This window comes from Macrobrachium nipponense, chromosome 25, assembly GCF_015104395.2.
Source record: "Macrobrachium nipponense isolate FS-2020 chromosome 25, ASM1510439v2, whole genome shotgun sequence".
In the NCBI taxonomy this organism is placed as follows: Eukaryota; Metazoa; Arthropoda; class Malacostraca; order Decapoda; family Palaemonidae; genus Macrobrachium; species Macrobrachium nipponense.
In genome coordinates, this window is record NC_087214.1 from 45,243,354 (window position 1) to 45,365,853 (window position 122,500).

Consider the following 122,500-nt stretch of genomic DNA (forward strand, 5'->3'; position numbering starts at 1 on the left):
TTTATAAAAGAATTATGGCATTACAGAGAGAAAAAACTTTTAACAAACACAGGATGAATAAAAAATAAGCAAGGGAACCGTTTTAGAGACAAACCCCGCCCACTTTGGTGGTGTTCAACTTCAAAACTGTGAAGAACAACGGTACAACAATGCTAACGTTTTCAGTCTCGAAAATGCAATAATACCGATCTGTTCTAGGAGCACAAAACCATCGAAATCCCCAAGAAGAAATAAACACGTGGGTAGATCTAGGGTACTTATCCGCGCGGCCTAGACTATGGCAGTTGCGGTTTTTCTATGCAGTTTTACCTACTGAACAAGAATTTTTAGTAATATTTATTCGGACGACTGTAATTAAGCCCCCATGGGCCAGGGGCCACTACTAAACACGGCGAAATGCATTGGACGCCCCAATCCCTAGTGGATGTCGTATCCGCGGTCATAGATATAAAAGCCTAGATGCCGCTTCGGCCGGCCGGACATACGTCAACAAGTCCGCCATCTTGGCGCGGTAATTCAAACAATGCAGCAGGCTGCAGTATATGACGTTTTTCCGCACTATTCGTTAATATTGCACGGATTTTCTTGTCTGATGGCTCGTTACAAAAGCTTACATAATTCCCTACAAGGATCTAATAAAATAAAGTTGTTCCTTATTGTTTGAAAGTTAACTTGCGATGACTTTGTTTTAGCAGGTAGGGGGAAGGGAGGGGGGCTAGTTGTACACAAATGTTAATATTTACCCATAACCTATTGCTGTAAACAATAATTTGAAATGCTGTGATAAGACAGACCTACCTAAAGTAGGCCTACAGCTATGGATCTGTGCAACTTAAGTAAAATTCTTTGTCTCTCGAAGTGCTCTGTTAAAAAAATCCCCCAATATAATTTTTGGCACAGGCCTACAAGTTTAAGTCATAAAACTGTAGGGTTGAGCCTAAAAATAAACTACAGTAGGCCTAGAATAACTAGGATTTCTGTGTTATCTAGCCTTTGCATCTCTGCCTGCTCCTTTGAGCTGGGTGCGGTGGGGTTCTTCCATTTTTTTGGAACGGGATGCTCCTCAGTGAATTCTGACCTCTAGACCTGGCTTTGGAAAATTTAGCGGGTATCAAGAGACCTCGTCTAGTGGCAAAAGTGACCTATCTCTAGACCTAATTTTATATGGTGAAATAATTATATAGAACTTAAATTTTTCACAAAAACTACCTTTAATTTGCTCAGACTAAGATATATCAGTATGGCAAGCATTAACAGTTCAATATAGCTATCTCTAGACCTGTGTTGTCAAGGACCAAATTATTATACCTTATTTGTGGGATAAGGGCCGGGCCTGGGCCATCTCTATACTTCTATAGACCAAAATTGCCAAAATGAGCCAATCCTGACGAGCAACCCTGTATACCCGGTCATAGTAAGCGCCCCCCCCCCCCCCCCCACCAACCCACCGAGCCGTTTCAGCCTAGACCACAATCATAAGGCCGTCTAATTTTTTTTCAGCTAACTGTTCATTGGTTTGGTCACACATGTATAAATTTAAAGCTGTGGGTGGCCTTATGGGTCATTAAGCCTATACTTTGAAGTAACAACTCTCAAAATGTATTGCACAATGATTTATTTTCATGATATTTGTTCTTACATTGAATGTATATATAACATTTATTGTACATCTGTGCATTTATTTATAAATATTCCCAGCAATTTAAACAAGTTTTTTTTTCATTGCTGTTTCCAACAGTTTAATGATACTACATTGTAATGATAATCTATATGCATTGATATGAAATCAGCAGGCTATATCAAAACATCAACAAAAACTCATTATGTGCCTTGCTTGGCCATTTAGTTCTTATTACAAGGACCAGATTAACACTAATATTACATAGCTATAATGCAGTGAAAGAAATCTAGAAACATCAAATTAGTGTCCAACATTTTACCTATTGACCTAATGGCCCTTAAAACAATATTGGTTTAACCATTTTTTTTCGTAGGCTGTCTTATCATTTTCAGCATTTCAAATTATTGTTTACAGCAATAGTTATGGGTAATATTAACATTTGTGTACAACTAGCCCCCTTCCCCCTACCTGCTAAAACAAAGTCATTGTAAGTTAACTTTCAAACAATAAGGAACAACTTTATTTTATTAGATCCTTGTAGGGAATTATGTAAGCTTTGTAACGAGCCATCAGACAAGAAAATCCGTGCAATATTAAGCGAATAGTGGCGAAAAAACGTCATATACTGCAGCCTGCTGCATTGTTTGAATTACCGCCCCAAGATGGCGGGCCTGATGACGTGCGCCAGCCCTATTCAGCTAGCGGCCCGATGCGGCATCTAGGCTTTTATATCTATGTCCGCGGTTACGTTCCGTGCAGTCCGTGCGGACTGCTTCTGTAGAAATACCAACACATACGTGCTTTTGAAGATACTTAGCACAAACAAAGGAGGAATAAAAACAAGCAAGGGAGGAGCCGTTTCAATAGCAAACTCCGCGTACTACTACTACTACACTTGCGTGGCAGACTGGCAGTGCCTTTGTTTTGTGTTTGTTTTTAGTTAAACGTGATCACAACGAAAAAAGCAAGTAATGTATATTTCTGCATATTTAGAAATGGCAGGATCTAGAAATAACCGGGATAGCGTAAGTGGAGTTGATATCCGTGCTAGGCCTCACCAAAATTCAGGGGACACGTGCCCACAGTGTAGGAGGGAAGTTAGGTAGGTAGGTAGTAGGCAACAAAAGGCGTTAGAATGCGACAAATGTAGGGAATGGTTCCATACAAATTGCGTCAATATCACTAATGATCAGTATGCTGGCATTCAGAGAGCTGTAGATGTAATAAACTTACTACAATTGTGCAGATTGTAGTAAGAGTCGGGATCAGAAGGATAGGGAGATCAAAGAACTCTGGGAAGAGAACCAGACGCTTACAGGTAGACTTCTACAAATAGAAATAACCCTTAGGGACATTAAAGAGTCCCTAGTCAAAGGACATAAAGGAAGAGATTAGGGACATTAAAGAAACCCTAGCAAAAGACAAAGGAAGAGATCCTCAGCAGCAGTAGAATAAGGGAAACAATTCAGGAAGAAATAAGAGAGACACAGGACAAAGACAGAAGGAAGGAAAACCTGATCATATTCAAATTGCCAGAGCCTCAAGCAGGAGAGGAAACAGAAAACTGTAAGCTAGATGAGGAGAGGTGCAACAAAATTTTCGCAAAAGAAGTTAACCTTAATAAAGACGAATGGAAAATTAAAGATGTAGTAAGGTTAGGTAGGCCACGACTGCAAAAAGGACAAAACAATGAGACGATAGGCAGATCAAGGCCCAGACCACTTCTGGTGAAACTCAGCCATGAGAGGGAAAAGTGGAACATATTAAAAAGTGCCAGACTGCTAAGGAATGCAAAGAAGGATATTTACAAAAAAATATCTATAGTTCCAGACATGACTATGCACTAAAGAAAGAGAAAAAGATAGCATATTAAGATCTGAGTTAAAGAAAAAGCAGGATAACAAAGAGGAAGGATGGTTCATAAGTAATGGAGAGCTGAAGAGAAAGGAAAACTTTCAGACGACTAGAATGCTCTGAAAAGGAAGTCCAGGGGAATATAGATAGAAACAATAGAATTGTTAGAAGTGTAAATGAGTTAGAGGTAGGAAAATATAAAATAGATAGAATTGTAAGTAATTTAGAGATGAGGAGTAATAATATTTTTAGGAGTGTAAATAATTTAGAGTTAGGAGAAAATAGAATATCTAGTAGTAATGTTAAGAGCTCTGAGGAAGGAAGTAGAAGAAGGGAAATTAGTTTAGGGCAGGTAGGTGAAGGAAGTAACTTCAGTAACAATCTTAGACTATTAGACCTAGAAGAAAAAAGATAGATAAATGGTTAGATGGTAGAAGCAATTTTGTAAATAGAGAAAGTGAAAAGATAGTGAGCAAGACAGAAGATACATCAAGAAATCTAGAAATAAAGCTTATAAACACCCAAGGACTGACAAAAGCAAAAATAATCGAGCTAGTGGAGATAACAAAAGAAAACACAATTATGTGCATCACAGAAACACACCTTAAACAGCAAAAATTACTATTCCCAACAAGCATCAGAGTGGTAGACTCAATGAGAGATGAAGACGACACCAAAGGAGGAGGTTTACTAATAATGTATAGAACCAAAGGAGAGATCCAGATGGAAAAAAAAATCGGAACACAAAGACATTCTAATAGTAAAGGTTAATTACAGAACAGCAATATTCAACATTATTCTAGTCTACATGTCAACTATAGATATACTGATAAAGAAAGAAGTAAACGAATAATGAGCGCCTTACATGTAGCAATAGAAAAAGCCACAGACCTTCCTGTGATTGTCCTTGGGGATTTCAATGGGCATTTAGGTTTCATAGGGACACAAGAACTGACCAAAATGGAAAATATGTATGGACCTAATGGAAAAAAAAATATGACCTAACGCTATTAAATGGAGATCCAGCTGCAAGGAGAGATAATCTGCAGTAGAGGAGATCAGAACAGTGCTATAGACTTTGCCCTAGTCAACCAAAATATGTATAAAAACTATGTATGTATGGAGATAGATGAGGGAAAATATGAATATGACCTATCAGAACATCACCTCATAAAGGTCCAATTCAGAATGAACACTAAAGTAAGGAAAACATTCAGAAATGAAACAAAAGAAATCAAATATTTGAAAGTTACAGAATGAGTGCTACCAGGAAATACCCTTGAATATATAGAGTATAAAGTAAGCCAACAAGACAGAAAAGGAGATCTAAGCCAGTTGGAAGAAACAATGAGTGAAGCAAAAACAAATAACCTAGAGAAGGTAATCAAAAGAAGGTTAAAGACAGGAAAGCAAGAAGAAAATAGAACCAGTATGGGTCACCAAAGAAATAAGCCAAAGAAGGATATATAACAAATTAAAAAGGAAAGCCACAAGAATAGAAGAAAAAGAGATATGTACTATGAAGAGCATATCTTTAAACAAACAAAAAACAAAAAGTACAGATAATATTAAGGAAAGCTATGAAGAATATGAAGAAAAGGTTAGAAATGAGATAATGAATGATAAAACAGACACAGGAAAATCTGGGAATATATAGACATGCTGAGAGGAAAGACCACATCAGAAAAAGAAAGGATAAGAGTATTAGACAAAAATAAGCAAGAGATGAAGGACGAAACCCTAGGGAAAGAGCTAGTAAAATTCTGGGAAACAATATACCAAAAAGAAGAAAACAAAATAGGAGAGATATGGAATGAATGCAAGAAAGAACAGTACAAACATGAACATGGAAGAAATAGTGAAAAGATTAGGAATATATCTTTAAGGGAACACATGCATGGAGTGTATGATCTAACAGAGACAGAGATTAGACCATGGAAAAATCAACATAACAGAAGATGCAAAAATCAACTTGAGAAAATGAAAGCAAATAAAGCACCAGGCCAGATGGAATGAAGCCATTCTGTTCAAACTACTCTTACAAAGTAACAACCTTCAAAAAGAATGGCAGAATGTTTAAACAGCATACTGAAGGGCAGGAAAATGCAGAGAAGCTGGTTTAAGTAAAAAAACAACACTTACACCCAAAAAACAAAACCCCACTGTCAAAGATCTAAGGCCAATTGCTCAAACAAGTACATCATATAAAATTTTCATGGGATCTTGCCTGAAAACCAAATAGAAAATAGAAATATAGGAAAAAATGGCATGAACTGAACAATCAGTCTTTACCGCACAAAGGAGAGGAGTCGATAATTTGTATATCTTACAATACTGCATACAAGAAATGTACAGGAGAAAGGACCCATTATTTGTAGTATCAATAGACTTCCAAAAAGCATTTGACTCAGTTAATAGATAAAAAGCTCATTGAGGTCATGATGAAATATACGTAGCCTGCATGCAGAAGTAATAAATGCAGTTGCAAAGATATATGCAAATGATGTAACAAGCCTATGCCTTAACAATATAGAACAAAAAGAGCTAAATGTAACTAATGGAATAAGACGGAGATGCAATGGTTCAATCATATTCTTTCTACTAATAACGTACCTGATAATAGAAAAATTAGAAAATACAACAGAAGGTTTTAGAAATGAAGTAATAAGAATAGTGGCACTATTATATGCAGACGACGGATTAATACTAGGGCACACACTAGAAGAAATAACAAAAATCAATAAAAACCCTTATGGAAATCGCAAGTGAATGTGGCATTACATAAACAAGGAGGGCAAGAGTAATATACTAATATACAACGACTGGTACAGTATCGATGATGTGGAGAATATGGAGCACATTGAAGGAATAAAAATAGTTAAGAATATTAAATACCTAGGAACGTGACAATCAGCAACATGAAAGACTGCTTCAGAGAACAGATAAAAAAAGCCCCAAATCAAAGCAAAGCAGATGGCAAATATGGTAATGCAGTCATCAATAAAAGCTGTAGCAGAGTAAAAATAGGAAAATTGTACTGGAAAGGACTAGCGATGCCATCATTCATGTATGCCACGGAAGTCATGAAACTGACAATAAAACTATAAATGAATTTCAGAAGATAGACAATCAAGTATACAGAGCAATTTTGAAAGCACCAAGTTACACAGCAAGTTGTGTGTTAAGATCTGAAATAGGGTCCCCTTCCTGCCAATCAAGAGATATCAAGAATAAACTATTTTACCGAAACATACACTGAAGAGTGAGTGGTGGAAATAGGCTCCTATATGAGATAACCATGGATCAGTATAAAAAAAAAAAACAAAAAAAAAACCCTGGATAATGCAAGTAAAAGAGTATATGAAAGAACTAACATAAGCAGTTAAAAGACCAACAGGTAAGAGAAATAATAAACAATTGGGACAGGAAAGCATGGCAGAAAGAAATGAATGAAAAGTCAACGTTAAGAATCTACAGAAAATATAAAGAAAACATAAGAGAAGAAATCTGGTATGACAACACTGAAAAAACAATGCTGATCAGTAGGGCCAGACTAGGTATACTAGGATTAAATGATAGAAATAGGATAAAAGGAGAAGATACAAAATGTTTATGCTGTGAGGAACAAAATGAAAATTTGGAACATTTCTTACTTTACTGTCCAGCATACAATGAGATTAGAAATAGATATAGCTTTATGCAGCAACCATATCAAGAAAATAAAGAGGAATTGGTAGCAAATATACTCTTATTGGTAGTTCTACTGAGGGAGGATGTGGGGAATAGGAAAGATTTTATAAAAGAAATGTGGTATATCAGAGAGAAGAAACTCAAACAAACACAAACAAAGGAGGAATAAAAGAAGCAAGGGAGCCGTTTCAAAGGCATATCCCACCTACTACTACTACTACTTTAAACCTATAACAATGGTACCTGAAGCAACGCAATCATCTTTTCGAAAATGCAATACTACTGACCAGTTCTACGAGCACAAAACCATCAAGATTTCCAAGAAGAATAAACACGTGCTTTAGGAGACACATAATTGTGAGTACTAGCAAATGTTTTCAATCTACTTACATTCATGTGGTTTTATATGGGTTAGCTATGAAAACTTTTTTTGTTCTTTTTGTAGGTGGAAACTTTGCTTCCGACTGTTCAAAGCATCTAAAATGAACTCCACAGTGTAGCAGCATTTCTATACTAATTCCTTCACCCTTTGCAAGATTTCATTTTGCTGGTTATTCCTCAAATAGGGGAAACAACCGACTGGACTAGCCGAGCCACTTTCTACCATGTTTGAAGCCACCCTCCGAAAGCACTTTAACATGCCCTGACACCGGAGATGGTCATCAGTCATTTGTTGGTGGTGAGAGTAGGAGCTCAAGACCTCTACTCTCCTTTCGAAGTAAGTATTTTCTCCAAATTTAGAAATTAAGGCCATATTTTAAGATTAAACAGAGCGTAATGAAAAGTCTGGCCCTACGCAGTACACACTACCTCCATGACGCTTTCAAAATTTTTACTTACAACTATAAATATTTCAAAGATTGATGCCATCTCGATGTTTGTGGAGTCGCTTGTGTCAACAAACTTCCTATTTCCTGTGCTAAATCCACACACCACTTGTACCTAGGGTAAAAAACCGCATGGTACAAGGGTGGACCATGTACGATCAATGTGTACAACCCCAAAAAAAGTACATTATAACGCGTCCTGACATCGGAGATGGGCATCAGGCGCGACTTGTTGTTGGTGAGAAACGGAGCTAAAGACCTCTACTCCGGTGTCAGGACGCGTTATAATGTACTTTTCTTGGGGTTGGGTTGTACACATTGATCGTACATGGTCACCCCTGTACCATGCGGTTTTTACCCTATAGGACAACTGGGAGACCACTGGGGGGGGGGGGTACTTACTTTCAACACAATAATGGTAAACAACGACTTCCAATCACTACTTTTTTAAGGAAACTATGATTTGTTCCGACACGAATACAAACCCTCGGTCCTTTAACAATAGGAAGTAGCTAGCGGCAGCTGGAACGGTCGTAAGCTTCGAACAAGGGGAGAACGGTAGTTAACTGCTTGTCCGACAGTGCGCGCCTGAGAGGTGAAGAATCACTTTTGCTTTCGGCCGCGGGTGTGAAGGACGTGTTCGTCATCGCTCTCTGCCCGCTTCATCGTCGTATGCTTTGTTTATATTGTGTTTTCTACTAATGGTTTGTTTGATTTGAAAATGAAACTGTAAAGTTACATACACTGTTTCATTTTCATTACTTAATTATGAGCCAACATGGAGCTATCGCCGTAGATGCGGCGGTTTCCGCTCTTTTCATGAAATTGATACCCTTGAATTATGTCTCGGTGCCGAGGGCGGGCGCGCTCGCGCCGAGTCATGTATTTTGGGCGAAAGTGTGTAATTGAAAAATGTAAGTACTCTTTTCATTATATTTTTGCCCTGTGCGTTCGTTGCCGAGAGCGTGAATGCACTCGGCACGAGCCTCTTATTTTGTATGAATAGAATGCAATGAAAGTGGATTCGCAATTGCAGTATTCTTTTTCATTTCATTTATTTAATTGCATCAATTTTAATTTTGGATCAATTTCCGCTCTTACCCGGGAATTGATCCTTACGATTTATTTTCTGTGAAAGTGAAATCGCAAGTGCAGTATTCTGTTTCATTTTCATATATATTTTATGATAGCATCATATTATTATGGATCAAGTTTCCGCTCTTACCCGGGAATTGATCCTTCCCCATTTAAGTTTCTAATGAAGTGAATCGCAAGTGCAGTATTTCTGTTTCATTTTCCATATACTTTTCACTGCTGTGCGGGGGTAGGGGGGGGAAGCGAAAGGTCTGCAGGAAGTCGTCGGAAAGCTCTCCCGCGACTCCCTTGGTATCCGATTCTTCGTCTTCTTTCCTGCCCCCCGCTCAGCTTCCTCGTTGTATTTTATATTTGGGGTCTTTCCTTGCGTTTCGGGGGGGGTGGGGCATGTGTCCCCCCTGTGCGTGAGGGAACCCCTCTTACTAATCTGTCTGTGCTACCGCAGGTGCTACATCCGTGGGAGACGACCTTGGACAGGTATGGACCACTAGCATCCACGGGCTGCTGCAGCGTCTAGCGAGGTCTGGGGCGGTGACCCATGGAGCGGTCTCCACTACTACCTCCACGGCCGATTATGCTGCTCCCCCCGCTTGGTTTACACTTCCATGCTGTGTCGGTGACGCCGTCTGCCGCTACTAGGGCCGGTCGCTGCCGTACCGAGGGGGGGTATGCCGCCGCCGCCTGTGTTCTTCGTGTTGCCTGCCCCAGACTTCCGCTGTTCCAGCAGCTCGCCCCTGGACCGGCCGCCAGTACCAGGTTCCCGCTGGCTGCCGATGATTCTACGAGGCGATGGCTGGGCCTGCCGTACCTGCCGCTGATGTGGTTCCCGCTGCTGGCTTGGCTGTCCCTTCTGTGTCTACCGCTGCCGCTGTTCCTGCCGCTCCTGAGCTGGTTGCTGTACCCTGTCGCTCCTGGTTCCTGCGCCTCTCCATGCTGGTCCTGCCCACGGTGTGTCTTCCCCAGTCCCAGGTCCTTCCGGACAGGTGCAGACGGGCCGTGTTGCTATGTCAATAGCCCTGGCTCCGGCCTGGATGGAGGACCTGACGGCTGTCCTGCGTGAGCTGACGAGGAAGAGGAAGAAGAAGAGGAAGGTGTCATCTTCGTCTTCATCGTCTGCTGCTGCCTCTTCCCCTTCGACTTCTAAGGCCCATAAGCCGAAGAAGAAGAAGGCTGCCTCCCCCCTAAGAAGTCTCCTTCGGGAACTTCTAAGGGCCCCTTCCGTAAGGAAGAGATAGACGGGGACCAGAGGAGTACCGGTTAGCACTGGTACTTCCTCGCCTGGTGCTAGCGGTGATGGCGCTATGCCAGGTTCCGGCTCGGTCTCTCGTTCGCGAGAGATCCCGAGTGTACGCTCTCCCTCGGGAGACCGTGCAGCCAAAGTTTCGGCGCCAGAGTTCGCTCGGCGCCAAGACCGCGGCACGGAGCAGAAGGCTGGTGAGAGCCGCTCAGGTGACTCTCGCCAGGCCAGCGGCCGCTCTCGCAGCGACCAGCTGGTAACCCGGGTTTCCCCCCAAGAAGGCTCCTTCGGAACTTCTAAGGGCTCGTTCCACTCCCATGGGACGGGGGGGTTTCTTCTGCCGGTCCTCCTGCCTCTTTAGGGAACAGGGCCCGTCATCCCCTTCCGCAAGGAAGAAGAAGACGGGGACCAGAGGCGTACCGACTTACCACCGGCGTACTTCCTCGCCTGGTGTTTGCGGCGCTGCCGCTACGCCAGGTTCCGGCTCAGTCTCTCGTTCGCGAGAAGTTCCGAGTATACGATCTCCTGCGGGAGAGCGTATAGCCAAAATTTTGGCGCCAGAGTTCGCTCGGCGCCAGGACTGTGGCACGGAGCAGAAGCTGGTGAGAGCCGCTCATGTGACTCTCGCCAGGCCAGCGGCCGCTCTCGCAGCGACCAGCTGGTAACCCTGGTAGACGTGGCTGTCTCTGACCAGCCACGGGCTGAGGCTGGGAAGAGGTTCCCCCCTCCTAATCGTTGTGCCAACCTCGGCTGGTACTAGCGGTATGACGCGCCGCAAGGACACGCACCGGCCTCACCGCGACAGTGGTCACTGCAGGTCTCCTGACCGCCGCTCCCTACAGGGACCGGGCGGATAAGGGGACCAGCAGTAGCTCTCTGCACACGAGATAGGGGCCGCTGTTCTCCGTCCAGCTGTTTCCCTGGGAAACGGCTTGACTAGGCCTGCAAGTTGGCGATCGCCTGCAGCCTTCCAAGCCCGCTGGTTCTGCCAGTGAGCGAAAGAGGAGCGTCATGTCTTCCTCTCCCGTGCCTGCAACTTCCTCGGTTTGCACCAGGAAGAGCGAGGACAGCGCGGGGTGATCGCGAGGGGCATGCCCCGCACGATCCCGTCACGACGCCGTAAGTACCAGGTACGATCTTTGGACCGACCAGGACGTACGCACAAGTGGCAGGAGGAGATCGAGAGGGGTCTGTAGCTGTTCCCCCTCCTGAAGGTGAGGTTCTCGAAATATGCTCTTGTTCGAGGGGCTTGACGGTCTCACTCCGCAAGATGCTGTGACTTCCGAGATCCAGAGGAGCTTGGCCGAGGTTGATTGCGCTGATTCGTCAGCACAACGACCTCGCAAATCATCGCCGCTCCCACAGAAGAGCCATGTCACGGCTCAAGTCGTTCTGGAGCCCGAAGTAGGGAACCAGACTGACGGTGAGCTTGCCGCGATAAGAGCTTATCGACTCGGTTCTGAACCAGGTAGAGCCTCTCGTCTCCGGACGAGAAGGCTCGCTTAGGTTTAGCCGGTCGGGCAAGCTACTTCCACTTCCTCTGCCGCGACAGCGGCGTTTTTTCGGAGTATTGCAGCTTCTTCCTCCTTCGTCAGTCCCTCCTGAGGTTTCGATCTCGACGAGGACTGGAATGAGTCAGAGACGGTTTTGGCTCTCCTGTCAGGTGTCGATCAGCCCCACCCAGACGACGTTCACAGTGGTGGCAGATGCTTACCTACAGTACGAGTTCGTAACCCTCCTCGAGGAGGGGGGGGTGTTTAGGAGGAAGCCACAAGGTGATGGCTGCTCCTACTCTCTCCTTACGGCTACGAGGGAAAGGGGTAGGATCCTACAGAGACTTCTCTGTAGGATCCCATGATTGGGGACTGCGCTACCGGGGGGACCTTCGGGTCCTACCTGACGTAACCCCGGTCATGGAGGAGGGACCCTGCACCATCTCCGATTTGTCTACGGGAATTGAGAGAACCACCAAACCGATATTCGTTTAACAAATCCGGTGAGGGTTTCGCTCCGGGTGCTTAGAATTCTGCGGAATTTCTAGCACACACAGGCGAGACCACTGTCCAAAGGGAGTTAGATGAGTATTCCCGATAATTGTTACCACGATAATTGGGGATCTCGCCGAATGCTCGAATTCCTGGAATTCTTAGCGTTGAAGAAGACTGCCGCCGAAGGAAGATATCTCACAGTAGGCGGCCAACCCTGGAATAGAGAGAACGGACAGGAACATCCAGTTTGGCTTGAACTATCGTCTTCGTTATTCTGTTCACCATTGAAGCTTTTCCTTCGAGGAAGACTTCTCCTTCACTCTCTTTGATAGAGATCGAAGGTGGTCGATCTCCAATCCTTATTTTGTTTTCTTGAAGGAAAAGAATTTAGGATGGAGATCGTTGTTCAGAATACTACAAATATACTACGTATATTAACCTCGCGACATGATTCTGCTAAGCAGTTGAATTGTCCGAGGGGGGTAGGCGCATATCCTAGTTACTTTACGGATTGCGACTTAGACGCCCGGAGTATTCTAATTGAACTGCAACTCGGGGTTGCCTGCAACCTCCCAGGAGTTTCCAGTTTCAAAGTTTTATATATGTTATGGTTTTGTCACAACACAACACCATTTCAGCTTTTGTATTTACCCAAATTCATTTCGCCTAAATATAATTACTCGAGCATATATTTTTATGCTCGGTGGTTCTAGCCGAACGCATTCCTTCGTGGAATGGATTACTTGGCAACTCAGGATGACGAGTCAGCGACAGCTACTGCGTATTGAATTGCCCGAGGCAACTCAGTACCAGCTGCCGCTTCGAGATGCACGGTTGGTTATGTCTTTCTCCCCTGCTTTGATTTGAATACCAACCGTATCTCTGCCCAACAATCACGGACTTAAGTCTCTGATTAACGGGGATTCTCGCATACATGAATGACCATCTACTGCTGTGAGCTCCGAATTCATCGCCTTCAGTATTGCGAGAATTTACAACAGATATTCTCTTCGACTTTCATCTGTTTACCGCACGGTAACAGAATTCTGTAATAGTCTCTTGCTGCATCGCACTGCGATAATGCGAATGATTTTTGCGGAATCTGAGTTTGTCCTCAAAATATCTCGTATTCGGAGGTGTGCAATTGTTCATTGTTCACCCCGGATTAGCAGATATATTGAAAAAGACATCACCTACTCCCACACCTGCCAGCTCTACTTCCAAACGTTCAGCCCATGAGAAGCAGTTCTTCAGGCGGCTCTCCCCTGTGTTTTCATTACTGAAGAACGCCCCGCTTTCATTGCAACTACGACTTCTCACCGGACAGCAATGAAATAGCGGTTAGCGTTTTCAGTCATTTGTAAGCACAGGTTCAGAATCTTGAGATTCCTTCTCTCGATTCAGCTGGAAGACGTAGGTTGCATTCATTGCCTACCTTCGTCTTCAACGTCACATAGTGTTGTTTCTCCTTAGCTGAGATTCAACTACTATGAGTGTGTTGCCTTCAGGGACCTAGGTCTCTAGACGGCAATTGACTTTCGCCTTTGAGCATATGCTTAAGAGAATCATCACCTCGCCGTCCGGCATTGGTGACAAACAAATACATTATTTGTTTGGTCTCTCGCATAAACCCTTTAAAAGGCGAAGGTCACGTGACTTACTCGGATGCTTGGACAACTTGCCTCACTTCCGATACCGAACCAGTCAGTCTGCAGCTGTCAGAGTGCCCGAGTCAGTTACGAACTACGCTTTGTGGGACTTAGTTCGGTTGTTACAGAGCAATCATTACTTTGTCTTAATAGCTTGTCACGGTACCCATACCATCAACACCCACCATGGAGTGTCGGTGTCCTATCCACTACCGAGAACTTCGCTGCATGGGGATAGGAGGATGCGAGACTCTTCGTGGCAAACGGACAGACCAGTATGGGTACTGGACATCACCGAAGTCGAGAAGAGGGATAGGTCATGCGACTATTCCCTTCTTTTCCTCTGAGGAAACTGCATGACTTTTCCTGCGAAGTCAAGCATCCAGGGGATGGGGATCCGTGACGCTCGATTTCGTACCGAACTTCGTAGCGAAGACTCAGAAACCCTTCGGGGTCCCTGACGATTGGTTCGAGTCGTTCACAATCCCCTCCCTAATGGACTTCACCGCCTTCGATGCGAAGGAGATGCTGCTTTGTCCACAAGAACTTCTCCGTGGCGCAGGTACTGAAGGCAGGGGTCTGGTCCAACCATACCACATGCACCTCCTTCTACCTTCGGGATATGCCCACAGGTCCTTGGATCTTTTTCCTTGGGACCCGTGGTGGCTGCTCAACACGTTGTGTAGCGAACCCAGACCCTCGCAGGCTGAACAGCATCGAGTCCTGGTGTGACTGTAAGAATGGATGAGTGAATGAGTGTGACTGGCTCCTCTTCCCATCTTTTTCTTTCCCTCTACCTGTGGGTAGAGAGATACGATCGTCACCCTGCTGGATAAGGACGAGATGCAGGTGAGCTACTCAACAGAGCCCATCCTATCTCTTTCACTAGGGATAGGAGCATATATCCACCACTTCCTCCAACAAGGGGGAGGAAGTGGATGCCAGCTTGAGACAAACCCATACTTTATGTTGCCTCTTGCAAACAGGAACAAGTTCTTGCTTGCTGGTACGAAGAGATACGCTTGCCTCTCTCTTAGTACTTGGCCCAGAGGTCTGACCATTGATCCTGCGGTGCACACCCCGATCAATCGGACAGAGCTTGGACCCCTCCCTCGCTCTTACGACCAGGTAGGCTTTCCAAGGTTGGATGAACACCAGTCTGTTCACCAAAAGACTCAGATTCCTCCCACCAAGAAGTGAGTCTTCCTATTGTTAAAGGACCTAGGGTTTGTATTCGTGCGGAACAAATGGCAATTTGTCGAAAATTGCATTTTCATACAATCAACTTACCTGTCAGATATATACATAGCTAAGACTCCGTCGTCCCCGACAGAAATTCAAATTTCGCGCCACTCGCTACAGGTAGGTCAGGTGATCTACCGGCCTGCCCTGGGTGGCAGGACTAGAACCATCCCCGTTTTCTATCATAGTTTTCTCTGTCGCCGGTGGTATCAACATTGTTGTTATTACCTCCTGACTTGGATTCTTTTTCAACATTTGATCAACGTTTTTCGACTTTTGGTGACGTATTTGGATCGTGTATTGGCATTCGCTACTGTGGACTGTTTGAATAACTCTTTTGGATTTTTCTCAGTATGTCTGATTCTAATGTGAGTGTGAGAATGTGTGTGAATGTAGGCTGCAGGGTGAGGATACCGAAAGCTTCGGTTGATCCTCACACTGTATGCCGTAAATGTAGGGGGGTGCAGTGTTCTGCTATTAACACTTGTAAGGAATGCGAGAGTTTGAATGCAGAAGAATGGAAGACTTTGACTTCTTATTTGAAGAAGTTAGAGAGGGATAGAGTTAGAAGACTGAAAGGTGTGAATTCAAGGCCTATTGAGCCTTTCAATGATAATTCTAACCCTACTACTGTAGATTCTCCCTATAAATCTCATTCTCAGAGTGTCTTTTCGGATTCGGCATCGGAAATCGCCCCAATCTGAAAGCGACGATTCGAGACATGAAGTCCAAGATGGCGGACTCGAAAGGTAAGGCTAGTATAGTGAAAATTTTAGTGAAGTGAGCCCTATCAGTGTTGTGGAGGGGGCGTTTGATCGTCCCTGCGGCGCTCCCAGGCCTAGACCTCTTCCAAGCTCACATGCCCAGAGGAGAAGGAAAGTCGAAAGCCTTAAGGAGGTCGTGGGGAATCCCCAACGGTCAGACGTCCCTTCAGCTAGCTTTGCTTCATGGCAGCCAGCTCAAGGGCGCTACAGGAAAAGCGTCCTTCGCGAGTGTTTCTCGTCCTCTCCCTCTCCCTCACCTAAACGAGGGTGGAAGGAGTCGAACTTATCAAGACCGCTGAAGCGTCATATGAAGCAAGACATTGATTCTAGCCCGGGAGCGCTTCTCGGATGACGCCCCGTCTGCTATTAAGAAGGCGAAGGTGGCGTCAACGTCACCTGACGCTTATGAGGAAGTACCCCACCATCATGCTTCTTCCCCGAGTGATGACGAAAGGCGTCAGGCACTAGACGTAGGAGAAGCGTTTCAAAGGAATATCATTATGGCGGTGCAAGAACAGCTGTCATCTCTTGTGGGAGTTTTAGCGCCCGTCGGAAGGACACGTGACGCTTCCTATTAAGAAGTCTCGTCCTCTCGCACCTGCTCGGAAGACGTCTTTTAGAAGTGAAGCGTCAAATCAAGAGGATCTTAGACGTGACGCTCCGTCCAGGATTGTGACGCGAGTAGGAAGCCCTTAGAAAGCGAAGCGTCTTCCAGACGCGAAGCGTCATCTAAACGTCAACAAGAGACGTCATACATGACGCTCGGAGAGCGGGAAGCGTCATACATGACGTCTTCTAAAGCGCGAGAGAAAGCCGCAGGTTGTGACCGCTTCCAAGTCGATCAGAACGGGAAAAGGAAAGACTTTCATTCCCTTAGCCCTCTCCGATCAGGAGTTTGTCTCCCCCAGAAGAGGAAAGTTCTGAAAGGAGAACAGAAACTCAGGATTATCACGAGTTCGAACGAAACTCGGATGATGACGATCTTGGAAGAGAGGGCTTGTCTAACTATAAGGTGTTGACTACCCTGCTTCTGGAGGAATACGGAGACGAGTTGACTCCGGCTGCTCCTCCTTCTCCGCGCTCGCTCTTTTCGAGTGCGAAGGCGAAGAAGGACTTCGTCTTTTTCTGAAGATGAAGCCCACCATCTCGATGAAGCGGGCTTTACACGCCTTAGACGCCTGGATGAAGTCGAAGAAAGACTTAACCAGGACAGTATTTTGCATGCCTCCAGCAAGGTTAGCTGGGAAAAGAGGCATATGGTACAAGACGGGGGAGGATATGGGTATCGCTCTCCCTTCTACTACAGAGGCAGACTTTTCGACGTTAGTTGACGCTTCAAGGCGTCCTAGTCTTAATTCTGCCCGCATTACTTTGGAGTATTTCCGGAACTGGATCATCTCCTCAAGGGACTTTTCCATGTATTGGAAGTCTTCAACTTCTTAGATTGGTCCCTTGGGGTGATGTCCAAGAAAGCTCACGATTCGCAGGGAATCGAACCTGAAGCCCTGTTATGCATTTTGTCGTGCATCGACAAAGCAGTACAGGATGGATCTTTGGAAGTCTCTGCATTATTTGGAGCAGGTCTTTTGAAGAAAAGGACAGTGTATGGCGCCCTTCTTAACAAAGGCAGTCTCGCATGCGCAGAGGGCAGCTCTGCTATATGCACCTCTTTCGGACTATTTGTTTCCTTTCTAAGTTAGTGAAGGACGTAGCTCACTCTTTAACTGAGAAGGCGACACAGGATCTTCTGACGCAGTCAGCTAGGAAGAAGAAACCTGCTTTAGTGTCGGACAAGAAAGAACCTAGCACTTCTAGGCAGCCCTTTCGAGGTGGTCCGATCTCCAGACCTACCCGCTCAAGAAGGAAGGCTCCAGAGAGAAGAGGTAGGTCCGCCTTTCGTCCCTTTAAAAAGGGCAAATGAAACATTTTCCTCTCCAAACACCAGTAGGTGCCAGGCTCCTGGAATTCGTGGAAGCCTGGACACGGATAGACGCAGACGCGTCTTCACTAAAGATCATAAGGAAGGGATATCGTATCCCTTTCCTGAATACTCCGCCCCTAACGTCAATACCAAGGGAACTATCAGCCAAGTACAAGGATCCTGTGCTGAGGGATACTCTTCGATCGATGGTGGAACAAATGTGGGACAAGAGTGCAGTAGAACTAGTACTGGATCAAAACTCCCCGGGGTTTTACAATCGCCTTTTTCTAGTGGCGAAAGCCTCGGGAGGCTGGAGACCAGTACTAGACGTCAGCGCTCTGAACAAATTTGTTCGAAGGAGAAGTTCTACATGGAGACTTCTGCTTCAGTCTAGCGTCATTACGACAAGGAGATTGGATGGTGTCTCTAGATCTCCAAGACGCCTACTTTCACGTCCCGATCCACCCTTCATCGAAGAAGTACCTCCGTTTCATGACGGGGGGAAGGATCTTTCAGTTCAGAGCCTTGTGTTTCGGCCTGTCCACAGCTCCTCAGGTCTTCACAAGCCTGATGAGGAATGTGGCGAGATTTCTTCATCTCAAAGGAGTGAATGTCTCGATGTACCTAGACGACTGGCTCATCAGGGCCAGATCGGAGAGACAGTGTTTGGAGGACCTAAAGTTAACTCTGGATTTGACCAAGGCGTTGGGATTGCTTGTGAACCTCGAGAAGTCTCAGATGACCCCCAGACAAGACCTAGTCTATCTGGGGATTCGGATGGATTCTCGGGTTTTCGAGTTTTTCCTTCGCAAGAGAGAACCGCAAAAGGTTTGAGGATAATCTCTCTCTTCTTAGAGAAACAGCAAACGTCAGCGAGGGGAATGGTTGAGCCTTCTGGGGGGGACGCTTTCCTCGCTGGAACAATTCTTCCCTCTCGGAAGACTTCATATCCGTCCACTTCAATTCTTCCTCAAGAAGTCTTGGAGCTGGAAAAACGGACAACTGTCGGACGTTTTTCCCATTCCAGTGGAGGTAAAGGCACACCTACAGTGGTGGTTGCTGCCTCTGGAAGAGAACAAAGGGATCTCTCTAAGATCACAGAACCCAGACCTAGTGTTGTTCTCCGACGCGTCGGAGACGGGTTGGGGAGCGACATTAGGCTCGGAGGAAGTGTCAGGCACCTGGGAACCAGCACAGGTGTCCTGGCACATAAATTGCAAAGAGCTCTTCGCCGTACACCTGGCTTTGAAGAGCCTAGAACCTCTGGTGAGAGACAAGGTAGTACAAGTAAACGTGGACAACACCACCGCACTTGCCTACATTCGGTGAAACAGGGAGGGACACACTCCTCGTTCCTTTACGAACTCACGAGGGACCTATTACTTTGGACGTCTCACAGGACATCTCCCTGCTGACAAGGTTCGTACAGGGAGTAAGGAATGTGAGGGCAGACAGGCTCAGCAGGAGGAACCAGGTCCTTCATACAGAATGGACTCTGCACGAGGAAGTGTCGCGATCTCTGGTCTCTGTGGGGAACTCCTCATGTGGATCTATTCGCAACATACATTTCAAAAAGGCTCCCAGTGTTTTGCTCGGTCGTGGAAGACCCAAGAGCAATTATGGTAGACGCCTTCCTGCTAAACTGGTCTCGATGTGGACGTGTACGCTTTTCCCCCATTCAAAATCCTGGGGTTAGTATTGAAAAAGTTGTGGCGTCAAAAGAGACGAGGATGACTTTAATAGCCCCCTTTTGGCCGGCCCAGGAATGGTTCACGGAGGTGGTAGAGTGGATCGTAGACTTTTCCAAGATCCCTACCAGGAAGGACGGATCTTCTCAAACAACCACACTTCAAGAGGTACCATCAAAACCTCCCCGCTCTCGCTCTGACTGCCTTTCGACTATCGAAAGACTTGTCAGAGCGAGAGGCTTTTCTCGCGAAGTGGCAAGCGCGATCGCGAGAGCTCGCAGAACCTCCACTTCGAAAGTATACCAGTCGAAGTGGGAGGTCTTTAGAAGGTGGTGTAGAGCCAAGAAGTTGTCCTCCTCCTCTACCTCTATAGCGGAAATTGCTGATTTCTTGCTATTCCTGAGAGTAAAATCGCATCTAGCCGTATCCACAATAAAGGGATACAGGAGTATGCTCTCGGCTGTATTCAGGAACAGAGGTTTAGATCTGGCAAATAACAAAGATCTCCACGATCTCATAAGATCTTTTGAGACGTCAAAGTCTAAGGAACCAGTACCTCCGAACTGGAACTTGGACGTAGTCCTCAAATATCTGTCTTCGGATAGATTCGAGCCTCCACATCAGGCGTCATTTAGAGACGTAACTAGAAAATGCCTATTTCTTTTATCGTTAGCGACGGCAACAAAAGAATGAGTGAGTTACAAGCTCTGCAGGATAAAGTAGGATTCAAGGGAGACTCGGCGATTTGCTCGTTTAAGACTCTGTTTTTAGCGAAAAACGAGAATCCCACGAATCCCTGGCCTAGGTCATTCGAAATCAAAGGAATGTCTAGTCTCGTAGGCAGAGAAGCAGAGAGGTCTCTATGCCCTGTTAGAGCTCTGAAGTTCTATCTTCAGAGGAAGCGTCAGTTGGGAGGCTCTAGACAAGGTCTTTGGTGCGCGGTAAAAGACCCCACAGACTGATGTCAAAGAACGCTCTAGCGTTCTTTGTAAGAAACGTCATTACGGATGCTCACAAGGTCTGTCCGGACGAAAACAATTACAACTTCTGAGGGTAAAAGCTCATGAAGTACGAGCGGTTGCGACGTCTCTCTCGTTTTATAAGAATATGTCGCTTAAAAAACATATTAGTACGACATATTGGAGATGCAACTCGGTATTTGCATCTCATTACTTGAAAGACGTGCGTGTGACGTATGAGAAGTGCTTTCTCTAGGTCTATCGTATCGGCAGATACGATTCTGGGTACGGGAGCCGACACCAATCCTTAAAAAATGTATATTACTGTTCTTCTGTTTGGATATGGTCGAGAATCTCTTCGAACAATGGAGGATTCAGGCTCGCACGGGCGGCCGTCTATGTTGTTCATAAGAGAATTCTCGTCATATCCAATTAGTTGAGTATAATTTTTTTTTGAAAAATTATGTATGTGGCGTAGTGGTTTTTGAGTTACGGTTGTTGTGACGAGTTCGGGGATAACTCGTAACAATCCTTAGTTCTAACACATGGTTAGGATCAGGTGGGTCGGGATTGGTTGTGTGCTCCTTCATAAGGTGTATTGTCATATAAGTGGATCAGCACCCATTGACAAAGTCCTTTTAGGCTCTGCTGAGTAAGTGGGTAAGACCCCATCGGCAGACCCACAAGAACTCTTGGCCATAGATCACATATCTCGCTAAAGTTTCTTGAGGTGATGCAGACTACTGGGCAAACACCCACCAAGTCTACCACCTATCAGGTAGGAACCAAGGTTTTATTTATACCTACAACATATGTTGTTTACCTGTCTATTCCATATAGTAGCTGTCTCTTACCCTCCACCGAAGGGTGCCAATCAGCTATGTATATATCTGACAGGTAAGTTGATTGTATGAAAATGATATTGTTATGTTACAATAAAGTTTCATACATACTTACCTGGCGATATATACAATTAAAGGCCCACCCCAGCCTCCCCGCAGGAGACAGGTGGAAGAGAGAAAATATGATAGAAAACGGGGATGGTTCCTAGTCCTGCCACCCAGGGCAGGCCGGTAGATCACCTGACCTACCTGTAGCGAGTGGCGCGAAATTTGAATTTCTGTCGGGGACGACGGAGTCTTAGCTATGTATATATCTGCCAGGTAAGTATGTATGAAACTTTATTGTAACATAACAATATCATTTTCCTAACTATACAAACCTGAGGTCCTTTACATATAGTCCCACCTCATGCCACCCCTCACTCTGCATTTTTTAGCATGGACCTAAAGCTAAAGTGATTCTTCACCTCTCAGGCGTGCGGCGCGCGCACTGTCGGACAAGCAGTTAACTACCGTTCTCCCCTTGTTCGAAGCTTACGACCGTTCCAGCTGCCGCTAGCTACTTCCTATTGTTAAAGGACCTCAGGTTTGTATAGTTAGGAAAAATGCAATTTCATACAATGAACTTACCTGTCAGATATATACTTAGCTAAGACTCCGTCGTCCCCGACAGAAATTCAAATTTCGCGCCACTCGCTACCGGTAGGTCAGGTGATCTACCTGCCTGCCCTGGGCGGCAGGACTAGGAACCATTCCCGTTTTCTATCATATTTTCTCTGTCGCCGGTGGTATCAACATTGTTGTTACCTCCTCCTGACTGGAATTTGCTTTTCAAGACTTTTTTGATCATCTATATTGGATTTCTTGGTGACGTACTGGATCGTTGTTTTGGCATTCGCTACTGTGGACTGGATTTGGACTTGCTTTTGATTTTTCTGATAGAATGTCTGATTCAAGTGTTAGTGTGAGAGTGTGTGTGAATGTAGGCTGCAAGGTGAGGATACCGAAGGCTTCGGTTGATCCTCACACTGTATGTCGTAAGTGTAGGGGGTTTGACTGTTCTTTAGCTAACACCTGTATTGAGTGTGAAAAGTTGAATGCTAATGAATGGAAGACTCTAACTTCTTACTTGAAGAAGTTAGAGAGGGATAGAATTAGACGGGCTGCACAAAAGAGTGTGAGTACAAGGCCTATTGAGCCTTTTTCTGAGTCTAACTCTCCTATTATTAATGAATTTGATTCTCCCTATGTATCTGAACCCTCACAGGCTTTGCATTCGGATTCGGCTTCTGAAATCGCCAATCTGAAGGCTACTCTTCGTAAAATGAAGACAAAGATGGCGGCCATGCAAGGTAAGGGAAGTGATAGTGAATTACTTAGTGAAGTGAGTGTTCCCAGTGTTTGTGGAGGGGGCGTTTGACCGTCCTGGATGCTCCCAGGCCTAGACCTCTTCCAAACTCACATACCCAGAGGAGAAGGAAAGTCGAAAGTCGTACGGAGGTTGTGGGGAATCCCCAACGGTCAGGCGTCCCTTCAGCAGGTTCTGTTTCGCTACAGTCTGCTCAGGACCGCTTTAATAGAAGCGTTCCTACGAGATTGTTTCTCGTCGTCCGGTTCTCTTCACCTAAACGAGGGTGGAAGGACTCGGATCTTTCTAGGCCACTGAAAAGGCACTGGAAAGAACGCGCGTTTGACTCGAGCCCGGAGCGCTTCTCGGAGGAAGCCCCCTCTTCTATCAAGAAGGCTAAGCTGGTCTCGACGCCTCCTAGAACGGTATTTGAGGATCGCACTCCTTTGAGTTCTCTTGCTTCTTCTATTGAAGAGGACGTTGGTGTGGCTTCCAAGAGGATTTTGCTAGCAGTACAAGAGCAGTTAGCCTCTTTGGTTGAGTTCTTTCGAGGGATCCCCCTCGCAAGAAGGACGCTAGACTTCCTATTAAGAAGTCTCGTCTTCTTTTGCCTGCCAGACGTGAAGCGTCCTCCAGGCATGAAGAGCCTACAAAGCGTGGGACGTCTTCCAGGCGCGAAGATTCATTCAAGCGTCAGGAGCTATCGAGCGAGTTGCTCTAGATAAGGATACGCTCAGGCGCGAGGCGCCAGCCAGGCGCGAGGAATCAGCCAAGCGCGAGAAGGCGAAAGCCAGGCAGGCCGAGGATTTCAGCCAAGCGCGAGACGCCAGCCAGGCGCGAGGAGTCAGCTTTGCTGTGAGGCGCCAGACAAGCGCGAGGCGTCAGCCAAGCGCGAGATGCCAGCCAAGCAACAAGCTCCAGCCAAGCGCAAGCGCCAGCCAAGCGCGAGGCGCCAGCCAAGCGCGAGGCGCCAGACAAGCGCGAGGCGCCAGCCAAGCGCGAAGAGCTTTACAGGCGTGAGAAGTCAAGCAGACGCGAGACTACTTGTAGACTTGAGAGAGAATCTGTTCACTCTATGAGTCCCTCTCCTAGTAGGAGTTTGTCACCAGTAGAGAGAGAACTTGGTGAAGATCCTCTCGTTTTTCAGGCCGATTCTCCGCACGGTGTGGAAGGAGATTCGGAAGACGAACACGGTAGAGAAGGATTCTCTAACTATAGAGTTCTGACGGACCTCTTTGCAGGGAGTATGGAGATTCGTTGACTCCTGCGGCTCCTCCTTCGCCTCGATCACTGTTTTTGAGTGCGATCATACCGAAGTCTTCGTCGGTGTTGAAGATGAGACCTACGATCTCTATGAAGAGAGCTCTACAGTCTCTGGACAAATGGATGTTGTCGAAGAAGGATCTGGGCAGAACCACCTTCTGTATGCCTCCAGCCATACTTTCTGGTAAAAGAGGTTTCTGGTACCGAACTGGGGAGAACATGGGCCTTTCTCTCCCAGCGGCAGCCGAAGCGGACTTTTCAACCTTGGTTGATTCATCGCGGAGACACGCTTTGAATGGAGCTCGTGTGACTTGGGCGATTTCTGAGACTGATCATCTCCTCAAGGGCCTCTTCCATATTTTGGAAGTGTTTTAATTTCCTAGACTGGTCCCTTGGGGTGATGTCTAAGAAGGCTCATGACTCGGAAGGTCTAGACCCCGAAGTCATTCTGAGTATTCTTTCTTGTATTGATAAGGCAGTACAAGACGGATCGGGAGAAATCTCCTCTCTCTTTGGAGCGGTACTCCTTAAGAAGAGGAGTATTTTTAGTGCCTTCTTAACCAAGGCGGTTTCTCCCTCACAGAGAGCAGCCCTGGTTTTCGCTCGCATGTCAGACTTCTTGTTTCCTTCTCAGTAGTGAAGGACATTTCTCGCTCACTGACTGAGAAGGCGACACAGGATCTTCTCCTTCAAACTGCAAGGAAGAAGAGACCCCTAGTTACGGTTGACAAGAAAGACCGACTTCTACGGTTCAGCCCTTCGAGGAGGCCCTCCCTCCAGAGCTCCCTCTAAGAGAAGAGGTCCTGAGAGGAGAGGTAAAGCTTCTTCCCGTCCCTTTAAGAAAGGGAAGTGAGACAGACAACCTCCAAACACCAGTGGGTGCCAGGCTTCTCGAATTTGCAGACGCCTGGACATTCATAAACTCGGACGCCTCTTCGATGTCCATAATCAGGAAGGGATATCTTATCCCCTTGCAGGACAGTCCTCCCCTAACGACTATTCCGCGGGAACTGTCAGCCAGATACAGGGACCCTGTACTGAGGGATACTCTTCGTCTGATGGTGAATCAAATGTGGGACAAACGAGCTATAGAATTAGTTCTGGAGCAAAACTCTCCGGGGTTTTACAATCGGCTTTTTCTGGTTGCGAAAGCCTCGGGGGGCTGGAGACCAGTACTAGATGTCAGCGCTCTGAACAAGTTCGTTCTAAAGGAGAAGTTCTCTATGGAGACTTCGGCCTCAGTCTTGCGGCTTTACGTCAAGGAGATTGGATGGTGTCGCTGGATCTCCAGGACGCTTATTTTCATGTCCCGATTCACCCTTCTTCGAAGAAAGTACCTCCGTTTCATGACGGGGGGAAGGATCTTTCAGTTCAGGGCCTTGTTTCGGCCTGTGTCCACAGCTCCTCAGGTCTTCACAAACCTGATGAAGAATGTGGCGAGGTTTCTTCACCTCAAAGGCGTCAACATCTCTCTATATCTGGACGATTGGCTCATCAGGGCCAGAACAGAGAGACAGTGTTTGGAGGACCTTTCTTTGACCCTAGACCTGATAAAGGCGTTGGGACTACTCGTGAACCTCGAGAAGTCACAACTGATTCCCAGACAGAACTTGGTCTATCTGGGGATTCAGATGGATTCTCGGGGTTTTCGAGTATTTCCTTCGCAAGAGAGAATCGTGAGAGGCTTGGAGAAAGTCTCTCTTCTTAGGGAAAGAACGGACTTCGGCGAGGGAATGGTTAAGCCTTCTAGGCACCCTTTCCTCGCTCGAACAGTTCTTTCCTCTAGGAAGACTGCATCTTCGTCCTCTTCAGTTTTTCCTAAGAAGATCATGGAATTGGAAGACGGGACTTCTCTCCGACAGTTTTCTCCTTCCAATGGAGATGAAAACCACACCTGCAATGGTGGTTGTCGCCTCTAAAAGAGAACAAGGGAATTTCTCTGGAAGTTCCGAACCCAAGCCGAGTGTTATATTCAGACGCATCGGAGAAGGGTTGGGGAGCAACACTAGGACTGAGGCAGCACAGGTGTCCTGGCACATAAATTGCAAAGAACTTTTAGCAGTTCACTTGGCTCTAAAGTTCTTCGAACCTTTTGTGGCAAACAGTGTGGTCCAAGTAAATGTGGACAACACTACCGCCCTGTCCTACATTCGGAAGCAAGGAGGAACACACTCCTTGTTCCTATACGAAATAGCAAGAGATCTGCTACTTTGGGGACCTCCCAGAGGAACATCTCCCTCCTGACAAGATTTGTTCAGGGTACGAGAAACATCAGGGCGGACAGACTGAGCAGGAGAAGCCAGGTCCTTCACACAGAATGGACCCTTCATTCAGAGGTGTGTCAGAGTCTTTGGGATCTTTGGGGCACTCCTCACGTAGATCTGTTTGCCACATTCCTTTCCAAAAGGCTGGAAGTCTTTTGCTCAGTGGTGGAAGACCCAAGAGCTCTCGTGGTCGACGCCTTCCTGCTAGACTGGTCTCATGTAGACGTGTACGCTTTTCCCCCTTTCAAGATCCTGGGGCAAGTGAGAAAGTTTGTAGCGTCCAAACGGGACAAGGATGACCCTGATAGCCCCGTTTTGGCCAGCACAAGATTGGTTTGCAGAGGTGCTGGAGTGGACAGTAGACTTCCCAAGATCCCTTCCAAGAAGGATGGATCTTCTCAGACAGCCACACTTCGAGAGGTTTCATCAAAACCTCCCCGCTCTCGCGCTGACTGCCTTTCGACTATCGAAAGACTTGTCAGAGCGAGGGGTTTTTCTCGCGAAGCTGCAAGCGCTATCGCTAGAGCCCGCAGAGCTTCCACTAGACGAGTCTATCAGTCTAAGTGGGAGGTTTTTAGAAGGTGGTGTAAGTCTAAGAAGTTGTCCTCCTCCAGTACCTCTATAACCGAAATCGCTGATTTCCTTTTGTTCCTGAGAGAGGTCTCTCACTTATCTGTATCGACTATCAAAGGATACAGGAGCATGCTTTCGGCAGTCTTCAGAAACAGAGGCCTAGAGATTGCTGATAATAAAGATCTGCACGACTTGATTAGATCGTTTGAAACGACAAAATCTAAGGAACTAACTCCTCCCAGCTGGAACCTGGATGTAGTTCTCAAGTTCCTTTCGTCTGACAGATTCGAGCCTCCTCATTTAGCTTCGTTCAGGGATGTAACGAGGAAATGCTTGTTTCTCCTATCTTTGGCGACAGCCAAAAGAGTTGGTGAACTTCATGCCCTTGAAGATGAAGTCGGCTTTAACAGAGACTCGGCCTTCTGCTCGTTTAGAACACTTTTTCTAGCGAAAAATGAAAACCCCTCGAATCCCTGGCCCAAGAGATTCGAGATTAAAGGCTTATCGAGTCTAGTAGGTAGAGAAACAGAAAGGTCTCTTTGCCCTGTAAGAGCCTTGAAGTTCTACTTACAAAGGAAGAAACAAATGGGAGGCTCTAGACAAAGTCTTTGGTGTTCGATTAAGGACCCCACAAGAATCATGTCTAAGAACGCATTAGCTTCTTCATAAGGAGCGTCATTACAGATGCTCACAAGTCCTGTCCTGACGACTCTTTTTCCGCTTTAAGAGTAAAAGCTCATGAAGTTAGAGCAGTGGCGACGTCTCTCTCTTTTCAGAAGAATATGTCGCTAAAGAAAATCATTGATACGACATATTGGAGGTGCAATTCGGTATTTGCATCTCACTATCTTAAAGACGTTCGCGTGACCTACGAGAAATGTTTTTCTCTGGGGCCTTTCGTATCGGCGGATACGATACTGGGTACGGGAGCAAACACCAATCCTTAACTTTGTACATACCTTCTACTAGATATGTTCTAGATTTCTGCTGACAAAGAGGGCTCGGTGCTGCACTGGCGGCCAGTCACTGTTGTTCAGTAAGGAACTCTTGTGATATCTTTTAGAGGAGTATTAAAAATTTTTTTTTGAGAATTTTTGTATGAATGCGTTTTAGTTTCGAGTTATGGGTTGTTTGTAATGAGTTCGGGGATAACTCAGAACAATTCTATATACTAACATGGTGGTTAGGATCAGGTGGTCGGGATTGGTTGTGCTCCTTCATAAGGTGTGTTGTCATAGGAAGTGGTCCAGTACCCATTGACAAAGTCCTTTCAGGCTCTGCCGAGTAAGCGGTTCATATACCCATCGACAGACCCACAAGAACTCTAGCCATAGATCATATATCTCGCTAAAGTCTTGAGGTGATGCAGACTACCGGGCTACAGCCACGAAGTCTACCACCTATCAGGTAGGAACCAAGGTTTTTCTTTTTATACCTACAACATATGTTGTTTACCTGTCTATTCCATATTAGCTGTCTCTTACCCTCCACCAAAGGGTGCCAATCAGCTAAGTATATATCTGACAGGTAAGTTCATTGTATGAAAATGATATTATTATAATACAATAAAGTTTCATACATACTTACCTGGCAGATATATACGATTAATGGCCACTCAGCCTCCCGCAGGAGACAGGTGGAAGAGAGAAAATATGATAGAAAACGGGAACTGGTTCTTAGTCCTGCCGCCCAGGGCAGGCAGGTAGATCACCTGACCTACCGGTAGCGAGTGGCGCGAAATTTGAATTTCTGTCGGGGACGACGGAGTCTTAGCTAAGTACATATATATCTGCCAGGTAAGTATGTATGAAACTTTATTGTATTATAACAATATCATTTTTCGACAAATTGCCATTTTTGGTAGAAGAAGAAGAAGAAGTGTGCACTAGATAATTATTTAAATAAATAGTTTAACGGCAGATAAGGTCATGAATTGCATAAATATTTTTACATATTCATGATTATTAGTTTGAAAATATTCGTTGTTGAAAAAGTAACTAGATTAATTTCCTGACTCAAATATCAACAGTTTTGCTTGTGAACGGTACCTATGGCGTTTTTTGCGCTCTTCAATTATTTATCAGTGTTGCCAATTGGTATGTGTTTACCCTGAAAACTGGGTATAAGACTTACACAAGACCGGGGAATAAATGAAATTAGCGTATCTATTTGTAGTGTATATACATATTAGAGCAATTTTATCATTATTGCATTACTATGACAACTAGAATTCATGGAAACAGTTTGTAAATGCATTGGTGTATGTGTGAAGCTCCACTAGATTGGCAACAATGAGTCATTTTGCCGTTGTCTGCTCATATGTACTTAAGAAATATCTGTAATTTTTCGGGGTTAATTTGGTTGCAAAAAAGGGATAATAGACATGAATTAAATAAACATTTTGAAGTAACAAAATAAAGTTAAACCGTAACTGTGTTTGTGGAGTGAGCGCTTAAGAACCATGAACCACAATGTAGTTCAAGAGCAATTTGGAGTGAATTAAGACCAAAACATGTATAATTACAATCAAATAAGTACTGTGGAGTTTCAGTTGTGATGGCAGTGAGGATAAAACTGCTGATTACAAGGTAAAAATGAATTTCAGTTTAAACCATGACCCCGGGAATAAGAAGTTTCATACTATCACTAATATAGGCAACAAAATGTTGTTTTATTGTGCTGATTACAACTACAATCTTGATAAAGATCAGTAAACGTTACACATATACGCTAACATTGTTCAAATGAGTGCTGGGAAAGATGGTGGCTTGGCTGTGGTTACAAACGACACCACGCGGTTGCCGCCATATTGGATTTCAAAACTGCCTTGAAAACTTATTTGTTCCGACACGTAATACAAACCCTCGGTCCTTTACATAGGGAAAATACTTACAGCGCCAGCTGGACCGGTCGTAAGCTTTCTAACTAGGTAGTTCGGTAGTAACAGCTTGTCCGATGGTCGGGAGTCCTGCCCGACTGGAGGGTAAACATTCAATTTGCTTTCGGCCGCTGTCGGATGAGGACGTGTTGTTCACCTCTCTGGTCGCCATCGTCGTGAGTCTTTCAATACGCCTTCAATAAGAAGATTGATAGCCTTGTATCGCTTTTCTCTTACTGGTAGTACTTGTAGTGTGAATCCTGCGTAAGTACTTACTGATTTTTTGTTTTTTCATTGTGTAACTTGTGGTTTGCATCGTGTCAAGGAACATGCAAGCCCACGAGACTGAGTAGCTCCCCCGCCCCCCAACCAACCGGAGACTATGCCCTGCTGTGGAGGGCCGTCATTGTGGGGCCTTTAGGTCCACCGAACATGTGGACCCCCATTTATTGTGTACTTGGTGCTGAGGGCGAGTGCTCTCGGGCTGAACTTTGTAATGTATGTATGTTGTGGTCGGAAGAGCAGTGGGAGCACTACGAAAGGAGGAAGAAGGTGTGTAAACCGGCCAAGGGGTCGTCGGAAAGCTCTCCAGTGACACCTCTGGTTACGGACACATGTTCCTTGTTCCTCCCTCCTAGTCAGCTCCTTCGTACGGCTCTTTTCCCTCTGGGGGACGTGTCGCGTTCTGCCTTGTCGTTCGACCTATTGAGCGCAGAGGAAGGGGCGCGGCACCCCAACTTGGAATTGTACTCGGGGTCTTCCGTCTGCTCGGGGTGGATCTTTCCCTCCCCGGGCGAGCGGGAACCCCCCCACTAACCCGACTGTTGCCTCCTCAGGTGTGACTGCCGCCGCGGGTGGAGACCTTGAGCAGGTCTGGCGCTCGCTGAGCCTTCCGGGCACTCCCAGCATTCAGGGGCTGCTGCACCACCTGGCCGCTCCTGTAACCCATGGCCCGGTGACGCGTACAACGACGACCATCTCTACACCTGGGTATGCTGCACCGCCACACCTGGTGTACACGCAGCACATGACGTCGGTGACATCATCAGCTGCTGTGCAGGCCCCGCTGACGTTCGTGCCGTGAGAGGAGTTGGCCCCACCGCCTGGGTTTGCTGTCCTCGCCCCAGCCCCTGACTTCGAGTGCCCGAAGAGCTCACCGCTCGACCGCCCACCAGTTCCAGTACCAGTTCCTGCCGTCTCTGTTCCTGCCCATGGTGTTGCTGCTCCCGCCGCAGGTCCTTCCGGACAGGTGCAGCAGGGCCGGGTTGCTACCGCAACTGCCCCAGCTCCATCCTGGATGGAGGATCTGACGGTGGTCCTGAGGAAGCTCATGAAGAAGAGGTCCAAGAAGAGGAAGGTGTCGTTGTCTTCTTCGTCATCGTCTGCTGCCGCCTCTTCCCCTTCGACTTCCAAGGCCCCACAGCCGAGGAAGAAGGAGGTGACCCCCCCCCCCAAGAAGTCTCGCACAGAGACTTCTAAGGGTCTGTCCCACTCCGGTGGGACAGGTGGGTCTTCCACTGGTCTCTCCTTCCCCAGGGAAGAAGACGGGGAACGTAGGGACACCAGCTACTGCTGGTACCTCGTCTCCGGGTTCAGAGGTTCCCACCTCTGCACCGGGAAACCGTCTTGACCGCTCGCTCGCAAGCGTCACCGAGAGTACAGTCACCGGCAAGCCAGGGTCCAGACGGCCGAGCCTGCTCGCTGCCAGAACCCAGGCACGGAGCAGAAGACTGGTGGGAGTTGCTCAGGTGACTCTTGCCGGGCCGGCAATCGCTCTCGCCAGGCTGGTGATCACTCTCGCAGCGATCCCCCGGTTCCCAGGGCTGACGCGATGGTCCCACCAGACCGATTGCGTGCTGAGGCCAGGAAAAGGTCCCCCCGGTCACCAGGCCCAGTCTCGGCTGGGTCAGGTACCGTGACGCGTCGAGAGGATGGTGCACGCTCTCACTGCGCCAGTGGACTCTACCAGTCTCTCGACCGTCGCTCCCACCGGGACCAGACAGCTCGCTTGACTGGTAGCAGCTCTCCTGACGCTCGGGACCGTTGCTACCGTTCTTGGTTCAGCAGTTCTCCCCAGGGAAACCGCGGGACTAGATCTGCAGCTCGGTTGCCACCGCGGGTTGGCGATCGCCTGCAGTCCTCCCAGCCCACCAGCTCTGCTGGTAGGCAGGGGGGGAGCGTCAGGTCTTCCTCTCCTATCCCTTCAACCTCCTTGGGCTACACCGGGAGGAGCGAGGTGAACAGGAGTGTCCGTGAGGAGCGCCGCCACGACAGCCTACGAGCCTGGCACGGTCCTGGGACCGAGCAGGTCATACGCTCAAGTGGTTGGAGGAGGCCACGAGGGGTCTGACGGGGTTCCTCCGGCTGAAGGAAGGGGGTCTCGAGAGCTGATCGGCCTGGATGGATTTGACGGTCCATCGCCTCAGGATGCGATCACTCCTGAGATCCAGAGGTCTTTTGCGGAGGTCATTGTGCTGATTCTTCAGCACAACAACCTTGGGGAAGGATTGGTGCTTCCGCCCTCCGAACCTCCATCGAGGTTGGAGTCGTTCTGGGGTCCTAAGAATGAACCCAGGGCGACGGTGGGTTTGCCCTGGTCTTCCTTGGCCGACGGTGTGCTGGGCCAGGTGAACTCTCTCGTCTCCGGACAGTGGGCTCTCTTAGGTCCAGCAGATCGGACAAGCTGCTTCCCCCTCCCCTTCCCCGTCAGCGGCGCTTCTACGTGCCTTCGGTGGACCCGTTGCCGACCAAGCGGGTTAACCCGGAGATAGCTAGGCTAACTCCGGGGGTGCCTCTCCATCACCTGCTGACTGAGAACCTCTGGTTCTCACAGCAAGAGGCATCGGCCCTGGAAGCGACTGCCATGGCAGCCTTCCAAGCAGTCTCCTGGCTGGACCTGTGGTCCCTCACGGTGTCCAGAGTTGCAGCCTCCTCGGGACCCATCTCTCCCGAAGGAGACTCGGCGTTCGGGAGACTGTGTCAGTCTGGAGGTAGGGCCATTTCCTACCTCGCCCACCAGATGGCCAACCTGTGGGCCAACCTGGTCCTGAGACGTTGGGACGCAGTCCTCGCTTGGGTGACCAGGGTGGCCGGTCGTGAGGTAACGTTGGGTCTGCGAAATGGACTGTTGCTGGGTTCCGCCTCTCTCTTCCCTGGAGGGATGGTTGGTGATGCGGTGGAAAAGCGGCGCACTGAGGACAGTGACCGCTTGGTACACCAGGCAGTCTCGAAGGCTTCTGGGCAGCCTCGAGGAACTGCGGCCAAGCCTCGAGCTCCGCTAGCTCTTCCTCTGCCAAGACATCAGTTGCGTTGAGTTCTAGAGGAAGACCCCGCCTTCGACTTCTGCTTCGATAAGTGAGCGTCAGCCCTCCTCCCACACCTCCCACTCCAGTGTGGGTCCCGCCAAGCGGAAGTTGAAGAAGGGTAAAAGCTAGGGATGGCGTTCCCCCTTACCTGCTGCTGGAAGTAGGGGGGGAGGGTGCCTGGCGAGCCATTGGGGAACTTGGCAGCGCTATGGAGCAGAGACCTGGGTAGTGGATGTCCTTCGGGAAGGGTGTCTACTACCCTTTGAGTCGCAGCCACCCTTCACATAGACGTACGTCCTGGTTCTGCCAGGGATGTAGCGCTTCGGGAAGAAGTCAAGTCCATGCTGAGCAAGGGAGCTGTGGAGGTCGTACGAAATCAGTCGCTGGGCTTTTACAGGCGACTCTTCCTAGTGGAGAAGTCATCGTGGGGCTGGCGCCCGGTGATAGATCTCTCTCCCTTGAACCAATTCGTTCGCCAGACTTGGTTCACGATGGAAACGGCATGCTCAGAGCTCGACTCCATCTGGAAGAACGACTTCATGCTTTCGGTAGACTTGAAGGATGCGTATTTCCAAATAGTACCCATCCATCAGTCCTCCAGGAAGTGCCTCTGCTTCATCCTCGACGGGACGGTGTACCAATTCAGGGCACTTGTTTCGGTCTCTCTACCGCCCCACAGGCGTTCACTCTGGTGTCGGCTTGGGCCCATTCGGTCAGGATACGTCTCTTGAGGTATCTCGACGATTAGCTGGTCCTGGCGAGCTCTTGCTCGCAGTTGCTGCAGGATAGGGATCGACTCCTCGACTTCTGCCGCGATCTGGGGATCGTGATGAACTTCGAGAAGTCACATCTTGAGCCCAAGCAGAGGATGATGTACCTGGGCATGCTGATCGACACGGTAGCAGCACGAGTCTTCCCTGGAGGCTTGCGGATCAGCAGGTTCAGGGAGGCAGCCAGACGGTTCCTGTCTCAACGGGAGCAGTCAGCTCAGCAGTGGCAAGTCGTGATTGGTCACCTGTTGTCACTGAAGAAGTTAGTCCCTCACGGGCGTCTTCACCTGAGGTCTCTTCAGTGGAGACTAAAGGAGTGTTGGCCACAGGCACGAGATCCTCAATCCTTCCTTGTTCCTCTCATGGAGGAAGTGAGGGAAAACCTGGCTTGGTGGCTAGACGACAGGAACCTCGTAATAGGAGTGCCCCTGCGCACTCCCCCTCCGGAGATGTTGCTGTTCTCAGACGCATCGACCAAGGGTTGGGGCGCACACCTGGAAGAGTTGCTGGTTGCAGGCGTGTGGAACCATCACGACAGGCACCTTCACATCAACGTCCTTGAACAAGGCTGCGTACCTCGCACTCCAAGAGTTCCAGGAACGAGTGATGGGACACTCAGTGGTGTTGATGGGCGACAACACCACATTAGTGGCATACGTCAACAAATGGAGGGCCTAGTGTCCCTCCCGTTGCACCAGTTGACGATGCAGGTGCACAAGTGGGCCGTAGCTCACTCGGTAGAGCTGTCAGCCAGATACATTCCAGGCAAGAGGAATGTAGTGGCGGACAAGCTCAGCTGCCGGAATCAGGTGATTGGGACCGAATGGTCTCTTCACCCAGATGTGGCGGAAAGGCTCTTCGACCTGTGGGGGCGTCCAGTCGTGGATCTGTTCGCCACCCAGCACAACAGGAAACTTGAGGTTTTCTTCTCCATCGTGCTGGACCCATAGGCAGTTGCAGAGGACGCGTTCCAACACCCATGGGACAATCTCCTAGTCTACGCCTTTCCCCGTTCTGCCTGATTCGCAAGGTGATCAGAATAGTGCTGGTCACCAGCAATCTTCGGATGATTTTGGTGGCACCCAAATGGCCTCAGGCCGTTTGGTATCCGGACCTGCTGGCTCTTCTCTCCAAGGCACCGCGAGAGATTTCCCCCTGGCACAACCTCCTGTGCCAACCACATGTGGAACGGTACCACCGAGCAGTTCGGTCCCTGTGTCTTCACGGCTGGCGGTTATCCACCATCTCTTGCGAGCGAGAGGCTTTTCTCGCCGAGCAGCAACAGAGATGGCAGGGTACCTCAGACAGTCCTCTGCAGCAGTGTACCAGGGGAAGTGGTCCGTCTTCTGTGGTTGGTGTCGTGGACGGGGTCTCTCTCCACTCAGAGCCACTCTTCAGCAGGTAGCGGATTTCCTCGTCTTTCTTCGCCGAGAGAAGCTCCTCTCCGTCTCCGCAGTTAAAGGCTACAGAGCCGCCCTGGCCCTAGTCCTTAAACTGCGAGGAGTCGATCTTTCCACTTCAATGGAAATTTCGCTCCTAATGAAGAGCTTCGAGAGGTCTTGCCCACCCAGGGAACTCAGGCCCCCGGGGTGGGATGTGACTCTCGTACTTAGGAGTTTGACTCGCAGACCCTTCGAGCCGCTCCGAGAGTCGTCAGACAGGGATCTGACCCTCAAGACCATCTTCTTGCTGGCCATGGCATCGGCGAAGAGGATAGGAGAACTTCACAGTCTTTCCTTCGATGTTAAGCACTCGAGGGGATGGGGATCAGTGACGCTTGATTTCATCCTGGACTTCGTAGCGAAGACTCAGAACCCTTCCGTCCCTGATGACTGGTTCGATTCCTTCATGATCCCCTCCCTGAAAGACTTCACCAACGATGATGCAGATGAGATCCTGCTTTGTCCTGTGCGGGTGCTACGGCGGTATCTGAAGAGAACTCATCACCTCAGGCCTGAGTGTCGATGCCTCTCGTTAGCACCGGGTTACCAAGAAAGAAGTGTCCAAGAACACTATTTCTTTCTGGCTTCGTGAGGTAATCCGGAAGGCATACGCTTCAGACAGGAGTCTGACACCAGTACCCTTCGTCCGAGAGCCACGAAGTCAGAGGTATTGGTCCAACCCTTACATTCCGCAAGAACTTGTCCGTGGCACAGATACAGAAGGCAGGGGTTTGGGCCAACCGACTATCTTCACCTCCTTTTACTTTCGGGATATTGCCCACAGGTCTTTGGACACTTTTTCCTTGGGATCTGTGGTGGCTGCTCAACAAGTTATGTAGCTTGCCCAGCAGCTCCCTTACCGGACAAGATAGCATCGCATCCTTGTGAGACTGCATGAATGGAAGAGTGAATGAGAACGTGGCTGGCTTCTCTTCCTCCTCTTTTCTTCCCTCTCCCTGCGGGCAGAGGGTGGCGGTCGTCACCACGCTGGACAGGATGATCGATGCAGGTAAGCTACATAACCGAGCTCCATTCCATCCCTTTCACTAGGGATGGAAGCGTTTACCCACCACTTCCCTAACAAAGGGGGGAAGTAGGCGCCAGCAAGAGACAAACCCAAGACTTTATATTGGCTCTTGCTTGCCTCCCTCTTATGAATTTGGTCCAGAGGTCTGACTATGGGAGTACTCAAGAAGAGAGAACGGTGGTGCTCCTTCACATCTCGAGGGAAGTAACCACGAACCAAAAATCGGCTTTGTTGTTCTCCCCCTGAGTAAGTCTCACCTGTTCCCAGAAGAAACTATCCAGCATGTACTGTTGGACCTCGAGAAAAAGTCGACTAATGATCTTTCTCAATCAGCAAGAAGGCCTAAGGAACTTGCAGCGACAGGAGCTAAAGCTTCCCTTCTACAAAAGCACCCCTTTCGAGGAGGCAAGTCGAGGTGGCTGCAGAGACCAAGGGCTAACCTACGTTTTACCTCCAAGTCTACCAAGAAACCTCCCTTCAAAACAACAGAGAAGTGAACGAAAGATCTTTCACACACCCGTGGGGGCGAGACTCCATGACTACTGGGAGGAATGGAGTCGAAGAGGAGCGGAACAGTGGGTAATACAAGTGCTTCGAGAGAGATATGTGATCCCATTTACACAGGATCCACCACTGTCCAATATACCTGTCTGTTTGACAGCATACTCAACAGGGTCAACAAGAAAGAAGTAGAACTCATCAGCAAAGAAGCCATAGAGGAGGTACCAGACAAGAACTCCACAGGATTTTACAACAGGCTCTTTGTAGTCCCCAAGGCATCAGGGGGATGGAGACCTGTGTTGGACATAAAGCGCTCTGAACCTCTTCGTTGGACATAAGCGCTCTGAAGACAAAATTCCGAATGGAAACCAGTCGGTCGGTGATGTCGGCCATCCAACCGGGTGACTGGATGTGTCTCTCGACATGAAGGATGCATACTTCCATGTCCCATCCATCAGAACTCCAGGAAGTTTCTGAGATTCGTGTTCAAGAAGAGAGCCTTCCAGTTCAGAGCCCTCTGCTTCGGACTGTCAACCGCCCCTCAAGTATTTACTCGGATTCTCGCTCCCTTAGGAAAGTGGCTGCATTTGATGGGGATCAACGCGGCTTTTTATTTAGACGATTGGTTCCTGAGAGCCAGATCCAGTCGTCAGTGTGTGAAGGACCTAGAGAAGATACTTATTTTGACACAGCAATTGGGTATTCTAAAATAAACACGTAGAAGTCCCAATTTGATTCCAACTCAGAGGGTTCTCTATTTAGGGATGATACTAGACTCTCTAGCTTTCGGGCTTTCTCTACCCCGAAGAGGATAGAGTCCTGTCTCTCGACAGTAACAATTTCTTGTTTGCCCGTCCTGCTCAGCCCTCGAATGGATGAGCCTCCTCAGGACCCTGGCTTTAGTGGAGAGTTTTGTCAGGTTAGGACGCCTACACATGAGGCCGCTTCAGTTCTTCCTGAAAACAAATTGGTCTCGGAAGACGCAACCGGACTCGTTAGTCTTCCCTCTGACGGAAGAGATAAAAGTGGATCTTTGTTGGTGGCTTTCGAGGGAAAGATTACAAGAAGGACTTTCCCTAGTCGTGTCGAACCCCGACCTACAGTTCTTCTCAGAGGCCTCGGACAGCGGATGGGGAGCCCTTCTAGGAGACAAGAGAGTATCAGGTCTGTGGACAGAACAAGAAAAGGCCTTACACATCAATGTGAAGGAATTGAAAGCCATCCTCTAAGGACTTCAAGTGTTCGACCCTATAGTCACTGGAAGGAACATAGCGATCTATTCGGACAACACCACATCGTTGTCATACGTATGGAAGCAGGGAGGGACCCACTAGTTCTCTCTCAACAAGATAGCTGAAGATCTCCTCACCTAGACGAACGAGAAGAGGATCATGTTAATGCAGACGAACTGAGTCGTGTGAATCAGGTTTTACTGACAGAATGGACTCTGAACGAGAGAGTTTGTCAGAACTTCTGGAAGCTTTGGGAAGACCATCAATAGACCTGTTCGCCACATCAAGGAACAATTGCCTCCCTATTTTCTGTTCTCCGATTCCAGAACCTCTAGTATGGAGAACAGATCCAATGCTTCTAGATTGGACAGGACTAGACATTTACGCTTTTCCTCCCTTCAGGATGATAAGAGAGGTATTAAACAAGCTTCAATCACATCAGAATGTGACAATGACCCTAGTAGCTCCATTCTGGCTTAGGAAAGAGTGGTCCCCGGACCTTCTCAGTCTGCCAGTGGATTTTCCCCAGACTCCTTCCACAAAATCCATTGCTTCTCAGACAACCCTATTTCAACCGATATCACCAAGGATTGTCCGCTCTGGCCCTGACAGGATTCAGACTGTCAGGAACCTCGTCAGAGCAAAAGGTTTTTTGCGAAGGGCGTCAGAAGCTATTGCGAGCTGCAGAAGACGCTCTTCTGCCAAGCTCCAAGTGGAGAGTCTTTAGGTCATGGTGCAAACGACATAACATCTCTTCTTCTGAAACATCTATAATAGAAATTGCAGAATTTTTTTTATCCTGAGGGACTCCAAGAAGTTGGCCACTTTGACTTTAAATTAAAGGGATTATAAGGGCCATACTTACATCAGTATTTAAGCATAGAGGCCTCGACATCTTGTCAAATCAGGACATCTTTGACCTTATCAGATCCTTTAGTTCCTCCAAAATATTCAAGCCCGAAGAAGTGAAATGGAATTTGGATGTAGTTTTAAGGTGGCTCTCCGGTCCCCAATTCGAACCGTTCAATTCGGCAACCTTAAGAGATATAACTAGGAAGGCACTATTCCTAGTCGCCTTAGGCACAGCGGGAAGAAAAAGCGAGTTGCAGGCAATGAGTAAGGAAGTGGGTTTTGCCCAGGGCAATGCAGTTTGTTCGTATGTAACAGACTTCCTTGCTAAGAACGAGGATCCTTATAATCCTTGGCCCCGTTATTTCAGGATAAAGAACTTAACGGACTTAGTTGGGACGGAAGATGAGGAACGTACATTGTGTCCTGTCAGAGCCATCAGACACTACTTGACTAGAACAGAAACTTTGAGAGGAGAGTTGAACCGACTCTGGTGCTCGGTAAAAGACCTGTCTCGGCCTTTTTCAAAGAATGCAATGTCGTTTTTCCTGAGAAGTTTGATCCGAGAAGCGCATGCCCAAACTCAGGAACATACTCTTAGTGTACTAAAAGTGAAGACGCATGAGATTCTTGCAGTAGCAATGTCTTTGGCTTTCAGACAAAATATATCTCTATCCTCCATTATGCAAACAACATTCTGAAGGAGGTAGAAACTACTTTCGAAAACTGTTTTAGATTGGGACCGTTGTCAGTAGCGGGAATGGTGTTGGGAGAGGAAGCATAGGGGGACCCGGTTTTTTCCCTCTACAGTAGGGCCTCAGGATATGAAATTAATCAGTGGCCTTCGTAACCTGATTTTTTCGTATCTTGAACTACGTTTTACATGTAAATTGTCTAATTCGTTCCAAGCCCTACAAAAACACCACAGTAAATTTTATAATAAAGCTAAATTGACCAATAAACAATGAAATACAACAATTTGGACCATTCAATACCTAACATAACCTTTATTGTAGTACGTACCTGTAAATAAAGTGTATTAGTGTACATGGTACAAGAAATACTTTACGTACATGTACGCACATATATACGTAGTAAAATGTGGAACCTAACTTTTTGAGTGAGGTGATCTCCGAAAGTGGTGACAGAGGAGGAGGACAAATGGCAGAAAACATGACATCAACTTTATGAAACACATTAAAAATTGGCAGAAAACATTAACACTAAACTTACAAAATACATTAACAAATGGTAGAAAACATTAACACTTCTTGATTATCGCCATCTTAGTGTACATGGTACAAGAAATACTTTACGTACATGTACGTACATATGTAGTAAAATGAGGAACCTTACTTTCGAGTGAGGCGATCTTCGAAAGTGGTGACAGAGGAGGACAAATGGCCGAAAACATGAACACTCAACTTTACGAAACATTAAAAAATGGCAGAAAACATTAACACTAAACTTTACGACACACATTAACAAATGGCAGAAAACATTAACACTTCTTGATTATCTCCATCTTTGTTCTCCATAGAAAGCATCCTCTTCTTTCCGTGAACTTCAGCAACATTCTTGGGACCCATGGCTAATAACATAATTAGTTAAGTTCACACACAACACGATAAAGTAACTTACAGTACAACGAAAGCGAAATCACTAACATGAATTGATGTTAACAAACGAAATGTATGTGAATGAACGAATTCCAGTGTTTATGATAATGCTAGCCGGCAAAAAAAACAAAAAAATGGTCAAGGAACGCCTTTTTTAGATCGAGGCATGATGCTGACCAAAAGGAGAGCAGGATCTTACGGCGGTGAGTAGCATCAGGAACCAATGGGAGAGCGGGAGGATGGTGGCGAGTTTACTCAGTTGGCGACGCGCGAGTTTTAAAATTGTTCTCGGTGGTCCAGGTGAATCTTGGACTTTACCCTTTCTCAACCTGAATTATTTTTGTATACAGAAGCAAAAAAATCTTCTTATTTGCTTTCGTAACTTGGATTTTTCGTAAGTAGGGACTTTCGTATGTCGAGGTTCCACTACTATCTCCTTGCCTTGGATTTTAGGTTGTTGAGTTTTTGGGAAGCCGGGGGGTACATGTACTCTAAGTACCCGCCAGTTCTTATGTCGGGTTAAGGGTATCATATGGTTTTTAATGTAGGTGATGGTGTTGTGTTGTCTTATCTGGTCTTTCACCCAGGGCAAGGGCAAATTATTGATGTTTTGTCAATCATCGATGTACTTCCATGGTTGCAAAATCCCACCATTAGTAGGGACGACCCTGGCCATTACTGCCACGTCTCCTACATGTGATGAGAGCGCAGACCAGAGGCAGTATCTACTTGTAGCTGCTCTCTCACAAGGTAAAGGTACTGCAAACATTATATATAATGAGCACATGATTATTGTTTTTTGTTCATAAAGCTGTCCATATAGTACCCACCTTCCGGGTAATGTGGATTCAGCTAATGTACGTTTGGTAAGTCACTTATGTGAAAATTATATTTTAATGATAAAATAAGATTTCACATATACTTACCCAACAATTACATAATCAGAGCCCTCCCTCCTCCCCACAAATGGACGTTGCGGCTCAACGAATTGACAATAGTTAGCTCAGCAGTAGTGGGTATTCCCAAAAGTGACCAGGACCTGTATCACCAACACAAACGATGGCAGCACAGCCGCTGCCGCCAGGGAATTTGAATTTTCGACTGCCAGGTAAGAAAGCTTACAGCTAATGTAATTGTTTGGTAGGTATATGTGAAACCTTATTTTTGTACATGAAAACTTACCCAGCAGATATATACTTAGCTATAGACTCGGTCGTCCCGACAGAATTTCAAAACTCGCGGCACACGCGACAGGTAGGTCAGGTGATCCCCCATTCCCGCCGCTGGGTGGCGGGATCCGGAACCATTCCCGTTTTCTAAGACATAATTTCTCTGTCGGTTGAACGGACATCACCTATTGTTCGTTCCTCCATCTTGGATTTCAACTCGTTTGCCGAGAATTTGGATTGGTTTTTTGGTGACGTATTCTGTTTTTTCTCTGGCTTGGCATACGCTTATTGTGGACTGTTTTTTGACTTTGGTATTGAATACTCTTTCACGATGTCTGACGCTAAGGCTTCACCTATGTTTAGGGTTTGTAGTAGGGAAGGTTGTAAAGTTAGGCTACCGAAATTGTCGGTAGACCCTCATAATGTTTGCTCTAAATGTAGAGAGAATGAATGTTCTTTAATAACACCTGTATTGAGTGCGAGAACCTAACAGAGCTTGAATGGAAGGAGTTATCTTCTTACGTTAGGAAACTTGAAAGGGATAGAGTAAGGAAAGCTTCAGCTAGATCATCTAGTAGATCTTGTTCTCTAGAACAGGAAGTTCATAACTCTCCTATGACTAACGATTTTCCCTTAGCCACAGCTGCTTCTCCCCGTACTGAATCCAAAGATTCTTCCTCTGAAAGGGAAAATGTGAAAGCTTCTATCAAGAAACTCCAGGCTCAGTTACGAGCGTTAAATGAAGGTAAGAGTGGTGATAGTGATTTGTGCAGTAGTCCCCAGTGCAGGGTCGGAGGGGGCGTCTGACCGGTTCCTCATTGCTCCTAGGCCATAGACCTCTTCCAAACTCCCAGGACCAGGGGAGGAGGAATGTCGAAAGCCGCAGGGAGGATGCAGAACATCCCCAACGGTCAGGCGTCCCTTCGGCAGATCCTGTTGTCAAGTCCCAGGCTGCCTTGGATAGCCGCAGAAAAGGCTTCCTAAGGGAGTGTTTTTTCGGCCTCGGACTCTTCCTCTCCTGCAAAAGAGGATGGAGTTCGGCCTCTCAATCGCACCCTTTGAAGAGAACCTGGAAGGCGCCATAAGGAGACGCGGCTGATTCCAGCCCAGAGCGTTTCCCGAGTATTGGCCCTCGGATCCTAAGAAGGCGAGACAGGAGGAGCCCTCTCTTCAGGATCCAACGAAGAAGTTCCTGATTAACCTGCAGGAGCAGTTATCATCTTTAGTAGGCTCTTTCGCTAAGGATTCGACAAGGAGGAAAGATGTTCGCTCCCTGTTAAGAGTTCCTCTAAGCGCCCCTCTATGTATAGGAGAGAGACCACACACTCTCCAAGGCGTTTATCGCCTTCGTCGAGAGACTCTTCGGATAGGAGTTCTTCTCCTGACAGGCGATTCCTTTCGCCCTGTAGGCGCTCTTCTCCAAGAGATAAGCGCCCTCCTTTGGACAAGGCTTTGAATCCTAGCAGACAGGAAGTGCGTAGCCTCTCCCCTTCTAGACGCCGTGAATAGCGAGCAGAAGTCTCGATCGGTTTAGGTTCAAAGAACCGGAAGAGAACCTAAACCAATTCAAGTATAAGGATCCTTTGGGACTACAGGACCAGGATTGGAAGGAGCCAGTCAGGCGCAAAGAGGCAATGAGCACGCAAGGAAGGGCGTCAAGAGCCTCACAAGCCCCAGAATTCAGGGCGTCAGGAGTCTTAGACGGCAAGAGTCAGGACGCCAGAGTCAGGGCGCCAGTGAGTCTGTTAGGCGGCCGTCTATTCAGGACGCCAGGAAGCCTGCTAGGTGATCAGGAGTCAGGACGCAGGTGAGCCTTTCAAGCGCCCTGAATCAGGACGTCAGGAGCCTATCAAGCGCCTGAGAGTCTTGCGAACCTCAAGTGACTAGGCAACAAGAGTCTAGTAGGCGCAAGAATGTTTCTGGCCGCCAGGAGCCTCATTCTTCGTATAGAAGTTTTTCTATAATTCAGCGCTCTCCTTCTCGGGAAAGGAGTACTTCTCCCGGGAAGAGCCGATCACTTCCAAACGGTCTCCTTCAGATGATCCTTTGGAAGAAGTTTTCGGATGAGGACAAGCCTGTAGATGTAGCAGTTTCGGACTACAAGAGGCTCTCTCTTTCTACTTCTCAAGGAGTTCGGAGACTCCCTTCATCCTGCTGATCTGCCTTCTCCAGGATCTTTAATGTCCAGTACCAAGGCTAATAAGTCTTCTTCTTTCGTCAAGATGCGGCCTGCTTTATGTATGAAAAAGGCTTTTGAAGACCTTTTCAGAATGGTTTAGCCTCAAGAAGGGAAGCGGGCAAAACAGTTTTTTCCTGCCCTCCTTCCAAGTTAACAGGGAAACCTGGAAGGTGGTATGAGACCAAGGAACCCATGGGGTTAGGCCCCCCTTCATCCGCAGACGCGGACTTTGCTTCGCTAGTAGACTCATCCAGGAGGAAGTCTTTGCTTTCTGCTAAAGCAACATGGGGCATGTGTGAGCTAGACCCATCTTCTAAAGGGTCTCTTTAAGACTAGAAGTTGTCAATTTCATGGACTGGTATTGGGAGCATTAAGCCAAGAGAGCTCATGACACGACTTTGTCTCGATGGAAGAACTTTCAAGTTGTCCTGGCTTGCTTGGACAGAGCAGTTATGGACGGCTCCGTAGAAGTTGCCTCGCTTTTTGGAACAGGAGTCCTAAAGAAGAAATCGGTCTTTAGCTCTTTTCTAGCAAGAGCCGTATCACCCTTACAAAGATCCTCTCTTCTTTTCGCCCCGTTGTCCTCTCATCTGTTCCCACAGGAGACAGTTAAGGAGGTTGCAAAATCTCTAACGGAGAAGGCAACTCAGGATCTCCTCACACACTCAGCTAAGAAGTTTAGGCCAGCCGTGCCAATTGAAAAAAGAGAGAGAACCTCTTTTGTACAGCCCTTTCGAGGTGCCTCCTCTTCTAGAACCCCTCTTAGAGGTCTCAGACCAGAACGAAGGAGTAGACCATCTAGAAGGTCCTTCGGGAAGTCTAGATGAACAGAGAGTCCTCCAGACAAAAGTAGGCGCCAGACTACTCCAGTTTGCAAAAGTCTGGGTGCAGAAGGGAGCGGATTATTGGTCCCTCTCGATCCTGAAAAAAGGATACTTGATCCCCTTCAGGGAAAATCCTCCCTTGACGACAACTCCAAGGAATTGACTGCAAGATACTCGGATTCGGTCCGAAGACTAGCTATTTTGCAGGCAGTGGAACAGATGATTTCCAAAGAAGCGGTAGAACTGGTTCAAGATCTCCAGTCTCCAGGATTTTACAATCGGTTGTTTCCTGGTACCGAAAGCATCGGGCGGATGGAGACCGGTGCTAGACGTCAGTGCCCTGAATTTCTTTGTTATGAAGAAGAAATTCTCGATGGAGACGTCTTCCTCTGTTCTGTCTGCTCTTTCGTCCAGGGGGTACTGGATGGTGTCCCTGGACCTTCAAGATGCGTATTTCCATGTGCCAATTCATCCGGCATCATGGAAATACCTAAGATTCATGTTCCAAGGGAAAGTATTCCAGTTCCGAGCGATGTGTTTCGGACTTTCGACTGCACCTCAAGTCTTCACGGACATCATAAGAATGTAGCTTATTGGCTACATCTAAAAGGGAATCATCAGGATCTCATTATATCTGGACGATTGGCTAATAAGAGCCCAATCGGAGAAACAATGTCTGGAGGACCTTTTCTTTACTCTGAAATTGACAAAGTCCCTGGGACTTTTAGTCAATCACGAGAAATCCATGCTGACTCCCCAGCAAAGCATTGTCTATCTGGGGATTCAGATGGATTCTTGGGATTTTGTTCTAGCGGATACTTCGCAGGAAAGGAGAGAACGCTGCTTGGAAAAGGTGGCAGTCTTCTTAAGGAAAGAACATTGTTCCGCGAGGGAATGGATGAGCTTACTGGGACCCTCTCCTCGATGGAACAGTTCGTTTCCTTAGGAAGACTACACCTAAGACCCCTTCAATTTTATCTGAAGGAGAGTTGGGACTGGAAGTCCCAAGATCTGGGAAAAACCTTTCCGATCTCGAAGGGAATCAAGGAGAATATCCTCTGGTGGTTAGATCCACAAAAACTAAACAAGGGGATCTCCCTTCACTTACAGAAACCTCGCCTAGCGTTATTTGCAGACGCCTCAGATTCAGGGTGGGGGCAGCAACCCTAGGTTCGGAAGAAGTGTCAGGCACTTGGGAAGGAGAACAAGTGTCCTGGCACATAAACAAGAAAGAACTAACAGCCATTCATCTGGCTCTAGTTCATTTCGAGGAACAGGTCTCAGGTCTGGTGATTCAAATTCACTCGGACAATACAACAGCTCTTGCATATATAAAGAAACAGGGGGGGACGCATTCCTTTTCCCTGTACGAGTCAGCAAAGGATCTGCTGATTTGGGCTCAGGAAAGGAAGATCTCTCTTCTCACAAGGTTTGTGCAGGGAGAGAGAAATGTCCGGGCGGATCTGTTGAGCAGGAAAGACCAAGTCCTATCCACGGAATGGACACTCAATCTTCAGATTTGCCAACAACTGTGGCATCTGTGGGGAAGGCCCAATATAGACCTGCTTGCAACCAACAGGAATCACAGACTAGAAAACTATTGCTCCCCGATCTCGGATCCGCAAGCATTAGCCATAGACAGCTTTCTGCTAGATTGGACAGGCTTAGACACATACGCCTTCCCTCCTTTCAAGATAGTAGGGGAAGTATTGAGGAAGTTCGCTTGCTCAGAGGGAACAAAAATGACCCTCATCGCTCCCTTCTGGCCAGCTCTCGATTGGTTCACAGAGGTGCTGGAGTGGGTAGTAGATTTTTCCAAGATCGCTTCCACTGAGGAACGATCTTCTCAAACAGCCCCACTTCGACAGATTCACAAGAACCTCCCCGCGCTAAGTCTGACCGCCTTCAGACTGTCGAAGGACTCGTCAGGGCAAGAGGTTTTTTCGCGCGAAGTGGCGAAGGCTATTGCAAGAGCCAGAAGAGTTTCCACCTCTAGGGTGTATCAGTCGAAGTGGGAGTTGTTTAGAAGATGGTGTAAGAATAAGAAAATATCCTCTTCCAGTACCTCTGTAGCTGAAATCGCTGATTTTCTTCTCTATTTGAGAAAGGACTGTAACCTGGCACTATCGACAGTAAAAGGTTACAGGAGTATGCTGGCCTCAGTCTTTTGACATAGAGGACTAGACCTTACTAATAATAAAGATCTCCATGACCTTATAAGGTCTTTCGAAACCACGAAAGACCAGATAATCAAGAAACCTAGCTGGAACTTGGATGTGGTCCTTAAGTTCCTAATGTCAGAAAAATTCGTACTGTCTCACACAGCTTCATTTAGAGACTTAACTAGAAAGTCCTTATTTCTGTTTGCATTAGCAACAGCTAAGAGAATTAGCGAGTTGCAAGCCTTGGAAGGTAAAGTTGGTTTTAGGAAGGATTCAGCGGTGTGCACCTTTAAACCACTTTTTCTAGCGAAGAACGAAAATCCCTCAAAACCTTGGCCAAGAAGCTTTGAGATAAAAAGGACTCTCTTCACTAACAGGAAGAGAACTAGAAAGGACTTTGTGTCCAGTCAGGGCACTCAAGTTCTACCTGAAGAAAAAAGTGTTGCTGGGAGGTACAGAGGAAAGTCTTTGGTGCTCGGTAAAAGATCCGAAAAGATCGATTTCAAGATGCCCTTACGTTCTTCATAAAGGATGTAATAAAGGAAGCTCACCTTACTTGCAATGAAGAGCACCTCAAGCTTCTCAGAGTAAGAGCACATGAAGTGAGAGCCGTAGCTACGTCAATGGCATTTCCCAAAACATGGTCCTCTTCAGGCACTAATAGAGTCAACTTTTTGGAGATGTAATTCTGTGTTTGCCTCCAATTACCTAAGAGACGTAAAAATTTCTTACGAAAAGTGCTTTGCTCTGGGAGCTTATGTTTCGGCGAATTCAGTGCTGGGAGAAGGAGCTGAAGCTAATACCTTCGTAAGTTACTTTAGTGTTTAAATTTGTCTTTTATTGGTGGTTGTTTTTATTAGTTGATTGTCAGAGGGAATAGGGGACCCTCTTGCAATTCATAGGTTACTAACAGTACTAACATGGTCAGGTGATCGGGATTGGCTTCAGTTGCTCCCCTTGTGTTTACTTATAGAAACCTTAACTCTGTCATGTAAGAGGGCTAGTCCCCATTGATATGACAAAGGTCAAGGCTCTACCATGTAAGTGGGTCAGCCCCCATTGGTACGATCCAGAGTAGGCTCTGTCGCGTAAGCGGGCTAGCCCCCATTGACATGATCCAAAGAGTATTCAGCCATAGGTCCATACCTTGCTGGGACTCTTGAGGCAGGCAGACTCAGAGACAGTAGTCTTGAAGTCTTCAGCCCAATCAGGTAGGAACCATGGATTATTATATCCAAGAACATATGTTGTTTTTTGTTTTTCCCTTGTTTTTTTAATGTATTTAGTATAAGTATTATCGTTATGTTTTAGCTGTCTCTTACCCTCCACCAAGGGTGCCAATCAGCTAAGTATATATCTGCTTGGGTAAGTTTTCCTGTACAAAAATGATATTGTTAAGATACAATAAAGTTTTGTACATACTTACCTGGCAGATATATACGATTAATGGCCCCCCACCCATCTTCCCCTCAGGAGACAGGTGGAAGAGAAATTATGTCTTAGAAAACGGGAATGGTTCCGGATCCCGCCACCCGCGGCGGGAATGGGGGATCACCTGACCTACCTGTCGCGTGTGCCGCGAGTTTTGAAAATTCTGTCAGGACGACCGAGTCTATAGCTAAGTATATATCTGCCAGGTAAGTATGTACAAAACTTTATTGTATCTTAACAATATCATTTTATCATTAAAAAAATATTTTTGAGGGCTTCTCCCTCAGAAATGGATAGACAAGCTTCTAAGTCTGGTCGAAGAATTTGTGTCCTCCGTAATGCAGCCAGTTTCTCTTTGGAGGACTCTCCTGGGCCATTTGTCATCCCTCATTCAACTGGTTCCCGGAGGTCGTCTCTGAATGAGGTCCCTTCAGTCGACACTTCGCCAGTCATGGGATTTCATGTCTGAGGACAGATAGTCGCCTTCTCTTCACAATGTCGGAAGGAGGATACATCCGTTAGGTGCAATACAAGATTTACCGCCTCAAGTCAGGGACGTCTCTTCTTTCAGTTCCGCCGGACCTAATGTTTTGGTCAGACGCCTCAGATCAAGGTTGGGGCACGTGCCTGGGCTTCGAAGGCGCTTCGGGCCTATGGTCAGAGGAAGAGAGGATCATGTCAATAAATTGTAGGGAACTAAGGGCAGTGTACCTAGGCTTTCTTTCATTTCAGGATCAACTGTCGGAGTTGGTTGTCGCGATCTTCATCGACAAAACACCATGTGGAGGAGTTATGGAGTCTATTTGACAACGTGTGTGTGAGAGAGAGAGAGAGAGAGAGAGAGAGAGAGAGAGAGAAGAGAGAGAGATAATTGCTGGATGTGTAGTTAACGACTGTATTGGCTGTTGGTGAGTTTCTGGGTTGTCTGCTGCTAGAGATCAGAGTTCTGTGTTTTGAGTGAGAGTTTTTAGTCAGTCTTTGGTGAGAGCTGGTGATAACAGTAGTGTCCGACAGCAATCTGTTGAAGGATTGGAAGTTGTTTAGGATGTGTTTTTGTTTGATTTGTTGTTGTTGATTTGTTTTGTTGTTGCTTAAGAGTTGTTGTGCCTGTATTGTTGGATTTGTTGTGCTTTTGAGTTCCTGAGTTTTTGTTGTATGTGATTGTTGTGGGTGAGGGTTGTTGTTGTTATTCCTTGATGTTGTTAGTGGGTGTGTGTGTTGCCTTTTTGTGTTGTTTTTTTGTGTTGGTGATTGGTGTGCATTGTCTTGGGTTGTGTTGTGTTCCTTTTTGTTGTTGTGCTGTTGAGTTGTTGTGTTCCTTGGTTGCTATTGTGTTGTTGTGGTCCTTGGTTTGTTGTGTTTGTTGTGGTCCTTGGTTGTTGTGTTGTTGTTGGTTGTAGTCCTTGGGTGTTGTTTTGGTGTGGTTGGTAAGTACTTGTGTTTTGTGTTTTTTTTTTGTGTGCTGGGGTGAGTTGGGCAGCTGGAGTGATTAGGTTTATGTGGGGGGATTTAGCCAGCTTGTTTTTTTTAGCTTGTGATCCCGACACAACCACAGCAGTCTCACACTTATGAAACCAAGGTGGCACACAGTCGGACCTCCTGGGCCATCACAACATCTTTGCAGACGCCTGGTTGAGACTGAACGAAGTTCAAGGGTCGGAATGGACACTTTGCCAGGAAGTCTTCGACAGCCTCAGGAAGAAGTGGCCTGACACAGTCGATCTGTTTGCCACCCCACTGAATTTTCGGTGCCAGATCTTCTTCGCCCACAGACGCTCTTTTGTAAGACTGGGAGGGCCTTCAACCCTATGCATCTCCTCCGTTCACTCTGGTGAGGTCAGTCCTCAACAAAGTGAGGGCAACCAAGCGTCTGGATCTCACCTTGATCGCCCCCTTCTGGCCACAGAAGGAGTGGTTTCCCGACCTACTGGAAGATCTTCTCAAACAACCCCATTTTCATCTGTTCCATCAGAGGCTCCACATGCTTCATCTTCATGCTTGCAGACAGCAATCAACCAGAGTAAATTATCAGGCTAAATGGTCGGTTTTCAGACGTTGGTGAAGGTCTCAAGGACATTCAATTTCTAGACCTTCCTTACTGAAAGTAGCAGAGTTTTTAGTTCATTTACATCATGACAGGGCCCTGTCACCTTCGTGCATTAAGGGTTATAGGTCGATGCTTTCCTGTGTTTTTAAGGCGAGGCTCCCTGAAATCTCTTTATCTTATGTCATTAGAGATTTAATTCGATCTTTTTCCCTATCTCGACCCAGTCCGCAGCGTTCTCCTCCGACATGGGACGTTAATAAATTCCTTCAAGCCTTAAGGTTCCCTCCGTTTGAGCCTCTGAATACGGCCGATTTTAGGGACCTCTCTTCTAAGACACTCTTCCTTGTCTCGCTGGCTACAGCCAAGAGGGTGGGTGAACTGCAAGCACTCTCTTTTCTGGTTGCCAGATCTGGACAAGACATGATTTTGTCATACCTTCCCAGGTCTTTTGTTCTGAAGTCGCTGGTCGACTTTGTCGGTAATTTAAATGAGGAATTAGTTCTTTGCCCTGTTAGGGCGCTCTCGTGCTATTTACGCCGCACAAAGGATATTCAGGGTCATCCCCGTCATCTGTTTGTTTCACCCCGAAAAGTCAAGAGACCTATATCAAAGAATGGTGTATCCTTTTTTCTCAGAGATCTTATTGTTAAAACTGGCGGTTCGGCTGCCTGTGAAGGCCAGGCACTGAGAGCACACAGTATTAGAGCAGTTGCTGCATCAGTAGCTTTTATGAACGTCTCAGTCGCCAAGGTGCTTGAGGTGGTGACTTTGGCGTTCTAATTCTGTTTTTTGTCTCTTTTTACTTGAGGGATATTTTTCTAGTTCTAGGCGACCTTCATTCTTTGGGCCCGTTGGTAATGGCAGGACAGGTTGTCAGACAGGAGAATTAGGTAGTCTTCCTGTTTTACATTTGGTTGCTACCTGTATCTTATTTTTTGTTGTATATGTATTTTTTATTTTTGCATTATAACTTTTGGCAGTTTTTGGTTTAGTCATACTGGGAATTAGGCAGTTTGGTATTTAGGTGTTGTTGATGACAAGGACTTGCTGCTTGACAACTCATGCTGCTTCCATGGTCAGTCTGACACGGGACCAGCCACTGGGTTGTCGGCACTGGTGCCTACGATTCTCCCAAAGTCAATGCTGACCTAGGACTAGCCACTGGTTCGCTTGTCCTGACGACTCACGCTTCTTCCATTGTCCTTCTGGACAGGGAATTAGTCAGTGGATCGTCTGCTGTCATCTGGTGACTCATTCACCATCTACTTTTTGTCTCACCTATTTTCTCGGAGTCGACACTCGTGCGAGATCAGGCGACATTTAGTAGTCCTGAGTTTCTTGTTGACGAAGTCGGTTGCGTTGATACACCCTCCGATGATCGTTTAACATGAGACCAGTTTGGACTGTCAGGCACTCATCCTTCGGGACTGAGTCGCCTTTTTGCTCCGCGCCCTCCTTTCTCTTGGCACCAGAAAGCTTGAGTCAGGAGTTCCTCATGAACCAATATCACTGCTGGCGACGTTGGGTTCATTGATACACCCCAATGTTTGCTTAGCTTTGAATCACCAAGGCAGTCCAGGCACTCATCCTTTCAGGGAAAGAGTTGCCAATACCCGCTCCTCTCTCTTGGTGCCAGACATTTGTGAGAGAGCAGGTGTCGTTGTAGTGCTTAATAAAGTCATCAGGGTGCAGCCTTGCTGTCCTCAATGTCGTCTGACTGGTCACCTGGTCGGTCACCTGACTTGTACATACGGACTGATAGCTTTTACTCCTTGTCCTTTACTACCGTAGTTTGGCGGCATTATGGTAGGAGACTTTGAGTTCTTAGTATCTTAGACTTTGTGTAGAGTTTTTAACTGTATATGATATATATTTCTTCGATTATTTTATGTCTTATTCTGCCCGAAAGGAAATTCTACTCAGATTCCTCCTCCTTTTCAATGTGGTTAATCGGGCTAGATAAATTATATTAAGGTAATGTTTTATTAATATGAATTTTATTATAAAATTAATATTAATAATCCTTACCTGTATAATTTATCTAGTCCCACACATCCTACCCACAATCTGCCTGTCACAACTGATTTTCAAGGGAAGGTTTTGTAACTGTCAACGACAGTGTTGCTAACTGGCGGACAGAATAGGAGGTAACAGGGTTGCCAATATGGTAAATTTTGGTGTGGTTTTGGGGGATTTAGGGCTAGATAAATTATACAGATAAGTATATTAATATTAATTTTTGTACATGAAAACTTACCCATCAGATATATACTTAGCTATAGACTCAGTCGTCCCGACAGAATTTCAAAAACTCGCGGCACACGCGACAGGTAGGTCAGGTGATCCACCATTCCCGCCGCTGGGTGGCGGGATCGGAACCATTCCCGTTTTCTAAGACAGAATTTCTCTGTCGCTTGAACGGACAACATCTGTTGTTCGTTCCTCCATCTTGGATTCAACTCGTTTGCCGAGATTTTGGATTGGTTTTTTGGTGACGTATTCTGTTTTCTCTGGCTTGGCATACGCTTATTGTGGACTGTTTTCGACTTTGATATTGACTGCTCTTTCACGATGTCTGATGCTAAGGCTTCACCTATGTTTAGAGTTTGTAGTAGGGAAGGTTGTAAAGTTAGGCTACTGAAATCATCGGTAGATCCTCATAACGTTTGCTCAAAATGTAGAGAGAATGAATGTTCTTTTAATAACACCTGTATTGAGTGCGAGAACCTAACAGAGCTTGAATGGAAGGAGTTATCTTCATATGTTAGGAAACTTGAGAGGGATAGGAAGGAGTAAGGAAAGCTTCAGCTAGATCATCAAGTAGATCTTGTTCTCTAGAACAGGAAGTTCATAACTCTCCTGTCACTAACGATTTTCCCTTAGCCACAGCTGCTTCTCCCGGTACTGAATCCAAAGTCCCAGGCTGCCTTGGATAGCCGCAGAAAGGCATCCTAAAGGAGTGTTTTTCGGCCTCGGACTCTTCCTCTCCTAAACAAACGAGGATGGAGTTCGGCTCTCAATCGCGCCCTTTGAAGAGAGCCTGGAAGGCGCCAAAAGGAGACGCGGCTGATTCTAGCCCAGAGCGGTTTTCCCGAGTATTGGCCATCGGTATCCTAAGAAGGCGAGACAGGAGGAGCCCTCTCTTCAGGATCCCACGAAGAAGTTCCTGATTAACCTGCAGGAGCAGTTAGCCTCTCTAGTAGGCTCTTTCTCTAAGGATTCAACAAGGAGGAAAGATGTTTCGCTCCCTGTTAAGAGTTCCTCTAAGCGCCCCGCTTCGGATAAGAGAGAGCCCTCACACTCTCCAAGGCGATTATCTCCTTCGTCGAGAGACTCTTTGGACAGGAGTTTTTCTCCTGACAGGCGATTCCTTTCGCCCTGTAGGCGCTCTTCTCCAAGAGATAAGCGCCCTCCTTTGGACAAGGTTTTGAATCCTAGCAGACAGGAAGTGTGTAGACCTCTCCCCTTCTAGACGCTGTGAATCGAGCAGAAGTTCTCGATCGGTTTAGGTTCAAGGAGCCTGAAGAGAACCTAAACAAATTCAAGTATAAGGATCCTTTGGGGACTGCAGGACCAGGATTGGAAACAGGAGTCAGTCAGGCGCAAGGAGGCAGTGAGACGTAAGAAAGGGCGTCAAGAGCCTCTCAAGCTCCAGGATTCAGGGCGTCAGGAGTCAGTTAGAAGGCAGGAGTCTGTTAGGTGCCAGGAGTCAGGACGCCAGGAGCCTGTTAGGCTTAGTCAGGAGTCAGGGCGCAGGGAGTCTTTCAAGCGCCCTGAGTCAGGGCGCCAGGAGCCTATCAAGCGCCAGGAGTTTTTGTGAACCTCAAGTGATAGACAACAAGAGTCTAGTAGGCGCAAGAATGTTTTTGACTGCCAGTATGGAGGAGTAATTTTAGTTTATATTTGACAACATCTACAAAGGTTGTGTGAGAGAGAGAGAGAGAGAGAGAGAGAGATTGGTGGAAGAATGAATGGGAGTGGTTAGATGGCGGTCGGAAGCATTGTCTGTTGTGGCGCTCTGGTAGGTAGTCAATGGAAGTCTGTTACGAGAGTTGTAAACAGTGAGGCGTCTGGTCAAGTCAGTGTTGGTTTTTGGCAGCAGTTTTCCTTTGGTGTGTCGTTGTTTGGGTGTTATTTGATAGATTTTGGGGTTGTGAAGTTGTTGTGCGTGTGTCTCTGGTTGTGGTGAGGTTAAGAAGGTTGGTGGTGCATTTTCGGTGTCTGTTAGTGGTGGTTGGGGCAGGGTTGGTTTTGGTGGCGGGTTTGTTGTACTGCTGTAAGTCGTGTGTTTGTCGTGTTTTTTTTCAGGCGGTTGGTGTTCATCTGCATTTAGTCGTTGGGTTATTGAGTTTTGTGGGTTTTGTGGGTCCCGGGTGGTTGATTTGTGTTTGGTTGTCGGCGGTGGTTGTGTGTTGGCTAGCCTATAGCCTATATCCAGTGGACGACAGCACAGCCTAGTCCTAGGTATCAGAAGCCAGCGGTGAGTACCTGTTTGTGTTTTTTGTTCTGTATGTAGGTATTGGGGCAGTTGTCCTGCTGTGTTTTTTAGTGTTAAGTGGAAAGTGTGATGAGGGTGGGTGGTTTGATAGCCAGACAGGTTAAAGTTTATGTGGGGAGGTTACTTGTTTTTTTGTGATCCCGCCACATTATTTTTTGGCGCCCGAACAGGGACTGTTGGTGTGGCAGCTGCAGGACAATTGGTCTAGGCTAGTGTGTATGAGTGGTGAGAAAGTTTGAGATGGAAGGATTGAGTGAGGTGGAGAGGCTGAAGGAGGAGTTGAGGTTGGAGAGGGAAGTAAGAGGACAATTAGAAGTGGATAATGAGAGGTTGAGGGTAGAGTGTGAGGAGCTGAAGAGCGAGTTAGAGGAAATGAGAGGAATGCTAAGGAGTGCAAAAGTGGAAATGAAAGAAGAAGTGAAAGGAGCAGAAGAAAGAATGGTTGAGAAAATGATGAAAAATTCTTAGGGATGATGAATGCAGTGCAGGAGATGATGAAGGGGTGGTTCATGGGAGAGGGAGCTGTAGGGGGTAGGCCTACTAGGTCTTGTGATAGGTCAGAAGTGGTAAAGACAGTGGAAGAGCGAGGGGATGAAACTACGAGTGACGAAGGTGACTTGTTTGTGATAGGTAAAGGAAAGAAGGGAAAGAGACAGGATAAGGATAAACCTGAGGACAAGAATAAGAAGGGGGCTGAGGAAAAGAAGACGATTAAGGGAAAGAAGGTTAGGAAGGATGACGGACAGGATGAGACTAGGCTGCAATACATTGGGGAAAGGGCTGAGAGTGATTTGGATAGCGGTGAGTGGAAACAGGTGGGTAGAAAGAAGGGTAAGAAGAGCGTAATGAGGAGCATGGATGTTAGTATGGAAGTTGATTCCCTATATTCGGACGAGGTTAAGAGGGATCAGAATGGTAGTAGCGAAAGTGAGAGTGAGCGGGAAGTACGAAAGGCTGTATATATGAGAGAGATACCTAGATGTGCACAATACGAGGAATATGGTAGTAGGGACATAGGGGATTTTTTTAAGGAATATGAGAGGTATTGTGAGGCAAAGTATGGGGATATAAGAGAGTCTGGGCAAGAGAGTTGGGTGGCTTTTTGACGGTATTTTTTGTTGAATATGTATGGGGTAATGATGAGTGTAGGAATGTGCCGTATGAGAGTGGTGAAAGCCAGGATTGGGGAACAGGCGAAGAGGATAAGGAGTAGTCATAGTTAGTGTTAGATATAGGAATAAAACTGGGCGTTTTGATGAGGTAAGCCAATGAATGTTTGGTGAGTCGTTGTCGATGTATGTGTGCAGGTTGGAAACATTGGCCAGGAAAAAGTTTGGGGTTTACGAAGGGATAAATGAGTGTAAAGAGTTAGTGAGGAAGTTGTTGGCGACTGTGCCTGAGAGTGTGTACGAGTTTGTAAATCTGAAACGTAAGGAGAAAATGCGATGGACGAATGAAAGGTTGTCGTGGAACGACATTTTGGAAATAGTAGAGGATTATGAGTTGGAAGGTGTATGAAAGAGAGTAGAATGTTAGTATTAAGGACTGAAGTGGCTGATGTTATACCAGAGTTTAAGAGCTATAGGGAGGCAGTTTTGGAAGGGCCAAGGCGAATGGCAGAGCGAGTGGTTGATAGGAGCGTTAGAGCCAGTAACGTAAGTATGGTTAGCCCTAAGAGAGATCGGAGTGCAAAGCGTTGGAAGAGTAGGGTCGGTTAGTCGTGAACGAGAGCAGCAGTGTTACAGATGTGGAAAGCTAGGGCACAGGAAGAATGAATGTCGGTGGGCGTTGGGAGCTTGCTTCGGGTGTGGGCAAACAGGGCATTTAGTGAGCGAGTTGTAAGAAAGATAGGGATATTAAATGTTACAGGTGTGGGCAAGTAGGGCATATAGCAAGTGGATGTCGAGGTACTCGTGTGACTGAGGTTTGCGGTAATTGCGGGAAGAATGGGCATTATGCTAGGATGTGTAAGGAACAGCGGGCAAAAGTGTGTTGAATGTGGAATGGAAGGTCATGTGGCGAGTGCGTGTAGGCGAAAGAGGATGAGTCAGGTTGGGAGTTCGGGAAACTAGGTACAAAGGGGATTCAGTTGGGTGGGTCCTCTGGTGTGCGGTCAGTAAGAGTGATGCATGTGCGTGAAGGATTGTTGCATGAAAAAGGGTTTGGAGGAAGAGCTCATGAATGTATGAGTGTAAAAGTGAGGTGCAAAGGGGTGTGTTTGGTTGCTTTGACTTGATACTGGGTGCAGTGTCAGTGTTCTTTTTGAGCAATGGATGTGACAAGTTGCGGAGTGAGTGTGAAATTAGGAAATGTAAAGGGGAGGTACGAGGAATAGGAAATGGGTATGCCTGTGGTGGGAATGTTGCGTGAAAATGTAGAAATCGAAGGGGTAGTGATGGATGAAGGTGACTTTTGTGTGATCGAGGGAAGGAGTGATAAGTATGATATGTTGTTAGGATACAGGTTCCTGAAGAAGTGTGGGATGGTGGCCATCCGAGCAGGAATATGATTGAGTTGCATAGGAAGGGGAATGTACATGGAGAGTTGTACTTGGATGGGATGGAGGAGTGAGCAGTAAAATATGGAAGGGAGTGCCGTTGGTTGCGAAAGAGATGTAAAGTGCCGCAAGAAGTTGGAGAAGTTGTTAGTGTGAAAGTTGCGTGGCCCGATAGTCTTGGGATTGTCAAAGGTGACAAGTGTGCATATGTGGTTGAGGGTGTGGATGCGAACAAGTTGGTAAGAGCGAGTGTGCATGTGTACGACGGGATTTTGGATATGGAGAATCCTCGGGTTTTTGTGGCCTCATTGACCGAGTGTTAGGAAAAAAGCGAGTGCGGGGTATACGTGAGGGTGATTGTGTGGGGTTGTTGTATACGTTGGTGGATGTGGACGACGAAAGATATGTTAGGGTGCGGCAGGTGATGACAGGTAGCATGAAAAGAAAGTGATGAGTGGAAGTATGATGAGTTGAGAGAAAGAATTGGGGTGGATGAAAATGTTGGTGATGACGAGGGGAGCGTTGATGCGAGTGTTGTGGGATAGGCGGGGTGCGTTGATTCGGGGTGATGAGGATTTCAGGGATCTAAGCTCCCAGAGTTCAAGATAGTTTTGAATGACGATACCCCCCATATATCAGCGTCCCCGACACTTTTCTGCGCCTATTGCCCGAGAGATTGAGGAACAGTGTGAGGAACTTGAGAGAGTGGGAGTGATCGAGAGGAGCGAGAGTGCTTGGAATAGTCCCATAGTCCCAGTACGAGACAGATGGGAGTTTGAGGATGTGTGTTGTTACAGGAAGGTGAATGAAGTGACTGTGAAGGAGCGATTCCCGATGAATGTGGTGTCTGATTGTGTGTATAAGATGCATGGGATGAGAGTGTTCACAAAATTGGATTGGTAAGGGGCTATTACCAGATGCCTCTTGAGGAAGGGAGCAGGCATGTTACGGCTTTTTTCGAGTGGTAGCTGCCACTATCAATTCAAGAGGTTAAGCTTTGGATTGGCTAATGCGCCTGCTGCCTTCCAGAGGGCGATGAATGTAGTTTTGGCTGTTTTGATAGAAGGAGGTTGACTGTGTTTATAGATGACGTTTTGATTGCAAGTGAGACTGTTGAGGAGAAAGTGGAACTGCTTGAGAAGGTGTTAGAACGGTTGGAAGAGGTTGGAGTGAAAGTGAAGCTGGAGAAGTGTACGTGGTTGGCTGGGAAGTGGAATTTCTTGGTCATAAGGTGAGTGCGAGTGGTGTAAGGAAGAGTGAAAAGTTTGTGGAAAAAGTAAAGGAGTTTCCACGTCCCCGGACCGTGCGGGAGTTAAAGGGTTTTTTGGGTTGATTGAGTTCGGGAGGAAGTTCGTTAGGGATTGTTCGGGTATAGGGAAGCCGTTGACTGAATGGACCGGGAAGAAAAATTGTACTAAAGCTGAGGTGGGTGGATGAGCGAATGGTGGGAGCATTTGAGAGATTAAAGAGGAGGCTGCTAGGGGACGTCACCTTGGCTTTTCCGGACTACAGTGAGGATGCCAGTAAGCTTGAGTTGTATGCTGATGCTAGTAAGTTTAGTATGGGAGGATGCTTGGTGCAGATGCAAGAGGTGAATGGGGAGGGACAATTGGTGAGAGTGATTGCGTATGTGAGTAAAGCTTTTAATAAAGCAGAGCTTAAGTATTCGGTGGTTGAGAAGGATCTTGCAGCAATAAGGTTTTGTGTGAAAGCGTTGAAAGTGTTTTTTGTATGGGTAAAATTTCGTCATAAGGACAGATCATCGGCCGTTAGTTTATATGATCAAGAAGGAAAGTGTGAATGCTAGGATTGCGAGGACAATTGAGGATTTGAGTGAGTTTTGATTTTAGCTTAGAATATGTCCGGGGAGTAAAAATGTGATTGCTGATACGATGTCTAGGATGCAATGTAAGGGACAGTGTGTTGTGAAAAGTGGACTGGGATCCGAATATGGTACCTGAGGGGTTGGTTGTAAAAGAGAGGTTTGAAGGGAATGACAGAATGTGTGAATGTTTGTTTTCAGCATTGAAAAACTTGGAAGGTAAGGGTCTGGTTGAAGAGGTACCCGTAGTGTGAATGAGTTGCGAGTGAAGTTGATGAGTGATGTGCAGAAGGAAGTGGCATGTGCGGAGGAACAAGGTGGGCAGGGAGAAGTGTTGTATGAATTGTTGTCAGCAGTAGCTGAGTTGTTTGGAATAAAAGTGTTGTTGTATTTTGGATGGGACAGACCGGTTTGAATATCGAGGAAGGGTGTGAGTACTGGTAATGAACGTGGGGTTTTGATGATTCAGTGCGGGGAACGTGGTTGTAATTGGTTGGTTACAAAAAGGGACTGTGAAGGGGATCTGAGTCAGAATTGGAAATGGGGAGTTAGCTGAGGATGAATGTGATGAGGAGGATTGTGATGTGGATAACCAGGTGAACGTGGTAGTGAATGTGTGTATGCATGGGGACTCGAGGGAAAAATGGTGACGTTTGTCCAAGTAAATGATAGTGAGTATTGTAGTTTGGTTGACACAGGGGCACAAGTTTCCTTGGTGAGTGGGTCAGTGGTGAGTGAACTTGAGAGATGTGATTGGGAAGTGAAAAGGCAGTCTACAAGTGTGAGAATACATGGGTTAGGACAAGGAAGTGTTTTAGTATGGGAAGAGGTACGGTTAAAGGTTAGGTTGGGAGATCTTGAGGTAATGCATAACTTTATAGTTTTATAGGAGAAAATGATAGCCATCTTGTTTTTTATTAGGGATAGATTTTTTGAGGATCCACGATATAGACGTAGATGTAGGAAATGGAATTCTTAGAAAGGGGGGCAGGCAAGTAGCTAGGATTCAAGATGGTAATGTGTTTGTAGCAAACTTTGTGGGTATGATTGATATTTGCTAGGAGTGAGAATGATCTGTTGAGTGAGGAAGAGATTGAGGAAATGCAAAATAAGTGCCTGGAGATAATTGTGTGTTGCGACAATGTGTTTTGGGAGGAGTGCGTGTGGAAGACTGGCCATGTGAGTTGGATGTATATAAGAGGGTTGCTAAACGTTTTGTGGTGTGCAAAAACATAGTGTACTTTTTGCATCAGGAAGGGGTGTATGACAAGGAAGTGTATGTGCCAGTGTTTTCTGTTGAGTCAGCTGTGAGTATGTGTTTGTTGTGCATGATCGGTTTGGGCATATGGGAAAAATAAGTTGTGGGAATGCATGAGAGAGAGATTGTATGCTCCTGGGTTGAGTAAGATTTGTGTGGATGTGGCTGTCACGTGTGAAGACTGTCAGAGGGGAAAGTATCAGAGTGTGCATGCAAGTCCACCTGTGTTGCGATTGCAGATGAAAGAGCCGTTTGAAATGCTTGTGATTGATTGTGTTTCTTTGCCCAGGACTGCGAGAGGACACGTGGGGATGATTGTGATGGTGGATCACATGAGTAATTTGCTTATGTGGTTCCCATCAAAGATAAGAGGAGTGAAACTGTTGCACGAATGGTGGGTCAAGTGATGTTGCCCATGTGTGTGTGTAAGCCGGCAAAAATGTTGAGTGATAATGGACCTGAGTTTGTGGGATGGGAATTTGAAGAAATGTTGAAGGAATGGGGTATTGTGCATGTGTATTCTACTCCGTATATGCCCAGTGCGAATGGGTTGGCTGAAAGGACTGTTAGGACGATGACTGAGATTTTGCGAATAATGAGTAAGAGCGACAAGGATTGGGATATGTATGTAGGACGTGCAGTTTGGGTATATAACGCCACACTGCAGAAGAGTATAGGTATGTCTCCTTGTAAATATGTGTTGAATTTTGAAAGGATTGTCAGACCGCGGTTGGGTCTGTCAGAAGGTGATCGGGATTTGTGGAAGAAAGCGAGTGAAAGGTTTGAGAGTTTTTAAGATTGGGGATAAGGTGTTGAAAGAGGTGGTTGAGATGGGAAGAATGAATGTGAATAAAGTAAGGGAGAAATTTGAAGGGCCTTTTGAGATTTTGGAAGTGGGACCGAGTGGATTGAGTTATGTTTTGGGGAAATTGCGAGTAGGTGGGGGACTGGATGAGGTTAGGGCACACCATAACCAGCTCCGTAAGTGGAGGAAGTACCACACTATGTTCGGGAGAATGCGATGAGTGAGTGGTTGAGGGTGAATAAGTATGAGCCGACTGTTGGTGAACAAATTGGTCTGGGAGATCGACAGTTGGTGTTGGTTGAGTATGGAAGAAAACAGAAGAGTGTGGAGAGAGGAAGTGGAAGGGAAAACGCGTGAACGCCATGGTAAAGGGGTTGGTGGTAGGGTGCAAACGGTTGATAAAGCGTGTGCTACGGATGACTTTGGGGGAATGAATGATACTTGTGGTGTATGTGGGTTTGAGTTGACAGGGACAAGTAAGACTTCAGTGAGAAGGAAACTGAATAGTGAGGAGGTGGTTGATAGGATGGATAAGTCTTTGCAGGAGTTTGACAGAAGTATGGATGAACTGAGTGCTTTGGTGGCCGAAATAGGGGAGATGTTGGAACAGAGTTGGAAGACATCGGTGAAGTAGTGAATGGAATTTGGGAGGATGGTAGTGAGGGAGATAATGGGAGTTTGAAAGAAAGTGGTTTGGAAGAAGTGAATGGCAATGTAACTGAAAGAGTGTATGATGGTCCTCAAACAAGATCCAGGGGACCTGCATCTGAGCATCCTTGGGTGTTGCGAAAGGCAATTTAGTGTGGATGTTGTGAGTGTAAGGAGATGTTGTCAAATGTAATGGGGGAGGTAATATGGAGGAGTAATTTTAGTTTATATTTGACAACATCTACAAAGGTTGTGTGAGAGAGAGAGAGAGAGAGAGAGAGAGATTGGTGGAAGAATGAATGGGAGTGGTTAGATGGCGGTCGGAAGCATGTCTGTTGTGGCGCTCTGTAGGTAGTCAATGGAAGTCTGTTACGAGAGTTGTAAACAGTGAGGCGTCTGGTCAAGTCAGTGTTGGTTTTGGCAGCAGTTTTCCTTTGGTGTGTCGTTGTTTGGGTGTTATTTGATAGATTTTGGGTTGTGAAGTTGTTGTTGCGTGTGTCTGTCTGGTTGTGGTGAGGTTAAGAAGGTTGGTGGTGTCATTTTCGGGTGTCTGTTAGTGGTGGTTGGGGCAGGGTTGGTTTTGGCGGGTTGTTGTACTGCTGTAAGTCGTGTGGTTGTCGTGTTTTTCAGGCGGTTGGTGTTCATCTGCATTTAGTCGTTGGGTTATTGAGTTTTTGTTTTTGTGGGGTTGTGGGTCCCGGGTGGTTGATTTGTGTTTGGTTGTCGGCGGTGGTTGTGTGTTGGCTAGCCTATAGCCTATATCCAGTGGACGACAGCACAGCCTAGTCCTAGGTATCAGAAGCCAGCGGTGAGTACCTGTTTGTGTTTTTTGTTCTGTATGTAGGTATTGGGGCAGTTGTCCTGCTGTGTTTTTTAGTGTTAAGTGGAAAGTGTGATTGAGGGTGGGTTTGATAGCCAGACAGGTTAAGTTTATGTGGGGAGGTTACTTGTTTTTGTGATCCCGCCACACCAGGAGCCTCATTCTTCTTACAGAAGTTTGTCGATCATTCAGCGCTCCCCTTCTCGGGAAAGGAGTACTTCTCCCGCGAAGAGCCCTATCACTTCCAAACGGTCTCCTTCAGTTGATCCTTTGGAAGAAGTGTCGGATGAGGAGAAGCCCGTAGATGTGGCAGTTTCGGACTACAAGAGGCTCTCACTTCTACTTCTCAAGGAGTTCGGAGACTCCCTTCATCCTGCTGATCCTCCTTCACCAGGATCATTAATGTCCAGTACCAAAGCGCATAAGTCTTCTTCATTCGTCAAGATGCGCCCTGCATTATGCATGAAAAAGGCTTTAAAGACCTTTTCAGAATGGTTAGCCTCAAGAAGGGAAGCGGGCAAAACAGTTTTTTCCTGCCCTCCTTCTAAGTTAACAGGTAAACCTGGAAGGTGGTACGAGACCAAAGAACCCATGGGGTTAGGCCTCCCTTCATCCGCAGACGCGGACTTTGCGTCTTTGGTAGACTCATCCAGGAGGAAGTCTTTGCTTTCTGCTAAAGCTACATGGGGCATGTGTGAGCTAGACCATCTTCTAAAGGGTCTCTTTAAGACTTTAGAAGTGTTTAATTTCATGGACTGGGTATTGGGAGCATTAGCTAAGAGAGCTCAAGACACTGACTTCGTCTCGATGGAAGAACTTTCAAGTGTCCTGGCTTGCTTGGACAGAGCAGTTATGGACGGCTCCGTAGAAGTTGCCTCTCTTTTCGGAACAGGAGTGTTAAAGAAGAGATCGGTCTTTAGCTCTTTTCTAGCAAGAGCCGTATCGCCTCTACAAAGATCCTCTCTTCTTTTCGCTCCTCTCTCTTCACATCTGTTCCCGCAGGAGACTGTTAAGGAGGTAGCAAAATCCTTAACAGAAAAAGCAACCCAGGATCTTCTCACACACTCTGCTAAGAGGTTTAGACCCGCTGTTCCTATTGAAAAAAGAGAGAAACCCTCTTTTGTTGCAGCCCTTTCGAGGTACCTCTTCTAGAACCCCTCTTAGAGGTCGCAGACCAGAACGAAGGAGTAGGCCATCTAGAGAAGGTCCTTCGGGAAATCTAGATGAACAGACAGTCCTCCAGACAACAGTAGGCGCCAGACTACTTCATTTTGCAAAAGTCTGGGCGCGAAAGGGAGCGGATTCATGGTCCCTCTCGATCCTGAAAAAAGGATACTTGACCCCCTTCTGGGAAAATCCTCCCTTGACGACAACTCCAAGGGAGTTGAGTGCAAGATACTCAGATCCGGTCCGAAGACTAGCTATTCTGCAGGCAGTGGAACAGATGATTTCCAAAGAAGCGGTAGAACTGGTTCAAGATCTCCAGTCTCCAGGATTTTACAATCGGTTGTTCCTGGTACCAAAAGCATCGGGGGGATGGAGACCAGTGCTAGACGTCAGTGCCCTGAATTGCTTTGTTATGAAGAAGAAATTCTCGATGGAGACGTCTTCCTCTGTTCTGTCTGCTCTTCGTCCAGGGGACTGGATGGTGTCCCTGGACCTTCAAGATGCGTATTTCCATGTGCCAATTCATCCGGCATCACGGAAATACCTAAGATTCATGTTCCAAGGGAAGTATTCCAGTTCCGGGCAATGTGTCTAGGACTTTCGACTGCCCCTCAAGTCTTCACGGACATCATAAGAATGTAGCTTATTGGCCCCCCCTACATCTGGAAGGGATCAGGATCTCATTATATCTGGACGATTGGCTAATAAGAGCCCAATCGGAGAAACAATGTCTGGAGACCTTTTTCTTTACTCTGAAATTGACAAAGTCCCTGGACTTTTAGTCAATCACGAGAAATCATGCTGACTCCCCAGCAAAGCATTGTCTATCTGGGGATTCAGATGGATTCTTGGGATTTTCTAGCGTATCCTTCGCAGGAAAGGAGAGAACGCTGCTTGGAAAAGGTGGCAGTCTTCTTAAGGAAAGAACATTGTTCCGCGAGGGAATGGATGAGTTTACTGGGGACCCTCTCCTTGATGGAACAGTTCGTTTCCTTAGGAAAACTACACCTAAGACCCCTTCAATTTTATCTGAAGGAGAGTTGGGACTGGAAGCCCCAAGAATCTGGAGAAACCTTTCCAATCTCCAAGGAAATCAAGGAGAATCTCCTCTGGTGGTTAGATCCACAAAAACTAAACAAGGGATCTCCCATCACTTACAGAACCCTCGCCTAGCGTTATTTGCAGACGCCTCAGATTCAGGGTGGGGAGCAACCCTAGGTTCGGAAGAAGTGTCAGGCACTTGGGAAGGAGAACAAGTGTCCTGGCACATAAACAAGAAAGAACTAACAGCCATTCATCTGGCTCTAGTTCATTTCGAGGAACAGGTCTCAGGTCTGGTGATTCAAATTCACTCGGACAATACAACAGCTCTTGCATATATAAAGAAACAGGGGGGGACGCATTCATTTTCCCTGTACGAGTCAGCAAAGGATCTGCTGATTTGGGCTCAGGAAAGGAAGCAGCCAGGCGCAAGGATTCAGCCAGGCGCGAGGCGCCAGACAAGCATCATCCATACAAGGATATGGCACCAGAAAGGCGCGAGGCACCAGCCAGGCGCGAGGCGTCAGCCAGGCGCGAGGCGTCAGTCAGACGCGAGATTTTAGAGAGGCGCGAGGCATCAGTCAGGCGCGAGGCGCCAGCCAAGACGTGAGGAGTCAGCCAGGCGCGCGAGGCGCCAGCCAGGCGCGAGGAGCCAGCCAAGCGCGAGGAGCCAGCCAAGCAGAGGAGCGCTATACATACTCTTAGCCCCTCTCCTATTAGGAGTTTGTCTCCCGTAGAGAGAGTTATTGGGCAGGAAGACCCGGAACGGGAAGTGACTTATCCTTCTGATCCGATATTGGAAGAGGAACTCAGAAGACGAGATCACGGCAGAGAAGGGCTGTCTAAAATACTAAAGTTTTGAAGCTGCTTCCATTCTGCAGGTGAATACGGAGATGCATTGATCCCTGCCGCTCCTCCTTCTCCTCGTTCAATTTTTCATGCTCTAAGACGCCGAAGTCGTCGGCTTTTTTGAAGATGAGGCCGACAATTTCTATGAGAGCTCTTTCAGTCGCTGGATAGCTGGATGCTAACCAAGAAAGGAGCTAGTCAGAACGGTGTTTTGCATGCCTCCCGCTAGACTTACGGGCAAGAGAGGTATTTGGTACCAGACTGGGGAGAATATGGGGCTCACTCTCCAGCTTCGGCTGAAGCTGACTTTCCAGTCTGGTAGATGCATCCAGGAGACATAGCCTTCATACTGCGAAGATAACTTGGGGTCTTTCAGAGTTGGATCATCTCCTCAAGGGACTTTTTCACATTTTAGAAGTCTTCAACTTCCTAGATTGGTCCCTTGGGGTGATGTCCAAGAAGGCTCATGCCTCGGAAGGACTCGATCCGGACGTACTCCTTGCAATTTTGTCCTGTATTGACAAGGCGGTACAGGATGGCTCAGGGGAAGTTTCTTCCTTATTTGGAGCAGGTCTCTTGAAGAAGAGATCTGTTTTTAGCGCTTTCTTGACAAAAGCGGTATCCCATTCGCAAAGGGCAGCCTTGTTATTCGCTCCCAGGTCTGACTTTCTGTTCCCTTCGCAGTTGGTGAGGGACATTTCCCGTTCTTCTGACGGAGAAAGCAACACAGGATCTTCTCTTGCAATCATCCAGGAAGAAGAGACCAGTGATGGTGGGAGACAAGAAAGGTGTTTCTACGCCTGTTCGGCCCTTTCGAGGAGGACCCTCCGCTAGAGTTACCGCTAAAAGAAAAGCGACTGAGAAGAGAGGTAGAGCCTCTTTCCGTCCCTTTAAAAGGGGTAAGTGAAGTGGCGCTCCTCCAAACACCAGTAGGTGCCAGGCTCCGGGGATTTGCGGAAGCCTGGACTCTCATAGATACAGACGCTTGGTCTATGTCTGTTCTACAGAAGGGATACCTCATTCCTTTCCTGGACAATCCTCCCCTGACGTCAACTCCGCGGGAATTGTCCGCCAATTACAAGGACCCTGTGTTGAAAGATACTCTTCAACAAATGGTGGATCGGATGTGGGACAAGAGAGCTATAGAGCTAGTGCTGGATCAAAGCTCCCCAGGGTTTTACAATCGTCTTTTCTTGGTTGCGAAAGCCTCGGGGGGCTGGAGACCAGTTCTGGATGTCAGCGCTCTGAACAAGTTTTGTTCAGAAACAGAAGTTCTCCATGGAGACCTCTGCATCAGTCCTTGCGGCTCTTCGCCAAGGGGATTGGATGGTGTCTCTGGATCTCAGGATGCCTATTTTCCACGTCCCGATCCATCCTTCGTCGAAGAAGTACCTCCGTTTCATGACGGGGGGAAGGATCTTCCAATTCAGAGCCTTGTGTTTCGGCCTGTCTACGGCGCCTCAGGTTTACACGAGCCTTATGAAAAATGTGGGGAGATGGCTTCACCTGAAAGGAATCAGTATATCTCTATACCTAGACGACTGGCTCATCAGAGCAAAGTCAGAGAAACAGTGTTTGGAGGACCTGACTGTGACACTAAACCTGATAAAGACCTTAGGATTACTCGTGAATCTCGAGAAGTCCCAACTGACTCCCCATCCCCAGAACTGGTCTATCTGGGATTCGGATGGATTCTCGGGGTTTTCGAGTATTTCCTTCTCAAGAGAGACTAACGAGAGGTTTAGAGAAAGTCTCTCTCTTCCTAAGGAAGGAATGTACTTCGGCGAGGGAATGGTGAGCCTATTAGGGACTCTTTCCTCGCTCGAACAGTTCTTTCCTCTAGGAAGACTTCATCTCCGTCCGCTTCAGTTCTTCCTCAGAAGATCGTGGAACATGAAGACAGGGCTTCTCTCGGACAGTTTTCCCATTCCAGTTCTGATGAAAAGCCATTTAGAATGGTGGTTACTCCCACTGAAGGAAAACAAGGGTACTTCTCTAGAAACACAGAACCCAAACCTTGTATTGTTTTCCGACGCGTCGGAAAAAGGTTGGGGAGCAACCTTGGGAAAGAGAGGTGTCAGGCACTTGGAATGCTCTTCAAGTGTCCTGGCACATAAACTGCAAAGAGCTGTTGGCCGTACACCTAGCCCTAAAGAGCTTCGAACCTTTAGTGAGGAACAAGATAGTCCAAGTGAATGCGGACAATACAACCGCCCTTGCATACATTCGAAAGCAGGAGGTACTCACTCGTATGCCCTTTACGAGCTCGCAAGGGACCTGCTGTTGTGGACATCTCAAAGGAACATCTCTCTTTTGACGAGGTTTGTTCAAGGAGTAAGGAACGTGAGAGCAGACAGGCTGAGCAGGAGGAACCAGGTCCTTCATACCGAATGGACCCTCCACTCAGAAGTTTGTCGGATCTCTGGTCTCTTTGGGGGACTCCTCATGTCGACCTTTTTGCCACGTTCCTCTCAAAGAGACTGGAAGTCTTTTGTTCAGTAGTAGAAGACCCCAGAGCTCTAATAGTAGACGCCTTCCTGCTAGATTGGTCTCATGTAGACGTTTACGCATTTCCCCCATTCAAGATTCTGGGCAAGTGCTCAGGAAGTTTGTGACTTCAAAGGGGACAAAAAATGACCCTGATAGCCCCCTTTTGGCCAGCTCAAGAGTGGTTTCCAGAGGTGCTGGAGTGGATGGTAGACTTCCCCAGATCCCTTCCACAAAGGAAGGATCTTCTCAGACAACCACACTTCGAGAGGTTTCATCAAAACCTCCCCGCTCTCGCTCTGACTGCCTTTCGACTATCGAAAGACTTGTCAGAGCGAGAGGCTTTTCTAACAAAGCAGCAAGCTCGATCGCTGAGCCCGGAGAACTCCCACTATCCGTGTTTACCAATCGAAGTGGGAAGTTTTTAGAAGGTGGTGTAAGTCGAAGAAGTTTTCCTGCCTCCAGTACCTCTGTAACAGAAATCGCTGATTTTCTGTTATTTTTGAGAGAAGAATCGCCTCTCCGTACCACGATAAAGGGCTATAGAAGTATGCTTTCGGCCGTCTTTAGGAATAGAGGCCTAGATTTGGGAAACGATAAAGATCTACATGATCTGATTAGATCTTTTGAGACCAAGAAGTCTAAGATTACTTCTCCCCCTAACTGGAATCTCGACGTGGTACTTAAGTTCTTGTCCTCAGCGAGATTTGAACCCCTGCATTTGGCCTCGTTTCGCGACATAACGAGAAAATGTTTGTTTCTTTTGTCACTGGCGACGGCAAAAAGAGTTAGTGAGCTGCACGCCCTTAGTGATAAAGTGGGTTTCAATATAGTGCATTCCCATCTGTTCCTTCAAAGAATTATTCTTGGCGAAGAATGAAAATCCTTCGAATCCCTGGCCGAGAAACTTTGAAGTAAAAGGCTTATCGGGTCTCGTCGGCAGGGAACCGGAGAGGTCTCTTTGCCCGGTAAGGGCTTTAAAGTTTTACATACAGAAGAAGAAACAGTTGGGAGGTTCTAGACAAGGTCTCTGGTGCTCGGTAAAGGATCCATCAAGACCTATGTCTAAGAATGCTTTAGCCTTTTTTGTCAGGAATGTCATTACGGACGCTCAATAAGGCTTGCACGGATGATTCTTTCAAACTCCTGAGAGTAAGAGCTCATGAAGTGAGAGCAGTGGCTACGTCTCTCTCTTTTCAGAGAAATATGTCACTAAAGAATATCTTGGAAGCGACATATTGGAGATGTAATTCTGTGTTTGCTTCTCACTATTTGAAGGACGTTCGTGTGACCTATGAAAAATGTTTTTCTTTAGGTCCTTTCGTGTCTGCGGGCACAATCCTGGGTACAGGAGCTAACACCAATCCTTAATTACTACATAAGTCTAATAGATATGTTCTAGACTTTCTGCTGAACAAGTGCAGATGCCGCACAGGCGGCCAGTCACTTTCGTTCAGTAAGGAACTCTTGTGATATCTTTTATTAGATGAGTATCATAAAATTTTTTTTTGGAAAATTATTGTGTGCGTGTGCAATTTGGTTTGAGTTTTGGTTGTTGCGAAGAGTTTGGGATAACTCGAGCAATTTTTAATACTAACATGGTGGTTAGGATCAGGTGGTCGGGATTGGTTGTGTGCTCCTTAATAAGGTGTGTTGTCATATAAGTGGATCAGCACCCATTGACAAAGTCCTTTCAGGCTCTGCCGAGTAAGTGGATAAGACCCCTTCGGCAGACCCACAAGAATTCTTGGCCATAGATCACATATCTCGCTAAAGTTTCTTGAGGTGATGCAGACTACAGGGCAAACACCCACGAAGTCTACCACCTATCAGGTAGGAACCAAGGTTTTATTTATACCTACAACATATGTTGTTTACCTGTCTATTCCAGAAGTAGCTGTCTCTTACCCTCCACCGAAGGGTGCCAATCAGCTATGTATATATCTGACAGGTAAGTTGATTGTATGAAAATGATATTGGTTATAATACAATAAAGTTTCATACATACTTACCTGGCAGATATATACGATTAGGGCCCACCCAGCCTCCCCGCAAGGAGACAGGGGGAAGAGAAAATATATGAGTAGAAAACGGGAATGGTTCCTAGTCCTGCCGCCCAGGGCAGGCCAGTAGATCACCTGACCTACCTGTAGCGAGTGGCGCGAAATTTGAATTTCTGTCGGGGACGACGGAGTCTTAGCTATGTATATATCTGCCAGGTAAGTATGTATGAAACTTTATTTGTATTATAACAATATCATTTTCTTCTCTATTTGAGAAAGAACTGTAACCTGGCAGTATCGACAGTAAAAGGTTACAGGAGTATGCTGGCCTCAGTCTTTCGACATAGAGGACTAGATCTTACTAATAATAAAGATCTCCAAGACCAGAAAATCAAGACACCTAGCTGGAACTTGGATGTGGTCCTTAAGTTCCTAATGTCAGAAAAATTCGTACCGTCTCACACAGCTTCATTTAGAGACTTAACTAGAAAGTCATTATTTCTATTTGCATTAGCAACAGCTAAGAGAATTAGCGAGTTGCAAGCCTTGGAAGGTAAAGTTGGTTTTAGGAAGGATTCAGCGGTTTGCACCTTTAAACCACTTTTTCTAGCGAAGAACGAAAATCCCTCAAAACCTTGGCCAAGAAGCTTTGAGGTAAAAGGACTCTCTTCACTAACAGGAAGAGAACTAGAGAGGACTTTGTGTCCAGTCAGGGCACTCAAGTTCTACCTGAAGAAAAAAGTGTTGCTAGGAGGTACAGAAGAAAGTCTCTGGTGCTCTGTAAAGGATCCGAAAAGATCGATTTCGAAGAATGCCCTTACCTTCTTCATAAAGGATTTAATAAAGGAAGCTCACCTTACTTGCAATGAAGAGCACCTCAAAATTCTCAGAGTAAGAGCGCATGAAGTGAGAGCCATAGCTACGTCAATGGCATTTCACAAAACATGGTCTCTTCAGGCACTGATAGAGTCAACGTTTTGGAGGTGTAATTCTGTGTTTGCCTCCAATTACCTAAGAGACGTTAAAATTTCTTACGAAAAGTGCTTTGCTCTGGGAGCGTATATTTCTGCGAATTCAGTGCTGGGAGAAGGGGCTGAGACTAATCCTTCTTAAACTTACTTTAGTGTTTAAATTTGTCTTTTATTGGTGGTTGTTTTTATTGGTTGATTGTCAGAGGGAATAGGGGACCCTCTTGCAATTCATAGGTTATAACAGTACTAACATGGTCAGGTGATCGGGATTGGCTTCAGTGCTCCTTGTGTTTACTTATAGAAACCTTAACTCTGTCATGTAAGAGGGCTAGTCCCCATTGATATGACAAAGGTAAAGGCTCTACCATGTAAGTGGGTCAGCCCCATGGTACGATCCAGAGTAGGCTCTGTCGCGTAAGCGGGCTAGCCCCCATTGACACGATCCAAAGAGTTATTCAGCCATAGGTTCATACCTTGCTGGGACTCTTGAGGCAGGCAGACTCAGAGACAGTAGTCATGAAGTCTTCAGCCCAATCAGGTAGGAACCATGGATTATTATATCCAAGAACATATGTTGTTTTTTCCCTGTTTTTAATGTATTTAGTATAAGTATTATCTTTTTGTTTAGCTGTCTCTTACCCCCCACCAAGGGTGCCAATCAGCTAAGTATATATCTGCCGGGGAAGTTGCATGTACAAAAATGATATTAATAAACATTACCTTAATATAATTTATCTAGCCCTAAATCCCCAAAAACCGCACCAAAATTTACCACATTGGCAACCCTGTTACCTCCTATTCTGTACGCCAGTTGGCAACACTGTCGTTGACATACAAAAACCTTCCCTCAAATCAGTTGTTAACGAGCACCCGTGTTGTTTACATCACGGCCGCTCTTTATAGATTTCCTTAAACATTTTTGTGCCTTTAAAGTTTTCATTATTTGTTAAATGAGACTTTATGTGAATTACCACTCATGCATTACATCACGAAATAGTGAATTAGCTTTGATTTCTGTTGTGGTTCTTATCTTAAATTACAAACTTTTGCGCGACCCGGAACTACTGACCTGTCCAATTCTACAATGGATTACCAAGAAATTACGATGCTTCCTTCTGCCAGCAACATCAGGAACTGCCCGGTCTGTGGGACAAGGATGAGTAGCAGGGAGTATGAACCCCATGACATTTGTAGCTCTTGTCGTGGACAGGTTTGTGACTTGACTTCTCGTTGTGACGTATGTAAGCCCTGGTCTGACGAGGATATGACTGCTTATATGAAACGCCAAACAATCTTGCAGCGTAAAAGATGGTTAAGGAGAAAAAGAATTGATTGCTAGAACTGTATCTAACGAATTCTTTGACTTGGGCGCTCATGGTTCTGGCTCTTCGGTTTCGCTATCGTACGACTCCGATTCCGAATTAATTGATGCTTTGCCCCCTGTACAACCGGTAATTAGTGAAGTTATTTCTGATGTAGATTCAAAGATTTTGGCAATGGAAACTACCTGGAAACAGAATTTTAAGAAATTACAGCTTAGTCTAGATAGAGATATTTCAGCTAAGTTTAACAATCTGTCAGAGAATTTTCAAGAAGCCTTTACTAGAATGTCTAACACACTTTTAGATTCATTTTCAGCTCCTCGTCAGGTACCTGTCGACAGCACCATGGGTAACGGTGCGACAGATACCCCGGCTTGTGAACCCCGTCGTGGCGAAGGCCTAGGGGGGATCCGGTCCGGGCAGGTGCCTAACGAATCTTTACCCAACGTGTCCCCTGTTAGTCCCGTAACAGTGCCAAAGGGCGCTTATTTAGGAGAAGGGGGGAGGGATATTAGTGTCTGGCACTAAGATAGCTAGTCGTCAGGATTTTCTTCAGGGGAAGTTTCTAAGTTAGGATCTGACGATGATGATGATGATGACGCGGATTCGTGTGATATTGATGTTTCCTCGAATGGATGTCATGATGTAGAATTCAAGAAACTTTTTATTTAATTTTGAGTTTTCTTCCTCAGGCGAGGCCTAAAGAGCAGAAGCAGCCTCCGCCTCGTTGTATTACAGAAGGGATTTTTCTTGACGGTCCCTCCCGGTCACGGGAATTTTTACGTTTTCCCTTTGCCCAGAGGTTCGCGAGAGTGAGGGCGGACGTTGCCGCTAAACTTTCGAAGGTGATCGGGGAAGGGAAGAGGAAGCTCTCTTCTCTTCTACGACACCGGAGAGGAGTTTACCAGGTGGCGGATGATTCTTCATTCTCTCGACCCCCCCAAGCCAAATCCTGATTTTGTCCGACTTTCAAGTCAACCCTTGCCTTCTAAGGCTTCGGTCTCTGTCTCAATTGAAGATTTTATTGCTATGGAGTCTGTTATGAGCTCCTTACAAGAAGCTCAATCCTTCAATATGTGGGTCCTCGGAGGGCTTTTAATGTATATCAAGGACTCCGCGTTTGTTCTTCCTGATGCTCCTCTTTTTGAGAAATTCTGCTCCTCCATTTCAATCGCTTCTGTACATCAGAACGAGCTTGCTGCTTCAATGCAGGCCTTTCTTGTTTCTCTAAGACGTAACCTGTATTTGTCGCAGTTACCCTCCTCTGTATCGGAGATTCAGAGAACCCGTCTGTTGTCCTCTTCTCCTTTTGGCGATTTCCTTTTCGATATTTCTGTGCTTTCTGAGGTTTTGAAGGAACATCAAGGTGATGCCTCTTCCCAAGCTCACTGGGCCTTATCAAGAGCTTTTTCCTCTGGTCTTCCTCCCGTTCCTTCAAGGAGTAAGCGTAAGTTTAGGACCAGATCTGTACCTTCTGCTCCAGCCCAACAACCTCCTTCTGGTCGTTTTTTCAGAGTACATCTCAGGTTGCTGGTGCCTCTACTTCATCCTCTGGTGCTCACCCTTTGAAACGCGGGAGAGGTTCTTGGCGTGGCTCTAAGGGCAGAGAAAGAGCTCAACCTCCAGGAGGACCTTCTTCTTCTTCTTCTTCTTCCTTGTCTCTGCGTAAGAATTTTCGGAAGTAGGAGTCATCACCTCGCCTGGAGACCGCAGTAGGAGCTTGTCTCTCCCGCCATTGGTCAGCTTGGCAGGGGAGAGCGGTGGATGCTTGGGTGGTGGAGGTCCTGAAGGAAGGTTACGAGATCCCTTTTGTTTCCAGACCTCCACTTTCCAATCGTCCTCTCGAGTTCAGCAGTTATTACCCTCACTCAATCAGGGGTCAAGCCTTGGAGAAGGAGCTTTCGGCCCTCTTGGAGAAGGATGCCATAGAGCGAGCTCCTCCTTCTCCCGGGTTTTACTCGGATGTTTGTAGTTCTAAAGGCCTCGGGTGCCTGGCGCCCCATCATAGATCTTTCGGTTTTGAACAAGTTCATTCTAAAGTCCAAGTTCAGGATGGAGACGGTCCAGACTGTTCTTTCATCCGTCAGGAGGGGGGACTGGATGATTTCCATCGATCTGCAGGATGCTTATCTGCAAATCCCATCCATTCAAGAAGCAGACCTTACCTTCGGTTTTTCACGGACTCGGGAGTTTTCCAGTTCAAGACCCTTTGTTTCGGCCTCACCACTGCTCCACAGGTCTTTTCTCGGGTGATGGCTCCTGTTTCAGCTATTCTGCATCAGTTAAATGTAAGGATGCTTCGGTATCTGGACGATTGGCTAGTCCAGGCCGAATCCTCTAGAGAAATGTCTCCGGTCGAGGGAGATAGTTCTGTCTCTTTGTGTCGAGTTGGGCATTCGTGTCAACTTCGACAAGTCCAATCTAATCCCTTGCCAGATCATGATTTATCTGGGGATTGTTTGAATTCCCAGATTTTGAGGGCTTCTCCCGCTCAGAAACGAATAGACAAGCTTCTGAGTCTGATCGAAGAATTTTTGTCCTCCGTAACGCAGCCAGTTTCTCTTTGGAGGTCTCTCCTGGGCCATTTGTCATCCCTCATCCAACTGGTTCCCGGAGGTCGTCTCAGAATGAGGTCCCTTCAGTCAACACTTCGCCAGTCATGGGATTTCGTGTCCGAGGACACAATAGTCGCCTCTTCTCCACAATGTCGGAAGGATCTCCGTTGGTGGATGCAAGTTCACTGCCTCAAGTCAGGGAGATCTCTTCTTTCGGTTCCTCCGGACCTAATGTTTTGGTCAGACGCCTCGGATCAAGGTTTGGGGCGCACACCTGGGCTCCGAAGCCGCTTCGGGCCTTTGGTTAGAGGAGGAGAGGAGCATGTCAATAAATTGGAGGGAACTGAGGGCAGTGTACCTAGGCCTTCTTTCATTTCAGGAACAAACTGTTGGAGTCGGTTGTCGCGATCTTTGTCGACAACACCACAGCAGTCTCGTACTTGAGAAACCAAGGCGGCACACAGTCGGATCTTCTCATTCAAGAAGCCCGATCAATCCTGTGTTGGGCAGAAGACAGGGGGATTATGTTGGTCCCTCAGTTTATCCTGGGCCATCACAACGTCTTAGCAGACGCCTTGTTGAGACCGAACGAAGTTCAAGGGTCGGAGTGGACACTTTGCCAGGAAGTCTTTGACAGCCTCAGGAAGAAATGGCCTGTCACAGTCGATCTGTTTGCCACCCCACTGAATTTTCGGTGCCAGATATTCTTCGCCCCTTACCAGACTCCTCAGAGTGCCGGGACAGACTCTCTTTTGCAGGACTGGGAGGGACTTCAAGCCTATGCTTTTCCTCCGTTCTCTCTGCTGAGGTCAGTCCCTTAACAAAGTGAGGGCAACCAAGCGTCTGGATCTCACCTTAATCGCCCCCTTCTGCCCACAGAAGGAGTGGTTTCCTGACCTTCTGGAAGCACTGGTGGAACCCCCATTCGCCTGCCAGAGAGACCAGATCTTCTTAAACAACCCCATTTTCATCGGTTCCATCAGAGGCTCCACATGCTTCATCTTCATGCCTGGAGACTGTCAGGAGGTTCTCCAAGCACGAAGGGTTCTCCTCCAGAGTGGCGTGACAGTTGGCTCTTGCCAGACGGCAATCAACCAGAGTAAATTATCAGGCTAAATGGTCGGTTTACAGACGTTGGTTTAAGTCTCAAGGACATTCAATTTCTAGACCTTCCTTACCGAAAGTAGCGGAGTTTTTAGTTCATTTACATCATGACAGGGCCCTGTCACCTTCGTGCATTAAGGGTTATAGGTCTATGCTTTCCTATGTTTTTAAGGCAAGGCTTCCTGAGATCTCTTCATCTTATGTCATTAGAGATTTACTTCGATCTTTTTCCCTATCTCGACCCAGGCCGCAGTGTTCGCCTCCGACATGGGACGTTAACAAAGTCCTTCAAGCCTTAAGGTTCCCTCTGTTTGAGCCTCTGAATTCTGCCAAATTAGGGACCTCTCTTCTAAGACACTCTTCCTTGTCTCACTGGCTACAGCCAAGAGGGTGGGTGAACTGCAAGCACTCTCTTTTCTGGTTGCCAGATCTGGACAAGACATGATTTTGTCATACCTTCCTGAATTTGTCGCAAAGACTGAATCGTCTGATAATCCCATTCCCAGGTCTTTCGTACTGAAGTCGCTGGTCGACTTTGTTGGTAATTTAAATGAGAATTAGTTTCTTTGCCCTGTTAGGGTGCTCTCATGTTATTTACGCCGCAGAAAGGACATTCAGGGTCGTCCCCGTCATCTGTTTGTTTCACCCCGAAATGTCAAGAGACCTATTTCAAAGAATGGTGTATCCTTTTTTCTCAGAGATCTGATCGTTAAAACTGGTGGTTTCGGCTGCTGGGGAAGACCAGACGCCGAGAGCACACAGTATTAGAGCAGTTGCTACATCAGTAGCTTTTATGAAGAACGTCTCAGTCGCCAAGGTGCTTGAGGCGGCGACTTGGCGTTCTAATTCTGTTTTTGCCTCTTTTTACTTGAGGGATATTTCTCTAGTTCTAGGCGACCTTCGTTCTTTGGGCCCGTTGGTGATGGCAGGACAGGTCGTCAGACAGGAGAATTAGGTAGTCTTCCTGTTTTACGTTTGGTTGCTACCTGTATATTATTCATTAATTTTTGTTTTGTTGTATATATTTTTTGTTTTGTATTATAACCCATGGCAGTTTTTGACGTAGTTATAATGGGAATTAGGCAGTTTGGTATTTAGGTGTTGTTGATGACAAGGACTGACTGCTTGGCAACTCATGCTGCTTCCATTTTCAGTGTGAAATGGTTCCAGCCACTGGGTTGTCGGCACTGGCGACTACGCTTCTCCCAGAGTCGATGCTGACCTAGGACTAGCCACTGGTTCGCTTGTCCTGACGACTCCTGCTTCTTCCACTGTCCTGGACAGGGAATTAGTCGATGGATCGTCTGCTGTCATCTGGTGACTCGCTCACCATCTACTTTTTGTCTCACCTGTCTTCTCGGAGTTAGACACTCGTGTGAGATCAGGCGACATTAGTAGCCCTGAGTTTCTTGTTGACGAAGTCGGTTGCGTTGATACACCCCCGATGATCGTGTAACACGAGACCAGGTTGGACTGTCAGGCATTCGTCCTTCGGGACTGAATCGCCTTTTTGCTCCGCGCTCCTTTCTCTTGGCACCAGAAAGCTCGAGTTAGGAGGTGCTCATGAGCCGATTCGTTGCTGGCGACGTCGGGTTGCGTTGATACACCCCCAAGGTTTGCTTAGCTTTGAATCGCCCAGACAGTCCAGACACTCATCCTTTAGGGAAAGAATAGTGCTTGATAGTCTTCAGGGTGCAGCCTTGCTGTCCGCAATTCGTCTGACTGGTCACCTGACTTTAGTACAGACGGACTGACTATGCACTTACTCCTTGTCCTGTGCTACCGCAGTTTGGTGGCATTATGGTAGGAGACTTTGAGTTGTTATATCTTAGACCTTGGGTTGAGTTTTGACTGCCTATGATATATATTTCTTTGTTTGTTTTCTCCTATTCTGTCCGAAGGGGAAATTGTATTCAGATTCCCTCCTCCTTTTCAATGTGGTTAATCGGGCTAGATAAATTATATTAAGGTAATGTTTATTATATGGATGGAATTTTTATTCTAAAATTAATATTAATAATACTTACCTGTATAATTTATCTAGTCCCACCCATCGATGCTACCCCACGATCTGCCTATCACAACTGATTTGAGGGAAGGTTTTTGTATCTGTCAACGACAGTGTTGCCAACTGGCGGACAGAATAGGAGGTAACAGGGTTGCCAATGTGGTAAATTTTGGTGCGGTTTTTGGGGATTTAGGGCTAGATAAATTATAGAGGTAAGTATTATATTAATATTAATTTTAGAATAAAAATTCCATATTGTTAAGATACAATAAAGTTTTGTACATACTTACCTGGCAGATATATACGATTAATGGCCCACCCATCCTCCCCTCAGGAGACAGGTGGAAGAGAAATTCTGTCTTAGAAAACGGGAATGGTTCCGGTGGATCACCTGACCTACCTGTCGCGTGTGCCGCGAGTTTTGAAATTCTGTCGGGATGACCGAGTCTATAGCTAAGTATATATCTGCCAGGTAAGTATGTACAAAACTTTATTGTATCTTAACAATATCATTTTATAATAAAAATTCCATATTCATTTTCTCTTCACATATTACATGCATCCAAAATCTGAAAATACCATTGTATTCAGGGTGAATTTGTTGTATGAAAACACAAGTTTTATCTTATCTTTATTGCGTTAATGAAGCAAAATCCAATGATAAGTAAAAACAGGCATAAAGAATTAAATGCTTCTCTTCATTTTTACTCGTTGCAATTCCTTTGTGTTTTATCTTATTGATTTCTGGAAAAGATGACTTAGTTGTACAATACAAAATCCTTTGGTATGACCAAAACTTTCCTGTCTTGAGCAAAGCGTGAGTTGATTGAAGAAATTTAAACATATTGCTAGTTTTCAAAGCCACAGATGAAAATAATGAGACACTTAGCGAGCGGCCTACCTCCCGGTACCAGCCAATCAGAGGCCGCCAAACAAATGTCTCGTAGGCTCAAGGATCTACCTTAAATGAATCGACTATAATACTACATTGACATCAAAACTGCCATAGCCTCTGTACCAAGGTCTTCCACTGTCTTGGATTTGAGTTCACTTGCTTGAGAGTACACAAAGGTGCACCATTTTTTTTCCTGTATAGGGTTACTTTTTTCACTGGAGCCCTTGTTTCTATAGGTTTATGCTTTTTTAACGGAATTTTTTAGCTCAGATTGTAATGATAGTGGTATAAGTAACTGAATATAAAGGTTGTTATATTGTCTGACTATGCATAGTACTGCAGATATGCAATTTACTCATTTTGATTATCATTTTCAGATATTCTGGTGAACAAGACCCAATTAGCAACTGATGAGAGTGAAGTAGGGAAGACTGTAACAATATATCTGAGGAATGCAAGTGACTGATACTTTGGTAGAAAGAGGCCAAAAGACTCACACAGTCGGCAAAGACAAGGTGACAATTCCACTTCATCTCCTGATGGAACAAATGTACAGCACTTCTGATGACTGTAGTCAGGGAAATAACTATTCATGTCATTTGTTTTTCACTCAAATTGATCTCATTAGAGTTATAGCAACTTGTCAAACTTTTGATCTATTTTTTATTGCTTTTTTGTTGAATCAAAATGAATAATTTGATATAGGGAAGTAGCATTTTTTTCTATCTGATGTTTGTTGTGACTTCATGCAGCATGCTACATACATTTAGACTAGAATGTACAGTGCTTTACTAGATAATTTGATATAGAGAAGTATTATTCTTTTCGGTCTAATGTTTGTTGTGACTTCATCCACGATGTTACATACTTAAACTATAGTAGATTCATATCTCCATGTATTTGATGTCTAGGCCAGTCCCTTACAACGCTCCTGATTGGCTGTTGATAAGCCAATCACAGGGCTGGAAACTGTCTCTCTCAAGAGTTCACATAGGCAGGAAGTATGTTCCACCTCTCCTTAGGGATACTTTTGAAAGACTTATCCCTCAGGAGAGGTGGAACATAGATCCTGCCAATGTGAACTCTCTCAAGAGACTGAGAATTTCCAGCCCTGTGATTGGCTTATCAACAGCCAATCAGAAGCGTCATAAGGGACTGGCCTAGAAAATCAATGCACGATTGATGTGAATCTACTATAGTACATACAGTGCTTTACTTAAAGAGGGTCAATTTGTTTTCCTGCTATATTTTTTTTCAATGTAATAGTTTTACCTCATTATTAAAATGTTCAGTAATTTAATTACCAAGGACAGGTTTAGTTACTTGATGCTTGTCAGAGGGGATCTTCAAGTTAGATTATATTATGCTGGCAAAAAAAGGGTTCTTTTTGCTCGTTAATAAGGATTCTTTTAAGTAATACAGTGTATGTTGTAATTTATGGTGCTTATTACCTTAAGGATGAGATAAAAAATGCTTCCTAATGACCAAGTTTTGTAAAATATTTTGCATAGTAATTAGATATTACACAATTAAGGGGAGTTTATGTTGTATGTAGTGAGGTATGGAGAATGCAGTGGGTGTTTCATGAGCAATTGAATATAATTAATATGTTGAAGGGTAACTGTGGCTAGAAAAATAAGTATATGTACAGGTATATATGGTGTTAGTCTTGAAGGAACGCTAATGAGCAAACAAATCAGGTAGTTACTGCAACTGTAGGAAAGTTAATAGTTTTGTAAACCATTTTTTGCCTTCTGAATAAAAATTGAATTTTTACTATTTTGATTTAAACACCAGTATAACAGAATCCTATTTTTTCATAAGTGTTAATGCTTCTATTAAAATCATTGTTTACATATCAGCCACAATACTTATCACAGAACAGTTTTGACTGATTTATGTCTGCAAAAAAGTGTTTAAATTATTTTCAAAAACAATTTTGTCAGTAACTAAATACTTACCACCATCACCCTATAATACTTTGATCAAAAGGAATTTAGATAAATGTTGCAATATACAGATACACAGGGGTACACTTTTTCCCAGAAGACAATGAAAGAAATGCGTTGTCCATGTGCATCACTGTTGTAGCTAAAGTTTGAAAATAAACTATACAATAATGTGTTATGCATGTAACTATAGTACTGGTAAAAGGTAAAGTAACAGGAATGTCTAACATTTTATCCAGTGGGTTCAATCAGGTGTCGAAGACCATTGAACAGACTGCCAATGAATTCTGTTTTTTCATTCTTTTATGTATATAACATAATTGTATAGTTCATTTTCAAACCAGCTACAACAGGGTGATATGCATAGATATAACACATTTCTTTCATAGTCTTCCTGGCAAAAAGTACCCTTATGTATCTGTATATTGCAATATTCATCTAAATTCTGATCAGAGTACTATAGGGTGATAGTGGCAAGTATTTAGTTAATGACAAAATTATTTTTGAAAATAATTAAACACTTTTATTCAGACATATAAATTGGATACTGGTAATCATGCCAGTATCTGCCCAATAGTACAGTAAAGTGGTATTCCATAATTGTTCCACTACGGTTCCAATGCATGCATCGACTTATTATGGATTGCATGTATTGGTCCAAACGTTTTTCAATACAGTGCCAATAAGGACCCGGTGTGCAAACAGATAGAAATTGGACCATGGTTTCTGACCATTTGTGCCAATGTCCAAAAGTCTGGATTTCCAGTAATGGATCAATATACTTGTGTGTTTGCTGGGATATTTCTATATCTATTAACATTTTTATATTTTTCCTTGCAGCTTCTATATTTCCTGCTAATACTAATCCATCATCCGCAAAGAATAGTGTCCCTATCTTGAATAATTCATTTTTGAATCCTGTCCCTTCCTCCTCCATTTTCCTAATTATTAAATGTCATCAATTTGAAAAGTGATGTAGAACCTGTGCAACCTTGCCTAATTCCACTGGTAATTTCCATTTCCTGTTCAACTCCCTCCCCTAGGTCCATTTATGTGCTATTCCCTTCGTATATATTAGCTGCTGCCTCTATGATTTTTTAATGTATTTTAATTGTCTTATGACTTCGATCATAACTTCCCTTTTAACCGAGTCAAAGGTTTTACTGTAATCGATTGCTATTACTATTAAAGGTTTTCTATTCCTATCCTATTGCTCTCTTCTACACAATATTGTAGTGTAAGGATATTATTGTCAATCCTACTCCCTTCTGTGAATCCTGCTTGACATTAATGTTCTTCTTTATTCAATCTGAGGTGTGCCTCTATTTCATCTTTTATCAGCATCATGAATACTTTTTATGATATATTTAATTAAGCTATTGGCCTTAGATCCTTGGCCCATAGTTTCCTTTTCTTTTCTATCATTTTCGTTCTCAATTTCTTCCAAGATTTAGGCTTTTCTTTAATTTCTTACTCCTTGTTGTAGCATCTAACTAATACTTCTATACAGGTTTTGCTCTTCATTAATGCTTTGTAAAGTTCTGGCTTCATTCCATCTAGGCCTGCAGTTTTTTTTGCTTTGAGCTTACTTAGGCAAGCTATGACGTTTTCCTCAGTTATCAGAGGTTCCCACATTGTTATTATCTTCCTTTTACATTCCATCAATAGGTCCATCTGTTCTCTTAGTACTTTTGGGAATCTATACTCTCCAATTCTGATGGAATCATCCACTGCTGCCATTTCATTCTCATATTCCATCTTTTTCTCTTCATTCCAGATTTCCTTTATTTTATTTTCGTGTTTACTGATATAGTTCTCCAATAATTCACTAATTCGTCCTTTGTTTCAGCCTCATTTAGATTGCTTCCCTGTTCATTATACAAATGTATGACTTCTTTTCTTGTTTTTTACCTATTTCTTAACTTACCAATATTTTCCGAGAGCTCTTTATTTTTGTTTCTTCTTATTTTTTGTGTTATTTTTTTTTCATAAATAGTTATCTCTTCTTTTATCAATAGCTGCACTTTTTTTTCTTTTGCATATATTTCTTCTCTAGACTTTCCTTTACAACATTGTCTCTTTCATTTCTTTTCTTCCCATTCAGCTCTTTCCTTTCCTTAATACCTTTTTTTATTTCTTCATTGAACCAGGGTTGCTCTTATACTTTTTCCTCTACTAGCATCTTTCTCCTATATGTTCTCACTAACTTGTCTTCTGCTAATTCTTTTATTGATAAGTCCATTTCTGAGATTCTGTCTGTCTCTGTCTATTAAGATCTCTTCTAGTTTTTGAATACAGTCATGTAGGCTTCCTTCATCTGTTTTGAAGTATTTGACTTCCTCTCATTTACCCTTGTTGAGATTCCTGTTCTGTCCTTTGAATGTCAAGTTGATGGCAATTAGGTTATGGTCAGAGATATCAAATTCATTTTTGTCTTCATCAATTACCACCTCCTCAAAATTTCCATAGAACTTCTCATGGGCTAAAGCAAAATCTATTACACTTTTCATCTGCATCCTCTCCCATGCGTAGACTCCAGTGCATCTGTCATGTATTAGCCTATGCTCATTCATCCCCGTTTCTGTCTGTATTCTGGTGGCCTAAGAAACCCACATGGCCATTAAAATCTCTAATGTTAATAATGATCCTTGGACATTTATGTTTTTAATAATATTTTCACATTCCACTTTTATTGCTTTATCTCTATTTTTATCCTCTGTATCTCCTACTGATAAGTATAACAACAAATATGAATAATATTATTGTATATTTTTCCATTTAGCATACAATAAATCTTTGCTAATGGTCTCCACCAACTCTGTGTTATCACTGTTTCTAACATATAGCATCATTAACCATTCTTTGTTGTCTTTCATATCCCTCATATTTTCTATTTTATTTATACCTTTATTTAATGCTATTTTGTCTAGTTTCTGGTATGTTTCAGTTAAACAAAATATCTTATTAGAAGTGTCTATAACACTTTCTATTTTTACTAACTTCTGTTTAGTTAAACACTGTATATTTATCATATAAATTTTAAACTGCATGTCTACTTTTTTTGATTTGGGCTCTTGGTTAATGCATTACATTTCTCCTGTTGCCCCCTCCAGACTTTGCTGAAAATTTACATTTCTGATCAGTTTACCCTTTCTAATGTACCATTCCTGTTCCCCCCTTTCTCTTTTGTCTTTGAGTTCCTGTCTCAATATTTTATCCTGTTCTTTCCCTGTAGGTTAGGTCTGGTGCTATGAATATTCTACTGTATCCTACCTCTTGCTTCCCCTTAAGAATCTTGGCTTTTCCTATTACTGCCCATTTTTCTCTTTCACTTTTCCTCTTGACTAAAATGGGTCTTGGCCTAGGTTCACTGTCTCTATGATGTTCCCCTGCAGTAGTATTGGGCGTCTGCATCCTGTCATTTCTTCCTAATCTACTTCTGCGAATACGAAAGCCACCAGGAATTGGGCCGTCAATGTATTTCGCCGTGCTTAGTACGAGCCCCTGGGGGTTAATTGCAGTCGTCCGAATAAATATTACTTAAAATTCTTGTTAAGGAGGTAAAACTGCATAGGAAAACCGCAACTGGGACAACTGGTCGCGACCGACTGGCCATGGCCCAACTGTCTGTCTGTCTCTGTGTCTCTCTCTCTCACACAGAAAATATTTAGATACAGTAAATCTAAAAGACGAAGAGTATCTGAGAGGAATTGCTCATAACTTCTCTTAAGATATAGTTATTTAGCTTCTATTTTAAGCAGTTTTTATATTCCAATAATTCAACTTTTTAATGAAATTTAACTTTTTTTTATCTTTAATTATCTTTTATTTTCTTGATTTTTTTATTCAATAATTCAGCTTTTTAGTGAAATTTAACTTTTTTTATCTTTAATTATCTTTTATTTTCTTAAATTTTTTATTCCAGTAATTCAGATTTTATGTAACTTCTATGTAATTCAGCTGTGTAATAAAATTTACATTTTAAGTATTATTCTTTTCTTAGAGAAAACCTCTTTTCAAAAATGATATGCATACATGAAATAAATAGTTTATAACCATTAACAATAATTACAAAGTTCAACAATGTATTTAAAACAGGAAACAGTCCAATTGGCAAAGTATCAAGCTCTCATTTAAAAAATGAAAATAATTTACAACCATTAATAACAATAAAAACCAGTTTTATTCGAAAGAGTTTATAACCAATAACAACAATCACAAAAATCAAAAGGGTATTTAAAAAAAATAGATAAATAAATAAACACTAGTTTCCTTCAAAAGATAAAAAAAAATTCTCTCTCTCTCTCTCTCTCTTACCGCTGCGGCCAGTCGGCTGCGGCCAGTCGTCCCCAGCGGCCAGTTGAGCTGCGGCCAGTCAGCCACGGCCAGTCGGCCGTGGCCAGTTGTCCTAGACCCAGTCTAGGCCGTCACGGAATAATAATATAGATCTACCCTTACTTCTACTATTTCAATGTCCCTTAACCCCAGTTTCTCATTGCTACAGGTTTCTTTGTTGTTTCTAAGCCTAGTTTCATCATTTCCTTCTAAGCATTCCTTAATGTTGAGACAGCATTTCTGATTGTGTTTACTTCTACCCAGTGAAACGGGAAGTAACTCGTCCATCATAGTTGAATATATATTTTAGTATTGTTTCAAAAATATGTCAAAGATATAACTGTATGTCTATGGGTCGCTGTTTCTAGTCAGCCTTCTCCATTTTCCTCTGTCCTGTACATCTTGTTCTCTTAGACTCATTTCCTTCATGACATTTATCTTTCCACCTGAACTTTGGCCTTCCCCTCCCTCTTCTGCCCTCCACCTCCATGTTCATAACCCTCTCACATACGTGTTCATCTTCTCTCCTCATGACATGATCAAACCATTTGAGTCTTCTTTCCTGGGCTTTTTTTGAAACCTCTAATACTTTGACTGTCCCCCTGATCAATTCATTCCGGATCTTATCTCTTTTTGTGACACCGCACATCCACCTCAGCATTCTCATCTCGGCCACTTCCATTTTCTCTCTTGTTCTTTCTTTATTGGCCAAGTCACTCCCCCATAGAGCATGGCTGGTGTAACTACGCTTTTATAAAACATTCCTTGAACTTTTGCACTGATCCTCCTGTCACAAAGTATCCCTGATGTTTTTCTCCAGTTCATCCATGCACACTGAATTCTGTTACTGACTTCATCCAGGGTTCCATTCTCACTCATAACAGAACCAAGATATTTGAAGGCGCTAACCCTCTTTACGTCTTCTTGTTCCAATTTCACTGTTCCCTGCCATTCCTTCCACCTGTCCACATATATTCTGTATTTGTTCTGCTAATTTTTAAGCCTCTACTCTCTCGATGTGGTTCGGAAGTCACGTCAAGCCGTTGGTCCCGTTGCTGAATAACCACAGGTTCCATGCAACGTAAAAACACCATACAAACAAACATCTACTCTCAAGTTCTCCTCTCCATCTTCTTAGCTTGAGTTGGACACCTCCTCTTGTTAGATCGGTCAGCACAATTTCATCAGCAAACATTGCACACCAAGGCACCTCTTCTCTAACTTCCGATGTTATAACATCCATCACAATATCAAACACGCAGGGACCAAGGGCTAAACCCTGGTGGAGACCAACTTTCACCTTAAACTTCTCTGTGGTTCCAACAGTGCTTCTTACTTGAGTGGTTGCCTCTGCATACATATCTTTCATTATTCTGACATACTTTTCTGAAACTTTTCTTAATCAAGCACCTCCATACTTCCTGCCTAGATACTCTATCCATGCCTTTTCCAGGTCAATAAACACCAGATGTACCTACTTTTTATATTGCTTTTCACATGCTCTTTCCATGTAGGTGATTATTTATTTTAATATCCAGTGCGGAGTGCTTCTGAAGTATTACCTTTAGTACTGGCCCCTGGAGGTTAATTACAGTCGTCCGAATAAATATTACGTAAAATTCTTGTTCAGTAGGTAAAACTGCATTGAAAAACCGCAACTGCCATAGTCTGGCCCGCCGCGGATAGGTACCCTAGATCTACCAAAATATTGATGTTTTACTTTTTATTTAAATAATTATCTTAGTGCACGCTTCGTCGTCGTCTTCTACCAAACCAGTAGTTTCCTTGAAAACGTCGTGGTTAGGGACCGTGTTCCGATTATTGTGAGTAAAAGTGGTGTGCGGATTTATCGCAGGAAATGGGAAGTTTGTTGACACAAGCGACTCCGTAAACACCGAGATGGCATCAATCTTCTAAAATATTTAAGCGTAAGTAAAAATTTTGAAAAAGTTTTGGTGCGATTTGCACTGCTTTGGACACCCTTTTCACTACCCTCTGTTTAGGTAGTCCTTTCTGTTTCTCTCTATTTTTCTCTACTGCCTTAGTGCAAATATTGCATCAACTGTGCTCTTTCCTGGCATAAAACCAAATTGTTCTTCACAAATTGTGGTTTCCATTCTCAGTCTTCCTTCTATAATCCTCTAATACCATCAAGTTTAAAAATATGAAGATGTAGATTTAAAATACGACAACTCTGACTTGACAAAACAACATTCAGCAAAATTCCTTTTAACTGTCATCACAAGGACCTGTGGGCCTTGCTTCACATCATTTTACAGGATGATCAAAATCACTCAAAAACATATCATATACATTTGAAAATATCAAAAGTTTTAATTGCATATTTTTCCCTTTCAGTCCCTCTTTCTGAATCTTTACAATTTATTTTGACATATTCGAATTTTCCACTTTTAACAATTTATAACATCCAAACTTCACAACAATAAAAGAGAGTGGTCTGGAGTCTCTTCACATATGTAATGATATGTAATATCAATTCCATAATAAAAAGAAATGTAATATATTCCTTAGAGTAAAAGCATAACTCCGAATCAGGTCACAGGTTGAGCAGGAGAGAAATGCCCCAAAACAAAGTCACAGGGTGCGCGCGAAGGCTAGGTAAGCAAAATAACCAACACGCAAATGCCACCCTCCTGTTGCTCTGGGAACCTACTTTTGCTCTGATGAGAACTAACTGAATATGACGGATAATCTTAACCTAAAAAGAGGTGTTCGTTCGTGCATATGTTAGGTTTGTAACCTTTAAACTGTGCATTACTTGTAGCACTTCACTTCTTCTTCGTCCTCCAACTCTCTAAGAAGTATTACCACTCTCTTATGAAAAGTCTATCTCAAGATGTAAGCTACTCATAAAACATATATTTTTGGCTAACTTCCATGTTTCCCGACATCCTTCTATTGTACCAAGATGGAGAGAAGAAATTGAAGAGTATCTCCTTCCTGCCTGCAGAGAGAGAGAGAGAGAGAGGGATGAAGAGAGTGAGATTGTCAAACATCTCCAGACACACTGCTATTTGCATTCGCAAACCATTCGAGTACTAACCGAGGACTGTGTACGGGCACTTTAGATTATAAGTGAGTCCAGTCCCCTAACACATACTATAATGGCTTTGATAACCACAACTTTTCCTCTTCAGATATTTATTTAAATACTCTGTCTACTTCCTTATGATTCACCTCATTTCTCACCCTAGCTGTCGCCACCCGTCGCATTTGCCTTGTAAGGACAACGCTTCTCTCTATATTTTATTGTACCTCAATTTCAAGTAGCATTGTTTCTTCAAACATCCTACAGAACATTCCACGGCTTTTCTGTCGATGTATAATTCACATAATTTCGTTATTTGTATGTCCTATCATCTTTAAGTGTATGTCTCTGAGAAAAGACAAATCTTCTGTCGCCGACCCAGTTTTCTCTCTCTTCCGGGTCGGACACTACATATCCATCCGCACGCTGTATACATAAACATCCTTTGCCTGAAGAAAAAATAAATAAATACGGGCTGCTCTTGAGCAAGAGCCCGTGCTGGCATAAAGCCAGCTTAATCTTAAACAGCAACAGTAAATAAAGTTAGTACTGCTCTACCTGTCTCTTTGTCTATCCCTCAGCCTAAATACATATTCATTCCTCCATTATCTTAATATCCATCTGCCCTTTTTACAACAACATTACTACCTTTACTTTTAATTTGTTCCTATTTCAAAACCTATTAAACTCATTTTCTAGTCATGGGAGCCTCTATTCTAGTGGTTCTCAAAGGCTTCTCAGGGAGACCGCGAAGGGGTCACCAAATCCTTGTGTTATTATATTCCCACACGTAGGCTATAATTAGGATTACTCTCGCCATACGGTTTGGCATTTAATATATGATACCAAACGTTCTTTTGTTTGTGGAATATATTCAGAATACGGAAAGTATTTATTCTTTACCACAATATATCTCGCTCACTAGTTTTCTTATGAGAGAATAAAACGGTGAAAGAAAAAAAAATTGCCAGATATTATTGGTGCACATTGCACTATTTACCTTCAAGCATTAGTAATGAAAACGATGCCTGATGTTTTCGGTGAAGTGATTAAAGCAGTTAACATCGTTAAAGCGAACGCACTTAACTTTCGTTTTTGTTCTCTCATTATGCAAAGGAAGTGATTCCGAATTTTACACTCACTTATTTTTTTCACACATAAGGTGGCTTTCCAAAGGGAAAGTATTGAAGAGAGTTTTCGTACTATGTGAAGAAATGCAGCAAGTTTTGGTAGACACTAAGCTAGACATACACGCAATATTCTCTGATGTCCATTTTTGGTAGAAATGTGAATCCATTAATTCCCTCAATTTGTTGCTGCAAGGGAAAGAGATCACAGTGCTTTGCTCCTTTACCATGAAAAATGACCGCTTTCAAAACTATGGCATTGTAACCTAGCGAAGAAGAATTTTGCCCCTTTTCCACAATTAAATACATATCTTGACGAGAATGAGCTTAACATCGAAGGCGATACCATTGAGTTGATGAAACAACATCTATCACTTCTTAGTGAAAAAATAACTAATTATTTTCCTCACCTACAAAATTTAAAAAAATACTACCAATTTATCAACAACCCATTTGTACTTTCGAAGGATTAATAAATACAAGAACAATTTATTGAATTGATTAATGAAGCAGGTGCAAAACATAATTTCCATGAAATGTGCTGTAGCGATTTTTGGATCGAAATGGCACATTTCTATCCCAGTGTTGCAAGATGGCTCTAAAAGTGCAGATTCTATTTGCAACCACCTATAAGTGAGAGTCAGCGTTTTCCACACTACTTACTATCAAAACAAAGTCCCAAAACATTAGAAGCAACAAATGATATGAGAGTTGCACTTGCCAAAACAAAGCCAAATCTAGGATTGGTTCAGGCAAAGCAAAAGCACCCATCATATTGAATGTACAATCACTCAAAAAAGTTCTGCTACATATTTCAAAACTTTTTGGAGAACAGCTTATTATAGTGACTTCTGTCGTTATCTGGCAACTCTGCCATAAGCAATTGAAATAGCAACATCAACAATTATGACTTCTATAAAAATCTGCAGGAATATTATTATTATGAATAAAAGTTCACAAGAATGGTATTTTAATGACTAATCCATTGCTTAAGTACTGTAAATTAGTGAAACATAATATTTTTTTTTATTTAGGTGACATAAACACTAGATACAAAATAAATGTGTATTTTCAGTGTTATACAACAAAATAAATATGTATTTCCGGTGTTATAAGTTAACAAGAAATATTTGTATTTATGACAACGGGAAAGAAAATTATATATATATATATATATATATATATATATATATATATATATATATATACATATATATACACTATACATATATATACTATATATACATATATATATACACACACACATATACATACATATATACATATATATACACACAGATACACACACACACACACATATATATTATATATATATATATATATATATATATAATATATACTATATATATATATATATATATATATATGTGTGTGTGTGTGTGTGATCTGTGTGTATATATGTATATATATGTATGTATAGTGTGTGTGTGTGGTATATATATGTATATATATATATCTATATATATATATGTGTGTATGTGTGTGTGTATATATATGTATTAGTATTACATAATAAAGAGAATTACCTGCACTAGAAGTAATCTATTCCTAACTTTCGTCAAATTAAACACACAACCAAACAAAATAACTCTCTCTCTCTCTCTCTCTCTCTCTCTCTCTCTCGCTCGTCTCTTCCTCTCTTCATTGGAATTTATTTTAATTTCAATCTTACTTATATTTAATAAACAAAACAATTATTCAACAACCAAAACAACTTACATTAAAGAGTAGATCCACTAATAAAACTTTGTGACATTGCCGTACATTACCTTTTTCCCTAGACATGGCCAAAGATACATAATAATGTAAAGCACTTATCACAAATGTTGACGTTGACGTATTCCAAAATTGTCGTTGTCTTGGAGTTAGAACGTTCAGTGTTGTTCTGGGTTAATTTCCTATTACAATGTAGATGCCGGCCTTGCTAATGAGAAACTCTTACTGTAACTGTTCGCCGTGGCTGTGGTAACCTCCGAGGTAATTTACTTCTTACCTTTGACAGGTACATATTACGCACGCGCGAACTTAAGGCCTATTGGGCAATTACTAGTTTAAGTAATTTAATTCATAAGTTTAATTTTATTATTCATTTTACTTATCATTAACGCTAATAGTTACTATACTAAGTAGCATTAAGTTATTTACTTTTAATTTATTAAGAAAAATAGATAAAGCTCCGAGTGAAGCTAACGACCGAACGGCTATTCCCCACAGTCGGACACAAATATCAATCCTTTCTGATTTCTAACACACTCCCCACAAAGGATTGCGATTATAGAATTGCAATGAATATCTTCATTAACCATAAATTATTTATTAAGGCCACCTTAAATCTGGCCACTGCGTTAAACAATTATTTCCAACAACGCTAAATAAAAGTATGGCTAAGTTACTTTAGTATCATCCTCACGTTACTAAAAGTGTAGCATTTTAACTTAAGTCTTCACTTTATTTTAAGCGTAGCATTTTATTTAAATATTTACACCAATTTTAACTTAGCTTAGTTTACTATAGGCTATCTCCTAATTTTACTTTTTATTTACGTATTTAGTTTTATTTATTTATTACCTAGAAAGTACTTATTTGCAATGTCCTTAATCCTTGTTTAAAGTTAAAGAATAAAGCATTTAATAAAGTATATCCTCACACTGAAAAAGTTTCGAGTGTGTAGCATTTTAGTCAAAATAAAAACTTGATTATTAGTAATTACAGTAAATAATATACTGAAAAGCAGTATTTACAAATTATCTAAATTTTCCCTTAGCATTCTTTCAAATCTTTCGGTAGCCTTTCTCTTGGGTCTTACAGACCTTTCGCCTTGTTCAACGTGAATAGATTCAGGTTTATTTATACTGCCTGTTTCTACCTCAATTTCCATTGAATTGTCTCTGGTTTGCCTTTCTCTTATAGCATGTGTCACTGACAGTTCCATAGGATAAAGATTACAAATAGAATGATATTCTATAGTCCCATTAGCTTGCTTTAGTTTCACTGACCTAATATTATTGTCAAATCCGAATATTAATTCTAATACCTTACCCATCATCCAAAATGGTCTGGGCTTATTAATTGCTTTAATTAGGACAATGTCACCAACTTTAATTCTATTTTCCCACTTACTTTGGTACAAATTTCTGCTATGTTCTCTCAGGCTTAAGAGATAATTTTCATACCACAATTTCTTAAAATTTTCAATAATTTCTTCCTGCATTTCTACAGTTCTCTCTAAAGAAGGTTGACTAGAATCGTCCAACCAAACATCACTATCATCTTTTCTCAAAATGAGGGATGAATTACCATGCAATTTGATAAAGGAATTTGGAGTTATAAACTAAATTTTCTGAGCTTGATCTATATGTTAAAGGTCTGGAATTTATCGCTAATTGAATATTAGAAAGGGTAGTTAATAATTCAAAGTAAGTTAATTTAGACCTTCCTATTACTTTATAAAGACAATTCTTTAACACTCTAATCAATCTCTCCCAAGCAGAACCAACCCATGCTGAATATAAAGGAATTTTAATGTGTTTGATATTACATTTCCTTAATTCAGATTGAAATTCCTGCGACTCCAAAGACCTTTCGAGGATACTTCCACCCTTGAGAAAAGACTTAGCGTTGTCACTGTACAGGTATTGTGGTATTGTGTACATATTACTAAATCTTTGGAAAGCGAGAACAAAATTTTTAGTGGACATGTCTGGTAACAATTCAAAGTGCACAGCGCACACGTTAAGACAAGTGAAAATTAATATGAACATTTTTGTGGTCTTACCACTCAACTCATCCCTAACCCAAAGGTATCCGGTGAAATCAATACCTACATGCTGAAAAGGCTTGACTAAATTCATGTGGTGTTTAGGCATATCTGTAAACTTCGGGTATCTGTAAGCTAAGGCATTATATTTCCTACATATATTACAACTACCCAGCTCAGTCTTTACTGCTGACCTACCCTTGGGAATCCAAAATCCCTGTTCCCTAAGGTAGTTTGATGTAGTGCCTATTCCTAACTGCTGTACCTTCAAATGACAATGCTTTATTAACAATGAGGTGAACCTATGCTCTTTAGGAAGCAATACTGGGTTATGAACATCAAAGTCAAAGTACAAACACTTAGATATTCTTCCCCTAGACCTAATTATACCCTTTGAATCTAAAAATAAATTTAAATTGGACACTAGAGGAGGTATATTATTAGTAACATTGGCACTGCTTTGTAAAAAATCTAATTCTACTGTAAAGTATTCTTTCTGTGCAATTTTCACCCAATACTCTAAGGCTTTCTTTTTAGGATCACCACCCTTTAATCTACTACAAAATTTGAACAAGAAACTGGTAATTCTTAACAATTGTTCATAATTTGACAGTATTTATATTGAGAATACCAGCGTTTACTTTATTTATTTGCATAGTGCATACTGTACTTATTTGATGCTTATAGTAAGGCGATATGCTCAATAAAGGGTAAAGAGGCCACTTGTCAAAATCATTACTCAACCATTCTGGACCTTCTAGCCAATAAGTTGATTTACTTAAATATTTAGTATAGGATAAACCTCTGGTGATCATGTCAGCAGGATTTTCTTCTGTATTTACATAGTGATATAAGACAGGTAGTTTAAATAGCTTAGATATTTCAACTTTCAGACCATCTGCCTCAAGTACTCTATTTCTAACAAATTTAGATTTTATTTTATTTTATTTTCTCTGGTCAATAGCCAATTTAAAACCACTTGAGCATCAACACAAATATTAATGAATTGAAAATTTATATTATTGTAAGCTTCTAGTAAGGAAGGTAAACATTTAAAAGCTAGAATTACTCCCATTAGTTCCAAAGTGGGGACACTATGCTCATTTCTCTTATTCAGTGGAGCTAATTTAGATTTGGAGAACAAATAAGAACTTTTATCATTTTGATTAACCGCATAGGCCACAAACCCATAGGCCTCCACAGAGCTATCACAAAAAATGTGAAGACCATACGAGTCTAGTTCATTAAGGGACTCTCTAGGAAATTTAAGTTCAGATAACATTTCAAAATCTCTACCAATAATTTTCATTTCCCCACAAATGTCTTTAGGTAAATTTTGATCCCAACCAACATCTAATTTCCATATTTTTCTCATTAAAATTTTGCCTCTTATTGTTACAGGAAGGACTATATTCAAAGGATCAAATATTTTAGAAGTTTGTGACAATACTTTTCTTTTTGTGTCTGCTTCTGGGTCTATTTTACAAGGCGCAAGACTAAAAGAATCATTATTTACGTTGAATCTATAACCAATACTTTATCTTCGCAAGAATGTTCAACAAGTCTATTATCAGATGCCATTTCTTCTCTCAACTCTACACAATTGGAATTCCAAGACCTTAAGATAAAGCCCCCTTGTTCCATCCTATCATTAGCTTGCTTATACAAATTTTTCATTTCATCAATGTTGTTACCAGTTACAAGAAGATTGTCTACATAAAAGTTATTAGTTAATATTTCTTTACACTTATCATCAGGATAACTTTCTGCGTGATGTTTCATAACAAAGTTTAATATAAAAGGTGAAGAAGTGTAACCAAAAACTATTGTTTTGTAGCGATAAGATACTAATTTATTTCCCCGTTTCCAAAAGAAACAAAATCTATTTTTGTCCACTTAATTTTTTAGTTTAATCATCAAAAAAGCTTGTTTGACGTCGCTCAACATTACGTATTTATTAGTTCTAAAGTAAAAGAGCAATTTCAGTATTGTGCCCATTAAATCTATCCCAGGATAAGCTGCTTCATTAAGTGAAGGCAATTCCCTGTAAGTTTTTAAAGAACAGTTAAATACTGGCCTGATTTTAACTGGCCTGATTTTTGTGGTAACTTGCTCTTCTAATTTTATAACTGGTCTATGGGGAATCCATATATACTTATGATAGTCAGAAGGACTTACTTTAATTTCCTCGATTATACCATCCTCGAGTTGTTTATCAAAAACTTCCTGGTATTTGTCAATGAGACCCTTTTTACCAAGATACTCTACTGTTCTGTCTAATACCTTAAGAGAAACAAAATGATTAGATGGGGCGCTGTCAATTTTATCAGTATACCAGGGCAATTCTACATGATAAAATCCATTATCAAAAGAGATCCCCTCTCTAAATCTGTCAATTTGTTCTTTATCAAAGGAGACCAATTCTTTTTCACACTTTTTTTATTCCCAAGGATTCAAGACTAAAAAGGTGTTCGAGTCCATTGTCTACCTCACTGTCTTCTAATATATGCTCTAATGGATTGAAATAAGATTTTAGAGGATCCATTACTAAATTTACCACGCTTTTTGTTTTAACATTCAGTGTTTTCTTATTAACCATGGAGTCCATAACAGGTCTACTTTCTGACTCATCCAAAAAGTTGAACACATTACCTACAGGAGCTACTCTATTATTTACGACTAAACAAGCTCCACCCAACATTTTAGTCCAAGTTACCGAAGGTAAAAACTGAATTATATCTATTCCTAACAACATGTCAACCTTCATACTTTCATGGTTTCTGTGGTCACAAAAAGTCTCACCCAATAAAGCAATATTATTTTCTTTAAATTTCTTTATTATTTGATTCATGCCGGGCACTTCAAAGTTTATATTGAGCGATTTGTCAACTAATAAAGGTATGAATATTAAATTATTGTTTATATTTATTCCAGTGGACATTTGCTTGAAGCCCTTAGTTTCTTGCCCTATATATGTGCTTACATCACATTCCAAAGCATACAACGCCTCTACATCCTGACAAAGATCTTTAGCTGCAGATTCGGAAATATATGACCGCTGACTGCCAGTGTCAAACAAACATCTGACTTTCCTAGCCTTTTTGCCATTTCTTAAATAGTACAAAGTCATAGTGGGTAAAATGTGAGACGCATCAAAACTTCTTTGAGCAAAATATAAGCTTACGTTAGTTTTAGTAGTTAGTTTGGCTTTATTCAAAGAAGGGCACAATGGAGTTGTGTGTTCCCTCTTTCTACACAACAGACATTCAAACCTTAACTTATTTTGTTTCCCGTAACATTCATTGTCTTCATGCCCTGAACCAGTGCATCTAGTGCATAGTGAAAGTTTCCTCAGTCTCGCCAATTTATCATTATAATTATTAAAGTTAACACATTTTCCCAAAGTATGGCCTTCAGCTGCACACAATTTACAAATTAACTTAGTTACTTTATTTGCAAATTTAAAATTTTGAATCGTACTTACACCTACCTTATTTTCTTTAGGTTTAAATGAACTGCTAGGACTAGGTTCACTAGAAGTTTTAGTGAAGGTCTTTTTTTATTGGAAACAGTTTTAGATAAAGTTTTGATAATTTCATTATAATTAGAAAGAATGTCAGATATATTAGGATAATTTGTATTTAATTTGTGAACCAACTCTCTCTTTACTGGTATGGGGAGTTTATTAAATACTATATGACTCACAAATTTATGCCCAGAGGACCCCACTTCCAATAAATCAATATTATGTGCTTTCAATTCATGCAGGTAGGATTTGATTTCGTTGAGGTAAACTTTCACCGACGAGATTTCTTGATCATATTCAGCACTTGGTGCAGCACTCAAAATGTTCTTAAAAGTCTCGTCAACAATATAATCTACGTCAAGGAATTCTTCTTTTAACATTTCAATTGCCAAGTGGTAGTTACGGTCAGAAATAGTCAACTGTTTAACTACCTTCAAGGCATAGCCCCTAAGGTATCCATGTAAATATATTTGTTTGGCAGAATCGGACAGATTTTTTCTGGACCCAATGACATTATTAAATTGATTAAGGAAAGAATTGAAAGCAAATTTATCTTTCTCCTCTCCACTAAAGATTCCACATTCTAAAGGAGGGGGTTTCCCATCGGACATATTCATTCTGGACATCATTTCTAAAACTTTATCGGCAGATAAGTTGCTAGAAGCCCCACTTAAGTCACTTATGAATTGTTCATATTGGTCGAGCTCTATACTAACCTGAATGCTATATTCTACCTGACTATCTAACTCCTCATTATAATATTGTTCATCACTGTTCATTATTTCATGTGTCTCCAAAACATTATTAATTTTTTCATCAAAGTGTTTAACCTGCTCGATCTCTTTTTCGATTTCAGTTATTTGAGTCTTACAAAAGGAAGAAGTCAATCTATTATCACCATGAAGCTCCGTTAGCTTCTTTAAGTAAATAGTTACCTTCCGTTTGTGTATTCCCCGCATCCTCCTCAAGGATGATATAATGTTCATAGGGTTAACAACCTCTTCCTCTTTATCAGATATGATTAACTAATTATACTCAATAAATTTAGTATCAATAGCCTGCAAATATTTAAAAGATAACACCCCACCTAAAGTTATCGATGCTTACGGGTTACCGAGTACATTATATATGAAATAGATTATAATACATAATATAAGTTACTAATTACGTCGCACTTGAGTTCCATATTGGTTACCATTCGAAATACCGAGCGACAGTTAGCCAGTTAGCCGTTTCTAAAAAATCACTTACTTCACCGAACGATAAACACATATATACCTCCGAAATATTATATGGAATACAAGACAATTTTGGAATTATATTGGAATTTATTTTAATTTCAATCTTACTTATATTTAATAAACAAAACAATTATTCAACAACCAAAACAACTTACATTAAAGAGTAGATCCACTAATAAAACTTTGTGACATTGCCGTACATTACCTTTTTCCCTAGACATGGCCAAAGATACATAATAATGTAAAGCACTTATCACAAATGTTGACGTTGACGTATTCCAAAATTGTCGTTGTCTTGGAGTTAGAACGTTCAGTGTTGTTCTGGGTTAATTTCCTATTACAATGTAGATGCCGGCCTTGCTAATGAGAAACTCTTACTGTAACTGTTCGCCGTGGCTGTGGTAACCTCCGAGGTAATTTACTTCTTACCTTTGACAGGTACATATTACGCACGCGCGAACTTAAGGCCTATTGGGCAATTACTAGTTTAAGTAATTTAATTCATAAGTTTAATTTTATTATTCATTTTACTTATCATTAACGCTAATAGTTACTATACTAAGTAGCATTAAGTTATTTACTTTTAATTTATTAAGAAGCTAACGACCGAACGGCTATTCCCCACAGTCGGACACAAATATCAATCCTTTCTGATTTCTAACACTCTCTCTCTCTCTCTCTCTCAATATTTTATGTGGGACCCTCTCCTGTCAATGACTTCACCCAGTCTGCTCGGCATAGAATCCACGAGTTTTTCAAAAATGTTGACCTCATGACGCTTAGGCCTAAGTGACTCCCATACCGACTTGGCATGACTAATTAGGGCTCCTTTGGTCCTTATTTCGCTACTATCCCATTTACTTACAATATAAGCCCAAAGATTTGCTATTGGGTTTAACTCCGCAGATTTCGCTGGCCATTCAATCCGGATAATATCATGATGGGCTGTAAACCATTCTTTTACTGCTTTTGCATTATGGACAGGAGAATTATCCATCACTACATAAACTGGTTCCTGATCTTGGATGAGTGACCTTACAGATGGAGTAAGGACTTCTTCTAATATTTCAATATACTGATGGCTGTTCAACCTTTCGCTGACCTCGATCAGTTCTCCCGGACCGCTATCAACCACCCATCCCCAAAGAGCCGCCGTAATTCTTCCACTCCGCCGAATGGGTTGGATATTTTCAGCCTCATACGCTGAAAATATAGTTTCTTATTTGACTCTTTTGCCCAATCATCTGGCACGAAATTTTTCAAAATGTTTCGTTATTTTTCGTAATATGAAATTTTCGCTGGCCAATCTATTTTATATTGTTAACCGTACAATTAATAACCATAAGAAAATAATAATAGCAAATTTAACTGTATATATCAAAAGAATAAATTATTATTAGGTGAACGAAAACTTCTGGAACAGGTTACAGAATATTTTTGAGTTACTGTACATTTGATAACTATTATATATGCTTTGGCCAAATAACGTCTATGTTCCATGTAGGTCGTAGTTTCTTATTAATTAATTGGTTGTCAAATAAAAATGAAGTTTTTGTTTCAGTGGATTAAGGTTTCCATTTTTTAAATATGTAATCTGGTTTAAAAAAAAAAACTTTTTTTGTTTCAGTACCTTAATGTTACCATTTTCTGAATATATAATTGTTTGATAAAAATGTGTTGTTTCAGTAACCATACAGTATTTTGTAACGTTAATTGTAATTAATTTAAAAATGGTCCGCCGAGCAATCTAATACTTGTACAGAGACCGCCACGCAAAAAAAATCTCACAATAGTTTGAGAACCACTGCTCTATTCGCTTTTACTATTTAATTACTTACACCTTGACTTTAACCCTTTATCGTATGCATTTTCTCTGGACTCTTATATTTCTTCAGTCCACCAAATGTGAAGCAACTACGAATATATATTGCACTTATTTTCTGATCTTCTTGCACTTTGATCTTAGCACTTGCCCACTTAATTTCTTATTCCTCTGTGTGCATACTCCTGCTCCCGCACATCTCTCAGCTGACTTAGCAACCACATTCATGTAATTGGCCTTCTTCTCATGAATTCCTTTCATTCTAATGACTTTGTCCTTGGTCCGTTCCCATCAGACGGCTTCTTATGTGTTCCTTTAAGAAAGCATATCCACATGGCTGTCCATTGCCATTCACACTTGGCAATTAAAACCAAACACTGCCCCTTTCCTCTCTCTCTCTCTCAACTTATTCGCATCAAAATCACCTGGCGCATACACACTTTTGAACACCCAGCCTGGAAATGGTTACCCTGTAATATATTTGAAAATAGTTTCATATGAATGAGTCCTTACGAACAAGCTTTTAATTCATTCGTGAAATAGACTCCCATTTTAAACAGAAAAAAATAGTAATGTAATTTGAGAATTACCCATAAAGAAAGGAAACCATTTCTACAAGAAATGCCTGCTAATTAAGTGCAAGAAATTAGGCCGATCTGGTAAGCCGAAATGCAAACTGAATTAACCAGTTTTAAACTCAGTTTTCCTCTAATGGCAGTCAGAGGAACTCCTGTGAATTAAATAGGAATTTCATCCTTTCTAGGGAAATGTTCCCTCCAGGAAAATTAGGCAATCCTTTGCACAGATGAAATCCTGAACTTTAAAAGAAGAATTTTTCTTCATAGTAAGTTTTGCTTTTCAATTCCATTAACCAAAGATGCATAACTTAATTTCTCTTATGTCTTCAAGGAAAGCTAGAAAACTGTAATTATGTTTAAGCCAGTTACATGTGTTAAGAGGGAATCTTACCGAAAAATTCATCTCAGCATTTACGTTGTTTATGAACAGTGTGCAAAGAATAATTATTCATTTCTCAAGTAAATTACGTGCTAGAACGCTCACGTAACTATTGTCTTTTCTCTTGCTTTTATGGTTGTTTCGTGCGCCCATGATGGTCCAAATGAATTCAACGCAGCATGAGATTTACATACACAGCACACACGACTAATCCTTTCGTTGGTTATTCTTAGGAGTTCACGTAAATCCAAATTAGAAGTATTCTAGTCAGTGCTGGGAAGACCTGACCTGGTTTTATCATTTTATGACACCAAAATAAATTAGTTGTACCAATTGTACACAGTGCTTCGTTTGACTTAAGAATTTCTTATGAAGTGGCTCGCCGACAATTTTTCTGGTTAGTAGAAATGAATTGCTTTCAAAACGTTTTGGTGACCCAGTGACGTATTTCGGTCTAGGTTTTTCTAGGTAGTTAACTATCCAGTATTCTAGGTATAGGATAAAAGACCTATGCCGTCTCTTCTAAACAAGTATCCCAACATAGCGGCTTTCATTTCTAAATACTTTGATGATCGTATATATGCTTTGATTTGAATATGAATACTTAACATCGTCCTTAGTGTCAATCTCGTTTGGTTTACATTGTGCTTCTCCTATCGTTATATAATAATAATAATAATAATAATAATAATAAGAATGTAATAATGGTAATAATGAATAATAATAAAATAATTAAATAATTAATCAATAAAATAATAATAATAATAATAATAATAATATATTCTGCGACAACTCCTTCAGCCGAACCCTAATTTATACCTCATCCTTTTTAGTTTTCTGTAAAAGAAAACTATAGTGCCGAATTTTTCCGTCCGTCCGCACTTACTCTGTCTGACCTCAGATCTAAAAACCTACGTACACTAGAGGGCTGCAAATTGGTATGTTGATCATCCACCCTCCAATCATCAAACATACCAAATTGCAAACTTTTAACCGCTGTAGGTTTTATTCTATTGCACAGTGGGCCAGGAGGTGGACAAAAACCCCAAAAATTATTTTTTAGTTTTAACAAAATCATATTAAAGACGTAAATTAGAATAGTTTTCAGAAAGTGAACCGTATTTTATATCATTATTTAAGGAGTAGGGGTTAGACTGGCGCTATGGTTTTTAGACGCAACCGGCTAAGTACATTCTCTCTCAGTATGCTAGTGATTAGTCGACATCAGAATTGTGTGCATGTAGCATCTGTGATATTAGGTCTGTGTTTCATTAGTTTATAAGAGTGTTTCAACAAGTTTACTACTTGTTATTTCTGTGACTAAACATTTCAAATATTGTGCATAACATGTAATTAATCCATGTTATAGTGATATATACAAAAGTACTTCAAATATTTTTTATTTAACTAAAACAAGTGTGCAGCACTTTTTTTCGCTTGCATTTGCTTCGTATCTCTTATGGATTTTATTATAATAGAACTTGTGTAGAAAAGGAAAATATTTGTTTTCTTTCCACCAATTTGCACTTCGAGTTTTTGTGGGCAATAATAACTGAAGCGCTACCTCTGCTGAGTAACCAAACGGCACAAGGTAATTCATCATCTTAATACAACATGGTGTTTTCTAAGGGTTTCTGTCAAATCCCAGCCTAAAAAGTTGGAGGGGGTTGGGTTGCTAGTAGTTTTGGATTTTAAGGATGTTCAAAGGATTAGCTTGGTATAGGGCAGGGAAATATCTAGAACCTGTAAATTAGGAAAGCCATGGAGCCATTGCATAAGGAAGAAATCTTCACGGCTTACTATGCTAATTTGCAATAGAGATCATCAGTGGGCCAATGACAAAGCACTTAAAAGCCAACCCTGTGATTCTGAGACCGATCCCTGGTTCCATTGAAGAGTTAGAGAAGTGTTTTTCTGGTGCTGGAAATTCACTTTTCGTTACTCATCCATAAATGAAATTCTCAAATGATACTAAAAATGAGACTATAAGAATGCAACATCTAATGATAGGAATACTGCTCACAGGTTTTTCAAGAATGCAGATATTCCATTAAAAATTAATGGCCTTGATCAATCCTTTGTTTATAAACTTTATTTGATTTTACCAACAATGTCATCTGGTCTTGATATCGATGCAGATAAATTTGAAAGAATTTGCTTGGACACCGCCAAATGTTTTGTACAAAAATATAACTGGTACTACATGCCCCAAAGCTTGCATCGGTTGTTAATTCATGGTGCTTCAGTGATATGCAACTTCAATCTACCAATTGGCATATTATCTGAAGAGGCACAAGAAGCAAAGGATGAAGAATTCAAGAAGTTTAGGGAATCTTTCACAATGAAAACATCTCGAATAAAGACAAATGAAGATTTAATGAGGAGATTGCTTTGTCCATCTGATCCCTTGGTAAGTTCTCTAAGAAAAGTAGACAGACTTACAAAAACTAAAGTACCAGAAGAAAGCAAAAATTTAATCATCCAAAATACCCTTAATAAGAGTTAAAGTTCCTTGGTATTTTAGTTTTTTTTATTGGATTAAATCCTTTTATTTCTATATTCATATTACTGTAGTATAATAGTATAACCAAAATTTATTCTTTACGTTCATTAAAATAAATTATATTGTAAAATAATCTTATTTTTGTTATGATTTTATTCTTATCTTTTCTGCATTGAATAAAGGTATCAAATATAAAGGTTATATAGTTCTAACTATATTTTACCAAATACAATAAAAATGGGTAAACGTATCACTCATATTATTACACATGCTTGTAAATACAATACTCTAAGAAAATGGTAAATAATACTTGGATGTGAAAGCAAAAAATAATTTTGTCCAAAAAATTACTGTTCTGGCCCACTGTGTATTGTAGGCCAAAAAGTTAGCCATGGTCGTGTATCTGGCAGCATCATTACATATTGCAACTTAAGTTAAATCCACTTATACTTTCAGGACTGAATACTTTAACACATATTTTATTGCAATAAATTTTTTTTATTACACAAATACGTCAATACTGGCTTGTCGCTAATTATAGTTTTCACTACTCTTTTTACCCCTGTGTCCACATCTGCCTGGAAAGTCAGTAATACTATCTCTGCCATTTCGAAATTAATTATGCCGGAATTGTACTTAGGTTACAACTGCCATTCAAGAAATAGTCAAGTTTATATTCCATTCCTAAATGCTAAACTTTCATATTTCAGCAAAATTAATTGGAAGACATTGCCTCAAACTTCAAGCATTTAGATTTTGAAAGATAGCTTTCAGTATTTCTGTTTTTCAAAATGGAAAACAAGATACGGCTCATGGTTTAAATATATTATAAATCCATTCCCTCTTTATTCTGAAACTGACATATGGTTTTCGTGAATAGGATCGAAATTCTCTATTCTCTCTCTTCTAGTCACTTCTCTGTAATGCCTTGATATCTGTTGTTAGGTTTGCGGTATCGTAAAACAGATACCCGATACAGTAAAAGATTTGTCGTTATACAATTAAATCAGGAAGTTCTTGAGAACTGTCTGGAATCTACAAAGTAAACTATTCTTAAGAAATCCCACGAAGTTGTGAGCATCCCTCTTGTGAATAAACTCATTCAAGGATTTCAAATATCATTTAGTTAGTTGCGGGATATAAACTTATTTTTATCGATGGCGAATATGTGTTATTTCATAAGGAGATATCTTACAGATACTAACATCCTCGTTAATGTCGTAGTTTCTTGAAGTGAAGATAAATGTTTGTTCATAGGCTGAAAATTCTTTCTTTTGAACTCGGAATACAATGCAAAGTAGAGAAACACGAACATGTGGCTTATGAACCGTACAAAAACTAGTAACCGAAAAACAAATTCTGCATTCTTCTCCGACTTTTAACGAACTGGGAGACGGTACATCTGTCTTCTGGAATACAATTGATAAAGTTGCTATCTTCTTCGAAACTAATTTCGGGAAAGCTGAACTTCCGAGGAACGTAAGGCAATATTCGAAAACTGGACTTTTTTTGGAAACCAATGAAGCTCCCAAAATACTTGTCAAAAGGCTACCAAATTAAAAATGTATAGAGAAAGATAATAATATGAATTACGAACAAAGACGCAGCCAGTATCTGACCTATTTAGTTTCTTATTCAAGTTTCGATTTTTTTCAAATAACTGGCAGTTCTCGTTCCATACTTGTTTCAAAGATTCTGAGAAAACTTCCTCCGTCGGTTGTAGATATATGCCTATAATCAGAAGTGTGGGTTGAGAGTTAAAGTAAATTGGTGGGTCTAGATATAATTTGTGTGTTTATCAGTAGATGACCAATTTTTCTAGGAAGTGGAGTGAGAAGATATCTATATAGCGGGGGTGCCTCTAGCGCTGCATTACAATTGCGCGCATTACCCATATAACCGAGCTCTGAAACCATTACCATTGCGCGCATTTTTCCATTACTATTGCGCGCATGCAATTTTCAGGGTATTCCAGTAATCCCTGTTGTCAAATCCATTCGGAAGAGAACGTTAGTTCTATTTTTTTCCACAGCTTTAGATGTGAATGAATTTCAATGGTTACTAAGGTAGTTTCATTATTTATTGAACTTTTTTTTTTTTTTTTTATTTACTTCGCAAGGTTTTTTCATGTCAATGTATAATAATAGTTCAACTAATTTCATGCCAGTTTCATTCAATTCACCTTTGTTTTTTCATTTCTTAGCAACTTTCTTTTCATGTCAATAAAAAATACATCAAGAAATGTTTAGGTTATAGGTAAATAGTAAATACAATTTACATATAAAACATTTATTCACAAAAATGAGATACATTTGTTAATAAAAACCTAAAACAAAATTAACAGATGGCTATTCGTGCTGAATATTTAAAACCAATGGCCTTCAAAAACTGATATCGATCATATTCTCATTCCTGCATCCTGTTGAATTGATCCATCTCTCGCTTCTTCTTAGAACTGCAGGTGTGCCAAGCCCTAGCAATTTGATGTACGTTGTTGTTTGGACTTTCAAGATGTTATCTAAAAACACAAATAGGCAGGTGAAGTGAATAAAACTGCTCATTGTAATGAGCATGGAACGATTCGGGACCATTTGTTGTTCGACGTGCTTCAACTGACGGTCGTGATGCCCATAGAACCGAAGGATACAATGCTCCGGAAGGATGTAATTGTCAACAACGTAATCTCCAAACTTATCACAGCGCTGATCATCTGGGACGTTTGACATAAGTTCTTCAGCAAAGCAGTCACCAACTTCCGCAGGATCGAAAAACGCTAAACCAAAAAACCGAGCTAGCCACAAGACTACTTCAGATTCCTTGTCTTTATATTCAGAACTGAGGCCTATTTAATGAATTTTTCTCCACCAGCTTCCTTGTCTTTATATTCAGAACTGAGGCCTATTTTCTGAATTTTTCTCCAGCTTTGGCGTAGATGGAATCTACAACACTGAATTATTACATTTGGGAATACAGACCTGAATGCATTATGCATAGCTACTTTCTATCTGCACACAAAATGGAGATCATGTTAAGTAATGTAGTGTAAATTTCTTCGGATTTCGACGGTAATAAAACAAGCACAAGAGGTACAAGTGTCCCAGATGAAATCCATGAATTGTGTAAAATTGCTCAAAATATTTTGGACAGCACTTTAAAGTTCCGTCCACAAAAATTTCACTAACTTTTGTGCACAAAGTGACGAGATTCGAATTGTAAGACAATATTATAATTCCATGTTCTTTACTATTGAACAAACAGAATTTTTCTTTCTTATTAGTTTCCAACTCCATGATGTCAAGAGAATCGTGAACATTCTCTCTAGATTTAGGTAAAATTGGAAACTTTGTATGTCTTTTCCTGTAGATTGCCATTGTTAAATTTTTCAGATCTTTCTCCTCCAGATCTTGGTCATCAACCCATTGTAATTTGCTTCGAACTATTTTCATAGGTCTCGTGCTTGTCATCAAACGCTTTCCTCTTCACAGATGCTCGGATTGCTTGAAGTTCAACTTTTTTACTTTCTATCTCATGTGTATTCACACGTTCCACCGATTATAGCTGTACACCTAGCTATCATCGGTTCTTAACCTTCCTTTTGCAGGTTTTCTCTGTACAGCGCCACGAATTTTCCAGTGATTTAAGAATCCTTTCGATCCTGTATGCGTTTCCATCGTGAATCTTGGATTTCTTTCCTTTCTCGGTTTCAGACAGTGTGTTCCATGCTGTTTGATTTCAGACTAAAGACCCGTCCACACGGTCGAGCTATGTGCCGTCAGAAGCGGGAAAAGTCAGCACCTCAAAGGATTTAAACTAACGTAGCTTACTTCAAGTGAATACATCTTGTAAGCTGTGAAGTGTCATAAAGCTCGAAAGTGCTCGTTATCTTATCACAACCATATGCAGTAGGGCAGTTTGACAAGAAATTACTGAAAGAAAAATAGGAGAAAAGAGGCGCGTAACTGTAATAAATTTCAGCGCGCAATCGTAACACTTCTTAATCCCTAAATGCGCGCAAATGTAATACGTCCGTTTCTGGACGGGTGAGTTGTAAACTATTTAAAGGTCGCTTGTTGGTGGTGTAGAGTCCACATAAAATAGTTTGAATTACAGTGTCTTTTTTAAGAGCCGTTGCCGATTGTTGGTGTAATTAGTGTTTGCAACGCAATTCTCAGTTTTAATTTCTTCACTTTGTATACCGTAGGGCGGCGCGGAAGTGATTTTGATCCCAAGTTGTATCTCAAGACGAGTGAATAGTTGGAACATAACTGTTTTATGGCGTTTTTATTTTAACGTTGTGAAAATGTGCGCCATGTAGAGTTTCTGAGGAAAAGTCTCTTAAACTTGGGAGCAAATGAAGTTCAGTTGCTAGAATTTTTCAAAGCTCAAAAACGTTTCAAAGAAGGGAACCAATGTACCGTATATTATGAAATTAAATAATGTGTTGCAATAAACACTAAATGCCATTTTATGGAAATGAGGCACGATACAATCAGAGCTTCGAATAGAGGAACTTTCCAACTGGTATTATCAATACGCTGAAATATATTGGCAACTCTAAGTTGCTAGATTACATTTCTCTCTTTAATGTAGGCAATTCATATACGCGTGATAAAGTAGAGTAAGTGAAACTGAATACTAATCAAGGAAACTAATAACTGAGTAAAAATATCATGCAGATATTGTAAATTATCCTGAACATACAAGACAAGGAATATTGATTTCAAACTAAAACCAGCGCTCAAGTAAAAATCTGCTGACTACCTTATAGGAACTCTTACTCGGCCCAAAAACCTATGGTTACATATCGGACAACATATTCACGAAATAAAAACAAAAATGAATATCATGAACAGTTATTTATTCATTAAAAATGGCTGCTTGCATAGTCAAATCATCAAAAGCCCGTTGAACAAAAATTGCAGTATCCGAAATTAAGACAATCTTCATCACGTAAAATTTATCAGTTGGAGATGAGTTCCCAGTTAGCTCTTCGCCTAATTCAGCCAAGAATTTGGAGGCCATATAACTTACAATCCATTACCCAATCAGTGTCTGTTTCTCTATGATCTTCTCTATGATCTATTTAGGTTTGGCTGCCTGAATATCTATCTGGCTAGCTCTAAGCCATTCCACACCCCAACTATATTTATCAAGAGAGGAAAACCTTCCATTTTTACCCGGAACTGCGAATGATCCCTGCGAGGCTTTTGCCGTTGCATATTCATGGGGGTCCTCCTTCCCTTGACTCTCAGAGCACATTTAATGAATTCGGAAGCAGCAAAGGACTTTTAATTGCCGGAAAAAACTGACGTCTTGTTATTCACATTCACGCATTGTTTCCCTTGCTAGAAGAATATATTTTAGACGAGGACATTTTTGTCTCTGTGGCACTATGACAAACTTTACAACTCCGTTTATGCTCTCATCGTATCTAAAGGTGGGAAAGGGAACCTAAGAATGAACGTGTACGGAATCCTTATACCTCTCATCTGGATTCAGAGATAGCTATAGGATACGTAATTTTTGACATAATTGTACATTTCTAAATCACTCTTCACGTATAAAATTATGTTGCAATTCACGAAACCTTGTCCTTAATTATTATTATTATTAATTATTATTATTATTATTATTATTATTATTATTATTATTATTATTATTATTATTATTATTATTATTATTATTATTATTGTTTAAAAAATACCCACAATTATATATAAAAATATATTTCTATTTTTATATATAATTGTGGATATTTTTAAACAATTTGCGGAACTGTGAATTTCTTAACATTATTATTATTATTATTATTATTATTATTATTATTATTATTATTATTATTATTATTATTATTATTATTATTATTATTATTATTATTAACGAAAACCATGCTTCCTATCATACCCGACATTAAAACAAAATTAGGAATGCATTATACGTATATATATATGAGCAAGTGTAGTGTTGTGATGGTAAATGGATACCAAGAAGATAAAGGAGTGAATGGATGGTGGAGGGTGGCAGCAGCAGATTTTTATAAATATCTGAGATGGTAGAATTAATGTTAGAAGATAGATAGACCTGTGCAAAAGATAGATAGGAAGCTTGGAACTTTTACGAAAGCCAATGTTGGAATGTAAGACGAAACCGGTGATTGTTGAGTACTGAATAAAGAAAAGGGTTGACGCATTATGTTCCGCAAGATGAACTCAGAGGGTAAGCCACAGGGTGAAAGGAAAGGCTTGCGTTCGTTGATAGCATGGAGAAAAGAGTTTGAAATGGATGAAAAAATAAATTGAGGATGGCAGGTTGGTGAATAGTGTATAGCCGTATTAAAGGAAGTGGCGATGTACCGGTTGTTCATTTGATAGGTCCCATTGACAACTTTTCAAGTTGCGCATATATACCTGGTCAGAAGTTGCTTGTAAAATGCGTGTGTGCATGTGTGCGCTGGCTTCAGGTGCGAGGTGGGATAGGAGAAAAAGACAGAAATATGGATAGAGAAACTCTTTATGACCCATTGTTCTTCGAGTGTCCTAAGAGGTGAGTTATCGGATTAGTGGGAGATCAACCGTAGTGGGTTGTAGCCTGGGTAGCTAGAGATGGAGATTCACTGTTTGCAATGTACAGTATTGTGACTGCCGTTCTGAGCAGCAATAGATTTGGTTGTCTACTGGAAATTTCTTGGTCCCACGGTGAGAGGTTTTATTTGTTTTTTTTTTCCTCTCAATTTCCATGTCATTCATTACACAGTCGTTATAATTTCAAATATACACGAATTCGGTCATTTTTTTTCACACATGTTTTATATATATATATATATATATATATATATATATAATATATATAGATATATATATATATATATATATATATATATATACATGTCTGTGTGGGTGTGTGTGTATGTGTGTATTTGTGTTTATGCACAAACATGATCAAATTTCCTGAGAGTCTTTCTCATAAGGGCCAGACTTCCACATATCCCCGAGTCGTTTGCTTTGCGACTTGTTTATGCAGTCTGTTTCCGTGCTTGTTGTTATGGCCCCTTTTACATGAGAGACAAAAATAAAGAAAAAGAATAGTCACGATTCCGAGGTCAGCACTGAGGATTCTTTACCACTTTAGTATCTCTCTCTCTCTCTCTCTCTCTCTCAAAAGAACAAAATATTGGAAGTAAATAATTATATTCAAACGAGCAACATTTTAATTTATAAAATACTGTATATTTCACATGCCTTCTACCTTTTAAATATGAAATTGCATTATAATCGCCAATCAGCTCATCTTTTGAAATTTGCTGAGATTGATGAAAAGAATTGTAGAAAATTGGTAAAATTATTGACCCGACGCAAATATGTAAAATTTTCGGGGCTATGCTTCAACGCGCACAAAAAAGACCAGGCGTTCATTAGCTATGCTGAGCTCTGCAGGATACTGCTGACAGGTAAAAATCCTTCGTATCAACATCACACCTAATACAATAATGGGTTAAATTACCAAAAAAGCGTAGACTTTTATTACTAAAAAGATTTGCATTGATTTGCTTGAAGGGCGATATTAATTTTTTCTTAATGAATAGCTTATACTTTTAAGTACAGATTTTTAATATATCCTAACACAAAGTGTTGCGGGATTACCAAAATCGTGATAGTTTTGTTTAGCTTTTGATAATGCAGCCTCAAAATATTGATTTTCTAAGAGACTTGTTGTTCTTACGGTTAAGCACATTTTTCTAACGAAAATACATTACTTAACAAGAGATTGTCTTGTTGCCTTTGTCTTGACCATTTAATTTTAGTCTGTATTTTTTAAATCGTACTGTTTCTCTTTCAGTATTCAAGAAAAACAGAATCAGGAAAAGAATTCTAGTTCTTGGGAGACGAAAGGATATTCATTGATGTCAAGAGAGGGAAACAGAACTGGTTCCAAATATAGAATTAACTTTCAACAGAGCTCTGGTTTGAATCAATTTTAGGAATGAAAAAAAAAAATGAAGATGAAATGAAGTAAATGAAATCTGGAGACGATTAAGGAATTTGAAATAAGAAAACACTTCACGGAAAAGATGAAGTTCAGATTCGCCTTTTCAGTGAAAGCAAAATGATACAAGACACAATTTGCTTATCTCTACAAATTTATGAATAATATTCACACATATAATAAAACAATATAAATCTAAACATGATAGTCATTTAATATAATTCAATATTCCGAACTCTAAAATAGATATAGTTTTTAAAAAAAATCTGTCCGGGCGTCATGAAGTTGTGAATCGTATTTTGACGTGAAAAAAGTAATTCCTGTGACTTAAAAAAAATTAAATGAATGACAGTTGATATATTTATGAACACGGTTTCCAGTAAAAATACTAATTATCCACAAGTTTATTCTGGTTCCGAAAATAATTAAACTGAACGTTTGTGATGGAAGGCGTCGAACTTGATAAACTAAATTTCGTCTTGACGAGTTGTATATGGAGATTAATTTTCATCTGATTAGGTACAGCGTTCTGGTGAAAGAAGACAGCACCCGTAGACCTTTACACAGAAACGCTTCTATTGTTTACGTATGTATGAATACATACATACATATATATACTATACATATATATATATATATATATATATATATATATATATATATATATATATATATATATGTGTGTGTGTGTGTGTGTATATATATATACTATATATAATATACATATATATAAATACTATATATATATATATATATATATATATATATATATATATATATATATACACATATATATACAGCGGGAAACATGGGGGAGAAGGAAAATTCATCATCCCTTTCAAAGTACTTTATTCAGCAGACGTTTCAAGACTATCAGTCCCATTTTGAAAGCTATAAAATAAAAGAACAAGTATTTAAAACAGACTTACGTTTAAGAGAAAATTTTTAATATAAAATTACAAATACTGAGGTACGATAAGAGGAACAAAGTTTTCCAAAAAGTGGTGAAGGCAAATACCGGGTTTCATTCAGGGTCTGGTTCGGCTTCAACGAAAACTCACGAGAGGTGTTGCGGAACAAGCTGTTTAATGAGAAGTGATTCTCTTTTAAACCGTGAAATATAAAAATTACATGCAAATTATAAGAGCCAAAGGTTAAAATATTATATGCTTTAAGAATAAGTTGAAATAACTTACAAAATACAAAGTTCAGCAGTAAACTTGTATAAAGGACCAACCATAAGATACATTATATATATGATATATATATATATATATATATATATATATATATATATACATATAGATATTATATATATATTATATATATATGTATGTATGTACAAACATATATATATATATATATATATATATATATATATATATATATATATATATATATATATACAACATAATAATAGGAGCCCATAAAAACTCCAAAATATAAAAAAGTACTATATTTCAGAGACAGCTGTCTCTCTCTTCAGGCAGGTAAGGAATGAGAAGAGTTAAAGAGAGATCCATACACAGTTAAGCCAAATTAGGTCACTCCCGGTGATAATTCCTCTTTAATCCTCTTGAGCGTTGGTTGAAGCAAGATTTTATCTACGACATTTGAATCTCAGGTGCCATTTGCGATGTTCATTACCCCTCTTTGTTTAATCAAGGCCGATTTTATCATGATAAATTCCAGTTTATTCTGGAAGTAGTAGGGAAAGACATCCTTATGATTTAACAGCATATTGTAGATGCCAACGTTTTGCAGCACATTTGAAGTCACATTTTCAAGTTAAAAAAAAAAATAATAAAAAAATAAAAAAATTAAATATTCCACCAATATGGAAAAAGAGTAAGACTAACTTAAAAATACATGAACACTGAGGCAAACCAATTACCCATGCTAAGCCATAAACAGTTTTAATGATTGTAGTCTTTTTGTTGATTATAAATTCTAATGTGCTTATGTTGTTGTTCTGCACTTGCTCTAAGATGGAAAAATCCTTGCTGTCAATATAAGTTTTACATGATTTTGAATGTGGGAATCTATGCCTACTTTCAACAGCCTCCTCTTGCATCCCATGTATATCCCGTGATCACAACTCAGGCAAGTATATTTATATTACAATGTTGGATGAAATCTGAGGACGAAATTTTTCTTTGGCTATGAATAGGGTCCCAACTTTTAAAAGATTTTCAGAGATAATTTTCAAATTTAAAGCAGGAAACTTATTTGAACAATAGATGTGCATTTTTTCCTGAAAGTATCATCATGCACGAAAGGGAAACGTGTGTACTACATCTTCAGGATCGGTTATATTCTAGCAATAGTAAAGTCTGTTATACAGAAAAACAAATTAATGTTCACGTTCAATAATATCAATAAAAAAATGGAAATAGTCACAGCTCCAGCTCAAAAAGCTAAATTTATGAGTAAAGAATGAAACATTACTCATATGAAATTTGGTAAAAGTATGAGAAAAGTTACCGAATTCCTTCTGCAGCACAATAAAAATAAGTAAGTAAATTGTCAAATTTCAAAGATTACACAAATAAAAAAAAAATAAATCCAAAAGAATACATTCCCACAGCATCAATGGAAGATCACAAATTTCTGACAAAGCAAAAACAGAACTGACAAATTTACGAAATTTTGGACACAGTATAACTGGCACTTATAGAAATGAAAAAAAAAAAAAAAAACAAAAAAAAAAAAATTAGATGCAGTGCAATAACGTGTTTGATACGACTTGAAATGCAATAAGAATGATAATTACAAATTCTTAAACTCACTCATATGTTTGGAAACTGTAACATAAATTTTTATCAAATTAGACATAAATTTATCAGCAATAACTGGAATGAAACCGAAGTCCATAAGCATATTGTTCTGATAATTATCTTCTGTTCACTTTGGGATGGACACATTTATTCATGACCCGCACTGGTATGCTAAGCAAGGCACCAACCGCTCACTTACAAATTATATGGGTGGTTTGCTTTATTGAAGAGGGAGGGAGTCGGCACAACAAGTTACTCTTTTATTTTTTTTGTATGAAGAATTTATATCGTCTATTTTCAGAAAACGGTGACTCATTAGCCAACTCCCTTAGGCTAATGCCCCACCACCTCCGTCGCGTGCGTCCAACACGGCCAAGCGTTTTGTACGTTTTCGAACAACTGTCATAATTCAAATACGAGTGGTCCCACACGGCGCATGAGCATGATTGGCGTCAGGTGCGTTACCAGACTGGACGCACAAGGAACAAAACGTTTTGTTTTAGCCGCAGTTGGACGCGCGTCTCCAAGCTGGGGTCTGCATGAAGGAAGAAATTTGTGGTAGACCTACAACAACCTGCATTTGGACCACCTGCCCAACTTTGAGTTATAATCAAATGTGATGATTTGTGGTTATGATAAATGATTCAAGTAGTTTTTTTTTATTATATTTTAATGAATACATTTATGTAAATACCTTTGTTCAGAAATTACTGTATCAGAGTGTTCAGTTCACACACAATCTGTGTATCCTAATTTTTGTATTAAACAAAATAAAGTGCAACTTTACAAATTTCGAAATCAGTAATCCTTCCCTCAGAGTTACAACAAGTCTCTTCCGTTGATATTGATCTTCTGTAATTGGTATCAAATTTTGATATTCGAGATATAATGCCCTCGTGAATTAATTAAGTTCAAATTTCGGTGACATCCAACAATATTAAAAAAAAAAAAAAATCGTCTGGATACTGTCGTAACTTATGAAGAGTTGCATATTCTCCACTCTTTCCTCGTTCTAAAGTTATGTCATAAGTCCACATATTCCTACTGTTCAATGCCTCTAATGTGGTTGACAGTAAAGAGTCATAGAGCAAAACTCGCGCGCTCCCTCCATGACGGGAAGTGCTGCAGAAGTTTGAATTATCCCTCTTGTGACTTGTCATTCGTCTGTCTGGTTGGGCCATACACAGAAGACGCCAAGACTGACATGCTTATAGATGGATGACACTGCCTTGGCAGTGTTGGACGTGCGCGATGGATTTGGTGGGGCCTTAGCCTAATGCACTTAACACATGCACACTCCTAGAGCACTCCCTTAACACGTTCACACAAGAGCTGACTTGCTTGTCTCAGTTTTCTGTGCGACTCACCCACAGGTGTAACCGTGCAACTGAAAGATTTAACTGTATGTGTCGCTGTTCCTCTTTCTCTCTCTCTGTGGCTCGTGCCTTACAGCACTCTTGGGGAGAGCATCTGCTACTCTTAATGCTCTTTTTTTATGATATGATCAATCCCCACAATGTCAAACTCTAACAGTTGTGCGATCCTACGATCTTGTTAAGAAATTATAATTCTTTAAGACATTTCTGTATCAGGGATAAAATGCAATATGTTCTCACTTCATCATCAAATCTAAAATTACTTCTCTTCCCCAATGAATCTCGGACTGACTTCTTCCAACAAAATATATCCAGTCTTGCTACTTTAATAAAACAAATTCTTTAATGAATTTACGTTAATAATTCTGTCTTTAAATCTTATTTACAATTCTTCAATGGGGACAAATGGGATGCATTGTCGTTCGTCATACTTTAACTATAATCAGAACATGGCCTAAGAGAATCATCTTTCTTTTTCTTATTTTCTTTTTATATTTTTTTGCTAATGTTACTTTCTACAAATTCCCTATCTGCATTCCCTAATACAACACATTATTGATTACACTGCTAAAGGGGCAAAGGGCACACAACTCGTTCATTGTGCTGTCTACTATCAGTGAGAATTTTTAGCAATCACTACAGCAGTTAGGGAGACGGGCTTCTAGGCGGGGGCGAGGTCTCCACCCCCGGGGGAAGATGGGTAACCTCTCACCACAACAACCCCATAGTGTCCCTAGACACTATCCTGTATTGTCCCTGTCTCTGTCTTGTGGTTGAGGTGTTCCCATTTTCTATGCAATTTGCTCACAGGTCAGCAGCTTCTGTTAGTGCCAGCATCGTTGCTAAGCGGGTCACTATTGGCTCTGTTAGTTTGCGTGCATCCTCTTCACATCGCGCCTAGATTCTCTCACTGGTTGCTGGCTGTTATCTGACCCCTACCATCTGTTCCTAACTCTAACACCACGTCTTCCTATCCGTACCTTGGGCAAGTATCGTGATTCTCTCACAGGTCGAGGGAGGTAAGGGAACTTTGGCACTATCCACCTTAACACCATCTCTCTACTCCTCAATAGGTTGCGATCAGAAGTAGAGTTGACATCCCCCTTCCCAAGGGTCAAGGGGGAGAATCTTTGGTCGACCTCTCTCTGTCCCATCATTCTTGACTCATGGGTTGAAAGGCTGTCCTCTACTCCCTTAGGCTAAGGCCCCACCAAATCCGTCGCGGCGCGTCGCGTGCGTCCAACACGGCTATGCGTTTTGTGCGTTTCGATCAACTGTCATAGTTCAAACACGAGTGGCCCCACACGGCGCATGAGCGTGCTTGGCGTCAGGTGCGTTGCCGGACTGGACGCACAAGGAACAAAACATTTGTTTTTAGCCGCACGTGGACGTGCGTCTCCGAGGTGGGGTCCGCATGAAGGAAGACATTGTGGTACCTACAACATCTGCATTTGAACCACCTGCCCAACTTTGAGTTATAATCAAATGTGATGATTTGTGGTTATGATAAAGGATTAAAGTATTTTTGATTATATATAATGGATACATTTATGTAAATATCTTTGTTTCAGAAGTTCCTGTATCAAAGTGTTCAGTTCACACTCAATTCTACGTATCTTAATTTTTGTATTAAATAAAATAAAGTGCAACTTTAATTTCGAAATCAGTAATCCTTCCCTCAGAGTTACTACAAGTTTCTTACGTTGATACGGATCTTCTGTAATTGGTATAAAATTTTGATATTCGAGATATAATGCCCTCGTGAATTAAGTCAAAGGTTTTCGGCGGCATCCGACAATATTAAAAAAAAAAAAACTTGTCTGGACGCTATCGTAACTTATGAAAGAGTTTTGCATATTCTCCACTCTTTCCTCATCTAAAGTTATGTCATAAGTCCAGATTTTCCTACTGTTCAACGCCTCTAATTTGGTTGACAGCACCGAGTCAGAGGAAAATCTCGCGCTCTCCCTTCATAACGGCAAGTACTGCTGAGTTTGAATTGTCCGTCTTATAACCGTCACTCGTTTGTCTGGTTGGGCCACACGCGCAGAAGACGGAGACGCTTGTAGACGGATAGCCGTGTTGGACGCACGCGACGCACCGCGACGGATTCGGTGGGGCCTTAGCCTAACATCTCAGGAGTGAGGATTGGCATCCCTACCTTCACAGCAAGACGTCCCTTGTTTTCCCGGGCACGGTACTGACCGTCCCGCACGGGACTGGGGGTATTCTGGGGTACCTTCCCAGCACTACCTCCCTTTCACCTTCTGCTACTATCATCTTCCTTCCTTCCTGGTGGGGATGGACTCGTCACTGCCATCCCCTCCGTTCATAAGAAGTCCGTTCCTCGTCTGCTCTGTGGGTTCCATACTGGGGTGCCCGGAAGGTTGGTCGGATGCATGCCACCCGTACTGTCATTTGGCGGCACCATAACCGACGATTTTGATTTCTCAACCACTAGTCTTTGTCTGTCCGTATGTCTCGAGCGGATTTTTCTAATATATTGTGAATACTTGGAATTCTCCTCTCGCTATCGAATTTGGCCACGAAACTGTCTAGCAGCGGTAATTTAATAACTTCTACAATGCCACTCTGTCTGAATAGCACTGCTCTTTTCAAAATCATAGGGCCGCTCGATTTATTTTTCCCGTTAACAGCACTGTTCACCAATTTTTGCCGATTGCTTTAACCATAGCTGTTTTCATCTATTTTGTTCGTCCACCGAACTTCTTTTCGTCTCCATGTTTATTTCACTTCATACCATAGTTTGTCGACTAAAACGATTTAGCACATACAAACAGTATCACTTATAACGGTTTCATGGGACCTCAGAATATCAAGGGAAGGCATATTCAAAAGTGTATCGAATCAGCTCGTATATATATATATATATATATATATATATATATATATATATATATATATATATATAAATATTACTTGAAAGAATAGATAAAGTAACATTTATTTCGTTTCTTCCTGACAGTTTAAACTAACGTGACCTATGCTAAATGACAGCGAACCCTTGTCTAGTAATTCAGATGCATTAAAGTAAAATTAACAGTAACAATCTTATCTCGTGTTTCACATCTTGAAGCAAACTGCCATTGTTTCTGGTATTCCAAAGGTGACTGTTCAGATTCTTTCCTCTCCTAAGGCTTTCTAGATGGAGCCTTAGGAAAGGAAAAGAATCTGGGAAAATGGCTGCATAATTCCCCGTTCTCAATTCTAACTGAAGAGAAACATTCTGGTTTTTCCATTTCATCTGTACCAGTTGTGGGGTGGGAATTCTTAAAACAATTTTCGTCAAGACCTACTATGTTATGAGCGATGCAAAAGTGGCATTATAAGAAAGCACACGAAACTTCCGAATATTTTTTATCTTTGGGAGACACCATGTGAAAATTTAGTTACCGTTATGTCATGCAAGAATTTCAAATTATGTTATTTGATGAAATGTTAATGACTCTTTCAGAAGTCAAGAGAGATTGGAGAGGTAGTCACACTCGGACGTTTCATCGGATATATTAAATCTCAATTGTACATATGGATATTATATATATATATATTATATATATATATATATATATATATATATATATATATATGTGTGTGTGTGTGTGTGTGTCTGTGTCTGTGTGTGTGTGTGTGTGTGTGTGTGCGCGCGAGCGCGTGTGTACAATTTCTAATTTTTTTAATAATACTTAAGAAAGAAGCTTGGTTGTAAGATATTCAAAGACAGTTTGTGAAGAGCAATATTCAGTAACTGTAAGTGAAAGTAAAAGAGAAACAGTAAGTTAGATAGCTGTTAGAAAAGGGTAGATTGAGAAAGTAAGTTCATATAAGTCACGAGGAAAAAGGAGTGGCTAAGGCGATACATATTCAATTCATGGATGTGTCAGAAGGAGAGATGGATAGAAATTTTGAGTAGTAAAGGAATTGGCGGAAATGTAATGACATGTAATTTATAAGAAATCAAAAGGTTCGGAGGCGGTAAGAAAGGCATATAAGGAAAAAAGGGCTGTCAAACAGACCAGCGTTAACGATACATTGGCAGTAAGAGTTGGTGAGTCGCGTAGAAAATTACAGTTGAGGTCAAATATGTAGTAGGTAAATTCTTTGCTACAAGAAAGTAGGAAAAGGAGGTGAAAACGATAAGGAGATGGAAAAAGTTTTAAAATTTTGATGGAGAAGGTGAACGCAGGAAGAAAGCGAAAGAGGAAAGAAAGCCATGAAAGCCAGCAATTTAGATTTGAATGAGAATTTGTTTTTTAGATTGGTGAGCACAGAAAGTTCAATTAATCAATGGCTCTCAAAAATAAAAGAGTCAAATGAAGAGCTGTTTGAAGTGAGCGTAGCCCTTTGTAGCTGGATTAAATATTTAGGAAACGTTTAGGATAAGGTATGGCTGAAAGACTTGTACTAAAGGGCGTTAATTTATTCTAAGAATTTAACAAGCTCAAAAACTAAATGACATCTAGACCTGGATGAGAGGAATTTTGTTTCTTTGTGCAAAGGTAAAGGCGGTTGAGAAAAAATTTAAGAATCTTTATACAAAAGCATTAAGCAGTATACCAGGAGAGATATTTGGTAGGATTTTCCCTGCCCTATAAGAAGGGTCTGAAAGTATAGGAAAATAGACGTGTTTAGCACCTAGAAAGGTCTATAACTCAAAATCAAACACATACCTTTTGACAGACAAACAAACACCGACTAAACAAATGAAATTTCGTTTTTACTTCACCTTTTCTTCAGTGCTTACGGGTAAATTCTCATTTCCTACCTGTCGCTCCACCTTTTCTTCCAGGCACTGTCAGACGTATGATTAACCTACTCAATAAATCCAAATCCCCTATAACATGAATTTTGTTTATCATAATTTACATGCATTTTGATCAAGATTTAGTAGAATTATTAACATAATTGTTTATTAACTGTTTCAGTGTGGTTTACAATTCTTTCCACGAAAAAAAGTAGCAACAGACCAAATGCTTCTGACAGTCATATCTCTTCATTAAAAAATTACTCGCGAAAAAACTACGACATTTTTTAATTCTTCATTCTAAGCCAACCGTGCCTTGTCAATAAATTACGAATGTGGTATAATCATCATCATATCTAACTACTTAATCCCTTTAAGCAGACATTCCACTCCCTTTCAAGCATGGAAGTCTGAACTAGAAAAAGCTGTCAGTCTCGATTATATTACTTCCCTCCCTTAATAGGTCTTGCCCATTAAATACGGATAACTTAAGGTAACTTGCGAGGAGGGGATGTCGCGAAATATTCGACGACAAAGCACCAGTTCTAAGCTCGGTGTTATGAGGAAGATAGTCTCACCTGAAGGGAAAAGTAGCCAGTACACAAGGATAGCTCTATGAAAACACACTGAATTTTGATTATTTTATTACAAAAATAGAATTTAAATGAGTATTTACATATTTACAGTGTGACTCACAAACAATGGGGATGGATTACCCCTTACTTTACAAAGAAATTTGAGTGGTCAAGCGACCACGAGGATCTTAAAAAATCAGAAAAATGCTTTATCACTGATACACGAACATAATGGCATTATACTATTACTCAACCACAAACATAAAACGGTATACTAGAGCCAATGATGGCAAATATATGGAACGATTACTCACTGGAATCAGTCATGGTCACCGAAGTCACTCGCAGCTCCCTTCCTCGTGGAACTAAACAAGCTAAGGCTGGAGCCCCTTCTGCCCGATGTGATTTAATGGGGTGACTACAAGCAAAAGAGGACTACTGCAGCGGACTAGTTAATTATGTTAAAATTTTTATTTATAAAAAAAGACATATTGAGTGACTAAGGAATAAAATACAAACATGATACAAGAACCATCTCATTCTTGCCGCTAGACTATCGAATACGTGGCACTTTGCCTATCAGCAAAGGCGGGCATATGGGTGTGGAAAAGCAGGATTTCATCATGAAAAAACAGTGCACATATTTTTTAAAGACAGGGGATATGAATTCACTAGCTAAATTACATTAATCTGCATAATGCTAACTCCATGGTGTCTGCAGGGATTTAACTAGCTGCCCCTGACAACAGTAAAATACGCTCCTAGCAAGAGTAAAAATTACAGTTGTACTTTACCCATAACATTACAGCACCAATTTAAGTGACAATGTTCTAACTACATGCAGAACTATTGCAAATCACAAAATTTCTTATGATAAATAAAAGCATTTTAAAAGAACATGAGCCAGTGTGGTTAATGAATGCAACTCAATGTATGAGTGGTCAGGTATCCAAACAATCCTCACTGTGCCAAGAGTGCCATAGGAGCTCAATGGCTCTGATTTGCATGCCAAAATTTTATCACTGCAGACATACAAAAATTACTTTAATTGAAATGACAAAGTTACCATTACTATATATAAAAGATTTTGTTCGGGCTTTACCTGACCAGAGATAACTCAGGCTACCTCCTCTTAGGTGCCAGGACACTGTGATGGGAGGCACGGTGTCAATGGGACACAAGTGCCAAGGAGAGCTCATGGCTCAAATAGGCTAAATGGACCTTTTTTGCCCTTTTTTCTTTTTCTGGTTCCTCCAAGGTCTACTGCAAAGTTCTTAGGAGCTGATGAGGGTACTCTAACAGCAGGAGTGAGGGAGATAGTAGATGTGATGCAGAGGAGGAGGATAGATTTCTTGTGTGTGCAGGAAACTAGGTGGAAAGGGAGTAGAACTAGACAGATAGGAAATCGGTATAAACTCTAATACAGCGAGTCATTAGATGGAAGAAATGGAGTTGGAATTATAATAAGTAACAACTGGAAGGATAAAGTGGTAGAAGTAAAGAGAGTAAATGATAAGCTTTTAAAGATTCCAATAATAATGGACAAAGTAGTAAATATAATATCAGCATACACTCCTCAGGTGGGATGCCAAGAGCAAGAGAAAGAACTATTTAGTAAGAGTTTGAGGCTGACATTAGAACAGTGAAAGAGAAGGAGAAACTAATAATAGGAGCTGATATGAATGTCAGTGTGGGAGAGAAGAGATGGGTATGAGGAGGTACATTGAGGC

General features: G+C 42.4%; 1 long non-coding RNA gene across 1 annotated transcript; it reads left to right on the plus strand.

The window, feature by feature from the left end:
* Positions 1 to 6,885: 6,885 nt before the first annotated feature.
* LOC135199423 (uncharacterized) lies at positions 6,886 to 80,784 on the plus strand. The gene is made up of 2 exons (XR_010311069.1): positions 6,886 to 7,522; positions 79,388 to 80,784. It is a non-coding gene; the product is annotated as an uncharacterized LOC135199423 (long non-coding RNA).
* Positions 80,785 to 122,500: the final 41,716 nt, after the last annotated feature.